The sequence below is a fragment of the Lepidochelys olivacea genome (assembly GCF_965140295.1).
Source record: "Lepidochelys olivacea isolate rLepOli2 genome assembly, chromosome: 2".
NCBI classification, from domain to species: Eukaryota; Metazoa; Chordata; order Testudines; family Cheloniidae; genus Lepidochelys; species Lepidochelys olivacea.
This window is the reverse complement of record NC_140412.1, coordinates 124304914-124449092: the sequence shown is the minus strand read 5'-3', so window position 1 is coordinate 124449092 and position 144179 is coordinate 124304914. Positions and strand designations below refer to the sequence as shown.

The window sequence follows — 144179 nt, the reverse complement described above, 5'->3', positions numbered from 1 at the left end:
TTCTGAAATGTAATCAGCATCTCCTAGACTTTCACTGTTCCTTAGCCTTATTGGCTGAAGGCAAAACAGAGGCGGAGCATGCCTCTGAATACTCTTTCACCCTCTACACACCATAAAACAGGCAGCAAGCATACACTGTCTGACAGAGTGGTGCTTGCGGTTTGAAATTGGTTTCCGCTCAGCAGCAGTCACTTGAGTATTTTACTTTTACCTCTCCTAATAGAAGACAAGAAAATACCTGAATGCATCAGTATAAAATATAAGTGATGGGGGGGGGGAACCAAAACAGCTGTAGATTGAATATCATGGAACTTGATAACCATGCTAAAGGTGATGATTATTAGAAACTGCATCTGTAAGAGACAAAACCAGCATGTCAGAGTCTGAAATCCTGCTGTTTGATGTCATGCTAGAGTTTTAACTGCTTTCTCCCTTGGAGGCCTTTGTGCTAACTTTGCAAGTGAAAAGTCTCAGGAGGACTACAAGGAAACCAAAAAGAAACTTGATATTTAAAAGGCAGCAAGCTGGAAAAATATCACTTGGGGTTGGATCGGCACTTCATAAGATGAACGTCACACGCCACCATGGCATGCACCAGCCTCTGCGCTTCTGGAACCACAGCTATGGATTGCATGGTGGTGCCAATGAGTCAAGTGGAAAAGGTTACTCCTCTGGAGGGTGCTATGAGCAACTTTTCGTGGCCCCAGAAGTGTTTGTGACTCTGGGCATCATAAGTTTATTGGAGAACATTTTGGTCATTGTGGCAATAGCCAAGAACAAGAATCTGCATTCACCTATGTACTTTTTCATCTGTAGTCTGGCAGTGGCTGACATGCTAGTGAGTCTGTCAAATGGATCAGAAACCATTGTAATCACCCTGTTAAACAATACAGATACTGGTGCACAAAGTTTCACCGTAAACATTGACAATGTCATTGACTCGGTGATTTGCAGTTCCTTACTTGCATCCATTTGCAGCCTGCTTTCAATAGCTGTGGACAGGTATTTTACCATCTTTTATGCTCTCCAGTACCATAACATTATGACAGTGAAGCGTGTAGGGATCATCATAACATGCATCTGGGCTGCTTGCACGGTTTCAGGCATTTTGTTCATTATTTACTCAGACAGCAGCGTTGTCATCATCTGTCTTATCAGCATGTTCTTCACCATGCTAGTTCTCATGGCCTCCCTCTATGTCCACATGTTCATGCTGGCCCGACTGCATATCAAAAAGATTGCAGTTCTTCCAGGGACTGGCACAATTCGTCAAGGTGCCAACATGAAGGGGGCCATCACTTTGACCATCTTGATAGGGGTTTTTGTTGTGTGTTGGGCCCCATTTTTCCTCCACTTGATTTTCTACATCTCCTGCCCCCACAATCCATACTGTGTGTGTTTCATGTCCCACTTTAACTTGTACCTTATTCTCATCATGTGCAATTCCATCATTGATCCCCTTATCTACGCATTCCGGAGTCAAGAGCTCAGGAAAACCTTCAAGGAGATCATTTGCTGCTGTTGCCAGCGAGGGCTCTGTGACTTGTCTAACAAATACTAAATGGAAACAGAGAATCTACTGTGCACACACACCACAGACCTCTAAACCTTTTAGTACTTTTCTCAACAGAACCTGGGCTATGTCTTTAATAATGAATCCCTCTCTCCTGCAGTTATAAGTCTCATTCATGTATAATTTATACCTCTGTGTAGTGCTTGTGAAAGCTACAGCTGTGATTATTTAACTTTGCGGGGAAAAAAGCTCACCAGTCTGTAAGTAAAAGAAAAATGTAATCTTTCTGGATTGTGAAATACTAATAAACATGATTATCTGTAGGTCCTAGATGTTGGGAAAAAACTTAATTGCCTTGCTTAAAATACACATATATTACTCTCCACATTTATCCTAATTCTGTTAACCTAAAAAACAGAGGCAGTGAGTTACTTTCATCCATGTATTAAATTATACACATGTGAAAATTTAAAATGTAGTTAGGCTAATGATGAGTGCTTCTGTATTGTATTTGTGTAACAGTGGCTTGAATTATATATTTTAAATGGACATGTTTCATTGAGATAACTCAGTTCAATAAAAGAAAAGGAGGACTTGTGGCACCTTAGAGACTAACAAATTTATTTGAGCATAAGTTTTCGTGAGCTACAGCTCACTTCATCGGATGCATTCAGTGGAAAATACAGTGGGGAGATTTATATACATAGAGAACATGAAACAATCTATGTATATAGATCTCCCCACTGTATTTTCCACTGAATGCATCTGATGAAGTGAGCTGTAGCTCACGACAGCTTATGCTCAAATAAATTTGTTAGTCTCTAAGGTGCCACAAGTACTCCTTTTCTTTTTGCGAATACAGACTAACACGGCTGCTACTCTGAAACCTGTCAGTTCAATAATTAGCTTCATCATAGGGGTTCAGAATAATTGAATAAAGCTCCTTTCCACTGATGCATGTACTGTCAAAAATGAATGAGATTTTTACACCCTTGCAACACAAGGTGACAGCTAGATATATAATGTTTTACAAGATAGTGATTGCTGTATGACTGAGGTTCAGTTCAGCAAGTGGAGATACTTTCCTAGAGTGACATTTAGTGCTAGATAAAGTTGCCAGACTGACATCAGTTTGGAGACTCTGTTTATCTGCCGAACATATATAATATGGATAGGGTTGGCAGAATTTTTGAATTTTTTTATAATTTTGATGGATAACATCAATGTCTATTTTAAAGCATTGTTTCTTATTTTTATCAATTTAAATTTTCCCAGTTGTGGGAAATTATGGCAGTCAGACAAGAATTGTTTCATAACAATACATGTTGAGATTCAAAAAGTTAAACTTTTATAACCACTAAAACACAAATTGTCAATATCACACATCAAAATATATCTAGTAAATAGCCTTAAATCAAACTCAAGTTCTCAAGCAACATTTTTCTTACTTTGCCTCTCTGTAAAGTTTGAGTATTATTGATGGAGATATTTTTTCATTGGTTTGCGTGTGTGTGTGGAAAAATCCACATTTATTGATATTTAACAATAAAAAAATCTAATCCTTCCGAGTTTAAATATGGGCATTGACAGCACAAGCTTCTATATGTAGACTTACCTTGGTACCAGGGGATCCATCTCGAGGGTTAAAAGGCAACTTCAGTCTCTGAGTATTTTCTGTCCTTCCCCTCTCTAACGAGACTACCAGTATGGGTGTCACTTGTGGTTGTAAGTGGGATGCAGGCATCTTTTATTATACAAATAGTACCACAGTATTCAATAGTAATTGCCCCAAATTCTGCAGTACTGCTATGTAAGATGTAGTGGTTCACACCATTATTGTAGAATATTGTTTATAGTACTTTCTTTTCAATAAAATCACCCGTCAGCTAGGACATGCACTGAGATGATTAATTCCTTCCTCGTATGCCAATGAGCAATGTCCTTTGGACATTGCTTGGTGAGACTGTAGTAAAATGGAAGGGACACTGGCTTGTGAGTCTGGAACCCTGGTTCTACTTCTAGTGGTGCCAGTGACCTGTGTTTAATCATTTTGTGTCTCTGTTCCAAAACCAAATTCTATAAACCCAGTGAATTCCAAGTTAAGGGAAACCTTAAAATAAATACAAACCTGTTCAAGTATGAAAACGCACAATTAGTGCACCCAAACAACCTTAAGTCTGCCCTGCAATGACACCAGGCAATAAATAAATATCTGTTTATGATTAAAGCCTGTTAATATTTTTGTACCTAAATTAGATGAAACTGATGTTTAAAGACACATTAGATTTTTCTTTTTTTCTTTTTATTTCATGCTGTGGAGCCATATGAAAAGCATTTTCTTATTTTAACCTTTAACCTGGAAAAGATGCAGCTTCCACAAGGGGAAAGCAATTAGTTCATCCAGAAATTTCTGTTTCCACAACAGAAATGTCAAAGCTACACATGTATTTGCCCCAAAAGTGCTTTTTCACAATATGTCTTCACTCTAGATTAAAGCAATTAATATTTAAAAACACATTTTGTAATTAGAGTGCCATCAGTTTATAGAGGTATATTAATGTTTTTTATGTTACATGATGCAGATTTTCTAAATTATTTTATTTTGCAAAGGTTATAAAATAACTCTGCAAAACCATAACAAAGAAGTTTTTTTTAAAAAGTACCTAAAAATCCAGCTTCCTCTTTCTCTGCAGATTAGCTCAAAGCTCAGGGTGAGTTTCACAGGCCTAAATTTTTAAAAATAACTCACTTTTTGGATGCATGACTTTAGATGTTTTAAAAGGGCTTAAATTTCAGAGTGTGTGTGTTCAACACTAGAAATGGTCAGAAATGGATTTTCCATCCCACAAAAAAAAAATTGAGATTTCAATTTTTTTTAATATTAATTAGGGATGAATAGCCACAATTTAATGTTTTTCATTAAATTAAATTCTAAAAAAAATATTTTCAGATTAATCAAAATATTTTGGTTTCATATTGACCTGTGTGAATATATATATATAATTTCAAAATGTCAATTTAGTTGAAGCAGTGTTTTTCTGAAGGAAAACTGTTTAGATGAATATTTTTCAATGAGCTCTACTCACCACTTTCTGAAAATCAGGCCTCTTTAAGGTTTGTCAAGTTAGGCATCCAAGAATGGGGGCATCAAAATCACTAGCTACTTCTGAAAGTTTAGGCCAGCGTGTCTACATTATTATTACTAATATAGTGGGTGGTGTTGCATGTAGAGGGACATCTATGTATGACTTTGGGAATCTCAGTATTTTGGACAAGTAAGTTTAAAATCATTTATGTGCTGACAGCTACTGATATTTGTCTATTTGAGACATTCAGTAAGATGGTACAGAAAGGATATGTGCAGTGTCTTGATAATATCAACCCATACAATATTGGTTGAGGTGCAAGATTTCAGATTTCTCCTTGTTTTTAGCCCCAGAAAGTTCAGAAAATGCAGAAGAAAGATAATGAATTAAAACATTAAATTGTCAGCATGAAGGGGAATTTTAGCCTCTACAGTTTATGCCCTGATCCTGCGAACACTTATACGTATGCTTGAATTTACTACTATGTGGAGTTCCATTGATTTCTATGGGACTAATGGTAGAAAAGTTAAGCACATGTATAAGTTTGTGCAGGATCAGGCTCTCAGAATATACCCTAATGACAGTGGGTGTCAATGAAAGCTCAACACTTGCTAGGCCAGGAACCAACAATAAGAGGCTGATAATTCAGTTGTTGTTGAGGGTTCTTGGCACCTCTCAGGATTGGGCCCAATCTTTCAATACTCAGTGTCTTGCAGAATTGTGGCTTAGATCCTGGTATCTTCCTGTTCTTACAGTGAAAGACAATGATATAATGCAGAGTGGCAAATAGTGAGATTTTAATGGCACCCCCTGCATTAACATTAATCATTTCTCTTTATAAGAAGAAAAAAAAAGGTGGAATTAAGATACCTTTGTCTGGTTCACCTGTGCTGGGAGCCTGAGGAAAATAAATCATTTTTACAGATTCTAAAGAGAGAAGATTAAAGATGAGAAAATAGATTAATCTAAAAAAAAATTATCCTCTAAAAAGCTTGGAATTCTATTTGATTCTGTCAAAGAACTTTTCATCATCTATAAGACATTACACATATCTACAAATGGTAAGTGTACTGAATTACACTGCAACATTTGCTGATATTTTCAGCCAACTAATTTGTGCTTGGGAAATCATGCTTCAAATTATTTTCTGAATTACTCATTTAACATTCAGAACTAACATTCTATCTTATATTTTATGGTTTAGGGTGATATTAAATAAGGCAGTAATTTTCACAATATATTGGTTACCCCACAGATTTTTTCCTCAACAATATTGTCATAGTTTCCATAAAAGAGTTCCAGTCCCTTGCCCTATTTACTAGACCAGGGATGGGCAACTTTAAGGTATTAGAGGGCCACAACATCCACTGGTTTCAGAGTGGTAGTAGTGTTAGTCTGTATCAGCAAAAACAACGAGGAGTCCTTGTGGCACCTTAGAGACTAACAAATTTATTTGGGCATACGCTTTTGTGGGCTAAAACCCACTTCATCAGATGCATGGAGTGAAAAATACAGTAAGCAGAATATATATTATAGCACATGAAAAGATGGGAGTTGCCTTACCAAGTTTGGGGGGGGTCAGTGCTAATGAGCCAATTCAATTGTAACACTTTGATGGGCTGGGGGCTCTGACACAGAGGCGGGGGGGAGGTAAGGTGCTGTCCCACAGGGTGTGATGTGAGGGGAGGAGTGTCCTGCCCCTGGGAGGTGAGAGGTCCTGAGAGGAGTCCGGTCCTGCCCCCAGAGTGTGTGATGTTGGGTTAGGGTGGGAGATTGCAGAGTAAAACTGCCCCACTCTCACCCAAAGAGTAAGCGCTTATCCCATGGGATTGGAACTGGCTACCTGCTAGGGTTGCCAACTTTCTAATCGCACAAAACCAAACACCCTTGCCCTGCCTCTTCCCTAGGCTCTGCCCCTGCCCTGCCCCTTCCCAGAGGCCCCACCCTCCATTCACTCCATCCCCCCACCTCTGTTGCTCACTCTCCCCCACCCTCACTCACTTGCTCATTTTCACCAGGGTGGAGCAGAGGGTTGGGGTGCAGGAGGGGATACCAACTCTGGGCTGGGGGTGTGGGCTCTGGGGTGGAGCCCAAAATGAGGGGTTCAGGGTGCAGGAGGGGTCTCTGAATTGGGGCACACAAGTTTGAAGTAGATGGGGAATGTTCTTATGCTCAAACTTGTGTGCTTTAAAAACCTGGTTGAGCTGAATGCTTAGGACTGGACTTTTCTAACCGCTTTAAATCACAGAAATTGTCCGTCGACAAATTCAATATCATGGATAATAATAGGATGCTGAGACTATTTTCAATTGTTTGGGATAATTAATTTATTGATTTATCAGTAGGTGTGAAATCACTGAAGTGATATGAATGCTGCCTTATTAAATTAAATGTAGCTGGAAAAATCTTTTACAAACTATATATTGGTTTCTGGAAAATGTCTGGTTCCTCAAATAAAAAAGAAAAAGATCATATGGTCATATTGCATATGTGGTCCCTTGCAGTAATATCAAAGTAAATACCTTCAAAATATTAACCTTCATATCTTCCACAGAAACAACTCTACTACTGCTTTTACAGTACTTGTACTTTCTATTGAAACAAAATGGATAGTAAAAAGAAAAGGAGTACTTGTGGCACCTTAGAGACTAACCAATTTATTTGAGCATAAGCTTTCGTGAGCTACAGCTCACTTCATCGGATGCATACTGTGGAAAATGTAGAAGATCTTTTTATGTGCACACAAAGCATGAAAAAATACCTCCTCCCACCCCACTCTCCTGCTGGTAATAGCTTATCTAAAGTGATCACTCTCCTTACAATGTTTATGATAGTCAAGCTGGGCCATTTCCAGCCCAACTTGATTATCATACACATTGTAAGGAGAGTGATCACTTTAGATAAGCTATTACCAGCAGGAGAGTGGGGTGGGAGGAGGTATTTTTTCATGCTTTGTGTGCACATAAAAAGATCTTCTACACTTTCCACAGTATGCATCCGATGAAGTGAGCTGTAGCTCACGAAAGCTTATGCTCAAATAAATTGGGTAGTCTCTAAGGTGCCACAAGTACTCCTTTTCTTTTTGCGAATACAGACTAACACGGCTGTTACTCTGAAAAATGGATAGTGAATCTGGTTACATCTCCAAATGGCCCAATCACTCCCAGGGTTGCCAACTCTCATGACTTTATCATGAATCTTGTCATATTTGCATTTTTCTGAAAGCTCCAGCTTCGGGAATCTGAGCTTTCATTAGTAAAACAAAATGTTTCTAACTCTCACAGTTGTGAGAAAAGCTTGTGAAAAATGTACACCTTAATACACTCAACAACCAGAAAGAAAATAAGACCCAAAATATATATAATGAAAATTCTATGACTCTAAAGCAAATCTCATGATTTTGGGGGGGGGCGACTTGTGATTTTTCAGTACTTGGGATTAACATTATTGCATTTAGGCAGGGTAAACTGTAATCCTTCTCCGTCAACAGAGGAGAACTACACAAGGTCCTATCAAAGTTTGTAATAACAATGTTCAGAATAAGAGAGACAACATAAGACAATGGAAAATACCAACTCAATTTATTGCATACATCTACATATATAGTATCCGTAACTGCTCAGGTGTATTGCTTCTCTGGAGGAAATTTTAGTAGTTCAGCTATTGTCAGAAGAGAGAGCTATGTACAAGCAGAGACTGATAGGCAGTCCTCATGGGTGTGGGCTAGAGTCTGGTCTGTTGAATGTTACCTAAAAGGCTGGGAGGGTGGAGTGCAGAGATGTTCCACACCCGCAGGAGATGCACAGTAGGTTGTACAGATGTTCAAAATATGGTCACATATGCTCTTTGGGTTCCTTGGGCTAACGTCTCTCAGCAGGGTCCAAACACACTCATTAGTTTCTGCTGGGACCCCCAGACTTGGCTTCTGCTTGGTGAGGCTCATATGCCCCAATCCACTTCTTGAGCTTGGCTCTTCATTGTGGATGCTCAGAGGCCTCATTGGGATCCATTAAACTCCTTGGCTCCTTCTTGACTGGGGATGGGTGAAATTATATTTACTCTCCCAAGCCCACTCCCTTATGGTGCTAAAATGAGCATCAGTCTGCACGGTGTAATTATTCCTCCCCTTTTTTACATGCTTTGAGCACTGAAATAGTTAACAACATTGACCCTGAGTTAATAAGTTAATAAGTCCCTGAGTTAGCACCCACTGAGACATCGGTGCCCACTGCGTGGGTGCTCCGGGGCTGGAGCTGGGGAAGGGGCGGAATGGGGGCGGGGTGAGGGTGGTGCAGGGGTGGGGCCAGGGATGCGGGGGGTAGGGGAGGGGCGGGTCGAGCACCCCCCAGAAACAGTGGAAGTCAGCGCCTATGCACTGAGATGAATGGGATAGGTCACACTTCTGAGCTATATCTTTGAGTTCTGTAAAGCCAGGCCAAGATCACTGCATCTGTTACACATGGTTCATGTTTCTGAGGCTGCTTCAGCAACCATAAGCACTAGAGCCTTAGGGCATGTCTGCGCTTGCCATTTAAAGCAGGAAAAGTACCTTTTCTTGCACAAAAACCGTGGGAGCATCTACACTTGCCAATGACTTTTTGAGATGAAACTCAAAAGTTTCACCATAAAAAGAAAACTACCTCCACGAGAGGGATACAGCTCTTACTGGTGATGCTTTTGTGGTGATGTGCAAGTGAAGACACATTCTTCCTGTTTACACAGCTTTTAGCCTCCTGAGGATATCCCACAGTGCTTCAGTGACCACTCTGGCCAGCAGCTCTGCTGCTCTGATGCCAGGTAAAAAGACATCCACCCCCACCCCACCCCCGTAAAGCCCCAGGAACTTTGAAACTCCCCTTCCTGTTTTCTTGGCAAATGCTCACTTATCATATGGCCAGGTGACAATGGCTGCTCCACGGAGCAAACGATCCCCTGCTCGGAACAATGCTGAGCTACTGGAGCTGATCAGTGTTTGTGCAGGGACCCCGGATGCCCCACAATCACCCCCCTCCCCTTCCCTCAAGACCCAGGGTCAAACTGCAGAGAGCTGCACTGTGGGATAGCTGCCCTAGAGCACTGCTCTCATCAGCAATGGAAGTGCTGCTAATGTAAACACTCTCTGATGCCTGAGGAATTAAGTGAGTACACAAGCCAGCGCTTTACTTTCACCAGTTCCCTATCACTGGTTAAACTTACAGCGCAAAAACTCTGCAAGTGGAGATGTTTTAAACAATGAGAGTTTAGCCTCTGGAGAACAGGAAAGCAACATGAAAGAGGGTGTGATGCATTGCACCAGTCCTTACCAGCCCAATCTCTGCCCTGCCTGAAATTTAGGATTGTTTCACAGTTGGGAGCCTCTTAAGTGATTCAGCTTTAAATATTCATGTTGAAATACTTAACTGATCTTTTCCATACTTGACTTGTTCTGTGGATCTCATTTAGAACTAGTTGGTGCCAAAAAGGCCAGGTCTAAATCTAAAACTTTGACCTAACTCTGTCACTCAATGGTGTGAAAAATTCACACCCCAAGAGACATGGTTAAATAGACCTAAGCCCTGGTACAGACACCGCTAGGTCGATGGAAGAATTCCTCCATCCACCTAGCTACTGCCTCTCAAGGGGGTAGATTTACAGCAATGGAAAAAGCCCCATCTGTCACTGTAGCGAGTGTCTACACTACAGCAGTAGAGTGATATAGCTGCAGAGCTGTAGCTGTGCTGCTGAAGTGCTTCTAGTGTAGACATAGCCTTAGTCACAGCCTGGTGGTGTGGAGCTGTAACAACCCATGTAGAACACCAGGAGGCAGAATACCCTGGTGTTCACCCTGACGTGCAAAGGAAGACTGTCAGCTACTAGGCTCCTTCTTAAGGTGCAGCCTGATCCTACCGCCTGATGTTGAGAAAAGAAAAGAGCCATGGAGCTATCATCTCTCTGCCACCTTTGGGACACACCCGGGGAAATCTGAGTTCCAGGTGTGTAATATTGCCTGGCTCTTATACAGGTTTCACAAGGGATGGGGAAGGTTCCTTGCACACACCCTATGCACACACACCCCTTCACACTGCGTACATGGACTAAAAAAATGAAGCTGTCTGGAAACTTCCTGTATGACATTAGATTGTACAACAAGATGCTGCATAAGACATTCCCATTTCTTTACATGTTGTATTAACAACATGGCACAATCAGAAGGTACATAGTTTAAAGTAAGCTTTGAACTCTAATGCTGCATTTTCTAAATAAGCTTTTTTAGCTCAGTTTTTTTTCAAAACTATGACAGTTGTACTCATCCATAAATTCAACTACATTATGCAAAAAATGCAGATTGAAAATTGTCTGCATCATTCGCCTTTATTTTTAATTGTATCATTCTTTTATTCCACTGCACTATCTTAATGAGGAGCTACCTTCTGAATTATAGAGCTGTATTTCCCATAATGAGGAGGAGGAAGGAGATGGCAGTAGTCATAGATATGATTCATTATATACTTTCTAGCTCTTTTTCTGGTTTGTACTTGTTCTGTATCTTCTTGTAGTCCGACTTCTCAAATCCTCCTCCACAGTTTAGTTTGTTGCAAAGATCAGCCGTGAAAAGGTTGGACGTAATGGGGGAAAAAACATCCAAAGAAAAGTCAGTCAGATAATACTGCATGTCCAAGTCTGACAGGTTCTCTGGCCCAAAGTGAGCTGCCAGTTATTTCAGCAGGCATTTGCTTGATGGAGCAATTCCCAACATCCCGAAGGCCTGGAGCCTTATTTGCATATGACAGTTTTCAGGCTAATGTATGTTGGGGATATAAAACTAATAGTTCCACTTGTAGAAAAATGTAAAAGGGAAATAAGGGTTACTCTATTTGGTGTATCTGTCTAAACAGAAAAACTCTTGTTTAATTCTAGATGCTGGGAGGGTGGAATGTAAGGTCTGTATCCATCACATACAATTATTTCTTGGTCTACATTTATGCAAGGCTTCCAATAGTCTCCTGCATTTTCAGTCTACAAAGGCAAAGGGTAGATTTCTGTTTTAAATATTTTGCAGTCTAGGTGGCTCTTAGAACTCCTTTAATCTTGCACACAGAAACTTTGTGCTTGATAAATCTTATTTCCTTCTGATATTTCTATTAGTAGTGAGGCAGAGTGGCCTCTCTCCAAGCCTCACGGGGAGGGTTAACCACCAATGCACCTATTTCTTTTCTAAGCTTATTTTACTTCTGCTGTTTATACTAGGCATTCTGGGATGTCACTGAGAGTGCCTCTGGTCTTAAAAGGGTGTTGTGACCCACAAGAGAGATATAGTTGTGTGTCTGATGAGTATCAGCCACAGGATAGCCAAGAGGAATGCTGAGTGTGGAGTGCTATGGTTACCGTCCATCTGCATAAAGGAGTTCAATGGTTTAAAATTATTGTGTGGTAGGAATCATTGGCAGGCTCACTACTCTTTGAGGGAATCATAACATTACCAAGCTTCTTGATCTCTCAGACCTCTTTTCTCATAGAAGGTATATAATTGGAAAAGGGAAAGAAAAGGAGCACTCTACTTGTGCTACATTGATGATATCTTCATCATCTGGACCCATGGAAAAGAAGCCCTTGAGGAATTCCACCATGATTTCAACAATTTCCATCCCAACATCAACCTCAGCCTAGACCAGTCCACACAAGAGATCCACTTCCTGGACACTACGGTGCTAATAAGTGATGGTCACATAAACACCCCCCCTATACCGGAAACTTACTGACCGCTATGCTTACCTACATGCCTCCAGCTTTCATCCAGATCACACCACATGATCCATTGTCTACAGCCAAGCTCTACGATACAATCGCATTTGCTCCAACCCCTCAGACAGAGACAAACACCTACAAGATCTCTAACAAGCATTCTTACAATTACAATACCCACCTGCTGAAGTGAAGAAACAGATTGACAGAGCCAGAAGAGTACCCAGAAGTTACCTACTACTGGACAGGCCCAACAAAGAAAATAATGGAACGCCACTAGCCGTCACCTTCAGCCCCCAACTAAAACCTCTCCAGCGCATCATCAATGATCTACAACCTATCCTGGAGGACAACCCATCACTCTCATAGATCTTGGGAGACAGGCCAGTCCTTGCTTACAAACAGCCCCCCTAACCTGAAGCAAATACTCACCAGCAGCCACTTGCCACACAACAAAAACACTAACCAAGGAACCTATCCTTGCAACAAAACCCATTGCCAACTGTGTCCACATATCTATTCAGGGGACACCATCATAGGCCTAATCACATCAACCACACTATCAGAGGCTCGTTCACCTGCACATATACCAATGTGATATATGCCATCATGTGCCAGCAATGCCCCTCTGCTATGTACATTGGCTAAATAGGACAGTCTCTATGTAAAAGAATAAATGGACACAAATCAGACATCAAGAATTAAAACATTCAAAAACCAGTTGGAGAACACTTCAATCTCTCTGGTCACTTGATTACAGACCTAAAAGTGGCAATATTACAGCAAAAAAAACTTCAAAAACAGACTCCAACAAGAGACTGCTGAATTGGAATTAATTTGCAAACTGGACACTATTAAATTAGGCTTGAATAAAGACTGGGAGTGGATGTGTCATTACACAAAGTAAAACTATTTCCCCATGTTTATTTCCCCCCCCTCCACACTGTTCCTCACACGTTCTTGTCAACTGCTGGAAATGGCCCACCTTGATAATCACTACAAAAGGTTTTTTTTCTCTCCTGCTGGTAATAGCTCTCATTACAGTGTGTATGGTAACACCCATTGTTTCATGTTCTCTGTGTATATAAAATCCCCCTACTGTATTTTCCACTGCATGCATCCTATGAAGTGAGCTGTAGCTCACAAAAGCTTATGCTCAAATAAATGTGTTAGTCTCTAAGGTGCCACAAGTCCTCCTTTTATTTTTGTGGACACAGACTAACACAGCTGCTACTCTGAAACCAGAAAAGGGAAGTTGTTTTTGTCAGGCTAGAGCCACCATTTCTTGCCCCTAACCTTTCTAGCTCTGCTCTTAGTGGCACAGTGCTGCACCACTGAAGTCAATGGATGTGTTGTTCTTGACTTAATAGGCAGCAGGATTACTCTTTTTGCCCCTTCTGTGATAGGCAATATTGCAGGGGTGGCGAAACTTACTGGCCCTCTGAGCCACCTATGACAATCTTCAGAAGTTCGAGAATGGGGGCATCGGCAGGAGCCAGGGATTGGGGCTTCAGCCTGGCTCCTGCTGAAGCCCCGAGCCCTGGCAAGTGTGCCCTGCAGGGCTGAAGCCCCAAGATCCCCTCCCCATTGGGCAGAAACCCCGAGACCCCCCCTCCCTGCTGGGCAGAAGCCCCTACTGCACCATCCTGCTGCAAGGCACAGGTCCTGAGCTCCGCCTCCTTAAGTCTTGTAGGTGGAGAATGGGGTGCGGGGAGGTTCCGTGAGCCTCACTTTAATGGTAAAAGAGCCACGTGTGGCTCGCAAGCCACAGTTTGGCCACCCCTGCAAGATAGCAAGTGAGGTGGCAACTTTTTTGAGGCGTGCGTAACCACAGTGCTCTCTCACACCCTTGAACATGCGTGTGCGCTCTCGCGCCCGCTCTGCTGCCCAGTCTCCCCTTCCTCCTCCTCCTCCGTCAGCAAGAGACGGGGCCGTACACTTTCTCTCATCAAGTGATCGGATAGTACACCAGAAACATCGGTGTCTTGTGATGATCAAGATGGTTCTATATTATGCCAATTCACAGCACAGGCTTTGTTTTTCTGTTTTTAATTACCCTCCTGAAAAGATCATTTATCTAAATAACGTATCTTTCGCCTGCAATAATATTATCCCCCACCTACCATCAGGGATGTAGTTGACCTCTCCGTGACTTATGTGTGGTACTTAAACAGACACCTAGGGGTATCTTTTCCAAAATATCCAGGCTGTCTGCTTAAAAGGTATCCTGTGTCATTTCCACATAGCACATGCCTTTGGCTTCCTTACAATGTTCCCATCAGAATTTCAGGTTATTTCTTCATTCTGATTCTTCTGCCTCCTTAGAAGAGAAATGAGGGCAGCCCAAGAGAGCAAATAATGTCAGAATCCCAATATAGTCTATGACACGAAGGCCTGTAGTTACCTTACTTGAGGCGTTCTGTCTGGCACATATTAATTGTGACACTATATGGATCACACTCAGTATCTCAGTTTTGTACAGAAAAGCCTTCATACAACTAGGACTCAACTGTATAAAATCTGCAAGTATATGCATAAATCAACCAGTTCTGCTTCCAGATGGAAAACAGGTGAGATTTCCTTTTTTGTTAGGTGACTTTTGTGCATGGTTAAAAGGTGCAGTGGGATTAGATCACGGAGAGATGGGATTATTTTAGACATTGGTAGCACAATGATCTGGTCCACTTCAGGACTGGAAAAGAAGATGAATAGCATGCCTGGCCATTTTTGTAGCTTTGGCAGTGTCAAGAATTATGCACAGTTTCTGATTGTTCTGTGCAGGAATTTAGCTATTGTCATGGATTGTTTCCAATAACACTACAAGTCAACTCCCCTTTTATTTATTTATTTTTAATGGAAAATGGGGAATGAACTCTCCCACTCTTTTTCCCCCTCATTGCTTTATAGCCTTCCTCCTAGGTAATATAGAAGATGCTTTTCCATCCTTTACATTATATGTAACTATGCATGGATTTTTTTCTCTTTCTGATTCACAAAATGTAAGTCTTTTTGGTTTTGAAAGCATTTTAGTTCAGCCCTTAAGAAGTCATGGTGCTAGTTGCCTTACATCTTAACTGTTTGTGGAATGTTCCCTTTTATCTCCCTCCTAACCTCTCATGGAGTTTGAATTAAAAGGTATGAAGGTTTTCTTTCCCTTCACTAGGGACTCAACGTTGGAAAAAAGCCCTTGATTAAGCATCAAATGTTTTTCATTTGAAACACTCCGTAGGTCTGTACTGCTTCCTTCCTGGGAAGTCTGTTTCCGGCTTCCCAGGAAGGAAAATTAACCTGAATGGAATCACTCAGAAGAATCTGCAAGTGAAACCTGGTGATGCAGTCACTGTCCAAAATGTGTTCTGTGCAGCTGTGTAAGCAGAAGGAATGGATATGAAACTGAGGTTTGGAATTTTTCTGTGAATGTTGCCTACCAGTCTATATACAATCCCCTGTACTGTATAGCCAAATACAAGTGATGCTTTAGCCAAATGCAAGTTATTTGGCTTAGTAGAAGGGAACTGGGTGAAATTCAGGGGCTTGTCATATATGAGAGGTCAGACTTGATGATCTAATGGTCCCTTCTGCTCTTAAACTCTGACTCTCTTAGATACTTACCAGGTAGAAGAAATACTGACTCTAGAGGGCCAATGCCACAAGTCTGGACTTGAAAGACTTGGTTTGGGTGCCTGGGGCTAGTGGCAAATTCCCACTGAGTGTTGCAATTTCCCTAAATCTTTGCTCTGCAGATTCCATCCTCTGATTATTAAGAGGTAATTATGTTAGGAGAAGGAGGGAAAGTATTTGTTCACTTATCCCACAGATGACACTGAACTAGGGGATACTACTGGAACATGTAATGGAAACGGAAAAGAAAACTAACCTCAAGTGTGACTTCTGATTTTTCAATCTGTTTTGAACGCTTTGCAGATTTTTGTTGATGTTCTGATGGACACCGAACTGGTTTTGCCTTCTTGAAAACTGAGGAGGCAGTTTAAGTTTGAGGGTGAAATTCTTCCTTCAGTTACAGCTGTACAATCCCACTGAACTAATGAAAACTGTGGAGACCTCATGGTGTAGGTAAGGGCAAAATGAGACCCTTGATCCTTTTTCTAGTCAGATTGCAAAAAGGGTCTATGTTTGCAGAAGTTATGTGACGTCTCCCCTCCAGGAGTGATTGCTGTTATACTAGCTGCTCCTTTAGGTACAGCACTGTATAGGAGTAAGGGAAAAGCTGTTAAACTTCTTCCTATGCAGTTCTGTAGCTAGAGGAGGAGGAATGTTGTTAAATCAGTCTCTCCTGGGGTAGAGACTTCACATGATTTCTGCAAATCTGAGTAGAAAAAGGACTGAATTGGACAACAACATGGTGGTCTAGAGACAAACAATTATTTCCCATCTCTGTAGCCATAAACAACTGAACACTTGTCTCCAAAATATGGCAGGTTTATAATTTCCTTGGGGAAATTTCAGTTATTCATCTGCAGCATTATTATGTTTGACACGTCACATAGTGCACTGCTCTTGCCAGTTCAAATAGCTCAATGTGCACTTTGATTTTTCCTTGACTGCTTCATTAGACTGCAAAATCAACTTCTGAGACTGAATTGCCTGGGGTAAGTAAGAATTTCAACCCATCACCTTTATATACAGGATGATGCATAAAGGTGTCAAACAATGGAAGTAAAGTGAATATGTGTGTCTAATCTCTCATGCTAGCGGCAGAGAATTCACTGAATTTAACTTTGAGATTATATTTAAACCTTACTCATATATTTAAAAGATCCTAGCCTGTATGAAGAAAAGGAGGACTTGTGGCACCTTAGAGACTAACAAATTTATTTGAGCATAAGCTTTCGTGAGCTACAGCTCTCTTCATCACATCCATAAGCTCATGAAAGCTTATGCTCAAATAAATTTGTTAGTCTCAAAGGTGCCACAAGTCCTCCTTTTCTTTTTGCGAATACAGACTAACACGACTGCTACTCTGTAGCCTGGATGAATACTTTGTAATAAAAGGAGATGAGGAATAAATAGCAGAGTAGGAACACTGGTACCTTAGGTATTTTGGTGATCACTTCTAGATAGCTGCATGATGTTCTAATTACACAAGATAAACATAGGTATGGTTTGACTTCTATACTGGGGGGCAGCTCCAGACAGGCCAATGAGGCTGTGCATGGGGGTGCAAATTCCATGCCCGCCAGAAGCTTGCAGGGCTGGGCCCACTGTGAGGTCACTGCTGGCCCATGAGGCTGGGTCCTTGCCCCAGTGTTTGTTCGGGTCTCACAGAGGGACCGGGGTGGGGGGGATTTAACCAGGGCCATGGGGTAGCTAATACACAGGTGCCCCCTGATGGGCATGGGGTGGGGAACTGGAAGCTATGGTTGGAAACCACTCGCCTCCCAGGGCTCGAGGCAGGGCCACTCCCGTGTGTGGATTTCCTGTTCACGCAGACTTGGCCCTATATTCAGTCCCATGGTGCCGCTGGGCCCCCCGCCCTGCATGGCAGCTGGCGGAGCCGTGCAAGTCAAGTGACCTCAGAGGCTGAGTGAGCTGTGAGCTACACTGCGAGCTGTGCCCAACAGGGCAAGACAGGAGCAGCAGCTGGGCAATGCAAGGAAGAGCTGCTGCTTTCCAGGAGGGGAGGCTGAGGGTGGGGCCAGCGGGTGCGTGACTCAGCTGATTGGGGAGTGCCCAAACCTTTAAATTGAAGCCCCCCACTGTCAACATATACAGTTGGGGGGGGCAATGCCCCCCCAACCACACCGATGAAGATAAAATGTGCTTCACTGAAAACTACCATCCAAATTAATTACCTCAGAGAATTGTACCAAGGTTTGATTCAGGAAACCAAGAAGTGAGGGGAAAAAGCAGTTTTCATTGATTATTTCACCCAAGATTGATTGTTTATTTTAATGATTTTTTTCTGTTATTGATATTATTATTAATAAGCATTTGGGAGCAGGGATCTTGTAGTTCTATTTTACAGAAAAAGTGCCCAGAAGACAGTATAGTTGCTGTAAAAACAACTATAATAATAACTGAACCAATGGATCCAGGATAACTAAGATGCTAAAACAGGAAATATAATAAGACTCTTGGGTCATTTGCTTTTTCTTAGATTTTAGGCAGGAAATTTTAGGCCAGAAAATCAGGGCTATTTAAGACCAGGTTTTTAAAGATGTGTGTTGGAAACTCTGTACTCATAAATCAAACATTTGTGTGTGTATATGCTGTGTGTGTATTTTGCTGCCGGGTTCTTGGATGTCTGCATTGCTAACTAGGACAATTCTGCAGCAGATTATTTTCAGTTTGTCCCATGCAGCTTGAATCGTCCCCATCTATTTCAGTCCCCAGGATGTTATCAATTTACCCTGGTGATGCCTAGTGGGTCTGTGTACCTTTGATGATTTTTCAGAAAATTGAGTTAATTTTTGAGTTATTTAAAACATATTTGTTTCAAACCTATGAGAATTCTGCAGAACTTAACTTCTGCAGCTGCAAACTTCTCAGCTGAACCAGGGTGGCCTTCTTCAAATGACTTAAATGTCTCTCTGCTCATTTCCTCCTCTGTAAAATAGGAACAATAATATTATCTACTCCACAGGGCTATTGTGAGTTTAAAATTAATTGTTTGTCAAAAAAAAAATATAGTATTTATATTGCAATAGCACCTAAAAGCCACAACCAGATTGTGTCCCATTGTGCTAGGTGTTTTACAAATATATAATAAATGACACAAAAAGAACAGGAGTTCTTGTGGCACCTTAGAGACTAACAAATTTATTAGAGCATAAGCTTTCATGGGCTACAGCCCACTTCATCGGATGCATAGAATAGAACATATAGTAAGAAGAGATATAGATATATATATACACATATATACACACATATATATATACACACACATACAGAGAAGGTGGAAGTTGCCATACAAACTGTAGGAGGCTAATTAGTTAAGATGAGCTATTATCAGCAGGAGAAAAAAAACTTTTGTAGTGATAATCAAGATGGCCAATTTAGACAGTTGACAAGAAGGTGTGAGGAGACTTAACTTAAGGAAATAGATTCAATATGTGTAATGACCCAGCCACTATTGAATCTGTTTCCCTAAATTAAGTATCCTCACACCTTCTTGTCAACTGTCTAAATGGACCATCTTGATTATCACTGCAAAAGTTTTTTTCTCCTGCTGATAATAGCTCATCTTAACTAATTAGCCTCTTACAGTTTGTAAGGCAACTTCCACCTTCTCTGTATGCGTATCTATCTATCTATCTTCTTACTATATGTTCTATTCTATGCATCCGATGAAGTGGGCTGTAGCCCATGAAAGCTTATGCTCTAATAAATTTGTTAGTCTCTAAGGTGCCACAAGTACTCCTGTTCTTTTTGCGGATACAGACTAACACGGCTGCTACTCTGAAACCTAATAAATGACAGACTCTTCCTGAAAGAGTTTCCAGTCTAAAAGGTATTGAGGACTTTGTATGGAAGATGATATATAACTACAGTGTAGTAACAGCTGTGTTAATCTGTATTTACATCCGATGAAGTGAACTGTAGCTCACGAAAGCTTATGCTCAAATAAATTGGTTAGTCTCTAAGGTGCCACAAGTACTCCTTTTCTTTTTGCAATGTAGTAATTATTGCAGCTGATGAAGCAGTTGAAACTGCATGCATTGTGCGTAGAACATACCAATACAGTCAGTTCCCATGAAAACAAAGGAATGGCTCTGAAAGGTAAAGATCTCTTTCTTCATTGCAGAAATTCCCCAGGTTTTTTTTTTTCCCCTTTCCAAGCCTTGGTATAAAAAATAAGGAGACTTTTAAAAATTAGCAGTGTTGGGATAATTTTGTAACAATCTTCATCCCATTCCAGTGCATTACAAAATGTAGCTAGAAAACTAATATATTTCTAACCTGAAGCTTTTTTGGGGGGGGAGGGGGCTTTATGCAAACTAACACATGAAGAATATTGGGGATATATTCTTCAAGGAAGAAAAATAATTTGTAATGCTCCTAGTTACCTGGAGAATGAGGCAGTTGTGTAGTATTTTTTGGAAATATATACCTCTCAGATAATCTATTTGCTATTAATTTGCTGGATTGCCAGGAGTTATCAAAGGAGGCTGTTATGGGAGGAACCAACTAGAAATGAAACAATGACAAAGAGAGAGCTCCTTCAGGAAGCAATAGGAAAAATATTGATTGGGAATTACCCGCTACCTGGTTCCAGCTAGTCCATCACAGTACATTCTTCCCAGACCAAAACTTAGGATCAAAGAAGATCCTAAATTTTAAAGACACTGGCTTCAGGAATGAGGAGATGTGAGTGGGTTGTCAGCAGACTAAGGCCAACACCAAAACTGACTGAGGGCTTGTGAGTTACAGCACAATAAAGGAGCCCTGGGCACCCTAGCTCAGTCCCCGTCCACACTGGCAAGGCACGTAGAGCGCTCTGACTCCGCAGCTACAGCACTGCTGGTACTCCACCTCGGTGAGTGGAATAACGTTTGCTGCGCCCCCGCTGGAGTGCCTGGGTGTCAGTGTGAACGAGGTGTTGCATTACTGTGCTCTGATCAGCCTCCAGAAACATCCCATAATCCCCTTAAGTCAAGTGGCCACTCTTGTCATTGTTTTTGAATCGCTGCAGGAATGCAGCTATGCCCTTTGAAAGCTCCGTTTCTGACAGCCGGCTGCTTATCTGCTCCAAGACAAAGCAAGCCATTAGTGTGGAATACTGTGTGCCAGGCAGGGGGGAGGGAGGTCTGCTGCTGTCTGACCTTACAAGACAGCATGCTGACATGCTCTCAGCCCCCCAAAAACCCACTCTCTCTCCCCCTACATACACACAACACACTCCCTGTCACACTCCACGCCACCCCACCCCATCCCACCCCCATTTTGCAAAGCACGTTGCAGTCACTTGCATGCTGGGATAGCTGCCCACAATGCACCACTCCCAATGCCGCTGCAAGTGCCGCAAATATGGCCACACCAGTGCGCTTGAAGCTGTCAGTGTGGACAGATTACAGCACTTTCCCTACTGCACTCTCCAAAGGCTGGTTTAACTCAAAGCGCTCTACATCTGCAAGTGTAGCCATGCCCTGAGACACACAGACAGAGAGACACAGGGACTGCAGTAAATGGACTGGCTCTCCCAGTCCAGAGATGGGAATAAGTTGGACCTACCAGAGCTATGGGTATAGATGTTACTTAGATAAGGAAATATGCATAGAGGACTCTTTTTGTTGTGTTCACCCATTTCTTCAATGCTGTATTCCCTTTGGCAAGTCAATGCTACTTTGTCTTGAAGATACTGTTTTTGAGTCCCTTAAAACAGCCGCTGTCACAGCTCCGTTACAGGGTGTCAAACACAGTTGGACTTGTCAGATTAACATGGTTGGTAAAGCTCAGATTCAGTATAGAGTGGTTGGACTGGGTGGTTCCACTTAGACTGAGATGCAAGAAGCCAGTCCTGTCACCACAAGTTGCATTTGAGATGGACTGTATTAGGGTTAAGGTGGCCTGGTAGGCCAATTAACTCCATAGGCTGCACCTGGAGGAAGAGCCAGGGAGCAGGGAACTAATTAGAAGCAGGTTCAGCTGTGCTGGAACAGGTAGGGCCTGTATAAGCCAGGTAGCTGGTACAAGCTTCCCTGGGGAAGGTTGCAGGAAAGTAGGCAGCAGTTACTCTGAGTGGAGGGTTTTGAAGCCAGTACATGCAGAGAGAAGGGGACCCAGGCATGGTAAGAAGTAGCCCAGGAAAGGAGCAGTGAGGGCTAGGATAGGAAAGCCCAGGACTTCTGAGCTAAGGGTTCCTGGGCTGGAACCCAGAGTACAAGGTGGGCCCATGTTTCCCTACCAGCCACTGAGAGAATAGCACTGCGGCAATGGAAGGGAAGACTGCCTAGACTGGCTAGGGAGAAGGAATTTTGCTACCCCATAAGCAGGGGAACACTGAGTAACCAGCTGGTGGGCTGAATCATGAAGAAAATGCTGCAGTTCCTGGGGCTGAGAAAAGGGCTGCAGACAAGCAGGAGACAGAGTGATGGTGTGCAAGCCATGGTAGGGGGTGTTGGCCTAAAGAGCTAATCCCACAATGGACCAGGAGAACGTGCCAGATCAGTGACAAGTGGTGTGCCCTGTGACAGGGCCTGAAAGGGGTCTAAGGCATAGCTTACTCGGTAACATAGGTTCAAATGTAGGCTTCCACACATGGTTAAATCCTGGTCCCATTGAAGTTGCTGACAAAACTCCTATTAAACTTAAATAGGCCCAGGAGTTCACTTCTATTCAACTGTGGAGTTACTGGGACTTGTAGAGTCAGCACTAAGAAATGAAAGGCAAAATGAAAATAATTGTTATAAAGTGGTGTTTACACCAAGTGATAATAGCTTTTCTTATCACATTAGCACATTTTTTAAAATGCAAAAGCACACACAATAAATGTTTAATGTCTGAGTGAGAGACCACAAGAGAGCCCCAAAGGTTCAGGTGATATTTGCAAAAGTTTTCACAAAACATTCAATATTTTCATGCATCATAAAAGTGAGATTTTAGGAGGTTTCTCATCACATTCCCCATCTTGACCTGCCTTTATCAGTTTTTGTTGTTTTATTTCCAGCAGGTCCAACTGTGTGTCATTTGCTCTCGTAGTAATAACCCTAAATGTGCCTTCTCTAAATTTCATCCCATTTTCCCTTGCATCATCCTAAACAATCCTCCTCCATCCAAACATAAAATCAGCAATGATAAAGTTTGCAGATGATCTGAAAATTGGGGGAGTGGTAAATAAGGAAGTAGATAGGTCACTGATTCAGAGTGATCTGCATCATTTGATAAATTGGGTGCAAGCAAACAATATGCGTTGTAATACAGCTAAATATAAATGTATCTATCTAGGACCAAAGAATATAGGCCATACTTATGGGATGGGGGAATCTATCCAGGGAAGAAGTGACTCTGAAAGAACTTTAGGGTTTGTGGTGGATAATCAACTGAACATGAGATACAGTGTGACGCAGTGGCTGTCATAAATATAAAGGGAAGGGTAAACACCTTTAAATCCCTCCTGGCCAGAGGAAAAACTCTTTAACCTGTAAAGGGTTAAGAAGCTAAGATAACCTCACTGGCACTTGATCAAAATGACCAATAAGCAGACAAGATACTTTCAAAGCTGGAGGTGAGGGGGTGGGAAAAAAAGGGTTCTCTCTGTGTGTGTGATGCTTTTGCGGGGACCAGAGCAGGAATGCAGGTCAGAACTCCTGTAAAGAGTTAGTAAGCAATCTAGTTAGATATGTGTTAGGTTCTGTTTTGTTTAAATGGCTGATAAAATAAGTTGTGCTGAATGGAATGTATATTCCTGTTTTGGTGTCTTTTTGTAACTTAAGATTTAGCCTAGAGGGATTCTCTATGTTTTGAATCTGATTACCCTGAAAGGTATTTACCATCCTGATTTTACAGAGGTGATTCTTTTATTTTTTCTTTAATTAAAATTCTTCTTTTAAGAACCTGATTGCTTTTTCATTGTTCTTAAGATCCCAGGGTTTGGGTCTGTGTTCACCTATGCAAATTGGTGAGGATTTTTATCAAGCCTTCCTCAGGAAAGGGGGTGTAGTGCTTGGGGGATATTTTGGGGGTGTTTCCAAGTGCGCATCTTTGGTGGTGGCAGCTTTTAACCTAAGCTGGTAAGAATAGGCTTAGGGGGTCTTTCATGCAGGTCCTCACATCTATACCCTAGAATTCAGAGTGGGGAAGGAACCTTGACAGTGGCCAAAAGAGCTAATGGTATCCTGGGATGCATAAACAGGGGAATCTCAAGTAGGAGTTATTTTACCTCTGTATTTAGCACTGGTGCAACCGTTCCTGGAATACTATGTCCAGTTCAGTTGACCAAAATTCAAGGGTATTGATCAATTGGAAAGGGTTCAGAGACGAGCCATGAGAATGATTGAAGGATTAGAAAGTATGCCTTTTAGTGATAGACTCAAAGACTTCAATCTATTTATTTTAACAAACAGAAGTTAAAGGAATGACTTGATTAGTCTGTAAGTCTCTACAGGGGGAACAAATATTTGCTAATGAGCTCTTCAATCTAGCTGAGAAAAGTGTAACACAATCCAATGGCTAGAAGTTGAAACTAGACAAATTCAGCGTGGAAATAAGGTGTATATGAGTCTTATTTAAAATGAACAAGACATAAGCTATACACTAGGGCTACAAATCAAATGGTGACTATAAAATTTGTTCCAAAGTCAGCGATCATTATGCAGGCAAGGCTTGACTTGAATGGCAGTTTTGCCTGAATAGGATAGACTAATAGTTGTAAAACTTGCTCCTATATGATTTTGATTTGACAATTTGCAGTAGCAGCAGACCTACAAATACAGGCCACTGGAGATTGGGGTTGGTGTCTGGGACTAGAGACCAATATAGTAATGTTTCTCAGTTGGGGCATCTGTATATAATAGTTACCTTTTCTTCCAGGGACACTTCAGGCTGCCTAAGTCTCCACAGTTTAAAATAGGAAGGAAATAATGGTGAAACTAGCTGAGAGTAGCTTCCACAGCTATGACCTTTAGGTAGGATCATCTGATTTTTAAACAAACAAAACAAAAACAAATACAAACAAAAAACAAAACAACAACAAAAACCCAAGCAAGCAAGTGCCAATCCTATCCCCTATGGCAGAGGGAAGAAAAACAAACAGCAACAACAGACTCTGCAATAACATTTTCTCTGTTATGACTACAAAGCAGAGTCAACAGCAGCCACTTAAAACTATGCCATTTCCAAAGCTGTGTATCCAAACAGCTACAGTATTAAAGCTATGTTTGTTTTAGAATTGGCCCTAACCCAAATCCTGAATCTGCGAACCTCTGAATTCTGCGGAAAACTGGCTCTGAATCTAGACCTGGACTTTCTGGCTTTGGATACATCAAACTTTGTTTCTGCTGAACTACTGAAAATAATATATAATCATCTTGTATTGTTTTTGATAGCTATGCCACAGGAGGTCTGGTACTCAACTATCCTATGTAGGAGCACCAGGTTACAAAGGGAACAGTATATTAAAGATAGTTGAATCATTTATTTTTGGTCTTAGCAGTACGTAAACAACACTATAACTCACATTGCTACTTGCTCAGAGATGATCTAAGAGTATGTGAAACTTTCCTCTCAGCATCCGTGAGGAAATGCTTAACAGCCAAAAGTGGACTTGCAAAATAGAGGGTGAGATTCTGGCCTGTATCTCAAAGGGTATGTTTACACTTTGAGCTAGGTGTATAATTCCCATTTCAATGAGACATATCTGCTCTAGCTCTGATAAAGCTAGGGCACTAAAAATAGAGTTTAGCCATGGGAGCTAGCTGCCCAGAGTACACGACTTGAATCTCAGACAGGAGGGGCTAACTGCCCAGAGTACATGGTGAGTGTCTCAGATAGGTATGTACTAAGGGTGGATATCCAGAAATGCCTCCATGACTATACTGTATTTTTGGCGCTCTAGCTCAGTGTTTCTTAATCTTTTGGATACCAGGAGCCAGCTTTCTGGCTTCCTAAACTGCCAGGGGAATCTCCGGGATCGCGCCAATCCACAGACTGGCTGTTGAGAAACACTGTGCTAGCTTAATCAGCGCTGGCATTAGCATGTCTCCTCCAACTGGGAATTACACTCGCAGTTTGACCTGTAGATGTAACCAAAGAGGCACAGCACAGAACTTGCACCCCAATGGGGAGGTGGAGGCCAAGGTAGCTTTAACCTAGACTTAAGCCCCCGATCCTAGTCTGCTCCAGCAATTGAAGAGGCCCCGTGCACACCTTAGACAACCTGGGGGCCTGTCTAAATTATGGCAGTCTAACAGAACAGCCCTATGGACTGCAGTGCTCCACATTGCCATCCTGCCCTTGACATGACCCTCTACCTCAGCCCCACCCTGGCATGCCTTCTACACCAGGGCTCATAAGGAGGTCCTTGGCAAGCAACCTTTGTGGCTATCTTCGGCAGTGCTTGTGCCTGAGAATCATCCTTTGGCTGGAACTGTGGCTTTTAGAGAGCCTTTATGCTGGATAAAATGTCCAGAGTGGCAAAAAAAGGATGAGACCGGGGTGAGGATCTCACCCAGAGTGTTTAAAAATGTTATGACTTTTTCTGCATACTGCACTTTTAGTGTAATTTCAGTGGGAACAGAGATAAGCAGCGTGCTTTTGAAGATCCCACCCTTCACTTTTTCAGTAATGGTAGATTGGCTGCCTTTTGTGGGGCAAAGTTAGGGCATGTTTCAGATAAGATAGGCTTTAGCTTCTCTGGTGGGGACATAACTTTTGTTGTTTCTTAAGCTGTCTTTGCTAGAAATGCTGCAGCAGCATTGGGCATGAGAGAACCATTCTGTTCACTGTAGTTAATCCACTTCTCTGAGAAGGGGTAGGTAGGTTGACAGAAGAATTCTTCCTTTGACATAGCACTGTCTACACTGGAAGTTAGGTTGGCTTAACTATGTCACTCAGGGATATGGATTTTTTTACCTCCTGAGCAACGTAGGTGGGCCAACCTAAATTTTTAGTGTAGACCAGGCCTTAGAGTTTCCTTTAATCTAAAAGAAGTAATTTGGGCTGAATGTTGCTTTATGTGTATGGAAAATGGAACAAGACTTCTGGAAAATCAAGATGGGATCTAAACCAAAACAGAGAGAGCCTTGGAAACTAAGATTGATCCTGTTCTGGATAAAGCAATGCACTATTCCCAAACAACCAAAAATGTGTTTCAGTGGAGGTTAGCAACACCTGTAAAATATTACTCATTCTTTATATAAATTCTAAACACTTACAAAACAAAAAAATCTAACGTTTGACTGTCTGGAGATGAACAATTAAGGAATCCAATCATTTCATCGTACCTAGACTGTCACCTCATCCAATTACTAAAGTCAGTCAATCTTATCACTGCTCGCTTTTTTGTCCTTATAGTGGAAATATGCTGCTAAATGTATCTTGTGGACCTTATATATGTATTAAATGACTAATAAAGATTTCTAAAGGATTACAGGCCCTGATCCAAAGACCACAGAAGTCAGTGGGGTGAGGTCCATTGATCTGTCATAGTTCTAGAAATTCTCATAGTGTGACGTGGTGGAATAGAAGAATATTTTGTGAATCCAGCTGGAATGATTGATCCACCTGGTGTTCTGAAATGTGATTACTTGGGAATGCTGGCATATGTAAGTGTCTATAGACCTTGCAAATTGGTATTTTTAACTATTTTATGTAGCAAATAATGTTGGTATTTTTAACCATTTTATTTAGCAACCTTTAATGTTGAAGTAGTAGATCACTGGAATAAGAAATAAAATTTCTTATTTATTTATTGGTACCAGGATAAGTGAAATGGTAGCTGTTCCAGGTCAATTAAGGCACCTGGGGCCAATTAAGAACTTTCCAGAAGGCAGGGAGAAGACTAGATTGATTGGGACACCAGAAGCCAATCAGGGGCTAGCTGAAACTAGTTAAAAGCCTCCCAGTTAGTCAGGTGGGTGTGCATGTCAGGAGCTGTGGGAGGAAGTTGTGCTGTTGGAGAGGCTGAGTAGTACACACCATACCAGGCACAAGGAAGGAGGCCCTGTGGTAAGGGTGAAATGGAGCTTGAGGAAGTGAGGGCTGCTGTGGGGGAAGTAGCCCAGGGAATTGTACATGTTCTGTTTCTACAAGGTCAACTACCATAGCTGATACTATTAGGGTCCCTGGGCTGGAGCTTGGAGTAGAGGGTGGGCCCGGGCTCCCCCCACTCCCACCTTTGCCCCCTGATTAATCACTAAGACTGGGAGACAACAGAGACGGTGCAAGGAAGGATAACTTCTCCTCACCTCCCTTGCTGGCTTATGATGAAAATGACTCAGTAGACTGTGACCCTTGTCTCTAGAGAGAGAAGGGTTACGTGGAGGGTCACAGTGAGCCTCTGAGGCTAGCGAAATCCGCCAGGAAACGAGGGACCCATGGAGGCAAGGACAGAACTTTGTCGCAACTGGTGTCAGGAGTGGGACTTCATTCACAGAGTGGCGGAAGAAAGAGGTTTTTTTTTTAAAAAAAAGTGTGCACTGGGGTTTTGGATTTTTTTTTCTTTGTCTTGGTTTGTTTGTTTGCTTTGTACCACAGTGGAGGAGGTGGTAAGAGCTCTGGTACAAGCCACGGCAGCCCAGCAGGAGGCCACCTGGGTTCAGGCAATGTCACAACAGAAGTCTATGTGGCTACAGCAGGAAACCAATAAATTATTGATGAGCCAGGTGACCCAAGATCGTGCCCTCTTGAGAGAGGTGGTGGACCAGCTGAAGATCCTCACCACCCAGGCCTGGGGGTCCGACAGACGCGAACCCTGAGGGCCACTGGTTGTCTGCCAAAGATGACGTAGAGGCATATCTCCCCTCATTCGAAAGGACTGCTCAGGGTGAGGCATGGCCCCAGGAGCAGTGGGCCAGCATTCTCACCCCTTTTTTGTGTGGAGAGGCCCAGAAGGCCTACTTTGACTTGCCTGCCACAGATGCCACTGACTATACCCATCTGAAGGCAGAGATCCTAGTACGATCAGGGGTAACGGCAGCGGTAAGGGCCCAGAGGTTCCATGAGTGGAAATACCAGGAGAACCAGGTCCCAGCTATTTGACCTCATACATCTCGTGCAGAAGTGGTTAAAGCCTGAGGTGTGCAAGCCAGAGGAGATTTTGGAGACCCTGGTCATAGACCATTACATGCGGGGACTGCCACCAGATCTCCGCAAATGGGTAGGCCAGAACGATCCGTCCACGTATGACGAGATGATCACACTGGTAGAAAGATGGATGACAGCCAGGGAACTGACCTGACTACCCAAGGAAGGACCCTTTTGAAGCAAGCACCCGACCCCAACCCCGGAAGGTTGAGCAGCCAAACCCCCGGGGAGTCCTAGGTGAAAGAAGGGGGGGGTGAAAACCAGCGGGGACCCCAGAAGGAAGGGATTGGCCTGAGTTGGGGGAACTCTGGGACTAAACCTCCTAACCCCCGGGATAGGGGAGTGATTAAAAGCAATTATAGATGTTATGCATGTGGGGAGTGGGGACACATAGCAGCACAGTGTCCCAGCACCGAGGAGCCTATGCAATGTAACTTTGGGGATTGGGAGGTCCCATGCTCCCTTATCCACCTCGCGGGGGTCGCATTAGCCCCGCATAATTACACCAGGCCAGTGAGGATAAATGGCGCAGAGACTACAGCGCTTGTGGACTCTGGGAGTGCTAATCACCCTCATATCAGGTAAGCTGGTAAAAAATAGTCAGCTGCTACAAGCCAAATGCGTAGCAGTGATGTGCGTGCATGGGGCCGTCAGCCATTACCCCACCATCCCAGTGGAGAAAGAGGTTCAGGGAAACCCCATTGAGGTGACGGTGGGCGTAGTTCCTAAACTCCCATATCCTGTAGTCATTGGGAGAGACTATCCAGGGTTTGATAATTTACTTCCCCGTGAGAGGCTGGAGGGAGGTGGGGACCCTGAGGAAAGCGACTCGTCACCGGGGGAATGTCAACCCCCGATGTTCGCTGAGATTTCTCAGGATCTGTCCTCAGCCCCCCCGAAAGACCCGGAAGACCAAAAAAGAGAGGAAGGCCGTGAAGGTCTTGGGAACCCGGATCCTGACCCAGAGCCAGAAGACCTCCCTAGTAGGCAGATGGATGCAAGCAGCCAACAGAGAAACTTCCACCACAGAAGATGAGCCAGAAGCTGCCCCCAGCCATGATGGTGGCGAGCCGTTGGAAGAAGCAGAAGCTGGCCCCTGGGAGCTTGGGCAGGTTAGTCCTGGGAGAGAGACTTTTGGGCGGGACCAGACAGAGGATCCCAGATATGATAACGCCTGGAAAGAGGTGGCCGAGATTGATGGGATACCCGTGGATGGGAAGGTCCGGGGTCCCTGACCTTACTCTATAGTGAAGAAAGATCTCCTGTACCGCGTGGTGCAAATGCAGGAGCAAGAGATACAACAACTGCTGGTGCCACGAAAACATCAAAAAGCCATATTGAGTCTCGCCGACAGTCACCTGTTTGGAGGACACCTAGGGGTAGAGAAAACCCAGGCACAGATCCTGCGGAGGTTCTTCTGGCCAGGAGTACATGAAGATGTCCGGCGATACTGCACCTCTTGTCCGGAGTGTCAGTTACATAGCCCTCGCCCACACTTGCGGGCTCCTTTGATACCTCTTCCAATAATAGAGGTTCCTTTCGAACGGATAGCCATGGATCTCGTAGGGCCCCTAGAGAAGACAGCTCGGGGCCACCAACATGTGCTTGTTGTACTGGACTATGCAACCCGGTACCCAGAAGCTGTTCCCCTGCGCAACACAGCTTCCAAGACAATAGCTAAGGAGCTAGTACAGATCTTTGCCTGGGTTGGGCTACCCAAGGAGATATTGACTGATCAAGGGACACCTTTCATATCCAAGTTGATGAAAGATCTCTGTTCATTGCTCCATGTGCAAGCCCTTTGGACCTCTGTATACTACCCGCAAACAGATGGCCTTGTGGAAAGGTTCAATAGGACCCTCAAGGCCATGATCAGGAAAGTGGTGAGCCGGGATGGGAAAGATTGGGATACCCTATTGTCTTACCTCATGTTCGCCATCGGGGAGGTTCTGCAAGCCTCCACGGGTTTCTCTCCATTCGAACTACTATATGGGCGCCACTCTCAGGGCATATTGGATATAGCCAGAGAAGCCTGGGACGAGGAGCCAAATCCCGGAAGGAACATATTTGAGCATGTACTGCAGATGAGAGATCGGATCGCCCGAGTTACGCCCATTGTACAGGAACACTTGGAGAGAGCACAGGAGACCCAACGTACCCATTATAACCACCAAGCGAAGCTTCGACAGTTCCAGCCAGGGGATCGGGTGATGGTACTGGTGTCCCCAGCAGAAAGTAAACTGTTGGCCCAGTGGCAGGGACCCTACGAAATAATCAAAGCCGTGGGAGAAGTGAACTATAAGGTGTGGCAGCCAGGCCGCCGGAAATCGGAGCAAATTTATCACATCAATCTTCTAAAACCTCGGCACAATTGAGAGGCATGCTTAGTCATGCAGGAGACCCTTTCCCAGGAGGATAACTTACACGAGCAAGTGAGGATATCATCTGACTTGACGCCGATCCAAAAGATCGAGGCAGCCGACATGATTAATTGCAACAGAGATATGTTCTCTATAAAACAAGGGCCGACGACTGAGATCTATCACCATACCCACACGATCCCCGGAGCCAAGGTAACATTGAGTCCTTACCGAATCCCAGCAGCCAAAAGAGAAGAAATCAAGGCCGAAGTAAAGAAAATGTTAGAATTAGGAGTTAGTGAAGAATCTTACAGTCAGTGGTCCAGTCCAGTTGTTCTAGTGCCTAAACCTGACGGTACTATGAGATTCTGTAATGACTTTCACTGACTGAATGAAATATCCCAGTTTGATGCATACCCCATACCACGCATCGACGAACTGGTTGACCAACTGGGTAGTGCCTGATTCTTGACTACACTGGATCTGACAAAAGGGTACTGGCAGATTCCTGTGACCAAAGAAGCTAAAGAAAAGACAGCATTCTCCACCCCGGATGGGCTATTCCAGTACACCGTCCTCCCTTTTGGGCTACATGGGTCCCCAGCCACATTCCAGCGCCTCATGGATAAGCTACTGCGCCTCCATACTAGTTTTGCAGCTGCATACCTAGATGATGTCATTATCCATACGCCAGACTGGGGAACCCACTTGGAGAAAGTTGAGGCAGTACTGCGCACCTTAAGGCGGGCTGGCCTCACTGCTAATCCCACTAAATGCGCCATAGGGCTAGCAGAAGCTAGGTATCTGGGATATATTGTGGGAAGGGGCATAGTGAAGCCCCAAAGGAATAAGCTAGAGGCAATTCAAAACTGGCCCCGGCTGACCCGAAAGAAGCAGGTCCTTGTGTTCCTAGGTGTGGTAGGCTACTACAGACGGTTTATTCCCCACTTTGCCACTAAGGCAAGTCCCCTAATGGACCTGGTGAAGGCCCGAGGTCCAGACATGGTAAAGTGGACCGACGGAGCAGAGGGGGCATTTACAGACCTTCGGATGGCCCTCTGTAATGACCCCGTACTCATAGCCCCGGACTTTAACAGGGAATTTATTTTACAAACAGATGCTTCCGAGGTGGGGTTGGGGGCAATTCTGTCGCAAATGGTGGGAGAAGAGGAACACCCAATCCTTTACCTCAGCAGAAAGCTTCTCCCAAGAGAACAGAGATACGCAGTAGTCAAGAGAGAATGCCTTGCTGTCAAATGGGCTATGGATACACTGCGTTATTACCTCTTAGGCCGGCGATTTACTCTTCTGATGGACCATGCACCCCTCCAGCGGATGCAGCGGAATAAGGAAAAGAATGCAAGGGTTACCAGGTGGTTCTTATCCCTCCAACCATTCCAGTTTCACATACGGCACAGGGCTGGATGCCACCATGGCAACGCTGATGGTCTGTCACGAGCATACTGCCTGGCGTCCCAAGATGCCCAACTCTATGGTGTTGAGCGGGGGGGGATATGTGTTGGGGCAAGGCCAGATGGCTATGGAAAAGTAGTGGGAGACAGATATATTAGCTCCAGGCTAAACAAATCCCTAGTACCAGGATAAGTGAAATGGTAGCTGCTCCAGGTCAATTAAGACACCTGGGGCCAATTAAGAACTTTCCAGAAGGCAGGGAGAAGGCTAGGATACCTGAAGCCAATCAGGGGCTGGCCGAAACTAGTTAAAAGTCTCCCAGTTAGTCAGGTGGGTGTGCATGTCAGGAGTTGTGGGAGGAAGTTGTGCTGTTGGAGAGGCTGAGTAGTACACACCATATCAGGCACAAAGAAGGAGGCCCTGTGGTAAGGGTGAAGTGGAGCTTGAGGAAGTGAGGGCTGCTGTGGGGGAAGTATCCCAGGGAATTGTACATGTTCTGTTTCTACAAGGTCAGCTACCATAGCTGATACTATTAGGGTCCCTGGGCTGGAGCCTGGAGTAGAGGGTGGGCCTGGGCTCCCCCCACTCCCACCTTTGCCCCCTGATTAATCACTAAGACTGGGAGACAACAGAGACTGTGCAAGGAAGGATAACTTCTCCTCACCTCCCTCGCTGGCTTATGATGAAAATGGATCAGTAGACTGTGACCTGTGTCTCTAGAGAGAGAAGGGTTACGTGGAGGGTCACAGTGAGCCTCTGAGGCTAGCAAAATCCGCCAGGAAACACGGGACCCACGGAGGCAAGGACAGAGCTTTGTCACACAGGCAAGAGCACAATAACTTAGTGTGATGAAAATTTGCTTACTAAAAAAATGGTCTTAATGCTTCCAAACTGCTGACATCTGGTCTTTGTACATTTATCAGTATCAAAGAGCAATCGTGCTAATTAAAGGCTCCATTCTTCTTCCACTGAAGTCAATAGTGAAAACTCCTTTTGATTTCAGTGAGACAGCAGTTGGGTCTAATTATTGTAGTCCCTTAAGTAGGAAGTGGATTTGGATTTGTGTGTGTGTGTGTGTAAATATACAATTACAAATATAACTCAGCTTCAAACTGACTACTGTGAGGAATACACTTTTCTTCCCTCCTATTTAATAAATTACTGATAGTAGTAACAGGGATTTCCCCACCCCACCTCCATAGATGCTGTTGTCCTTTGAAAGTTGTACAACCCCAAAAATCTCATACCAGGGTGAAACCTGGTGTATCTCACTATTTCTAAAACTGAAGAATTATTTCCCTCCTTTGGCAGTAGTTCAACTTCTACTCATATTTCAGTTTAGTGCCTGTTTTTGAAACTATTACAACGAGTAACATTTATTCCAGTGATTTGGCCCGTTCATTTCCACAGGACTAAAGTGATTAAGTGCTGCTGATTTTCTCACACCTAGAAATGACTGAGTTATAAAAGGTTTATGGGAATCCATGAATTATATCAACTTGAAAAGTTCATAAAGGAATGTGTCACTTCTGGCTTAGAGTTTGCTTCTATTTAATTAAAACATAAATTGAATACCATAGCATAGTTCCAAAATGTGTTTGGAAACACTGTAGTTTGTATGCATCCGATGAAGTGAGCTGTAGCTCATGAAAGCTTATGCTCAAATAAATTGGTTAGTCTCTAAGGTGCCACAAGTACTCCTTTCTTTTTGTAGTTTGTATGTAGCCCAGTGAGTATCTGGATTAAAAATTCCTTAACTTCTTTATACTGTTCTAAATGAAAATACAGCTCATGTAGACAAAGCACCAGAAAACACAGGTAAGCACAAAAAAGAAAATAAACAAAAAGGGCTCTGTTCATTCCTGCTATCATTCTATTGCCTTCAAAGGCATAATTTCACCCACAATGTATATGATTACCATAACTATATTGATATCTACATCAGGTATTTCTGGACATAAAGGACCAAATGTTGTGCTGGTTTAAATGGATGATGCTCCACTGAATTAAATGGGACTGTACCAATTTACACCAACAGAGAATTTGGTCCCAAGTGCTAAGCAAGAAAAGATGGTCTTTTCCAAAGCATTCAGCATTGACCTAACTCTCTTCCAACTGAAGTCAATGGGAAAACTCCCGTTGACTTCAGCACATGCAGAATTAGGCTAACAATGAGCCCTTTTCAAAAATCCCATCTTCAGGAAACAATTTTGGTGGGTTTTAATTAAGCATAAACTAATTATCAATATCATAAAGATTGATCAAATATCTCAGACCACTCCTCACTACATTGATATTTTATTGTTTGTGGTGGAGTCAGGCAAAGCAGGAAGTGGAACCTGGGTTCCCCATATTCCAGATGAGTGCCAGTACCACTGGACTATAGAGTCATTCCTTCTCCATCTCTTGTGTTGAAATTGTTCCACTTTATGTAAATAGTCCTTCAGCCACAGCAAGGGAGACTGACTAGAGCTTGGTGCTCTGCCTCAGAACCTGGATCTCCCCCCGTCCTAACTGAATGGCCTAATCACGGGGTTATTAGCTATTGTGGGTTGAGTTTCTCAGTGTGTCACTTTTTGAAAGGTCTCAATTTCATTCCAATGAGAAATGAAAATAAATGCCAAAAACTTGACACTTTTTATGAAATGGAATTCTTATTTTCTGGCTAGCCGTACTTGTGAGATCACTTACTTCATTCAGCCTCTTATCACTGCCAATTTTTCAGTGATCAGCTTAGAGAGGTCCTGCTGCTTCCTCAAATTAACTAGGAAGCTTTCTTCTCTCTCCTAAATCACTTCCTTCTCCCCTACCTCACTTTCTCCATCTCTGAGAACTCCACTTTTCTCCCAGGCAGTCAAGCCCAGAATCTCTAGTTTATTTTTAACTCTTCCCTGTCCTCATCTAGGTTCTTTCCAGATCATTTTGCTTCTCCGTTTGCAACACCTCCAAAATCCATCCCTTCCTTTCCATGTCTATTGCAAAAACTCTTTCCACACCCTTGTTATCTTCCACCTTGATTCCTGCAAACTCTGCTACTCTCTGACTCAATAGTTCATTCTTTGCTCATCATGATAATACACAAAAACTGCATAGTAGAACACCCCCAAATATCTGCTAAAATATCTTTATTCCAGTCCACATTACATTTTGTGAGACAAAGGTATGTTTGATGTACGTAGCCCTGTTCTTATTAGAATAATTGAGAAGCATGTTTAAATGGACAAGGATCTGTTTTTTCCCAATGTGTGCTATTGCCTCCTTTGTTAAGCTACTCTATATTACATAGAAGCCTTGGTATAAAGGCTTTATATGCTGTATAAAGAAATATTTACAGTGATTTAGCTGGTAAAAGTCTGTATGTGATTCAAACCTGATATTAAGCACTGGATTTAAATTTGCTTAGAGCAATTTGATCTTTTCTGTCTCTGTGGCAAATTTAATTTAATGTAGGACTAGCTTAATGTCATTCATAGTTTCCCCAAGAGATGCCATGAGACATTCCAAACCCTGTTTAAAAACTTTGGACCAGATCCTGAGTTAATGTAAATCAGAGCTTCAGTGTAGCTATGCCACTTTACACCAGTCCATAACCTGGCCCATTATTTTTGTTTTGTAAGACAGTAGCAAAAATGGCACTTTCCTTAGATATCCTGGTAAAAAATCTTTTATCTTTTCCTAGTCAATGGATCAATTAAAAACTGATACACAATGAAATACATTTTTCTATTCATCTTTTTGTGTGGGTGTGTGCAATAATGAAACTATTATAAGTGTTTCATTTTCAGTAGATGAGACCCATATGCAACTCCTACTTGTTGGGTTTTTGTCTGACACTGATTCAAGACCTGTGAATAAGATTGTGGCTAAACCAGCTGATGCGCGAGTGATGGTCCTTTATGCATTGAGACCATGTGTAGCTCAATATTGAGGAAGGGATTACAGTCTGTGCCCACTGAATCTGCCACTATTGATGACTCAGTCTCTAAGCCTTAAGATCCATATGGCAATTAATCTCAAACTTACTAACACTGTTGTTGACTGCAGCTCACCAGCATGATCCATCTGTTATTGACAACTCCCAGCCATCAATGTCAATGTTGCACTGCTTCAGTACATCCTGGAAGCATTTCTTCGGGCTGCCTTGTATTACCCACTTTCAGTTCGCCATGCAGCAACTGCTGTATGCATTCTCGTGTCCTTGATCCTCAACACATGACCTGCTCAGTGTAATTGTGATGTGATGAACATGGCTTCAATCCCTGTAGAGTGGCTGCATTCCAAAACCTCATTATAGATAGTATCAGGAAGTAGCCATGTTAGTCTGTATCCACAAAAACTACAAGGAGTCTGGTGGCACCTTAAAGACTAACAGATTTATTTGGACATAAGCTTTCGTGGGTAAAAAACCACTTCTTCAGATGCATGGAGTGAAAATTACAGATGCAGGCATTATTATACTGATACATGAAGAGACACATGCCACCAGACTCCTTGTTATTATTATAGATAGCTTTATCCTGCTATGTGGTGTGGAGTATGGCACACAGATGTCATAAATGGAACTTATCACATAAAGCTTCTAGATGCCTGTAACAGGTCCTGATGTCAAATCCATACCACAAATTGGACAGCACAACCCGTTTTAGCCTGTTTGAAGCCCAATATCATGTTGCTCCTCAACTCTACCTGATAGGCCGGCAAATAATGAACTGGCTTTGTTCATGGGACTTGTCAGCTGCTTGTCTATAGTAGCATGTATATTCTACCATATAAGCTATTTAAAAACATGTGGCTATATTTCAAGGGAAAACAGACCCTACTGGGCTAGATTTTGTTAACTTTACTCATTCTGTTCAGCACTTACCCATCTAGTCCCTCTGGCTTCCATGGTATTACTTGTTGAAGTGCTATTCATTGTGAATAAGGATTGCAAAATAGGGCTCAGAATTGTTTGAGCTAAGCAGGTTCTTGAGGAGGGTCCTTCATTTTCAATTTTTCGGTCTCTTCAGCCTGAGCACCCAAGACCCCTCCCAAAACTGTATTTCCTTCTATTATTCCAAAGCTACACACTTGTTTTATTCCTGTTCTCTTATATTCCAGATTTCTTTGTGAACCACATTCCAGAGGCTTTTGTGCTCCATCAGGTAAAGCCCCAAAATATTGTATTGTACATACATTAATATTTAAAAGCGGGTACATACCTTCAAGGGGGAGGGATAGCTCAGTGGTTTGAGCATTGGCCTGCTAAACCAAGGGTTGTGAGTTCAATCCTTGAGGGGGCCATTTATGGATCTGGGCCAAAAATTGGGGACTGGTCCTGCTTTGAGCAGGGGGTGGACTAGATGACCTCCTGAGGTCCTTCCAACCCTAGTATTCTATGATTAATATATCTGATACTGGGTCAGACCAGTGGTTCCTCTAGACAAATACCGCTATCTGACAGTGGTCAGTATGAGAGCTTCAAGGGGAGCGTACAGAGCTTCCCACAATGGCACAGCAACTTTAATTTCTTCTGGGAGGCTGCACCAGGAATGGCTGCCAACGGGGATGTACTGTACCAAGGTCCATGTAACCTAGATGACTGTATTATGGATTTAAAGAGGAGCTTGTGTAGCAGTACATGTCCAAAATTAAGCTGGCTCTGGAATGCCCTCTGAACTTTGAGCGGCTAATTACAATCTTTTTGCACAAATGAATAGCAAATGTATATTTTTGAACTTGCATGTTTAACTACCTGGCTTGCCCTGCAATAATGAAGGTAGACAATTGACTGCTAAGGGTGTGTCAACACTGTGGGCTGCACAGTAGCACAGCTGCAGCAGCACCACAGTGTATATGCTTTCTACATGGACGGAAAGGATTTTTCCCTCACTGTAGAAGAATTCTTCCATCCACCTAGTCATATCTACACTGGGGGATTAGGTTGGGTTAACTATAGCATTCAGGGGTGTGGATTTTTCACATTCCTGAATGATATAGCTAGGGCAATCTAAACGTTAAGTGTAGACCAGGGCTAAGATTGGTGACAATCTGTGGGTGCATTTTTGACAGATAGAAATTATGCCTGCACAGGAACACATTGAACTTCTTAAGTATTTCACTGGTAGGCACTTTTTCTAGCCCTCAGATTATTTTGGTGGCTGTTCTGTGCATCATTTCCAATTTTTCAGCATCCTTTATAGTAAATGTGGTCACCAGACTTGGTCACAGAATTCCAGTAGTGGCCTCACAAATGCTGTACACAGAGGTAAAGTCACCTCCAATAATATTAGCAGGGTAAGACGTATTTATATATTACATAAAAATACTTGATAGAGTTCTTTTAACAAGTGTAAAGTTTTCTTTATATAAAAATCATACAAATGCTTTATGTGGATTTCACATTCTATAATACTATGGAAGTTTAATGATGTAATGCACCAAAAGTAAAGTTTAGGCCTAGTAAAATTTTAATCGTGTATTTTCTACTTATTAAAGAAATATGACTTTTACATTTGATTTAAAAGTGTGCTCTGAGAGGTCAATGATAAAAGCATAGACTAGCCTCCGACTTCCTTATTTGAATCAAAACTAGGTCCTCGTGCTTTGAAAAATAATTACCTCCTAAGGAAATATTATTTGCTGACTTCTTCTCATTATTTAAGATATAGAATCAAGTGAAAATTTTGCAAAGTCCTGTCTAAATTATCTGACCCTTGAAAGTAATAGAGGGTTTTGAATAATTTCCAAAGGAAGTAAAATGAACATCTTGTTTCATTCACATGAAGAGGATATGGTGTCTGCTTTACGTGTGGTCCAAATAATAAAATGCAGCTTGTGTTAAATGAATGTGCTAATGAAATATAAGTGACTGCACTGTGGGGAGATTAGAAGGAAGAGAGAGAAGTTAATGACATTAAATACTTTTTATCAATTCTTTTCTTGTTTTAGGCTAGGGGAAAAGAACCATAGAAAAGGGATAAAGTCCCTTGCCCAGGAGGCTCCTACTCCAGAGGCAGAGCTAGATCCACAATGGCTCAGATCAGTGTGTGTTCTGGAGTGGGCTTGAGATGGGCTAAAAAAGGAAAGGGTCATACCATGGCCAGGAGGGGGAATAGCCAAAGAAGACCTGTTCCCCGTCAGTTATGTGCTTGTAGGGTGGCTCATAGGAGCCATTGCAACAGGTACACAAGTTAGAACATCGCTGATGGGTTCCCTAGCCTGTGCTAGAGGACAAATCTGCCCCCGGCAGTCAATGAATAGGGAAGATACTAGCTACATCTTTTCTGTGCCTAAACCAGTCTCTGCTTTTGCATGGGGGTGAATCTTTCTCAGTCACTTAACAGCAGGTTTCACAAAACTTTATTGGTAACTAACTTGTCCATAGTAAGAACTTTATGAAGTGCCCTTTCTATCCATTAATAATATTAGCTAATGGAAACAATACCATACCATAACAGGAAAATGTTGATAACATTTGCAAGATATTTCTGAATAAATCCAGTGCGTGAAGTATTGACAATCACAGTGGCCTTCAAAATAAAGTGTTATCCCTCATACACAGCTGCACTCTGTATTAAATCAGAAGGGAAAGTGCAGGATTTTGCTCATTAACTTGTTGCACATGTAAGGGGACTGTTGCCCCCTTACTAACATTCAGTGGGGGTGTTTTAGTTGCTAGCTCCCAGTACTAAAAAGGGGGAAGAGTAGATGGGGAATCAGGACCCTGAGACTGACAGCCCCCAGGAACAATGGGGAGAGGCCAATGATCCAGGTTAGCCTGAATGACAGGGTGGGCAGGCTAATCAGAGAGTCAGGAGGCCAGGGAGGTCCCGTCCTCCATGTGAGTTGGACTTGCCTGGGTCAGACAGAGAGGGGCTGAGCTAAGGAGAAAGCCAGGGTCCAAGCTGAGCTGGGGAGCAGAGCTGGGCCAGATCCAGAGAGAGCAAACCCTGTCCTGGGAGCTGCAGCCTCAAAGCCAGAGGCACAGCCCAGAGAGAGCAGACCTGTCCTGGGAGCAGAGCTGCAGCAACCAGAGCCAGAGGGGCCAGAGAAGCAGCCCAGGGAGCTGGAGGCAGAGCAGCAGCAGCAGTGCTGAGACAGAGTGGTGGAGCTGGGGCTGGAGCGGGCTGGAGCAGTCTGGAGCTGGGTGCGGTGAGCAGCTGGGGAGATCGAGGGGGACCCTGGGCAGCAGGCCCAGCACAGGGAGACACCTCAGCCAAGGGGCTCTGCAGGCCAGGCTTGGATCATAACCCCGACAGGGCGGGGCGACACTGGGAAGAAGGGTCCTACCACTTAGAGCCTGAGAGCATGTGGCCACCACCAGAGCAACTATCCGACCCACAGCATCCCTGCAGCACAGCCAGGGCCTGAGAAGAAGACCTGGGACTTACAAGGAACAGACTGTGAACTGCCCTGACATTCCAGAGACACTGTTTGTGATGTTCCCTGCCACAGAGCGCGTTGGTGTGTTTCCTTTAACCTTTCCCATTTTTCCTTACTCTTTTTAAAATTAATAGTTGATTAAATAACTTGCATTTGCTTTAACTTGTATGTAATGGTCAGTGGGTCAGAGAAGTGCCCAGTGCAGAGAGAGTACCCTGGAATGGGGACACCCTAGCCCCTGTCCTAGGTGACCACAGCAGGGTTGGAGGTTGAGGCCCCCAGGAATCCTGGGCCCAGCCTTGCTGGGGTTACGAGGACTCTGCCAGACAGGAGAGTGGAAGGGAGGCCACTGGGTAAAGGAAGTGGGAGCCAGGACTCAGATCCTTTCGCTAGCCCACTTCCCCGGGGTAGTGCAGAAGCCAGGAAAGTTCCCCACAATAGCGGGACTATTCCCCCGCTTACACATTGAAAATCTGTTTATGCTCGTGCTTTATCTTCCCGGAACTGAGAGCAAGTCTGACGCACTTGGCAGAATTTTCATTTCTGTAACTGAATGCATGCGCTGCAGTGTTTTCCTCTTGAGCATGCACAGCACACATTTGCTTGATTATTCCTGCTGCCCGACTATAGTGTTCCTGCTGCTTCTCTGGATTGCTTTTGATAAACCACATAGACAAATACTTGAAAACGTGGGAGGACTACTCTTTTGCTTCCGTGTGTATGTGTTTGTACAGTTTGAATTGAATCAGATCAGATGGATCAGAATGATTAGGTTTTATAAGAAGTTACTGAGACAAAAAGCCAGAATGAAATGAATACATCTCTGAGATAAGTTTTAATTGCTTGTGCTAATTTACCTTACAATAATTAGAATAAGAAACTAAGCAGAACTATTAGTCAAATCCTGCTCTGAAAGCTCCCATCAGGGTGCTGGAACAATTTTTATAGTGAGGGTGCTGAAAGTGGAAACCATGTATTTGGTTGTTGCTACTTAAGCCAGGGGGTTCTGCTGCACCCCCAGCACTCCTAGTTCCAGCACCTCTGATTCCCATCGATATCACTGGCGTGTCCTTAGGCACAATCTTATGGCTGAGTAATTTGACCTTATATAATTACCCTTTTAAAGAAAAACATCGAGCCAAGTATCTCTAAAGGTGGTGTGATTAATAAATTTAATAATCTTGGACACTATGATCATAGTTAGAATGTTGCCCTTTCCCCCCAGAGACAACTACATTTGCTTCCAGCAACTTTAGTCACTCTGAACTTTAATAAAGCAACCACAACCTCAAAAAGAAGCAACAGATAAATTTCAAGGAAGAAAAGAATATGATCCAGGAATAAGTGCAATACTGATCAGATTTCTACGAGGTAAGAACTAATTGCACCAAATAATTTATCTATTGAATTTATCCTATTTTCCATTCACAAATTGTCCAGGAACAAACTAGGATGTTGTGTTTTATTGTTCAGTTATCTGACAAATGTTTTATGGAAACAAAAAACATACCAGCATATGGATTGCAAACTGAACACAGCTGTGAGTATTCTATGTACTTGGTCACGTATGCTAAGTCACAAGATATGGGTTCCGTTCCAAGACTGGATGACAGTGAGTGATAAACAGAGGGCTTGAAAAAGTCACTGTACAGGAGGACAGGAGTACTCTAGGGAGAATCAAGAGGAGACAAGTGGACCTCTAAGGGGATTTTAGAAAACCTTTTCCTTTTCCTCAAGACAGAACATTACATTCTGACTGTGCATGCAGACTCCAGACTTAGAAAATATTCAAGTTCCTTCATCACTAAAGGACAAAGACAAAAATGATTGGAGATGATCCCTGCAAAAGAACAAAGGCTATAAAACTGTCTTTCAATGTATTCTGGCGTGGGGAGATGACAGAAGAAACAGTTAAGGTGACTTTAAAAGCACTTCAGTGCTACAAAAGTTACAGGTCTCTTGAGGTACCTAGATGAGTAGGATGCAAAAGGTGTGGTTGGATGGAGGTAACCATTAGTTCATATTTCAGCCACTTTGGTACAGGGAAAGTAGAAAAGCAATAACTCCTGAGCATGGAGTTAGCTCCTGGGAACAGAAATGCATTCCCTCCATACAGCTGTAGTTAAGATTGCACTTGAAGGAGCAGTGGGGTGGGTGAAGCGAGGCCCAATATGTGACTCATTGTTTTTCAGCCTCCCACCCTCATCCCTTGACTGGAGTGAGGGATACCTTTCCTATTCCAGCAGGGTTTCTTTTCACAGCTACATGGTCTAAGCAAGGAAGAGCAGGAGCTCGCAGGGACAGTTACGAATAAAGAATTCTCCCTATCTGAAATGACTTCCAGGATCCCCTGGTCAACAATGATATTGTGATGGATCTGCTAAGAGGGGACTATAGCTACCTTTTCGCTGCACATCCCCTTCCTCCTGACCAGGTAAAGGGAAAAGTCCTGAACCAGAAAGTGGCCAGCCTCTGTTTGGAAAGTGGTGACTGCAAGGCTAGCCAGGAGCTGGAGAGAATCTGGATGCAGGGGCCATATTGCTAGCTAGCTAGCTTCAGAGAAGTATCCCCAGCAACTGTGGACAGAGGTATGAAATAGACGGTGACAGCCAGACAGTACAGCTGAGTGCAGATCTATGTGGGACATCCAGGGGAGCAGCAGTGGCTGGGCGGAGAGGCAGTGCAGAAGGGCTCCAATGAGCAACACTAACTGAACCTGGCCTGAAAACCTTCAAGCCCCTATTTGTTGAATAGAGACTGGACTGGAGAGAGCACCCCAGGCATTAAGTGTAAAGAGCCCTCTCTCTCCACTGAACTGCCCCAGGGGCCCAGAATAAGAATGGTTACTGCTCACCTTGAACTGCCGTGGTTTAAGCATCGGTACCTAGGGTATTTACAACCTTTTCTGCCAACCCTAGTGAAATACCCTTTCCCTTAGTCACATGTCTGAGTGGTTACTGGATCCCACCAGGACTAGCGCCTACAAAGTGTGGCTGCTGAAGCACCTATAGGTCGTGATACACCTGGCATTCTACTGGCACCGTAGCAGTTTGGTGTACTACATGTGATGGGGTGTACCAGGCCCTTTGAGGCCCCCTGCTGGAGGCCTTCTGGTCCCACCACACCCTTCCCCTGTAAAGAAGCCATAAAGGTGGGTCCTCCAGGACTGCCTAGAAAAGCTGCAGGGAAGCAGCCAATCAGAGTATAGCAGGCTAAATTTAATGGAGCTGCAGGGGTTGAGCTACTCAGTTCCTGCCTGGGACCAGAAGAGTAAGGAAGGGTGCTTCTTGCTAGAGCTCAAGGGAGAACCAGAGGATGGGTTCTGGTATCACTGGCACTCAGTGAGGAGGAAGAGGAATTGAGAAATTCAGCTTTGAGGTAAGGGTGAAGAGGAAGAGGCTATGTGAGATGCATCCCAGTGAAGGCAGCAGCTGCAACTATTAAAGCAGCATGTGGCACTATATATAGGGTTCCTGGGCTAGAACCCAAAATAGTGGGCAGGCCTGGGTTCCTCCCCACCCCCACTAGCTGCTGGGGAAGTGGTCTACGCCCCAAGAAGGGGATATGACTCAGTACCAAAAACCCAAGAAAGGGGCTAGAATTTGAACATGACAACAGCTGAGGACAAATTCTCCAGGGAGAAAGCCATGGGGGTGGGGCAAAACTCCATACCAGGGCAGGTATACACTTAAAGCTAGCTCAGAAGGGGCTGAGGAGTAAGCCCAGAGACAGGGTGAAAGACATTAACAAGGGCATAGGGACAGGCCCTGTTGGGCCTTTTACCCTGAAAGTGGTTCATCCATCTTTTCCCCTATTAACTGAGTGACTTAGTTGGAGGGCTGAGCCCCTGAAGACCCACCTGATGAGGGCAACAGGGGGACACCACAAGCAGAAAGAGCAAATGCAGGTTTGCAGCCAGGAGGCACTCATAAGAGGTGAGTGTACCCCGTCACACTCCATTCCTGTGCAGCCCTGATATTTACAATTTCATATTTGCAGCTGTTTGGACGCTGTACTGTCTTTCCTGCCTGGATACATCTACGCAGCCTGCAGCAGTGAGCCTCTGAGCCTGGGCTGACAGACTTGGGCTCACAGGGCTTGTGCTACCGCATTAAAAATAGCTGTGCAGACATTGCAACTCAGGCTCTAAAGCCTAGGAAGGGGATGAACTTCTGAGCCCAAGGTCCAGCCTGAGCTGCAACATCTACACATTTCATTTTAGCCCAGTAGCATAAACCGGAGTCTTTTGACCCGGGATGGGAGACTCACGGCCCTGGGCTCCTGCTTGCTGTGTAGCTGCATCCTGTGTGAATTGGTTGTTTGCTCTGATCACCTCTTATCCCCTTTCCCTGGATGTCCTTCCACTTACCTCTTCCCTCTCCCTGCCCCCCATGCTCCACCTTTTCCTCTCACTATCTCTCCTTTCCTTCCTTCGTTCCTGATACCCAGACAGTTGCTGCAATGAATCTTAACTTTCCAGATGAGCTTAAGCTTGAGAATATTTACATTGTCCATGCAGATCATAAAGATAATAAGGGACTTAGAGCAGATGCTAAGAGGCATGCACGCTGGCATCAGCCAGAATATACTTCCGCTCGGGATTATTTCAAGGTGTGTTCCCTGAGCTGTCTTCAGGTAAGGGGGAAAAATTGTATCTCCTTCTGCAGCCGTGAAAGATCCACCTATTTCTAATGATGGAAGCACCCATGAGGATATTGCTATAAAAAGGCTGTTCGCTCAAATATGTAGGCCACAGCTATTAGGAAATGCAATAGCAGACCTTGTACAGACCAGAGTGAGGGCTACTTTCTGAGGGCTAGATGGCACTCTTCCAGCACAAGCCTGCAGTCAGGTGCTGCAGAGCTGCACTGCATCTGCAAAGCACAATGCTTCCCCAGGCCGTCCCAGGAAGAAAGAAGTAACCACTCTTTAGGAGGCTAGAGTGCTCTCTTCCACCTAGTCAGCACTGTTGGCTGGTGCTAAAGAGTAGCAGGGCAATGGGCTCATGCTCTCCACCAGGTGGCTAGTACTCCCAGGGACACTAACAGGGTGCAGTCCCTATGCTCGGTTCTTTATCTCAATAAATTAGAGAGAGGAGACGTATTCGTTCCAGATAGCGAATAAAACATGAAATTCTTCAGGAAAATAAGACAGATGACTAGTATCACATACTGTTAATACTGGTGATTCTTAGATGGTAGGACCCAAAAGGGCCCCTGTGATTGTCTAGTCTGACTTGCTGCATAACTCAGGCTGTAGAATTTCACCCAGTTAGCCCTGCATTGACTTCAATACATTGTAGCTGAGCTCCAGTGTACCTTTTAGGAAGACAGCAAGTCTTCCTTTAAAGGCCAAGTGATGGAATATTTAAGTAGGATCAGGATTGTTTTCATGCAGGAGCAGTGTATAATAAACTCTGCAAGAAATGCATTCTCTGTGCAAAAGACTTGGCCTCAAATCAGAGCTGTAAATGTACATGCTTCATGGAGTTTACCCAGAGGTGCATTCCCACAATGAAAGCTCCCAAAGACGCTGTGTCTGATACAGGTACACACACGGTGCTTAATGGGCTGCTATACTTACTGTGCCTGGCCAGCTCTACTGGCTGGTGCAGAGGAAGGAGGAGAAGCATGGGCATATGTCTATACCATCCTTCCCTCCCTGTTTTTCAGTATCGGCTATGATTCTCCTTCCTTACACCTTTTTATCATGTTTGCAATCCTCTCCACAAACACTTTGATAACACATTTTACCAGGTGACTTCAATATTCTAATATAGGCATTTAAATGATAACTCACTTTATATTCGCAAAAAGAAAAGGAGTACTTGTGGCACCTTAGAGACTAACCAATTTATTAGAGCATAAGCTTTCGTGAGCAAGAGTGAGGGAGGAAGTAGGAAGCTATATAAGTATTATATAATTGCATTTAATTTAATTTCCTAGTTTAAAGTTTTTTAAAAAAAAGTGTAGAAATATTGGTAGGAAAATGCTCACTGCAAAGGAGTAACAACCACATGAAATTAAAGGTAGGGAAGAATCAGGATCTTCACAACAAGGCAGAAACTAATAGCTTGATTTTGATCTCACTTGTTCTGGTGTAAACCAGAAAGAACTGAAGAGAAATCTGTGAGCTTACATGGGTATAAGTGATTCCAGACCCAAAAGAGAACTGTTTTTGTAAAGCTTTGAGTGGAAAATGATACTTATAACTGAAACTGTTTGGAAATGTTAACTCTAGTTCTTCTTAATAAGAAAACACTATAATACAGCTCCCTCACATGCTTTTAAGTATGCCAGAACCTATATCAATCTGACCTCAGACTTTCAATCTATTTGACATGAAATCATACCCCTGCTGCTGAGTCATTCTACTATAAGCTGAATTTGAGTTAAGATTGTTAGGGGTAAAGCCTGGAACTACTATTTAAAATGTGTTTCATTGCCATGGTAACAAAATATTACCAAACAGTCTCCCATATATCCCTTCTCTACACCTATCATGCCAAGTGTCTGTTGCCTTGATGGACAAAGTTCCATTTTCTATTTTACTGTCTATGACTCAGTGGTTCAGCGTTTCCAATGTAAACTAATGATCAACCAATTCAACTCTCTAGAACTGGGACATTTCCCCCCACCACTTCTAAAGCCTTAATTTCCCCCTATAATGCTATAGCAAACACTTCCATATATTTGCACACTGTAGGGAACTTTGAACTGTAGGGACAGTCTTCATTTTGTATCTTGTACCACAGTGAGCACATTGCTGGTATCTATCAAATTAAAAACTTGTGAATTTTCTAGTAATTGCTGTAAACCTAACTTTCTGTTTTTACTGACAGTAGTAGATAATAACAAATCCATTATAGGATCATGCGCCACATAAACTCTTCCTTTACTCTTTATTTACTGTATTCTGGTAGCAGTCATGGACCATGACCTCATTGTGCTAGGTGCTGTACAAGACAGAACAGAAACACAGTCCCTACCCCAAAGAGCTTACAATCTAAATATTAGGCAAGAGACAAGTAGTGGATATAGGTGGCTGAGGGAATAAACTTCCCCTCCATCATCCTGCCCTATTGCAGAAAGGCATTCAAGCTCTAGTTTCTAAAGTCTCCAAGCCTCAGGTTGAACAGAACGCTTCAGCAAACCACTGTTAAGGAGTCAGAGCTATTTGTTGCTGAAGTTAATTCTTTTTACTCCAACAGAGAAGAGAAAATGGAACTGCCATTTAGAAGTAAATAAAGCAGCTAAATGTTTGTGGGGTTTTTTTCCTGACAGAAATATAGCATGTATTTAAAATATGATTTTAGCCAGCAGGCATCATAACACAATAATTGATCATAATGGATGCAGGGCATGCTGGTTGTTTGCTGACACTTTCAACAACTGTCAGGTTATTAGAATGGAATATTACCTTTTCTTTCAACACTGAGTTATTAACTCAGCTAGCAATGGCTAGGAGCAATACTGTATACATTCAATCTTTACTTATTCCCATCTGAATTCATGTGGCTGGTCATTATTTAGCACACTCTGAACCTTAAACATAAAAACTAAAATCATGTTGCTGAAGTGGCATCAGAATAAAATTGCAGAACAAACATGGACCCTTCTCTGACCTTGGATTTATAAATTTAGACTTATTTTCTGGGAGACAACCAGCACCCTTCCCTTCTCTAGCAGCCTCTTCTTCAGTGACCTTAATTATCCTCATTCTGTAACTATCTTTTCTATCCTTAGACTGTGGGATTGCAGTCTCTTCACTGGGGCTTCCTGGACTGCCACTAGTGGCAAAATAGTCACAGCTGAAGGAGAGCAATTAAGCCAATAGCCAGTAGTGGCATTGACCACACAGACCAAATTAATATCCGACTTTAACGGTATCCCTTAGAGCCCTAAGATGAGATGGGAGTTAAAGCTACATTATTTGTATGGTGAAAGGTATAGGCTCATACATGTAGGATTCATGGATGTCGAAGCACCCAGGATGGAGCTCCCCATAGAAAGAGTTAAAGATGCCATGCGGTAACTGCATCCAGAAAGTCATGAAGAGCAGCGTGTGGGTTAAAGCACTCTCCTTTAGCTGGGGACTTTAGACCTCTCTGAGTTTCTTACTATTGCAGAGCAGTTGCACAAAAGGAGGGGTAATGGGCACCATTTTTGCAGACCATGTATTCCAAGGAAAAGCTCAGATTAGGAGTTCCTCAGGTGTAAAGGGCAGGGGCTGAAAAGTGAAAATGAGCACTCTGACCCTAAGAACTCCTCAATGCCAACTGGCAAAGGGTTCGTTGTTCTGTAACAGCACTTCCTGATAGGCCTGACAAACTCACTACACGTAACACACTGCTTTCATAGTCACCGTTGTCCAGCTTGTCCTCATCTGGCCCTCCACGAACACAAGTCGACGCCACACCAATCTGTTTTGTTGCAAACACATTCTTTCCATTTCTAGCCTGCAGACTACATGACCCACCCATCTTCACTTTGCGTCATACATTGCCTACACTACATAGGTCACCTCTGTATGCCTTCTGATCTCATTCAGTATGTGATCACAGAGTGATATCTTACATATTTGCCTTTCCATCACTCTCTGCGTGACAGCGAATTTTTCTTCCTCCGCTTTTGTTGTTGACTAGCTTTCCATTCCGTCTATCATTGCTGGCAGAACAGTGGAGTTCAACAGTTCTTTCCTTTTCCTCAGGGCAGTTCATCATCCATTGGAGACATTTTATTTTGTGGAAACTTGCCCACCCTGCCTTTCATGTCCTACAGCATTTCCCTTCAAATGAGTTGTCTCTGCTCAGCTGCTGACCCAGGTAAATATATTTGTCCATCTCCTCGACCTCCTTTCATAGTATTTATTGAAAAAGTGTCCTGTAAGGTATCAAATGAAAGTTAGTGACACACTGGTCATTAATGTCATTGTGAAATGTATGTATTAACACTTTCTGAGAAATTATGTATACTGCTGATACTGTACTTTAAAGTCTGTAACCAAACAAAGCGAGAAACAGGTATCTGCAAGACCAGAGGGAAGATAGTTATCTTTCTGTGCTACATAAATTAACCATTGTGAGCTAAAACCAATGGGAGTTACATTTGCACAGCATATAATCTGGAAAAGTAAGTTAATATAGGGATAGAAGGCAACCTAGCAGTAGTACACTAAAGAACAAACAACACCCTGCATTTTAAACGTCTTCTGGATTATAACAGGCTGTGCAAGGACAATACCTCATTATCCCTTTCACTGAGGAACAACCTTGGTGGAGGCAGGTGATTTATGATCATTTGGATCCTGACTGAAAACCAGCAAGCTCTGCAGAAAGGCTTACAGGGTGAGAAGCTGCTCTGAGAGAAGGACGATTATCTGTTAAAGTTAAGTTTTTAGTCTCTAAAATGGCCATGGGATCTTATGAGGTTTCTACAAAACCGCCTGTGTGCAGTTTGTTCCCAGTGTTCTCCAAGGAAACAGGACATGGGTACACTTAGTACATAAACTACCCTAAGAAAATCCTGGACTCCACATCCCAAATAGGAAACTAATTCACCAAGCCCCAAAATATGATTTTTGCTCAGTACAGGGCACTATTATTTAAGTATTTGCTTTAAAGTGTATTTCCTTAGCTTCCCAGGCTTTTCATAACATTTTAAAATACATCAGATCAAAGAAATACAAATCCAAAATGGAGAAAGATGCTGCAACTTAATCAACCCCTTTATATTGAATCAGCCTTCAAAGTGACTCCCTCCCCAACTATTGCACCCTGGCAGAGGGCCCTGAATAGTTTTGGATGCTGAAAAAACAAAAACAACAACAACTGCAGAAACTCAACCATTCCCCAACCTCTGAAAAACTAAATGGGCCTTTCTTATTATTTATATTTCAGCAGCACCTTGTTCAAGACCCTGTACATACACTAGTAAGAGATGTTCCTTGCCATGGAGAGCTTACAACTAAGTAGACAAAACAAAAGGTCAGGAGGATAAAGAAGAGCACAGACAGGTGGAGTGACTTGCTTACAGACATACCGCAGGCCAGTGACCGAGCCAGGTCTCCTGAGACTCATGCACCCAGTGCCTAAGCCATTGAACCAAGCTGCCTTGCAGTGTGTCCAGGAAATCACCATATTTCTGGTTTGGACAGGATGTTGAGCTGGGGGTAGGGGGGAAGGTTTGAGTTGCAGACCTATGTGGCAGATGCTCTGCTACCATCATTCTTTTAAACCGCTGTTAGGTCAGGAGCCTCTGATTACAACAATGAAGGTATTACACAGGAAGAGCTATGGTCTCTCATGTAGCCAGGTTCCATGTATATATTTTTTAACATAGTTGAAGCTTGCAACTATGTTATTTAATATTGAGGGTGGATTTGTTTTTCGTTTCCACTTTGCATGTTACAGGAAATGTGTTTGGTATCCCTATTCGGTGAGCACAGGTCACAGACTAGCATGTGTGGGTTAGGTCAAGAAATGCTGTAATGGTACAGCAATGTGACAACAAAGGTCCACTTTGTGCCACTTGTAGGTAGAAATGGATCCTGGAGAATTCCCCCCTGGTCAGGGGACCGCTTTGCTGGTGGAAGCAGGTAATCCACCTCCTCACAAACCACCCGCCTCCTATCACTGATCTATATGGCAGGAGAGGTGGGGTTGAAAAAATGACTTGCTCACACACAGCTGAGGCTGGTATTAGGCTTCTTTGGAAACTTGGCCCCAAAATAACAAATCTATTCAAAGAAAATAATTGAAAATCACCTCTGACTTTCAGTAATTTCCCTACAGGCTGCCAGGTTTTCCATGCAACCGTTCTCTGTTCTGATTAAGGTGTTAGTAATGCCATCAACACCTCGAAGAGGAACACAAAACCCTGAACTTTGTTCTTTGTACTTCAGGATAAAAAGTTGAACAAAAACACCACTTACCAGCTCACCTTTAGCAGAAAGAGTTGGTATCATAACTCCCAGTGCATCATGCGTAACACTTAACAACCAAGAGTGAAATCAGTGTGTCAGCTAAGGGCCTATAAAATATAAACTCTGTGCTGCTAAGATCATTCATGAAACTGCTATAGCACATCCTTACATTGGTGAGATAGAAAGCCAGTTATGATGTTTTTTTAAAAAAAAACAATCATTGTTTTCTGGCAAATAATAATAAATATCCAATATATGAGCCACAAGACAAAATAAATGGATAATAGCTGATTTCAGACCTCAAATCAGATAGTGTCTACAATTAGTAAGTGCAACAGTGCCCTCTACATCTCATGAATTCAAGCACATCTAACAACGTATTTCTAAAACTTTGATGAACTTGGAATAAAAATATTTATACAGGGTGGCAAAGTTTTTGATGCATTATCTACACCAAAAGAGAAATTTGGCTTATAAAATAGTTGTCCACTTCAATTACTGTATATTATATCATCTGAATCTTCATATTTAAATAAATCATCACATTTAGAATGAGTTATTTGAGAGTCACATCCTTAAATCTCTATTTTTTTTTAATTAAGGTGATTCTCTCTTGATCTCATTGGGAGATTGCTCACGTAAAGAGTGCGTAAAAGGAGTGTGGGGCTCTGGATTTAACCCTATAGCTTATGTGATAAAACTAACACCACCATTAATCTCAGATCATAAGATTTAAATTTCTTACTCATTTTGGTACAATAGACCAATACTTTTTGTATGTGTAGATTGGAGGACAGAACAGACTGAGCCCAGGAGCCAAGCACCAGGGAGAGCAGGAAAATCATGGAACTTTCAGTCTGCATCTCTGTCCTCACCAGAGGTGAAAGTAAGCTGGTACGGTACAGTGTACTGGTAAGAGCCGGTTCACAGCCTACCGTACCAGCAGCGGCCGGGGGCTCCGGTGGTGATTTAAAGGAACTGGGGCTCCCAGTTGCCCTTACCACGCCAGCAGCTGGAGCCCTGGCCCTTTAAATCACTGCCGGAGCCCCAGGGTAGCACTAGCAGTGGCGGGGAGCCCTGGGCTCTTTAAATTGCCACCAGGCTGCGTTGAAGGGTTGGCTGTGGGAGTCTGCCCCCAGCCCGCCCCTTTCTGTTGAGGCTCTGCCCCCACCTTCCTCAGGATCCTGGCTGCTCTGCATACCGGTAAGTCCTTTAAGTTACTTTCACCCCTGGTCCTCACCATCAGGTAACAGAAGGGGCTTTTGAGCAGAACAGCTGCACTGGTAACTGACATTCCCCAGGGTATAATCTGGACTGTTGAACAGCTGTGTCCTCTTAATTCTCCAACCTTTTACACCACTTTGCTGTGTGTGAGCAACCACTCCCAGTCTGCTCTCACACAGTCTCCAACATGTAAAACACTCCCAACTACACATTGAGTGCTATAGCCAGCCATTCTTGAATTACACTGCACATCAACACCAGCAAATTCCCAGTCCCAGAAATATGCCTCTTGTACTGCCCCAGCTCTCTCCTGGACAACACAAGCTCATATAAAATCTGTCATTTTATTAATAGAAAATGATTGTACAAATCCTTTTCTCTCAAATGGAGCTTCACAAACACTTCAAACCAGGCATACTGGTTTAGATAAAACAAGTTTATTAACTACAGAAAGATGTAATCACTTACAATCTCAGTAAAAAGGCATAAAACTCAGAATTGGTTACAAAGAAATAAAAGGTAAAAAGCAACTAACACCTAACATAAGTAAGGTAGCTAACCTTAGCATAACTAAGCAAGCTAAGTGAATTCAAAGCAAAAGTGTCTCTCACCACCTGTTTCAGCAGTTTTACTGTCTGAATTCCTTTCAGACAGGATCCCTCTCTCAATTCAAAGCTGTTTCTTTGTTCCTCAGGTACTGCTGTAGGTAGAGAAAAAGGGAGGAGTATCTTGGTGCATCTGTTTCCCATTCTTATTCCTTTTCCTCTTCTTTGAGGATCATCTCCAGCTGGGGTTCAGGAGACAGAAAGCCTGTAGGGACAGGAACCTCCAGCTATTTCCTTGCCATGATATAAATTTCTCGCTCACAACCTTTTTCCTGACAAAGAATGGCCACTTAACCATGGGATGGCCCATTTGATTTCATTGACACCTGGCAGAGGTGACAATTTGTCTTTTGTCTCCAAGGAACTGGTTTGTGGCGGCTTCTCCAGATTTGGAGTATTTCTTAGTAACATCATACAGTAGAATTTTGTAACTTTACAGTGTTACCACATGTATTTTACCAAGGCAATAATGACCAGCAAATCATGAGTTTTCAGATGATACCTTACAAGATATAGTTTGTACAACACTTATCACAGTCTTGAAAAAGGAGTGGACATAGTCTGTATCCCTGTCACAGTAACCACTCCCTCAACTCCTTTTTCTTCCTTTGGGAAAAGTTTTGCATTCAAGTACTAATATTATTGTCCCTTGTTTTGTGATACAATACATTCCGCTCCCGTTTAGCCAAATGGTGTGGGGACATCTGAACATTTTGGATAACTGGAAGTGTTATTAACTAACATAGGGCTACATTGGGGAGGACACTGGATTTGCATAATTAGGATGTTCAGATAAAGGGAATTTGGATAACTGGAATTACATTGTATTCTGATACTAAAATGGATAACAAAGGCAAAGAACATGTATATTATAAAGAGGTAATCCAACTATACAAGATTAACTGCTAGTTTGGCTTAAGTCTTTGATCTTAATGCCAGGGAGCATGATGGAGGCTCCCTCACAGTGAACATGAGGTGGTGGTAGGTAACTAAGTGTAGGCAGCCATGACAGTGGAGTTGCATGTAAAATCCCAGTAACAATGCTCAGAGCTTTAAGTTCTACATCGACCTACCTCGTGTCAATAGAGTGACACCAGGCAGGAGCACAATACTCTGCTGTTGAATAGCAGAGGGCAAGGGATGATGTTCTAAGCGTACAGCTGCTTGCACCCCAGGTTGAGCAGGACAGTTTTCCGAGGAAGTTGTTTTGAGTGATAACTTTGGCTGATCTGTTCTTCAAGTGGTTGTGGTATGTCAGTGATCTTTCCAATGTCATGCCGAGGTAAACTGTGTTTGGGTCATGCTGCAGGCATTGTCCATTTAAGAAAAAATTAACTTATGGCTTGCACTTGCATTATGAAGATGCAATATACTAGAAACTGTCTTGGAGAAGCTCACCTGCAGGTGCCATCGACTACAGTAGTCTGCCATGAGCTTCATATCATTCAGGATCTTGTCAATTTGTTAGAAGGACTAAGCTTGGTAGCTGCAGCAGATGTTATTGGCCTAGATAAACTTGTGCAAGAGTGTTGCTGGCAAGTTGTTGATGTACACATTGAACAGTATTGATGAAAGAACTGAACCTTGAGGAAGACTGTTAATCTGCCACTTCCAGGAACCACAGCAGTTGCCCATTTTGGAGGCAGAGCTCTACTACTTCGACCACCCAATATGGGGCAACTTGAGAGTTTGCACAGAAGGCCTTTGTGCCAAACCATGTCATAAGTGGTGGTCAAATCCAGGAAGACAGCTCCAGTCTTTGGATTTTGTTGATAAAGGTGGTCAAGGCCAAGACTTGCTTACAGGTGCTACGTCCTTTCCTGGACCCTGTCTGCATTGAATAATCAACTAAAATGAAAACAAAGACCTTACATTCATGTGGTTTTAAGATTGCAAATTTGTAAAGTGGAAAAAAGCAAGAAATGCAAAAGCTAGAGGTAGTTTTGAAGATAAAGGGCCAGAAGGGAAATGAACTGTGGTGGGCCCAGTATAAAGGGAGAAGAGGAAGCAAAGGATTATGAGGAGCCTGGAGCACTTGCATACCTATCAGATTTCAAAATGAAAATGAGGGCAGTTGATCTAGTACAATACAATAAATTCGTATGTTGCTGCATCCTTTGTTTACTCTTTCTCTATGTCTGGTTTCCACACACCTTTCCCCCCTCTCCTTCCCCCAGCTGAATTGCTATAATTTTGCATCTTTTCTCCCACAATACCCTTGATCTGCCTGGTCTTTGCTCCAACTATTTTCCCTTAGTGTTTTCTGAGTCCCACTCCCAAACCAGTGTCTGACCCACAAGAACACCCTTCCTCCTCTCTCATAACAATAGACTATTTTTAATCAAAGAGAAGTTGATCAATATTGGTAGATAGCGGACCCTGGTTCTCACTTTTTTTAATAAGTGAAGAAAAGGGTGGAAAGACAGACCAGTCATGCTTTAAAATCTGGAGGAATCTTTTATTTGTATTTTGCTGAACTATTATAAGCTAGGAATTCACCCAGGTGGTGTAAATAAATAAATAGTATTGCTAATAATAATAAAACCCCTCACAAATTTGAATGTAAGTGTAGCTTATGTTATCTAAACACAGCAAGAGGAAAATTGTGCTTGGAATATTTTTAGAATGGCTCCTGGGTTCATTAATTTTGTTGGCAGATAAAAAATGAGAGAGCAGTTTTGAAGTAATGTATTAAAGAGCCCTGCAGTTACTGAAGAAACTAATGATGATGAACAAACCACCTTTTGGGACAGAAGCTTCTGTACATTCCCTGAGAGACATCCAGGTTGTACTTCATTAAAGTATTATCAGTGACTCTCTTTTTTTTCTATTGATGAAGGGTAAATCACTGGTTTTAAATTGAATCTTTTCTCAGAATATTTCCGGTCTGCCATATGTCTGTGCACTAAGAACACAAACTAAAAAAAAAGGACTGGGTTCCATTTTAATTTATTCATAATTTTTAAAAAATGCAGCTAATTATCCATCCTTTCCTAGAGTGATGTCAAGTAAACTTAACCTTTGCCGCTATTCAAGAAAGCACTTAAGGTTATTCCTATTCAGGAGCGATTGGCTTTGGTGGACTTAAGCACAAATGCTCTCCTGATTAGGTATGCTTTTCAGAACCAGGGCTCTATTGCAGAAAGCCCATAAAAGATTTCCTACACCAATGATTCCCCACAGTACCTCGGCATGGGGGAGTAGACAGTTAGATTTAGTTGCATAGGAAGAACATATACACATCTGTGCACTGGGGAGACAATTTATGAGCTGGTTCTGAATATTGGTGTGGAAGGGAATGTTATGGGAAAATGAGGGAGAGATCAGTGGACATCAAATAACCACAAACTCCCACACAGCTTGTATGGAAGGGTCAGGGCTGGTATTTCAGCTCAGGGGCTAAAAATGTGGGCATGGAGCCGTTGCAAAGCTTCCCCTTATCATGATTTTGAGTTACAGTTTTGCCCACCAAGTCCCACTCCATTGCACCACCTCAATGTCTACATAGTTCCTCACTCAACCCTCTCCTCCCCCTGGGTCCTGTCATGGCCACTCAAGGGCCTGTCACAACTACAGTGCCTGTACTTGGGAACTGCTCCTGGGAACATAGGATTATCTTGAGGGGGACAAACAGGGAAGAGATGGGGCCAGAGCAATTGTGCTCTGCCTCTTACTTGGGCCAGTAGCCAAATACAACAATTTGGCTTTGAATCACTAGATGGAGTAATTAAGAAAACTAAGGAAGTGATCTTTACTTTAGGCTATGATAACTCACTCTTGATCTAATTTTGGTCATTGAAGGAAGATGAAAGGTCTTAAAGGAACATTCTGTTCTCACCAAGGGTATGTTGTTATGCTTTTAGAAAAGCAAATATCTGATAGCACTGGAGATTTGCAGAATAAAATATATGGATGCTTTTTGATCTGATACTGCTTAGAAAGATATCGTGCCAGCACAAAATACTGAATAAGAGTAACACATGAAGTCTTTGTAACAATTGATAGGACTATGAGACATGATTTTTAAAGCCATGGAAAGTATACTGTATAAAGGTATACTTTCAAACACAAATCCAAGTATTAAAATAAAGGAAACTTTCACTGTGTGAACTGGAAGATAAACTGCTTATAATGAGACAAAGAAAACTGGCCTTACCAAAATAAGGTTGATGTTTAAGGTTCAGGACCCAGTTTTCAGTAGTGAATGCTTCTTGAAGGAATAACCATAGGATCCATGACTTAAACTGTCATTCAGGACAACACTTTATCTTCAGAAAAATCTCATTTAGAGTTGAGATGTCTCATGAAATTCACCTCTTCAGACAGCTAAACAAATAGCCTTGTAATGTTCATTATTTCTTATGAACTGTGCACCACTGAAGACATATTGCCACCCCCCCCCAGCCCACTTCTACAAAGGTTCTGGCACCCTTGGTTAGGACTTGCAGATGCAAGCTGGACTGAATAACTTGGAGGGGAGACTGCTGGGTGATGAAAGTGGTCAGTGGAAGCATGTGACTTGGAGAATCAGGCAAAGGAAAAGACTGGTTAATGAAGGAAAAACAAAGCTCTGGAACAGATTTGCTGAGTTGGAAAATGAAGAAGGGGCACAGCAGGCAGTAACAGAAGGTGGGAGGGCAAGAAAGAGAAGAGCGGCTAGTCCTGTATGAAGGGAAGAGCCAGTGGAGATGCCCAGAATTCGGAACCCCAGGAGGATACAGGATGACTTGCAGATGATTGCAAGAGAGAATAAAAGACAAGAGGACATGCAGCCAGAAAGAACAGGCAGGAGGCCAGAGAATCACACCATCACCTTGAAAAGCAGGTTTATGTGACTGGGGACTCCCTACTAAGAAGAACAGACAGGGCTGTCGCCAGAGCTGATCTGGAGAACAGAAGAGTGTGCTGTCTGCTGGGAGCTAAGATACAGGATGTGGACCTAAGGCTGAATAGGATCCTAATGGGAGCAGGAAAGACTCCACTGATTGTCCTTTATGTGGGAACAAATGACACAGCTAGATTCTCGCTGGAGCATATCAAGGGAGACTACGTGAGGCTGGGGAAGATGCCAAATGAAATGGAGGCTCAGGTGTCTCCAGTGGGATTCTGCTGGAGGAGGAGGAGAAGGAAGGCAAGACAAGATTTTGATGATTAACAGATGGCTCAAGCAGTGGTGCTATAAGGAGGACTTTGGGATGTTCGACCACTGGGAGGCATTCATGGGCAGAGGACTGTTCTCATGGGATGGACTCCTCCTGAGTCGGGAGGGAAATAGACTTCTGGGATGGAGGTTGGTACAACTCATTCAGAGCTGTAAACTAGGAACTCGGGGGAGACAGTAGGTAGGTGCTCATGTAATCTCCACACCTAATTTTAACATTCAGAGGGAAGAAAATCAAGTAAGAAAGGATACAGCAATGGAGAAAGGAACAGCAGTGGGTAGGAGAACGGACATTAAGGGGAAGGATATTGCTGATATAGGTCAGATATAGTCATATAGGTGGAACTGGCAGTAGAATAACTGTACCCAATCGGGTGAGGAATGTGCGAAAAGCCAAGCAGCAGCAATTAAGATGTGTGTACATGAATGCGAGGAGCCTGGGCAACAAAATGGAGGAACTAGAACTATCGGTGCAGGAAGTGAAACTAGATATTATAGGGATAACAGAAACATGGTGGAATAGTAGTCATGACTGTAATACAGGTATTCAAGGGTATGTGCTGTTCAGGAAAGATAGAAGTAAAGGCAAGGGTGGTGGAGTAGCATTGTATACTAATGAGGAGGTGGACTGTAAATAAATTAGGTGTGATGGAATGGATAAGACAGAGTCTGTTTGGGGTCAAAATCACTTTGGGGAAGAAAGCTAATAGAGTTTCCCCTGGGCTAGTGCTTGGGGTGTGCTACAGACCCCCCCCCAGAATCCAATTTGGCTATGGATAGAGACCTCTTTAACGTTTTAAATAAATACTACTGGGGAATTATGTGATTATGGAAGACTTTTACTTCCCAGATATAGATTGGAGGATAAGTGCTACTACTAATAGTAGGGCCCAGATTTTCCTGGGTATGATAGCTGACAGATTTCTTCACCAAACAGTTGCTGAACCAAACCAACAAGAGGGGATGCTATTTTAAATTTGGTATTGGTGAGTAGTGAGGACCTCATAAGAGAACTGATTGTAGGGGAACAACCGTGGTTTGAGTGATCATGAGCTCATTCAGTTTAAACTAAGTGGAAGGACCAAAAAAAAAAAATCTGTAACAAAGGTCCTTGATTTCAAAAGAACTAACTTTAAAAAATTAAGGGAATTAGGGACATGGATAGAACTGAAGGATCTGAATGTGGAGGAGGCTTGGAATTACTTTGAAAGTTGCAAAAGCTATCTTTGAAACCTACATCCCAAGCAAGGGGGAAAAATTTGTAGGGAAGTGTTGCAGACCAAGCTGGATGAACAAGCATCCCAAACGGGTGATTAAGAGAAAGCAGACAACCTACAAGAAATGGAAGATAGGAGGGATCAGCAAGGAAAACTACTTCTTTGAGGTCAGAAAGTGTAGGGATAAAGTGAGAACTTCCCAAAAGCCCAGCAGCATTGGACCTTGCAAAGGGAATGAAAACCAGTAGTAAAAGGTTTTATAGCCATATAAATAAGATGGAAAGATGAAGTGGGATTGCTAAACACTGAGGATGGGGTGGAGATTAAAGATAATCTAAGCATGGCCCAACACCTAAACAAATACTTTGCCTCAGTTTTTAATGGGGCTAACAGAATCACAGAAATATAGGACTGGAAGGGACCTCAAGAGGTCATCTAGTCCAGTCCCCTGCACTCATGGTAGGACTAAGTATTATCTAGACCATCCCTGACAGGTGTTTGTCTAATGAAGAGCTTAGGGGTAATGGCAGGGTGGGTAATGGGAATGAGGATATGGAGGTAGAAATAACCACATCCAAGATGGCAGTCAAACTCAAATAGCTTAATGTGCCTAAATCGGGGGGGCTTGGATAATCTCCATCCAGGGATTATTAAAGGAACTGGCACATGAAATTACTAGTCCAATAGCAAGGATTTTTAATGAATCTGTAAACTCAGGGGAATTGCTAATATAGTTCCTATTTTTAAGGAAGAGGGGGGAAAAAAGTGATCCGTGAAACTACAGGCCTGTTACTTTGACCTCAGTTGTATGCAAGGTCTTGGAACCAGTTTTGAAAGAGAAAGTAATTAAGGACATAGAGGCAGGGGCGGCAGGTTTGTAGAAATTTTGGTGATGCCCAGAACACCCAGAACCTGCCCTCACCGCCCACCTGCAAGTTCCCCTCCCCCAGCTGCCTAAGGCTCTGGGAGGGAGTTTGGGTGGGGGGAGGGGTTCTGGGGTACAGGCTCTGGGATGGAGTTTGGGTAGAGGCTCTGGGCTGGGGCAGGGGATTGGGATGCAGGTTGCAGGCTCTGGTAGGGAGTTTGGGAGCAGGGGGTGTGAGGGGTCGGGCTCTGGGAGGGAGTTCGGTGTGGGAGGGGGTCTGGGTTCAGGCTCTGGGATGGAGTTTGGGTACAGGTTCTGGGCTGGGGCAGGGGATTGGGGTGCAGGCTCTGGGAGGGAGTTTGGGTTGAGGAGGTAGTCTGGGATGTAGGCTCTGGGAGGGAGTTTGTGTGCTGGCTGCAGGCTCTGGGCTGGGGGTGGGGTGAGGGGTGCAGGCTCTTGGAGGGAGTTTGGGGTGACGGGGTGCAGGAGGAAATTTGGGGGCTGGAGGGTGTGTGTGGGGAGAGGGTGGGGGTGCAGGCTCTGGAAGTGGATGGGGGGCTCAGTGCTTACGTGGAGCACCCCCTCTGGCAGAGGCTCCTAGGCAAGGCAGGCCAGGGGGTCTTTGTGCGCTGCTGTTCCCAAGTACCGCCCCCGCAGCTTCCCATTGGTTGCAGGGGCATTCAGGGTAGGGGCCACGCGCAGTGGCACAGGCTCTCTCCCTCCCCCATGGGCTGAAAGGACATGCCGGCAGCCACATGGAACGAGTGCGCAGGAAGCCACTCAGCCCCACTGAACTGCCAGTGGCAGCAGGAGCCCCTGGGCTGTTTTAAATCGCCTGGGGGCGGCAGGCGGGGTCAGGGGACATGCCGTGGGGGAGGGGCAGAGGGTGTGCAGGCGGGAAACTTTGCTGGAGCCGGACCTCTGGGCCAGAAATATTCCTGATGCCCAGGCACCACGGGCCCATAGAACTCGCCACCCATGCATAGAGGTAACGGTAATTGGGATAAAATAAACATGGTTTAAAAAAATGTAGATTGTGCCATCCAGCCTGATCATCTTTGAGGAGATGTCTAAAAAATCAGCTAAAGGAAATGCCGGTAGATCTAACCTACCTGGATTTCCATAAGGCGTTAATACAGTTACACATGGGAAATTATTACTTAAATTGGAGAAGATGGGGATTAATATGAGAATTGAAAGGTGGATAAAGAACAGGTTAAAGGGGAGACTACACATGGGTCATACTGATTACTAGTAGCGTTCCTCAGGGGTCAGTCTTGGGACCAATCTTATTTAACATTTCTGTTAAAAAATGGGAATGTGCGCTCATTAAAATTTGCGGATGACACAAAGCTGGGAGGTATTGCCAATACAGAGGAGGACCAGAATATCACATGAAAAGAGCTGGATATCTTTGTAAACTGGAGTAATAGAAATGGGATGAAATTTAATAGTGCAAAGTTCAAGGTCATGCATTTAGGGACTAACAAGAAGGATTTTTGCTATAAACTGGGAAGTGACAGAGAAGGAGAAAGACCTGGGTGTATTGGTTGATCACAGGATGACTACTGGTTGATTGATCACAGGATGACTGCCTGCGTGTGTTCTCTATGCATGCTGCACTGGCTCTGGCCAGATAGACCATACAGCAGGCTCCGATCGAACTGCCCAGTAAGACCACTGGACTTGGTTTAGTAGTGAAGGCATCCAGACAGATTTACTGCCGACAAAGCACAGCGCTAATGCCCCGGCTCAATGGTTGCAGGTACACTAAGACATGTACGCCCATGACAATGGACGCAGCTCAATCAGTGGCGGGACTTTTCACTGCCCCCTAGGCTGGACGAAGGGTTAAAGAGAGGAATCCCAACATTTATAGACTGAGACAAACAATCTGGGTTAAACAACTTACTTATCTTACGCATTTCATGCCATGTTTGTTACTTCCTCTTGTACTTTCCTCCTGATGTTTCAGACAAAACATTCCTGTTCACCACTTTTACTCCTGATGTGTCAGACAAAATATCACTATTCATCACTTTTTGTCAAACCATTTTATCATGTGCTAGGTTGGGGGTTCTTGTGCTGGCCTGCTGGAATGTGTTTCCATATTCAGTGTGTTTTAGCCATACTGGTGCCAAGTCCATATTCCGGACATGGTTTGCAGGCAAGCATCTGCTTTTGACAGGGCCTGACTGTTGCTAGGAGCATAACTTCTGCTCATTTTGGTTCAGGCCTTGCAGCAGGACCATGCTTCAGACTCTTTCTACTACAACTATGAGCTGCCAATGTGATGTGGCCGTGAAAAAGGCTAGTGCAGTCCTAGGATACATCAGTCAAGATATTTCCAGTAGAGACAAGGAAGTGTTAATACTGTTATACAAGGCACTGATGCGACATCATCTGCAATACTGTGTGTAGTTTTGATCTCCCATGTTTAAGAAAGATGAATTCAAATTGGAACAGGTGCAGAGAAGGGCCACTAGGATTATCCAAGGAATGGAAAACTTACCTTATGAGAGGAGATTCAAAGAGCTTGGCTTGTTTAGTCTTACCGAAAAGAAGGCTGAGGGGAGATACGACTGCTCTCTATAAATACATCAGAGGGATAAACACCAGGGAGAGGGAGGAGTTATTTATCTTAAACGCCAGTGTGGACACAAGAACAACAGGATATACTGGCCATCAACAAGTTTTGGCTTTAAATTAGGTGAAGGTTTCTAACCCTCAGAGGAGCAAAGTTCTGGAGCAGCCTTCCAAGAGGAGCAGTGAGGGCAAAAAACCTAACTGGCTTCAAGGCTGAGCTTGATAAGTTTATGGAGGGGATGATATGATGAGACTGCCTACAACAACATGTGGCCCATCACAACTGCCAGTAGCAAAAATCCCCAATGGCCAGTAATGGGACACTAGATTGGGAGAGCTCTGAGTTACTACAGACAATTGTTTCCCAGCTGTCTGCCTGGTGGGTCTTGCCCACATGCTCAGAGTCTAACTGATCGCCGTATTTGGGGTCAGGAGGGAATTTTCTCCTGGGTCAGATTGGCAAAGATCTTGGGCGGGGGAGAGGTTCACCTTCCTCTGCAGCATGGGGCATGGGTCGCTTGCAGGTTTAAACAAGTGTAAATGGTGAATTCTCTGTAACTTGAAGTTTTTAAACCATGATTTGAGGACTTCAGTAACTCAGCCAGAGGTTATGGATCTATTACAGAAGTGGGTGGGTGAGGTTCCATGGCCTGCAATGTGCAGGAGGTCAGACTAGATGATTATGATGATCCCTTCTGACTGTAAAGTCTGTGAGTGTGCTCTAGCAAAGTCATAGTGTGTTAAATTGTATGACCGGGGGGGGGGGGGGGGGGAACAACCTTTGTGCTACATCTGATACAGAACTTTCTATGGAAAAACAACTTCCAGATTGTTTTATGGTAAAACAAATTTCAAAAATGTTCCACAGCACTACTTTGGGCTTTTAAAAGAAGATTTGCTATCACATATATTGTGTCTGTATTTCAGTGATTGCAAAACAGAATGGATTATTACAACAAATAAGCATCCATGGACAGAAAGTAATTTATTCCTTCTAAAAAAACTAGTTTTATTACGATATCTGAGAACTATAACTATAAGCAAAATCTAAAATGTGCAGAGTTGCCCCGGAAGACATGCTGTATTCACTTGTTCTACTTCTTATTGCTGGCTGAGGTCATAGCTAATTTGTAATGGGTGTAAAATGAGCCAGCTTATTAATTTAAAATGCATAATTAGTTTTTTTGGTTTTTTTCCCCGCTAGCTGCTTGTAGGTATGTGCTGATGGAAGCATTTAATTATATCATAAACTGTGGCCTAGTCCACTTTCCACTTCTGAACATTGCCAGACTTCAGACTTTCTGTATTTAGCTGCAATACCCTCTGATGGGCTCCTGAAAGTGGGTTGCTTCTGTCACACTTAACTGAATGGTATGAAAATGATTGGCTCATGTGATTTAAAATGTATACCTTTTGACAGTTCTGTGCATCAGAGAGAGAATGAGTACTCTTGTGTTTTTTACTTCTCTTGAGGATTCATAGTGTACCGCATGCCATCAACTTCTCAGGCCAGATTCAGACGTGGTGTAAGTGGGCTTCAGAGGGAGCTGCTTAAGGTTAGCTACCAAATTCAGGCTTGGCAAAATCTTTATAATGCATAAATATTTATCTTGGATATTCTTCTTTTCATATAATAGTCTCACCATTATTTACCTACTGGTACTTTTAAATACTTGTCATCTATTGAGCCTTTACAGATATTAGAATCATAGAATATCAGGGTTGGAAGGGACCTCAGAAGGTCATCTACTCCAACCCCCTGCTCAAAAGCAGGACCCATACCCAATTAAATCATCCCAGCCAGGGCTTTGTCAAGCCTGACCTTAAAAACTTCTAAGGAAGGAGATTCCACTACCTCCCTAGGCAACGCATTCCAGTGTTTCACCACCCTCCTAGTGAAAACGTTTTTCCTAATATCCAACCTAAACTTCCCCCACTGCAACTTGAGACCATTACTCCTTGTCCTGTCCTCTTCCACCACTGAGAATAGTCTAGAACCATCCTCTCTGGAACTACCTCTCAGGTAGTTGAAAGCAGCTATCAAATCCCCCCTCATTCTTCTCTTCTGCAGACTAAACAATCCCAGTTCCCTCAGCCTCTCCTCATAACTTATGTGTTCCAGACCCCTAATCATTTTTGTTGCCCTTCGCTGGACTCTCTCCAATTTATCCACATCCTTCTTGTAGTGTGGGGCCCAAAACTGGACACAGAACTCCAGATGAGGCCTCACCAATGTCGAATAGAGGGGGACGATCACTCGATCTGCTCGCTATGCCCCTACTTATAATCCCAAAATGCCATTGGCCTTCTTGGCAACAAGGGCACACTGCTGGCTCATATCCAGCTTCTCGTCCACTGTCACCCCTAGGTCCTTTTCCACAGAACTGTTGCCTAGCCATTCGGTCCCTAGACTGTAGCTGTGCATTGGGTTCTTCCGTCCTAAGTGCAGGACCCTGCACTTATCCTTATTGAACCTCATCAGATTTCTTTTGGCCCAATCCTCCAATTTGTCTAGGTCCCTCTGTATCCTATCCCTGCCCTCCAGCATATCTACCACTCCTCCCAGTTTAGTATCATCCGCAAATTTGCTGAGAGTGCAATCCACACCATCCTCTAGATCATTTATGAAGATATTGAACAAAACCGGCCCCAGGACCGACCCCTGGGGCACTCCACTTGACACCGGCTGCCAACTAGACATGGAGCCATTGATCACTACCCGTTGAGCCCAACAATCTATCCAACTTTCTACCCGCCCATTCATCCAGCCCATACTTCCTTAACTTGCTGACAAGAATACTGTGGGAGACCATGTCAAAAGCTTTGCTAAAGTCAAGATACAATACATCCACTGCTTTCCCTTCATCCACAGAACCAGTAATCTCATCATAGAAGGCGATTAGATTAGTCAGGCATGACCTTCCCTTGGTGAATCCATGCTGACTGTTCCTGATCACTTTCCTCTCATGTAAGTGCTTCAGGATTGATTCTTTGAGGACCTGTTCCATGATTTTTCCGGGGACTGAAGTGAGGCTTACTGGCCTGTAGTTCCCAGGATCCTCCTTCTTCCCTTTTTTAAAGATTGGCACTACATTAGCCTTTTTCCAGTCATCCGGGACTTCCCGGATTAGTCCTCCTGTTTCTATAAAGACTATACTTTTACTTATTGTTTACTGTACTCTTGTTCCCTTATTATTCATTTCTATCTCCTATTACTCTACATTGTGTCCGGCTTTTTATCGCTCACTTTCTTATCCACTTTGATTGCTGTTGCTCATTTGTTGCTGTTGCTCCTGGGATGTGGAGCTTTGTCTAAAATTCTTTCTGAGTATAATGTTTCCATTAAAAATTGTATTTGTGTCTGAAGCATTATCTAATGATTATAACAAAAGCCATTTTAATGTTGGGCTGAGATAAGTGGCTATCTTTTATAGGTTTGATCTGTCATGTAGAAAAGACAGGCAGTTGCCTAGGGCAGCAAAATATTAGGGACTGCTAAATGTTCACTAGCTATTTCTGTTTGAGTGGCTACCAGATAATAAGAGGGAGTTGTCAAGGCATGAATAATTATAGCTGGCCCTGAACTTTCATTTCTTGCTTTTGATTACCTCATTTCAACCTTTGAACATTTGGTTTTTATTTGAAAAATAGGTTATCAGAATAAACAAGTAGGCGTTCACTTCTGGGATTGTTGTAATGGCATATCCAGTATCAGCGCAAAATGCTGATTAAAAATTAGACTCATGCGGACTCACACGGAGAGGTTCTGGTGACTTCACAAAAGCTTGAGGGCCAGAATTTTTAAAGGGGACTCTGTCTATTATCTACTTTTTTCATTGGCCATCAATTGTACAATATTCTAAGCACTAGTAAATGCAAGCTTAAATAGACCATAGTGAAGTGTCTCCTATTTGCAGATACAAATGGTGTTTGTGCCCACAATTCAGGTAGTTGTCTAAATTTTATTTCACTCCTAAATTATTGTGTCCACAAAATTGCATCTGTTCTGTGTTGGGAGAGCAAATATCACAAATTAGAGGGTTTGTTGTTGTGGTTTTTTATTTTTTTTTCCAAAAAAAATTTGGCCCTGAATATTTCTTATCTATTAGTTGTTAAGTGATGACAGACTAGCCTTGGAAAAGAGACATAAAGGGTATCTGCCCCACAGAGCTAAAAACCTAAAAAGACAGAGCAGAGAATATCATGATATATTCTGTATTTATTTATAAACCGTCTTCTTGTGGGTCTTGAAGTAGATGTGAGTTTTTCAGAGCCATTTGAATGAGGATGGAATGCTGGCTTTGCCAATGTCATCACAATTTCAAAAGGTAATAGTTTACCAAATGGAATTTTGATCAGACAATTAGTTTTCTGGAAAGTTGGCCAGAATTCCCCAGTTAAAAATAAAGGCCCCGATCCTTGGCTAAGGAAGATGGATGGAGTCTCAGGATGATGTGCAGGTACGAGACTTCAGAAAACACTATTAATGAACACATATATGGGAGAAGAGACCAATGCAAGAACTACAACCACAACTGCCTGAGGGACAGACAGGCTATCCATGACCGTTGCAGACTGTTGTATCTTTGCTTTGTGCAGTTCATGTTTTTTGCATAAGGTGTTTGATGTGTGCCTTGCTTCAAAGCTGTTAATAGCAACAGGACAAATTTGCTGCCACCTTGCTCTGTCGTGGGCTGTTGCTTCCCAGATACTTGGATTGACCTGAAATGCTTTCAAGCTTGACTTCATTGTGTCTTTATATAATTCGTACTGACCACCATGAGATTCAGTGCCTGGCTTTAACTGACGGTAAAATATGGTGCTGGATGGTCTCGAGTCCGCATATGAATGAGGTGACCAGACCAATGCAGCTGAAATTTTATGAGCATGCTTTGGATGCAGACATCCATCAAGTAAGGATTTTGACATTAGGAATCTTGTCCCACCATTTGACTGTACAAACTGCCAGGAAACCTCACATATGGAACTGATGATGTTTCTTGATATGGGGGCGATGTGGTGTTCATGTCTCACAACCATACAGAAGTGTTGTTACCATAGCTGCCCAATAGACGTTTAGCAGAGTGTTTTATTTTGAAACCCCTATCATTCCAGAGGCAGTGTGACAACATGCCAAATGGGGAGCTCGCCTTGGCATTCTGTGAGAGCATGGCTCCCTAGATAACAAAACTTCTCCACGGACTTGAGTGGAGCGTTGTTGATCCTAATAATTAGGTGGACATGTGCATCTTCTGGCTGAGGATGGTACAATTTTTCAGTTTTCTTTAGGGTAATTGTGAAACCAAAGCTGTTAACTGCACAAGCAAAGTGATTAGTTATAAATTGGTCGAGTGAGCAACACCATGCACAGTTATCAGCAAATAGAAGCTCCTCAATAAGTAAATCAGCTGCTTTTGTGCAAGCACGGAAGCATTGCAGAAAAACCAACTTCCTATGGATGTTGAACTGAATAAATACTACTCTGTCAGTGTTATGAAATGCATCCGTAAGCTAAGGGGGAGTAGTGTATCATGCAAATCAGGATGGGTATGGAAGGATTTGCAAAGTCTGGTTTTAACTTTTAAGTGTTCTTTGTACTGTCCTGATCCTAGGAGAATTGTGTGTAAGCCAGTCCCCTCAGACAAGTATGAGGTACAACTTCCCCAAGAGGGTTAGGCTCTGATCCAAAGTCCGAAATGAATGGGAGTCTTTCTGTTGACTTCAATTGGCTTTGGATAAGGCCTTTATAGAGCATCAGGGAATCAAGGCACCTGGCAGAGCTGGTCACATAAATCTCTCTCACTCACACTCACGCTCACACTCTGAAAGTGATAACTCAAATGCCAAGTTAGAAGGTCTAGTCTATAGGCCACAGCACACATTGTCCAAATTCAGTTACTCTGACTTCCTCATGTCAGATCCAATTTTTTTCCCTTCTATTATTTTTGCTCTGTAAATCATAACTGCACTGTGTGTGTGCACACATCTATGTATGAACACACATATATCTTTTATATGGCACTCTTTTTTTTTAACAGTCCCAGCCATGCTCCATTCTCTTTCTCCTCCCCCACTCTCCCACATGACCCCTACTTTCAGATCCAGGAAGGGGCTGTCATAAGTGCTCCAATAGCTGCCACACAACCAGAGGATTTTTCTGTGGGGGGTCCTCCTGCCATCAGCTATGTTAATTTTATGTCATCAATTCAGCTTATGGTACAGCACTAGATTGCTGCACTACAGTGGAGAAATTGAGACAGAGTGTCAACACGTCATAAAATAACTTACCAATGACTGTTAAAGTAGATAAATACTTATCTCAGTTAGCCTCTCTGAGACAATCTGCTTTAAGAAATTGGGTACTATAATAAGGACAGAAGAGCACTTTTATTAATTTGCTACCTTCTGACTGGTTGCAGTTCAAGAGAGGCTGGATTCACCAGGTCACTGTCCTTAATCTATAAATACAGATGACCAATTTAAAAGATGTGTAAGATTAATTTTGTCTTCAAATTTAAGAGACAAAACGCACAATGCTCAAAGAGCTGTTTGAAAGGCAAATGAAGCTTTTACATCTTCCAGAATTGTTGTGGCAGGCTTTATTATGGTCCTCATCTTGAATTCCCTCCATGAAAGGAGAGAATGCAAGCAGCTGCTTTAAGAACCTTTCTGACTTTTTCTATATCATAGTGCTATCATTAACAGTGTGTCAGTTTGTGCTTCAGGAATGATCTGTAATCACATCAAAAATGAACACTTTAGATACATTTCACCTCTTCAGCCCCACTGACTTCAATGGGGTTGTATGGGTTTAAGTGAGGGCAAAATGTTACCTCTTGGCTTCACAGTTGCTTCATTTTTCTGCCAGAAGTATAGCATGTTGTCTGAGCAAAATCTGACATACTACTAATGATTTTCCTCAAGAGTACTAAGCTTAACTGAGCCTTGAAGACACAGCCCTGTGATATAGAGTCATAAACCCACTGGAAACACAACACCTTCTGGGGCCTCCAGAAATGTGGCTGCTGCATCACCATTGCAGAGTGTGTAAGGAAGCGGGTGTGCAACAACATACACACTGATGCAGGGCTGGGCATCTTTTGTTCAGACTGTATTGGCTATAGACTAGTAGAGGTACCTGGTTGAGGAAAAAGTTGATTAAAAATGCAAATCTAGGGAAAACTAACTTTACAAAGAGAGATGGCACAACTTTCAGCTCCTGGTGGTTTGGGATGTTCAAGCCTAATCTTTTGAAGTTGTTTATCAAATCTTAAAAGTGACACATGAAGTGAGCTGTAGCTCACAAAAGCTTATGCTCAAATAAATTTGTTAGTCTCTAAGGTGCCACAAGTACTCCTTTTCTTTTTGCAGATAAAATCTTAGATTTATTGCAAATTTAGGGGAAAATTATTTGCCCTTCTGGTGAGATAAGGCATAACCTTCAACTGCTAATAACCTATAAAGTAATTTAACTAATACATTCATAATTAACAAATTATAAGATATATGTATTTTGTCATTTAGCTGGCTAAAATCTGATACTATTTCAAAATGTGTCCAGGACCTCTTCTTGCTGATATTTGCCACTCAGCATCCATCCATTTTAAAACCAAAATTGGCAGCTGGCATCCAAATGCTAGTTTTTTTACTCAAGGAGAGCTGGCTTTTCATTTTGCCTTTTCACACAACAAATGTAAATGTGGGGTCCAGACTGACCTACCTGTACTTTCCTAATATAAAGCTAGCATTAGAAGGCGAGTAGCTGTGAGTCAAGTTAGTGAAATAAGTGACTAATGCTTTAATTCTAGAAGTTAATAAATGTTCATGTTTTTAGTTTCACGCATTTCATAATGTGTGGTAATGGAAGTTGAAAAAACAATAAGTCTGTAAAAATCGGCATGTCTACAATATAGGCTTGCAATTGCATGCACACTTCCTGCAAATGCACATACATTTACCACAGTACGTGCACAAGCAAGTATGTGGACATCTTAAAACTAATATCTATGTGCAACTGCGGTGTGTTGTCGTAATTGCAGTCACGTTTTGTACATGATGAAAACCTAGCCCTTTGAGTCAAATTATGGACAAATGGTGAAAAATATACACACACTTACATATCTTCATTTGAGGGTGAAATTGATGGAAATGCCTGTGAAAATGTATAATTAGAAGATGAAATAATTTATGTAACCATAGAAGTTTAATTCATGTGCATTTTTGTACGTGGTCCTCTCACTCAAATGTGCCACTAAATATATTAATCTAGTTAGGAGAGGGAGATCTAATACCCCCATGGCTGTGTAATAGGTTCGTACAAAACCCAAACTCACCAAAAATTAAGATGGGTTCACTTTATATGGGAACCTTATTTCAGGTTTGGAACCTTTTTCCAAACTGGAGTTGATACATTTCACCAAATCTTAGCCCAAGAAACATATACAAACACCTTTCCAATAGGTTCAGTGCCAACTTCTGTGAGCAGACCCTTACGGGTACAAACAACGCTGTATTCAGCAAATGCCATAGTCACATAATCTATATCATCCTCAGTAGGGTTGGTCAAATATTTTTAATTTTTAAACTCTTTTTTCATGCAATATTGGGTTTTCAACAAAATGGAAATTTGTGGGTGCTGTAGTTTGATTACCTCATGTCCTCTTTTTCCTCTATGGGCCCCAGATGGATTAAGTGCATCATAGAAGACAATCTTCCATCTCCAAAATAAGCTATCTGTGAGCCCAATAGCCAGAATTTATTAACTTGGGTATCTAAACATTAGGCTCTGAAAGCCACATTTAGATATCTAAATAAAAGTGGCCCACTCTTCAGAAGTGGTGAGCGCCCACAAATCCCACTGAAATCAATGGGAGCTGTTCACAAACAAGCTTTAATTGCTAAGTGTATGTTCTACCTTTCATCTTTTGAGTAACAGTGCACTATTATTAGGAAGTTTACTGTACTGTTTGTCTGTTGCAAACCAGAAACAACTTGTGAAAAAGCTTATGGATTATTGGCAAGTATTCTTGTATTTCCTACACTTAAATATTAAATTGGAGACTTACAGTTCCTGCACACACCCCAAAATATCCCTCCCAGAACCTTTCACAAGTAAATGATATGTTTCTCTTTCAACAATGTATTACTTAGGGATCTTTGTTCTTTGTGTTTTTAATACTCTGGGTCAAAAGGGGGCAATGTTGTTATAACAGATTTAAGGTGTCAGTAACAAATCTAAATTTTAAAAAGCCTTTTTAAAAAAAGTCTGTTCTTAAGCTGGTTGATATTAGAGCTCTGGAAAATGTTTTCACCAGGCGATGAGGGCCTGCAAAATTCACCCAGTTTCAGATTTCATTACAAATTTGGAACTCAGGTCACTTTAGTTGAAAAGTTAAAGAATATTTCTGGCAAACTTGGACTAACTGATAGCTTCACTCCCAAGCCAAACAAGCTCTGCAGTTTTGCATGTAAGTGGACCAGTTTTGGCTAGATTTTGTTTTCAGTTTTCTGTTTCGTTTTCAATCATAACTTGAAGTGAAATTTGTTGTTATTTAGAAAATGGGAAAGTAAAACCACATGGAACACACCCAAAAAGTTTTGATGGTGTTTGGTGATGATATTTATCTTGGGTACTTATACAGCTCAGATTACCTGAGGGCCTAACAACCTCACAACACCCCATGAAGTAGGGAATTATTATCCTCCACCTTTTACAGAGAGACTTAGGGAATGTGTACACTGGCAAAGTTGCTGCGCTGGGCAGTTACAGCACCACTCAGAGAGCACAGAAGGGAAATGGCTGTTGTGTGTTCACACTGACAGCTGCCTGCGCAATAGCGTGTTCACACTTGTGGCACTTGCAACAGTATTTGGAGCGGTGCACTCTGGGCAGCTATCCCACAGAGCACCTCTTTCTCTTTTGCCACTAAGACTTGTGGGAAGGCATGGGGGGTGGGTCGCAGGGCATCCTGGGTCCTGTCCCAATGCCCCATGATGCATTGCTTCGCATCCCAGCAATCCCTGTGTTGCCGTCCATATTTGGCGCCATCTTTCAGCGGTTTGTCTACTGCACACCCTGCCTCTTTCGGGCAGCAGGAATGGATCCCGAACTGCTGACCAGTATGCTGCTCGCTCTGACCAACACGTCATGAGTGGCAGTGGAGTTATTCCGTAAACTACAAAGGCAAGAGGAGTGCAACATTGATTTTGCCACGTGTAGTAGCTATGACACAAGATTGCTTGTGGCATTCACAGAGGTGCTGACCACAGTGGAACGCCGCTTTTGGGCTTGGGAAACGAGCTCTGAGTGGTGGGATCACATTGTGGTGCACATCTGGGATGACGAGCAGTGGCTTTCAGAACTTTTGCATGAGGAAAGCCATATTCATGGGACTGTGTGATGAGCTAACCCCAGCCCTGCAGCGCAAGGACATGAGAATGAGAGCTGCCCTGTTGCAGGAGAAGTGTGTGGTGATTGCACTGTGGAAGCTGGCTACTCCAGACTGCTACTCATCGGTCGCTAACCAGTTAGGAGTGGGAAAGTTGACCGTTGGAGTCGTGTTGATGGAAGTGTGCAGGGCCATTAATCTCATCCTGCTCCAAAAGACCATGACTCTGGGCAAAGTGCTTGACATTGTGGATGGCTTTGCACAAATGGGCTTCCCTAATCGCGGAGGGGCGATAGATGGCACACACATTGCAATTCTGGCACCAGACTACCTAGCCACCAACTACATTTCTCAATGGCTCTCCAGGTGCTTGTGGATCACCATGGGCATTTCACAGATATTAATGCAGGCTGGTCTGGAAAGGTGCACGATGCACGCATCTTTCGGAACATTGGCCTGTTCAAGAAGTTGCAAGCAGGGACTTTCTTCCTGGACCAGAAGATCACCACGGAAAGTCGAAATGCCCATTGTGATCCTGGGAGACCCTACCTACCCCTTAATGCCGTGGCTCATTAAGCCATTAACTGGGCAACTTGACAGCAGCAAGGAGCGGTTCAACAACAGGCTGAGCAAGTGCAGAATGACTGTTGAGTGTGTATATGGCTGCTTAAAAGCCCAGTGGCAATGCCTGTATGGGAAGCTGGACCTTGCCGATGACAATTTTCCTATGCTTATAGCAGCGTGCTGTACGCTCCATAATATTTGTGATGGGAAGGGTGAAAGCTTCACTCAGGGCTGGACTGCAGAGTCTCAGTGCCTTGAGGCTGAGTTTGAACAGCCAGAGAGCAGGGCTATTAGAGGGGCACAGTGCAGGGCCATAAGGATCAGGGATGCCTTGAGGCAGCAATTTGAAGCTGAAAGTGACTAATATTTGTTGCTATGTTTGAGATTGCAGTGCTTGTAATGCTAGGAGGTGATTGGTGCACATGATGCAAGAAGGGGCCTTAACATAATTGTATGTTGCTTTGCAGTGCTTCTTTTGCTTTCACTTAATAGAATAAACATTGCTTTCAAACCACCACAATTCTTTTTATTAAAAGACGACAACTGGAGGAGAGAGTCAAATAAACAAACTCATCAGCAGGGAGGGGAAGAGGGAAGCGAAGGTCTCAAGAGGAGGAGGGGTCCAGGGACAGCTACAGATTTGTTTATGTCCAGGGATCATACCTAACCGTCTCCTTTGGAGTACAGTGCAGCAGGTGCTGTACTTCAGCAGGGTCAAACTGCAGAGGGATGGGTCTTTGACTGCAGTGGGTAGTGGGAGTCTGCAGTGCTGGACTGTGAGGGGGGCAGAGTGGAATGATGCGGGTAGAGTCTGGAGCCAAGAGGTTGATACGAGTGTGTTGGCAGTGTGTGTATGTGGGGGGGCACATGGGAAAGAGTTTTTTGCTTTGTTTGAAGAGCTAGTATCTCCTGGAGCGTGTCCACTTGGCATTCCATAATGTTTAAGAGCCGCTCTGTGACTTCTTTCTGGTGTGCCACACTCTCCTTTTGGTCCCTCTTCTCATTGTCCCGCCACTCCTTCAGTTGCTGTTTCTCGGCAGCGGAGTGCATCATAACCTCACAGAGAAAGTCCTCCTTAGTTCTCCTTGGCCGCTTTCTAATTTTCCGCAGCTGTTCCGCCACCGCTAGCAAAGAGGGAGGCTGAGCTCCCAAGGTCGTCTCTGTGAAGTTTAAATGCAACATTTTATAGGAGCAGTATTGTTTGCAACACAGACAACGCTGATTCAGTGCTTTAAAACACAGCCAGTACTCACACACCTGTCACTAATTGGCTAACCCCAGGCAAGCACACATGAGCTACAAGACCCCCAAAATGGTGAGTAGCTGCAGGGTCAGGGTAAATCATTCTTCCCAGACCCTGCTGTGCACTGGGCACACGGCTCTTGGGGAGAGCCATCACTGTAGGGGGGGGCCTGATAATCATTCCTGTCCCCACACTTTCTACAGGATGTGATCATTATGGAAGATCTCACTGCAGAGGGTGAACAGGGAATCAAGGGAGGGTCTTCTCCAAGCCAGCGGCCTCCTCCCCAGCCCCTATGCAGCTCGCCTGTGTGCAGCAATGGTCTCCCCCTCCATGATAGCAAAGTGGCGTGGGAAAGTTACCATTAATGGGACAAGTAACAAAGCAGCTCTGCTGAGGAACCTGCAGAAGCAGATTGCCCAGTATCTCCGCGAGAGTTTCCTGGAGATCTCTGAGGGAGATTCATGTGAAGTAAGGGAGTCTATCAACAGCCTCTTCTGTCGCTTAGACTAGGCATGTGGTGGGAGACAAGCCTGCTTTCTGCAACCCTCCTGCCCCCAACAACTTGCTTCAGCAATTCCCAAAATCAGATCCACTTATCAGGAGCAGGCCACCCGCAGCTCTCATTGGCCGGGAATGGAGAATCGCAGCCACTGGGAGCTGCGGGCGGCCGTGCCTGTGGACAGTCAATGTAAACAAACTGTCTCGTGGCTTGCCAGCAGATTACCCTGACAGGCCGCTGGTTGCCCACCACTGTTCTAGATGCTGCCAAGGAAAAGAGTCTTTCCAATTTGTTTCTGAAGTGTCAATTGCAGTCTTGTTGTTTGGAGCATTAACTGCAGCTTGTGAGATTTCCTTTTCTTGTTTGGAAATAATTTTGCCTCACTAAAGGATGAGCATGAGCAATCAATTCAATGAAAGTAAGAGAAAACTAATTCTCCTGTCATACAAAAGTGACTTCAAAACTGGACCTAGAAATCTTTGAAGAAGAATTGAGATATTGTTATCCAAGAAGACTTCAAGTTTCTATGAACAATCTTTACATAACAGCAATTTCATGTTAAGAGCTATACTTTTATATTTCTGAATGTTTGAATGCTTGTATAGGTTTATACTGAATGATCACAAATGTGTAACTTATTTTTCCTGATTTCACAACTATAAAGTTTTTAAAGAGGCTTCTGGCTGAGACTGTTTTTCACTAACTATATGAACTTCTGAAGGCAAGCACAACTGCCTCTCTTGTCATGCAGTCTAACCCATCCGTCCTGCCCCCATGTTGATGTCCTAGCTACAGGGCTTTCAGCAATATCTTTTAAAGGTTGCAATCCAAGAATATGCATTAGGGCAGAAAATATGAATTAGTAATCATCATTCATTTTATTCAGATCTACTGAGAAAGTGTGATTATTTTGACACATTCACAATTTGAGCTACACTGGCCTGTTAACCCTTTTAGACACTTTGTTAAGGTGCAGAAACAGAAGCCGAAAACTAATTATATTCATATACTGCAAAGTAGTTTTTTTCAGTATTTTTGTTTCCCACCAGATTTATTATTCATGTAGCCATAAGCACACAGGGTAGTCATTAATACTTATTCTGCAATACCTACATATCCTGCTTACTCAGAGATGTTCAGAATCAACCTGTCTCACTATGAAGAAATATCTAAAAAGCAGAATGTCCTTTTCAGCTTCCCTTTGTCATAAACACTTGCATTTACAGATCTGAAAGTCCTGGATTCTGGACTCCAATTTTCATGTTACAGAAAGACTGTTTGCCTACCTCCCCATTCTTATGGTAGATTTCATGACAATACTTGCGTAGCTTCTTTAGGTGGTCTCATATGTGATCTCAGAAACAAATCTTCCATCCAGTCATTCTTGCTCTCTTTCACTACTTTCAGAGACTGCCTCAACCTCGTTAAACATATTCCTAAAAGCCAGTGAGATCAAACCATACTGGTCTGTCTACCTCTTTTTGCCACACTTTATCACATTTTTTTTCATTGGATCTTGCACAACCTGCCACAATTAAGTTCAAAAGCATTCAAAATGACCTTGAGAAGCCTGTCTGGTAACCCACCCAGCAGGTCTATATAGTTGTGCAGAAAATCTAGCTAGTCATCTTCTCCTTTCCCAGAGCAATAAAAGGTGGAAAAGAACACACTGTGTGGCCCAGCAGCAATCAATTGAGCTAATTAAGAAATAGGCTTCCTCTTTCCCTGGCTCCTCTCTTGGTTTTATATGAAGTAACAGAAGGAAGTTGACAGGAAGGTGGCCAGGAAGTAAGAGACAAGGATTGCCACTTTTTATAAGTTACCTCTTCTATGTTGATCCTCTCCAGATTGCTGAACTTCACTCGAAAACAACTGACAAGAGGCCCACTCCCAAAGAATCCATCCACAATTTACACTAGCCACATTGTATGTTGAAACAGGATCTTGTAAACTTAGTTTGCACTATAGATTCCAGTGCAGTATAGACATGTTCAATGAAGCTGATATTTAAATATGAAGACATGACTGAATGCAGCAACTAAAATTCTCGATAATCTGTACCCTTTATTGGAAACAAAAACTATAGAACCTGTATCTTACCTAATTAAAATTAGGGTAAAGTGAGCAATAACAAAAAATCAACCAGAAACTTTTTTTTTCCCCAAGTGTAACAGGAACAGGTTGTAAAACAAAACCAGCACTAGGACAGAACACAGACAACAAGAGCAAAGCTTATGCCAGGTACTATACATTGATTTGACCTTATTTCCTCTCCTTCTACAGCATAGGAGTTAGAGTAGCTTTTTCTTCCAAGTGCAAGGAACATGAAAATTGAGGGTGCCACATACAAACCACTCAAATGTGGGTGCTCTTCATTCAAACAGTGTGAGAAGTGTGGCTGGACACCATGATTCTTCAAACACCATTTTGTAAAGTGGAAACTGCAGGGAACTTTTTCACATCACTTCTAAAAAAGATCTCTTCAGCATAGCAACAAACAAACAAAAAACCCTAAACCCCGAAGACACTCTACTTTGAGCAGTCACCAAACCACAACCTCGCAAATGTTTTCTGCACGATTCCAACTCTATCCTTGGGCCAGCATTAGCTAGTATGATTAGTTAAACTTATCTTTAATGATGACATAAAATGAACCCTGCCACAAGGGCATGCTATTCTTGTATCTTTTGTATACTACTGCATACAGTGGCGGATTAATGATTTTGCCGCTCCTAAGTCCTGAAATAATTGCCGCTCCCAGCAGCTCCCCGCCTCAGCTCACCTCCACTTCGCCTCCGCCTCCTCCCCTGAGCGCGCCTCCGGATCCTGCTTCTCCCTGCTCCCTGCCAGTGCTTGTGCACGAAACAGCTTCGCAAAGGAGAGGGGAAGTGGGGGAATGCAGTGCGCTCAGGAGAGGAGGAGGGGCCAGGGCAGGGATTTGGGGAAGGGGACCAATAGGGGCAGGGAGGAGGCAGGGAATGGGGGAGGGGAAGAGGTGGAGTGGGGCGGGGCCGGGGGCAGAGGGCACAAACCTGCACCAGGGGAAGCAGCCTAAATTTGCTGCCCCTGCACATTTGTTGGCCTAGGCATTAATACACCACTGACTACATACAGTAGAACCTCAGAGCGGTGAACACCTTGGGAATGGAGGTTGTTCATAACTCTGAAATGTTGATAACTCAGAACACAACGTTATGGTTGTTCTTTCTAAAGTTTAGAGCTGAACATTGACTTAATACAGCTTTGAAACTTTACTATGCAGAAGAAAAATGCTGCCTTTAACCATCTTAATTTTAATTAAACAAAACACAGAAACAATTTCCTTACCTTGTCAATTTTTTTAAAAAAACTTTCCCTTTATTTTTTCAATAGTTTTTGTTTAACACAATACTGTACTGTATTTGCCTTTTTGTTTGTTTCTACTGCTGCCTGATTGCATACTTCCGGTTCCAAATAAGGTGTGTGGTTGACCAGTCAGTTCATAAATCTGGTTCGTAAATCATAACTCTGAGGTTCTACTGTGTTCAAGACATTGCCCAATACAGGAAACAGAAACTATGACAGAACAAAAGCACCTCTCAAAGACATCAAACCTAATAAATATGAACTTTGACCATGATATTGTCTGTGGAAGATATTTCAGCAAGAATGAAAAAATGTGGTATACCATTATACTGAACTAGAATGTCTAGCAGCTTCCTGTGAATTTGTGGATGTCCATTTGTAGAAATTGCTGCCTGTCAGCCACCTTAGAAAATGGAATATATGAAACTCCCTTAATCCCACTTGTTATATTCTTACATATAACTGATATAAGCAAGTATAGCAGGTATACAGGCTCAACAGAATAGAGTTAAATAAAGCCAGTAATGAGACTGCCCTAGTCATTCATGCACAGCCCTTTAGCCTCGCTCACCAGTATCAAAACAAGCATTCGTAAGGTAATAACTGAAGAGGTCTATCATCATACATTAGTAGAGCCCTACCAAATTCATAGTATATTTTGGTCAATATCACAGTCATAGGATTTTAAAAATCATAAATTTCATGATTTCAGATATTAAAATCTGAAATTTCACAGTGTTGTAATTGTAGGGGTCCTGACCCAAAAAGGGGTTGGGGGAGGTTGCAAGGTTATTGTAGGGGGGGTTGCGGTACGGCTACTCTTATTTCTATCCTGTTGCTGGCGGCAGCGCTGCCTTCAGAGCTGGGCAGCTGGAAAGCAGCGGCTGCTGGCCGGGAGCCCAGCTCTGAAGGCAGAGCTGCCACCAGCAGCAGCGCAGAAGTAGGGATGACATGGCATGGTATGGCCACTTTCACTTCTGTGCTGCTGCCTTCTGAGCTTGACCCTCGGTGGCATGGTATGGTATTGCCATGCTTACTTTGGCACTGCTGCTGGCGGGGTGCTGCCTTCAGATCTGGGTGCTTGGCAGAGAGTGGCGGCTGTTGGCTGGCTACCCAGCTCTGAAGGCAGTACAGAAGTAAGGGTGGCAATACTGTGACCCCCCAAAATAACCTTGCAACCCCCCTGCAAATCCTTTTTGGGTCAGGACCCCCAATTTGAAAAACTCTGATTGCCCCTGTAGAATCTGTATAGAATAGGGTAAAAGCACAGAAAAGACCATATTTCATGGGAGGAGACCAGATTTCACTGTCCGTGACGTATTTTTTATGGCCGTGAATTTGGTAGGGCTCTGTATATTACTAATATCCACAATTGCCTGGACAATCCACCATGACAATAACAAGAGAGACACATGTAGAATCATGAGAGATAGTAGATGGGATCTGCTCTGGGATGGACAACGCCAGGATTTTTCATTTTTAAAAAAGTGTTTTTTTTAATTACTTAAACAGCCTGCCTGCAAGCTTTCAGTTAGGTGGAGCCTAAGTTGAGACCACTACCAGGAGCTGAGTCTCAATTTCCAATAAAGCAGAAAGTCAGGGGAGGAGACTTTGGCTCTGCAGCCCGAGCATGCATCAACTCTTCTCCCTCTGCATCAAATCTGTTGTCATTTTTGGAGCCTCCACACTTGGAGACCCGCTTACCTCCATCACCTGATGATAGAGTCCCTCTGCTGCAGGACTCGTTGTGGTACGAATCTCCACCAGCATTAAACGAGTTATACCCTACGAAAACCATCCCCCAGTCCCAATTAAGCACACAGCTTGTCCTCAGAGAAGTCCTAGCTTGGCAAGAAGAGAAAGCGGCTAGCCAGAGAGAAGACTGAGAGACACCCACCACAGTTTCATAAGCCTACAGGTAAGTAAAATGGGGTGGGGCTTGACTAGATTAATGCAAGATTTCAGCCCTCGATTATGTTAGATTAAAGACTTTTCAAAGCACCAAGAGCACTTTCAAATAAGATGAATAGTAACTCCTGTCTTTCTCTGCTTCGTTTTAAAAGAGAAACTCATGCTCTACGTTTTTGAGTTGAAGAAAGAGGAAACAACAAGGAAGAAGTGCAAACAGCTGGTGAGAATGGTCACATCTGAGTAACAGGTTAGCATTTTCAGGTGAAAATTAAAAAAACAAATTCCATCTTCAATGGCAGCTCTAATACTGGACTGCACACACATTGCTTCAGTTTCTCTTCCCCCCACACAGCAAAATCAACGAGAGAGTCCCATAAGTCCCGCAGAGCAAGGAATTGATCCTGCAAGTTCCTGAGTACCCTTGATTCCTATTGAAGTCAATGGAAGCTAAGGGTACTTAGCACCTTTCAAGATTGGGTCACAGATACACAAAGTAGTTGAAAATATTAAAGGGAAATTTTGGCAGGCATGCAAACTACTTTAATTATATTAGAGGTTTCTAAGGAAGCCTTGCAAAAGATGGTTATTGCTTTAAAAACAAACTGGTGCTAGCTACTTTAAAAAAAGAGAGAGGGGGGGAGAAAAATCATACCGCCCCTCCCATTTAGTTTAACTAGTAGGAACGCCCAGAAACTCTGAGCAATACATAGAATATAAACACCAGATAAATCTGTATCTGTGACAAATCAGTTCAGCTGCACATAGTTTGACGAATACACATATTTTGCTTTTGTTTTGTTAGGTTTTTTTTTTTTTTTTGCGAAATTGTACTTTTTATTGCTCCGTGTATTTTCTTGTGCTGTGCTGTTCTTCAGAGAAGCATAGACATGGATTTCAGGACAGGTGCTAACAAGACAAGTAAGTTCAAAGATGACATTAAATAATCTCTTCGCTGAATGGCTGAGTATGAAATTATATATACATATAAATTTAAAAAATCAGAATAAAGTTTGTTTAGGTAACCAATTTAAAAAGTGAGTCAGTCTTTGATATGACTTTAGCTATACACAGGGAAATGGAACTATCACTGCATAGCCTTCTCTGGGAAAGAATACAAATATGGATCTGTTTCATACCCCTTAGAGGTCAATGGAAAGACTCCAGCTGACTTCAGTGAGTTTAGAATCATGCCTTTAATTGTCTGATTTATAGCTGTCTGATGTGATACAATGAAATGATGAGGAAGAAGAGAATGTAGAAGAGGGATGACTACATTTCCATGACAGAGTTTGATATATTATTTGTTCATGCCAAAAAGGCGGTGGGAGGGGGAAGCTGGTAACTAGCAGTGTTTTTGTGTCTGAAGAAAGGATAGTAAAAATTAGAGGTGTTTTTTGTAAAGCTATTACATGCTTGATATGTTGAGGCAAAACCAAACAATTTCTACCCCTCTTTCCCAAAGTAGTGTTCAGTTCATTAGGATGTTAAACTTTACTGCTTATAGAAGAGAACAAATAAGCATTAAGTCTCTACTTATACTCTGCATCTTTGCTTTCTCTCCTGACATTCATTCTCTTTAGTTGTCTAGTGGTTAATCATATTTAAAAGAAAAAATCAGGAGTGTTTCAGAAGATAATGCCGTACAGCAGCCCATTCCACACTAACGATCACATTCAAAATATGTACTGAGAAAATATCCTGTAAACTCGGAGGCATAGTTTCTGTGGCTGATTCTGGTGGCATTTGCACCAGTGCAAATTGGGAGTAGCTTCTGTGAACTCAATGTAGTTGCACTGGTATAAAATGGGTATAAGAAGAAAGCTATCTTCTCAAAATACATCTAGAGTATATAGAGCTTAATCCTCTATTACCAAAACAAAAAGATAGTCCTTGCCCCAATATTGGTGTAAACGATGGAGAGATAACACAGAAAAGCAAATGGGTCAGACTTTTGAACTGCTTTGCTTTGACTTGTATCAAAAGGACAGTCCTAGTTTAAGCGAATGGAATCCCATTAATATTTTCTTATTCATTAGAGAGAACAGTTAAGTTCTGTGGAGGATTCAGTAGCAGAACACAGTGATCTTTTATCATTTTACATTAGCATAAAGAAAAACAAGAGGGTGTTTTATTATTTAATTAAGTTACAATGAAGATTTGATTTTACCTGTGTTGAAACAGTTATTCCGACTGAAAGTACGCATGCTATTTTCTCATTATGTCTAATATTTGCTTTTTAAACACTGCAAATTCTGCAATTATTGGAGTCCTGGTATCACCTAAAATACTGTATGTATAGGAATTATCAAGGGAATACTACAGATATTGAAGTTATATAAATTGCTAATACTTATTTTAGTTAACTAGAACAATTGGTGCATTTCCATCATCAGTAAAATTGGCACGTTGTTAGACACCCACTGGAAAATATGTTATCTTTGTAGTTATTGGTAAGAAAAGGTGGGTGAAGTAATATCTGTCATTGGACCAGATTTTGTTGGTGAGAGAGAGAGCTTACACAGAGCTCTTCTTCAGGTCTTGGAAACTGAGGCTATGTCTACATTAGCACTTTTGTTGGTAAAATATTTATCAGTCAGGGATGTGAAAAAACCACACCCCTGACTGACATAAGCTTCACCAACAGAAGTGCTGGCATGGAAAGTGCTATGTTGGTGGAAGACGCTCTCTCGCTGATATAGCTACCACTGCTTGTTGGGGGTTGTTAGTTGTGCCAACTTCACCTTGAAATGTGCTAATTACTTACGCTAAACTATCTTTTCCAGCTTGTATTGAGCTGTGGCACTCTGAGTAAGTTTTCCAGACCTGAAGAGCTCTGTGTAAGCTGGAAAGCTTGTGTCTCTCACCAACAGAACTTGGTCCAATAAAAGATATTACCTCACCCACCTTGTCTCTCTAATATCCTGGGATCGACGGTGGCTAGAACACTGCATAGTTACTGAGCAGTCAATTGTACAAGTAAAATTATGTCTGCTACTTTTAGTCTTTAGGCTGTGGTTTAAGTGAAAAAATATTTGACAAAATACAGATAGGTTTATATTTTATGAGTCTTCACTCAGGTGAGCCTTATGAGCCTTTCACATCATAAGACATTGGTAGTAACGGAGTAAGGAGTACAGTACTGGGCACAACCTTAATAGAGGCCTCATCCCAGCCTTCAGTTTTGCAGGTGCATTTTGAACACTTAAATTGTTAGCTGTTTACCTGGTAATGTCTAATTTTAGGCACAATAGTGCAGTTAGACATGTGACTGTTGTTTGTGCATGCAAAACAGCACTGCAAAATTAGAAGTTGTTCAAATATCAAGTCTTATAACTGTATTTGATGTAAGTACATTTTTTTGTTTAAATACGAAACATGGAATTAAAATAGTAACGAGAGTCTGCTTCTGAACTGAAAAGGAAAAACAAGAATTAAAAATTCCTTCCAGCATGACTGTAAATTACTGTCTGATGATTGTCCAGTCAGTGACTGTGTGCAGTCCAGCTCATATTAATTTGTTCCCTGTAGTCCCAATGACTAGTATGTATTGCCTTTGAGTGGAGGAAATTCCCATATCCATTTTAGGGACACTGTGTGTATGGGTCTCCACGGACTTCACCTGTTGACCTCTTTTTGCATGTAAACAACAGCATTTCAAAGTTGTATTTCTTGCCTTGGTTTTGCTGTTCTGGTTAAGCAAATGTCTGATTATTATTATTAATGTTGTCGTTTGAAACACATAACCAGAGAACACTGAGAGCAAAGGCGATCCAACATGTGTGAGCAAGAGCTGTGGTGCCCATTATGCCTATACCATACTGCACTAGGGCAATGAGAGAAAAGTGGTGTATTTGCTTCAATTATTTGTATCTTTAAAAAAAAAAACCAAACATGGATCCTTGTATTTTATGCTCCCCTCAATTATTAACCCCAAATCACATCAAAGAAAATTAATTTAATAAAAGCCTAGGTAAATCAGTCATTTCATTCCAACAACCAAAATAAGAAAGCATCTCTGTCATAAATATAAAGGGAAGGGTAAACACCTTTAAATCCTTTCTGGGCAGAGAAAAAACCCTTTCACCTGTAAAGGGTTAAGAAGCTAAGATAACCTCGCTGGTACCTGACCAAAATAACCAATGAGGAGACAAGGTACTTTCAAAGCTGGAGTGGGGGCAGGGGGAACAAAGGGTTCTCTCTGTCTGTGTGATGCTTTTGCCGGGACCAGAGCAGGAATGCAAGTCAGAACTCCTGTAAAGAGTTAGTTAGCAATCTAGTTAGATATGCGTTAGATTCTGTTTTGTTTAAATGGCTGATAAAATAAGTTGTGCTGAATGGAATGTATATTCCTGTTTTGGTGTCTTTTTGTAACGTAAGGTTTAGCTTAGAGGGATTCTCTATGTTTTGAATCTGATTACCCTGGAAGGTATTTACCATCCTGATTTTACAGAGGTGATTCTTTTATTTTTTCTTTAATTAAAATTCTTCTTTTAAGAACCTAATTGCTTTTTCATTGTTCTTAAGATTTAAGGGTTTGGGTCTGTGTTCACCTATGCAAATTGGTGAGGATTTTTATCAAGCCTTCCCCAGAAAAGGGGGTGTAGGGTTTGGGAGGATTTTGAGGGGAAAGATGTTTCCAAGTGGGTTCTTTCCCTGTTATTTTTCTTAGATGCTTGGTGGTGGCAGCAATAAGGTCCAGGGACAAAAGGTAAAATAGTTTGTACCTTGGGGAAGTTTTTAACCTAAGCTGGTAAATATAAGCTTAGGGGGTTTTTCATGCAGGTCCCCCCATCTGTACCCTAGAGTTCAGAGTGGGGAAGGAACCTTGATAACCTCCTTTTATTAAACTAAACAGATGGCTATTTGATTAATATAAGGTTTGTTCTAATTTAATTGCCTCTCTGGATCGCTGTTTTAAGCATTAGCTCAGTCTGATAATTAAACACAGTCTAGGACTTAGCTTTTGTACTTTAAAAAGAATTAAATAAGTGCCTTAGCGCAGTGACAATTGTTAATTATGCTACAGCCAAAGTTGCTAAGCTATGGTGGCAGTTTACCTAAGTAAGATGTTAAATGTCAAATTAACTCCTGTGACACACCACATTGGCAATCAGAGATTTTTAAAATCCATCTCCAAGTCCAGATTCTTTCCAGAGTGTGTGCAGACAGAAGTCAAAAGAAAAGTTAGCTTTATAGTCAGATAGGTTAAATCATGTGGGCCTCCCTCCTTTTTTTCCCCCGGGCAAATTCCTTCATAAGTCAACTATTTTGTTTGGCTTGCACTGGCAAACTTTTGACATGAATCTTACCCTTGGGATGCACCATAAGGATTTAGATACTTTGGAAATGCTTTTTAGAGGTTCTGTTAGGAAAACCTCAGGAATAGGGGAAATGTGCTAGGTAAGCATCTGTCAGAATTTGAAATTAGGGTGACCAGAAGTAATAGCTTGAAGGGCTGTATGAAGCATTTGTCAAAGGAAGTTAAATGTTTGTTAAATGTTTAAAAAAATAGTAGGTGAATAGCTAGAGGCCACATTTTGATCGTTTCTCACGTTGATTAGCACATTATCCCACAAGTCATCCCCTTGTATCAAAGTCGGCCCCAAAAGATAAGCTGCCAGGATGATTTGGAAGGGTGTCCACCTCTATTCTATGTGTATTAGAAAGAGTAAATCTCTATGTTAATGTGCCATCCTTGACAGTAGTTAGGCAGAACAATATATTCATAGGGGGACAGATAAATCACACAGAAAGAGGGATTTAAAGAGACTTGTAAAGGGATCCATGGAACTCCTTGTCACCAGATATTATTGAACCCAACCCAAGTGGGGTTCAGAAAAGGATTAGATGTTTATAAGGATAATGAGAAAATCCAGTTTTATTAGATAGCATAAAATATAATGGATAAATGTTTCAGAGAATAATCCAGCCACTATATGATGGAGATTATTGTAGGAGGAAATTTCCTCTGGGCTTCTTGTACTTTCCTCTGATGCACCTGCTTATGACTGTGCCAGATACTGCAAGCCAATACAAGTTTATGAATGGTTTATATATCATTGTGGGCCAAGCATTTTATGTAACTCAGGTGGGGAAGGGTTATCACAACTCCTGCAGGAACCAAAAATAGTGTGTGGCGGTGAGGGAATTAAGGTGAATCACTCAATTTGCTAATACTTCAAAGTACCACCGCTCTGGGGAGGCTTGTGTATACTTGTTCAAACTGGGTTTTCCAGAGATCAACAGAGAAGGGTTTATGATACAAAAAGGCTGCATTTAAATTTACTTAGGGTCTTCTTTCTGATCCAGTAAATAGACAGGATATTCTGTCAAATGGAGGCCCTACGCCTTGCAGAAGACTTGGGCCTACTAGGGCCCCTACTGGTCTATGATGACTGACTGGACACTCCTTGGGTGGACCTTGGAGTGGGGATACAGGTGCAGTTACTCTGAAACCCTGACTCTGGCATCTGTCACAGACTGAATACTAGACTAGTGGATGGACTATGGTCTGATCTGGTCTGGCAATTCCTATATTGCAAATAATCCTTTAAAGCCATTTTCTTTTTTAAATCTGATGTCATTTTCCCAGATGAACAGGTCCATCTTGAACCTTCTCAGCTGAGAGAGAAACATATCTCTAGCTTTCAGGAAGAAGGCAAAGAGAAGGAAAAGGACACTAAATCTGAGAGACTTGTGGATAATTTTTCAAATATCTATGCATCAGGTAAGTATAATATGAAAAACCAAAACAACAGAACAACCAACCCTTTCAATAATTGTTCCTTTTGCTGGCAACAAATCCTGTCTGGTGTTTCTCTTGGGGCAATTCCCTGTTTCTAAACAGCCTGTTGTGGAGATGTGTCACATTTCAGCTTGATGACCACATTTTATATGACAAGTGGGGAAAGGTGGAGGACAATGAAGATGAAGTGTCTTCTCTTTTCTGTTCCCAGTCTCTCCCTCTCTACTCCTCATTCTCTCTAATCTTCATAAATCTGGTAACATATCTCCTAAATAAAGCCAGCAGGCAAAACTGATAGTAGAAGTTCCCCCCCTTTTTTCCTCCCTCCACCAGATTGAAAGGCCAAGAACCAGCAATTCCCCCACACCCACGGGTTGCCAACTTCCTAATTGCACAAAACTGAACACCCTAGCCCCACCCCTTCCCTGAGGCCCCCCACCTTTCCCCTAGGGCCCGCCCCCCACTTCCTCCCCCTCCCTGATGGCTTGCTCTCCCCCACCCTCACTCACTTTCACTGTGCTGGGGCAAGGGGTTGGAGTGTGGGAGGGGGTGAGGGCTCTAACTAGGGGTGCAGGCTCTGGGGTGGGGCCAGAAATGAGGGGTTCAGGGTGCGGGAGGGGGCTCCAGGCTGGGGCAGGGGGTTGGGGTTCAGGAGGGGCTATGTGCTCTGGGCTGCAGGTGCAGGCTCTGTGGTGGAGCCAGGGATGAGGGGTTGGGGGTGCAGGAGGGGGCTTTGAGTTTGGGGGGTGCTCAGGGCTGTGGCGGGGGGTGGGTGGACTTGGGGTTAGGGCACGGGTTTACTTCGGAAAGCTCCCAGTCAGCAGCACAGCAGGGCTAAGGCAGGTTCCCTGCCTATCCTGACTCCACGCTGGGCCCTGGAAGTGGCCAGCAGGTCTGGCTTCTAGGCGGTGGAGCCAGGACGCTCTGCACGCTGCTCTCACCCACAGGCTCTGCCCCCTCAGCCGGTGCTCGGGCCGGGGGCAGCGCGTGGTGCTAGAACACTTAGGAACTAGCCTGCCTTAGACCTGCAGCACCAGCAACTGGAGTTTTAACAGCCTGATCGGTGGTGCTGACCGGAGCTGCCAGGGTCCCTTTGTGACCAGGTGTTCCTGTTGAAAACTAGATGCCTGGCAACCCTACCACACACACATGCACCCTGAGGAGGAACCAAGGGTTCCTGTAGCCCCCACCCATAGATCAAAGGAGGGGTAGCTAAGCCACTAGGATTTTTGCCCATGCTCAATGAATCATAGAATATCAGGGTTGGAAGGGACCTCAGGAGGTCAGCTAGTCCAACCCCCTGCTCAAAGCAGGACCAATCCCCAATTTTTGCCCCATATCCCTAAATGGCCCCCTCAAGGATTGAACTCACAACCCTGGGTTTAGCAGGCCAAAGCTCAAACCACTGGGCTATCCCTCCCATGAAGACCCCGGAGTTTCTCTCTTCCTGCTTCACAGGCCACTGAGTACAAGGGAATGGGTTCAAGGGGTATTTTCATCATGGTGGTGAGGCAGAGACCCAAGGATTTATGGATGATCTTGCCCCTGCTTTCCAGGGGGAAGAGAATGAGGGAAATGTTGATCCTATCAGTTGCATTGTCACTAGCAGACTGTGAGGGAGTTGTGGTCTTCTGGATCTGAGAATCAAACTGAAAACAGTAACATAGTAAATCTCCTTTCTGTACCAGTAGGAAATCATCCCTGCCCTTCTAGCCTCTTCCAATCCAAATTGGCCCTTCAAGGTCTTGTTAGAGAGCTGGGTCACTGAGCAAAATGTCTGTTTTCCCACTATCTGCATCTATGTGCTGAGCTCCACACACGAAAGGTGCTATAGAAGTGCAACATACCGTGAATGCTACAAAAGGGTTAATGTGCTAAGCTCTTATATGATAATAGTAGGGATATGTAATATGGTAATGGGTATGTGCATTTAAGGGCTGAGCTTCCTAGGAAAAAAAGTCTGGGTGGGGCGCTCCCTAGAAGTTCATGTTGTTGTTGTTATGCACAGTCAGTTGGAAATGGTCACTGAATAAAGCAGAACTTTCCCAAGCACCTTATGCACTTAAGCTCACATCCTCAAAGGTATTTAAGAGCTTAACTTCTACTGATTTTCCAGTGCGGTGAGGATTCACTTCCTCAAAACAAACAATTAAGACTTCTGTAATTTCAGTGGCAATTAATTTCTTAAATACCTTGGAGGATCTGGGTCTGAATGCTCACTGAACACCACAACGTGTTACAACGATGGAAGCAACTAGATCTGAGCATGTTCAGTGGGAACTGGATATTCCCAGAAGCCTATGCAGGGTGAGGCTGAACAGAGCATTTGTGAAGTCAATAAAAGCAGTGTCTCCAACCAACCTGACTCCTGAGTACTTGTTAACATTACACTGATGTTCCCTTGATTTCTTCCTAGACTTGTTGCCTGCTAGGAATGGTGAGGAATTGACAGATCAGTTCCTGCTTGAAGTGGTAGAAATTCTCCTGAATTATATTAAAAAAACCTATGATGGGAACAGTAAAGTTCTGGACTTTCATCACCCTCATCAGCTTCTGGAAGGCTTGGAAGGGTTCAGCTTGGAGCTGCGTGATCAGCCAGAGCCTTTGGAACAGATACTTGTTGACTGTAGGGATGCCTTAAAATACGGAGTTAAAACAGGTAACATAGTGTCCCCCACAGCAAAAATGTATCTGTCTCATATCTTTACAGGCATATAAAGCATTGTTTAGGGATCTGATATTTCTCCATACTGGAATCTATTTGTCCAGGACTCTTAGTTTTGCCGGATTCGTATAACTCCTTAAATATTTTTTTCCTTACCCTGCATTTCCAGTGGGGGGTGGGAGGGTGCGTATTGTTCTGTTCTCAACTTGTTTTGATACAGTAAGAAACAAGGGGAGGGGGTTAACTTCCTCAAGAGAACCAGTTAACACTTTCATGAATTATTCACTAATGTAATTCTTTATTTAAATAATTTAATGTAATTATTCATTAAAGAGGGTTATGTACAGGAACTGACAACATTTTAGACAGGGCTGAATATTTTTGTTTGTTTTTCTGTTCTCTTTCCCCTTTGCAGTGCATGACACTAGGGAGGTTTCTAAAATATTTAGACAATTTTTCCAACCGTGTACATTTATTTTTAACACTTTTTTAGATGTGAATTGACTTGGCATGTACAGAGGTTTAAGGGATAGCACATTGAGTTCAAAAATATCCTCAGATTTAGAGACAGTTGGTTCAGAATAGTAAAAGGGTTTTGATCACAAATGGAAAAATGCTCTAAAGCACATAAATCTTATTGACCTACATGCTTTTGAAAATGTTACCCACATCCCAATATAAGGGACCAGTTGTCTTGAATTATTTGAATTTCTGGTGTTAGTAGAAAGTAAGCTACTTAACTGGGAAATGTAGTTTGTTTAATTTGCTCAATAAAGACTTGAATGTCCTATGTTTAACTTCAGACCCATTTTTAAGGAAGGCTTCTTTCCCCAACATTAACATAAAGAGACACTCTTATTCTCCATACTGATTTCACTATTCTTGTCAGCACAAGTTAACTGGGGACTGAGCTGAAGAACAATGTATTTCTGTCTCTTACACAAATTCTGGTTTATTTTTATTTCATTTTAGGACATCCTCGCTACTTCAACCAGCTCTCCAGTGGCCTTGACATTGTTGGACTAGCTGGTGAATGGCTGTCAGCTACTGCAAATACAAACATGTATGTACTGTAAATCCCAGTCTTTGGTTACAAGTTAATTACTAACAAAAGCCAGCCACTTTTTTACTACTTTTCTGGAATGCAAAGTACCTATTTGAAAACAAACAAGCACAAACTGCCCATTTTTGAAACAAGTGAGTGAACACCTGAATAAATAGTGTTGGCTATGTATCAGAGATCTATGCACTACAGACAACTGAGGTAGATATACCATGTTGCACAGCAAAGTGACAATGCCTGCACTGGATGTAAACTCACTGGTTGTTTTCAAGCAGAGCATACTGCAGACACCAGTCTTAAAACTATCAGCCAATTAATTTAACTTAAGAGCCCCTAATAATTATCCAGGCTTATTTTGGGATAAAACATCCACAGATGTACTGAGTAGAGGGAATAATATTGTTCACTTGCAAATGCAACTCCGCGGTTGCAAAACACATTAGCATTGAACAATGGGAACTCAAAATCACTAAATCCCTGTTAATGTTACAGAACTAGATTCAGTCCCAGGTTACAGCCACGTGACCAACGGTGCAAGGCCTCTGGTGTTGGAAAATTTCCGGAGCAGGACTTTAGGACACAGTCTGGACACATCCCCTGCTCCACTAGGGAGCTCATAGCTGACCAATATAGCCCCAAAATGACTGTTGAGGAGAGAACATGGCTAGGTCAAACAAAGGATGCACTGATTCTCTGCCACAGCCTCTACCAGAGGGGTTCCCAGGAAATCCCAACCGCAACTTAAAGCTGATTGATTCTATTAGAATTAAACAAAATATAACAAAATTTCAGAGCTGTCAGATTCTCACTAGAAGAATTTCTGAAATAAAACACAATGAAATTAAGTATATGCAGAATGTTCAGCATAACCATAACACAGCAAAATCTTCCTTTTTTTTTGTGAAACTTGTTCATTTTGGCCATTCAGTCCTTCATTTTGGCACATGCTGCCATATTTTCAAAGGGACCTCAAACCAGACTTCTGGATTGGCATGTACAATTCTGTTCCCTCAAATATTTTTGGCACACCCAAGACATCTTAGTGAACACAAAACCTTAAATTGGCACTTGCATAATGGGTAATTAGATGCTCAACTCCCTGGTTTATAAATGTAAATACATGGATTGAGCATGCTAAATGTTGGGAGTGGAAAGCATGGACAAAGCTTTTAGTGCATCAAGTTGCAGCTGCACACTAAGAAGTGGTTTTTGGAAAATTTGATTCATATACTTCCAAGATTTTCAACCTGGACATTTGGCCATGTTTTCCAATAAAATAAGACTTTGTAACAATTATAGTGAACTTTTAAAACTCTAATTTGTTTTATTTTTGTTATATCATTTAATAATCCTAGTAAGAATTTTGTATATTACTCTGCAAGGAGTGTAAATGATTAAGGGTGAGTGTTTGAGATAAAGGAAGGTAGAGAGAGAGAGAGAAACTTGGCTAAGAAAATGAATTTGAGAACTGGATACTTCCTGGAAGAGATAAAGGATCTAGTGGAGTTGACTGAAATATATATCTATTTGCCACAGTGAATTCTGAAAAATTCTACCTCCTACCCCCACCATCACAAATTTTCTGTGGGTGGAGGAAGGGGGGGAAGTTTAGGGTTTTTTTCAACAAAAATCAATACCCCCAAATAAAAATCTGTTAAAAAATGGTTTTGGTTTTAAAAAGCAACACCAGTTTTCAGCATATATATAAAAAAATCAGTTTCTATTTTTTTTACAATAATTTGGACCAAAATGAAAATTAATTTAGTTTGAAAAATCATTTTTGTGTAAAAAAAAAAAAAAAGTTTTGACAAAAAAGTTTTGTTCAGCTTTGGGACCTAGGGGATAGTTTCTGAGAATGAGAGGTGGAAGCAGAGGCCTTCAGGGGATTATTGAAGATGATTTATCTGTGGAGAATATGTGGAGTAGATTGTGTGGTCTTGATAGACAGGAGAGGTTGAAAAGCACTAGGTTTAAGCCATAAAGTGCATGTACTTACTGAAAAGACATCACAAAGCCAAAGGGGGAGCACCTCATGGAGACTGACTGTAGGGAGGTTAGAAAGGAAGAATGGAGGTGGTAGAGTTAGCCAATGTACCTTTCATGTGCCTAAAACCAAATGTCCTACACTCATACATTCTAAGGGATGCAGCTCAGTGCAGTTCATAATGTAATGAGGGAAAATAATCAAACTTTTCTTTTCTGAAAGGACAACATTATTAAAGACACTGGAACAGAGACTAGTGTCCACAGAGATGAACAATGCACCTAAACAGCTTTCAGTCACACTGTATTTCTGTCTCTATTTCCCAAATAAAATGTCCTAGCAGATTTTTACTATCCACAAGAACATTGGAACACATCTCTGTGGAGAAATTTCAGAAGAACATGCATTGTATAACTCCTTAGGAAAGATTAGCTGGAGACAGTGTGCAGAATGACAGTTTTCAGAGTAACAGCTGTGTTAGTCTGTATTCGCAAAAAGAAAAGGAGTACTTGTGGCACCTTAGAGACTAACCCATTTATTTGAGCATGAGCTTTCGTGAGCTACAGCTCACTTCATCGGATGCATACCGTGGAAACTGCAGAAGACATTATATACTCACAGAGACCATGAAACAATACCTCCTCCCGCCCCACTGTCCTGCTGGTAATAGCTTATCTAAAGTGATCATCAAGTTGGGCCATTTCCAGCACAAACCCTGGATTTGTGTACTTCAGTCAGACTTGTTCGTGCATGGAGCATTGCACATGTTAAAAGTAGGCATGTAGAACTCTGACTGCAGTTTTAGTTTTGTTTGGTTTTTTTGGAAAGTGTAAACCCAGTTTTCTTTCACCCAAAGTAAATTCCTGCTGTTGTTTTCTATTACAACAAAGCTGGAGTGTTTATGGAGATGCTTGAGTGGAAACTGCATAGACAGCTGTGAGTAGTTTGGTAAAATTATCCTGGCTGGTTACTGCAGATGATAGTCTTTCCCTTGGACATTTTGAACTAAATTTAAGAGCTGTCAAAATTGGTTCAGTCAAAATTGTTTCTGTTTTAGCTGGAGGTCTAATAGGTCTATAGTGAATAGTGGAGCTACACCACCAGATTTTTTTTTTTTTGTATTTTTTGTTTAAGCTTGTTAGGTAATTCAGTTTTTCCAGATAAAAATTGTGCCACTCCAAAATTAAGTCAGTTATAGCTTTTCCTCCCTTCCTTTGTATTTTTAAGAGTCATATAAATGCTCACATGAGTGACTAGGAAGTTTTGGGAATGCACTTCTTTTAAATTGGTTTGAAGTCATATATAAATTGTGCATTCGGGTGAGAGTGCATGAGTAATAAGCGGCCTTTGTGTCTCTCTCTAGTCCTTTGTCTGCTCTTGTAGCACTGGCTTCCTGACTGTCTGCACACAATCTGGTCGCTTTGGTTTGAGAGCCTTCTCCGACTCCATCTACAAATATTTTCCTTTAGCTCTCCACCACAGCAGCTCCCCAGTATCTAACAGGGCCATGATTTGGCTCTACATCTATACATGGTTCTGGGGAATCTTCTAAATGCTTTGTCTCACTCTGTGCTCAGGACATGACATTAGAAAGCACCCCTGAGATGTGCTGTAATAATAAACAGACAGTGTAACATAGTCTCATGTTATAGTTTCAAGCAAAATTCACTTGAGGAATGACCCTGAAATGTTAGAATATTTTAATCAGCTGAGCTGTGATTTTTTGGGCCATCCCAGTGCAAACAACAGATAAATCCCATGAAGTCAACAGTTACAGAAATGTAAGTGAGACAGAATCTAGAACACTGTTTCTAGATTCAGTGGGCACAATTAAAGACTCTACTTTCACCACCTCAGGTATCTACAGTAATCACAGTATCCTTCTGTGTTTGGCTTAGCAGGAAAACACAATTGCTGCAGAATGGCACATGCTGAGTGTTTAGTAACAGCCACTACATATTGCTTTCTAGAATTTGGGAACAACTTTAAATATGGCATTCCCCACTGATTTAAGGCAAATGTAGAAAAGATGGGTGTGTAAAATTATAGGTATTTCAGTTTCACACCACAGTAACATGCAGAATAACTTTATGAGAGACTTGAGGAGAACTGGCTCATATATTTACTTTTTAAATATAATCTCAGGGTAGATAAAATCTATCCTCTCTGAACATTTTCACATCCTAAATGTATAGTCAGATAATGGGTATTATGTGGGATGAGAAAGAAGAAGGTAATGGGGAAGAAAAAAGGAAAGGAGGCCGCTAGTCTAATCTCACCCCTTAGATCATTCCTAAATCAAGTTGTTGTCTCATTTCCTTTTGTGCCTCTTTTGTGTAATAGAAATACATTTCTGAAAACAGCCTGTTGCTATTTTTTTAAAAACATATTTTAGGTTTACATATGAAATAGCTCCAGTGTTCGTTGTCATGGAGGAGATCCTTCTCAAGAAAATGCATGAAATGGTTGGATGGGGAGAAATGGAAACAGATGGTATATTTTCTCCTGGTAAGTAGACAGGAAAATACCCTTGCCATGGGCCTGATCTGAAGTCCAAGCAAATCAGTGAGAGTCTTTCCATTAAGTTCACTCACTTTTGGATCAGGCTCCATATGAAAACTGCATTAGGTTTGTTTTAGGGATGAGCAAAGTAGCTCAGATAAAATAGGCAGCAACTTGAACCTTCCCTTTAATCTAAAAGCAAACTCGAACTGAACTTTTTTGCAGTTTGTAATAATATGGTTAAATTATTTAAAACACTATTTATAATTTCAAAATATTGTTAATAGCAATCATGTAAATAAAAAAATGACAGGATAAAGAAGAAGAAGAAGGTTACTGCAATGTTATAGGACAGTGAAAACTTTCTCAGAATAAAAATCCACAAAGCTTCTCCGAATTCAATTTTACATCAAGCTAATTCTCAGAAAGCACCCTCTGGTACAGTGATGCAATAAGAATAGAGAAAGAAATGAACCTCTCAGAAATGAGAATTTGGACAATTCTGAATCAAGCTCCTTAATTCGATGAAGTGAGCTGTAGCTCACAAAAGCTTATGCTCAAATAAATTGGTTAGTCTCTAAGGTGCCACAAGTATTCCTTTTCTTTTTAATACCCTCTGTTTCTGTTCGGGACTAGGACACGGTGGGTTGGGGGAAAGAAAAGGAGACTTGCAATCAAATTTGCCTGACAAGCATGAATCTGAAAAGGTCCATCAAACTGGGACGCCTAATGGTGAATCTCATCAAATCTGTGGAAGCCTGGAGAAGTGCACAAGGGATTAAATGGTGGGGAGAAAATTCTGTGGCCAAGATTTGACTGGTATTCTATACACATATCCTGCAGTCAAAATGGGCAGTCAGCTGGTGAATTGCAAATTGCTGGGTCATTAAGGAATCAAAATTAAGCCAATGGAGGTATGCTAATTCATACCAGTTGAGTATCTGGCCCTATGATGCAATGATGTAAAATTTAAATTCCCAGGAGGAATAAGCTATTCAATCCAAAGCAGAAATATTTGTTTCCTTTTCATGCTGTTAGGTGGGACCATATCAAACCTCTACAGTGTTCTTGTGGCTCGTTATAAGCGGTTTCCTGAGATTAAAACCAAAGGCATGGCAGCACTTCCACACATTGCACTGTTTGTTTCTGAACATGTAAGTACAGAATTATAGTATGTCTATGTAAAATAGCTTGGCTGTGCTAGATTCAGTACTGAATCTTGAAAATCAGTATTTAAATATTCAGACTACTGAAATATATGAGCTGGAAATGAAATGAAATACTTCTGGAGGAAGTTTGAGTGAGATTTTCAAAAGTGCCTACGTGATTTAGGAGCACCTGTCCCATTGCAAGTCATTAGTGCTTGTTTTTACATTCTAAGTCACACAGGCTCTTTTGAAAATCCCCTCTTGTGACTTTAGGCACAGCTCTGAGGAAGTGGTGTGGTGTAAGCTGCACCAGGACTAGCCCTGGAAATCACTGGGTTTGTCTACACAGCAATTAAAAAGCTCATATGTGGTGGAAGGGTCCCAGAGTTCGAGCTGCAACTCAAGCCCAAATTTAAAAATGTTGTTAAGATGATGTTTTTAAAAAAAAAGTGAATGGTACAGAGTTTAAGCGTAGAAGTTTCTGGTTGTCAGGGAATAATGTACACATTATCAAGGGGTACTGTCAAGGTTCCTTCCCCACTCTGAAATCTAGGGTACAGATGTGGGGACCTGCATGAAAAACCCCCTAAGCTTATTTTTACCAGCTTAGGTTAAAACTTGCGCAAGGTACAAACTGTTTTACCTTTTGTCCCTGGACCTTATTGCTGCCACCACCAAGCGTCTAACAAAAATAACAGGGAAAGAACTCCCTTGGAAACGTCTTTCCCCCCAAAATACCCCCAAGCCCTACACCCCCTTTCCTGGGGAAGGTTTGATAAAAATCCTCACCAATTGGCATAGGTGAACACAGACCCAAACCCTTGGATCTTAAGAACAATATAAAAACAATCAGGTTCTTAAAAGAAGAATTTTAATTAAAGAAAAAATAAAAGAATCACCTCTGTAAAATCAGGATGGTAAATACCTTCCAGGGTAATCAGATTCAAAACATAGAGAATCCCTCTAGGCAAAACCTTAAGTTACAAAAAGACACCAAAACAGGAATATACCTTCCATTCAGCACAATTTATTTTATCATCCGTTTAAACAAAACAGAATCTAACGCATATCTAACTAGATTGCTTACTAACTCTTTACAGGAATTCTGACCTGCATTCCTACTCTGGTTCCGGCAAAAGCAACACACAGACAGAGAGAACCCTTTGTTCCCCCCCTTCCAGCTTTGAAAGTATCTTGTCTCCTCATTGGTCATTTTGGTCAGGTGCCAGCGAGGTTATCTTAGCTTCTTAACCCTTTACAGGTGAAAAGATTTTTCCTCTGGCCAGGAGGAATTTAAAGGTGTTTACCCTTCCATTTATATTTATGACAGGTACGAAGTTCGGTTTAAGATCAGATGGCATAAGGAATACATGATCTGCAGTATCCCAGATTGGGGGTAAAAGGTTAACAGGTCAAAGTATAGACATTGAGATATGAGGGTATGTTGTTCATATAATGGCTATGTTCAGGTGTGGAGTATAATGAGTGGATATGATGATGAGGATGGATTGACCATCATTTGGTGAGATTTAACGTTCAGTGAGTTTCTGGTTCCAGTTCATATAGTCCAACCGAAAAAGTCTCTCGGTCCCTTTCTCGTAGTCGATGCACAATGTCGCTCTGGCTCACGCCTCCTGGTACTGTCTGTGGCCGATGATGTGTTCGACGTAAATGTCCCTGGACCATCAGATGGTGTCTGAGACCATGAGGCGCTGCATGAGCCGTGCGTAGCATCAACTGATCCCACAGGTCCACAGCACACGCTCGTTGCAGGGGTCCCAGGCGCCCAGGGCTCTGACGATCAGGGCGCCCATCTGCACCTCGTAGCCCTTCGCTCTCAGGGTATCAGTCAGGGGAGCATACTTTTCCAACTTACGAGCTCGGGCTTCACAAAAGGCCAGGGTCCTGTTCTCAAAGGAGACCGTGATGTCGATGAGGATGATCTTTTTCTGGGCCTCGTTGGTGACAATGATGTCAGATCGCAGCTGGCTGTCAGTACCAGGGATGGCGCAGTTCATGGCGACCTCCCCCAGGCGTGGTTCGATGGCTTTCACCAGGCAGTTCTGGATGGCGTTGTGGCACACTACAATTAAACAGCCCTTCAAGCCCTAGTCATTTGGTATGGGCCAGCTGGGGGTGTCTAAGTGCAGTGTGGACATAGACATTGTGACTCAGAAATGTATCTCTCAGTCACAGTTCCTCCCCTGTTATCCTCTAGCTTTAGAAGAAGGAATAGTAATTTCCTGCTGACCTGCACCAGCAGTAATTTATCACACTCCCTGCACTGGTACTTTGGGGTGATGGAGCCACGGCCTTACCTATTCCAACCCACTGCTTTTGGTGTGAGGATGGGCAAGTAACAGGACGAACACCACCCATTCACTGCTATGTGCATACACAAAGTTCAGATTTCACACCCAGGTGGTATCTGGAAGAAGTTCACTCCTTCCTACTCCCTTATGCAGGTGCATTGTACAAGTCACAATCTGGTCCTTGGAATTTTTTCCTCCATGTGTATAACTCAAAAACTGGCACTTTTCCAAGTGAAACTTTCTAGGGGTCTGATGATTGATATCAATGGAAGTGTTTCCATGGACCTCAGTGGGCTTTGGATCAGGCCTCGGGTGCCTACTCTTCCCTGATTAGTCTGCAGACAAATGTGCATATATACAATTTAAAAAGAAGAGTTTGAATATTGTCATTGTACATGCACAGTATGAAACTTCAGCTACATTTATATTTACACTATGGTTATGGAATTGAGGCATAATGTAAATGCAGAATATTGATGTTTGTTACTCAGGTGTGGCTTTGTGTTATTGAATTTGGAGTGTTCCACAGTTGCAAAAGTTGTTCACTCTGCTACTGTGGCAGTACAGAGTGAAATCAGTAGAGCTCTCAGTGCTTTTTAAAATCTCCTTCATTTTTCTCATAAAAATAATCTGTTACATGGATGTTAACAGAGGACAGTCTAGATTATTTTTAAACCTTTATTTAACAATGCAGAAATATTATGCAAAAAATGGGACATGTGAAATTCCAAATGCTATTTACCATTGTAGCTGTATGTTGGTTCAGATTTGTGTTTCCTATTTAATAGGAAACTTGAGGTCAGGCAGCAAAATAGTACAAAAATAACTCACTATTTACCCTGTAATTAAATATATTTACCATGCAGCCCATAACTTAAATAATCAATGATCATATAAGCACATGATTCTCCTAATGATTAACATAACTGCCATAAATCTAATAAATAATCTCAAGCATATTGTACACATTCCTAAAGCTTTGTTTGCCAGAAGCTGGGAATGAGCGACAGGGGATGGATCACTTGATGATTACCTGTTCTGTTCATTCCCTCTGGGGCACCTGGCATTGACCACTGTCAGAAGACAGGATACTGGGCTAGATGGACCTTTGGTCTGACCTAGTAGGGCCATTCTTCTGTCTAACAGAGAATAGTTGCTTAGTAAATTACTGAATATCATGTCTAATGACACTAGCTAGGATTTAAAAAAATGTACAGACTATCAGCAGTCAGGGCAAATAATTATCTCCACTCGGATCAGGAAGTAAACTCCCTATACAGCATAGCACAGTTAGGAGCATGATGGGAGGATTAGACAGGATTTGATGGACTCTTGGTAAATTTCAGCATGCCCATTCTTATACTCTTAAGTGTCATCACAACACCTGAGCCATAACATACTTTATATTTCCCTAGGGCAGAAAAAATAATGGTGCCACCCATAAATTGTATGTACTTCGTATACACAGGTTTCGGAGTAGCAGCCGTGTTAGTCTGTATTCTCAAAAAGAAAAGGAGTACTTGTGGCACCTTAGAGAGTTACAGATTTATTAGAGCATAAGCTTTCGTGAGCTACAGCTCACTTCATCGGATCCATTCAGTGGAAAATACAGTGGGGAGATTTATATACACAGAGAACATGAAACAATGGGTGTTACCATTCACACTGTAAGGAGAGTGATCACTTAAGGTGAGCTATAACCAGCAGGAGAGCTGGGGGGGAGGAGGGGGCTTTTGTAGTGATAATCAAGGTGGGCCATTTCCAGTAGTTGACAAGAACGTCTGAGGAACGGTGGAAGGGGGGGGAATAAACATGGGGAAATAGTTTTACTTTGTGTAATGACCCATCCACTCCCAGTCTCTATTCAAGCCTAAGTTAATTGTGTCCAGTTTGCAAATTAATTCCAATTCAGCAGTCTCTTGTTGGAGTCTGTTTTTGAAGTTTTTTTGTTGGAGAATTGCAACTTTTAGGTCTGTAATCGAGTGACCAAAGAGATTGAAGTGTTCTCCGACTGGTTTATGAATGTTATAATTCTTGACGTCTGATTTGTGTCCATTTATTCTTTTACGTAGAGACTGTCCAGTTTGACCAATGTACATGGCAGAGGGGCATTGCTGGCACATGATGGCATATATCACATTGGTAGATGTGCAGGTGAACGAGCCTCTGATAGTGTGGCTGATGTTATTAGGCCCTGTGATGGTGTCCCCTGAATACATATGTGGACACAGTTGGCAACGGGCTTTGTTGCAAGGATAGGTTCCTGGGTTAGTGGTTCTGTTGTGTGGTGTGTGGTTGCTGGTGAGTATTTGCTTCAGGTTGGGGGGGCTGTCTGTAAGCAAGGACTGGCCTGTCTCCCAAGATCTGTGAGAGTGATGGGTCGTCCTTCAGGATAGGTTGTAGATCCTTGATGATGCGTTGGAGAGGTTTTAGTTGGGGGCTGAATGTGATGGCTAGTGGCGTTCTGTTATTTTCTTTGTTGGGCCTGTCCTGTAGTAGGTGACTTCTGGCTCTGTCAATCTGTTTCTTCACTTCAGCAGGTGGGTATTGTAGTTGTAAGAATGTTTGATAGAGATCTTGTAGGTGTTTGTCTCTGTCTGAGGGGTTGGAGCAAATGCGGTTGTATCGTAGAGCTTGTCTGTAGACAATGGATCGTGTGGTGTGGTCTGGATGAAAGCTGGAGGCATGTAGGTAGGAATAACGGTCTGCTGGTAATAGCTCACCTCAGACGTTCTTGTCAACTGCTGGAAATGGCCCACCTTGATTATCACTCCAAAAGGTTTTTTTCCTCCCCGCTCTCCTGCTGGTAATAGCTCACCTTAAGCGATCACTCTGGTTACAGTGTGTATGGTAACACTCATTGTTTCATGTTCTTTATGTATATACATCTCCCCACTGTATTTTCCACTGAATGCATCCGATGAAGTGAGCTGTAGCTTACAAAAGCTTATGCTCAAATAAATTTGTTAGTCTCTAAGGTGCCACAAGTCCTCCTTTTCTTTTTGTGTACACAGTATCCAACAAAACTCCCTTATAAACTTTTTCTTTTTTCTTTTTTAAGAGCCATTATTCAGTTAAGAAAGCTGCAGCAGTCCTTGGAATTGGGACAGATAATGTAATTGCAGTAAAGTGTGATGAAAGGTAAGCCCCTTAATGTCTTCCAGTAAATGTTTTTTTCTGAATTTAACCTTCTCTTGTGCCAATTGCTCTTGTGTCTATTGCTTAAGGCGAACTGTACTTTATAAAATGATCTTGAGCTACAGCTAAAGCAGAATTGATTAGATGCAAAATATGGGTCACTTACCTTATTCAGTATTTACTCGGTCTCTATTTAGACAAATAAATTATGTCAGTGGGAGTTGTGCCTGAGTAACCCAGGGAGTAAAACTAAAGGGCCAGTTCTACAAACTTCATTCCAATAGTAATACTACTTGACTAGTTGCCAAGTAACATACTATTTAACATGGGTAAAGGTGGCTGAAACTGTCTCTAAGTAAAAATTTCAAAATGGGGCCCAGATGTAAGGTTAGACTGAGGTTTTACTACTAACCCTGTTTAAGGAGCAAGACATGCTGAGCCACCACCTTGCAGGGAAGGAAATTGGACCTCAGAGAGGCATAATTCCTTCCCTTATTTTACCTAACTTCATAAAAGTACAGTAATTTGCTACTGGCCCATGCCAGTAACAAATTAATGCCAGCTGAGCTATGCTGGCCAATGTACTGTGGGGTGGAACCAAGTGTCCACACATTCCTGCCTTCTCTGCCCATTTCCCACCTATCTGCTTGGGGGAAGTGGGGTAACAGGCTTTCCCCACATGCTTAGTACCAAGTGCAAGGACTTGTATATAGTGGCAGATAGATCCGACTCCCTTTCATACCTGTGTTGCCTTGACCAACAGTTCTCAACTGGGGGTTCCCCGCCCCCTAGGGGTCCATGATCCCTTTCAAGGTGGCCGCGGGGCCCGCAGTGGGGCTGAAGCCTCAAACCTGGCATCCCCCCACAGCGCTGAATCCTGGAGCCCTGAGCCCTGATGCTCCCTGCGGGGCAGAAGCCCTGAGCCCATGGGCAGAGTTGGGGACATGAAGGGCATTGCCTCCCTCCGGCCAAATTGCAGCGCAAGATCATGGCAGCCCCCCGGCCCCCATCTCCCCTCCCCGGCTCCTGGCCTGGTCAGAGGTGGGAGCCGGAGCCTGGCAGTGCGGGGTAGCTGCTGCTCTGGCTGGTGCCATGGAGCAGTTAGCAGCAGCAGCGTTCCCTCCTCTCCTGCTGGTGCCCCAGATTGAAGCTGCTGCTCAGCCCCATTTGTTCTCGCAGAGGCAGCCAGTAAGAACCCCCCCTCTCCCTGCACCCTGAGCTACCCCACGGCCTGCACACAGCCCCTAGCTATCCCCTGCCTGCACACAGCTCATAGTAGCCCTCTCCCTGCACCCTGAACTACCTCCCTCCCTACGCACAGCCCCAATACCCCCTCCCTACACCCTGAGCTGCCCCCTGCCTGCACACAGCCACTAGCCACCCCCCTCCATGCACCCTGAGCTGCCCCCTGCCTGGCACATAGCCCCTAGCCACCCACTGCCTGCACCCAGCTACCCCCTCCCTGCACATTGGGCTACCTCCTGTCTGAACACAGCCCCTAGCTATCCCCCTCCCTGCACACTGACCTGTTTTTTAACTTTCTGAGCTAAGCCCCCCACCTTTGAGTTACTATTTTTGGTTGAACACCCCCCTCCCCCCCGCCCCAACCCAGACAGTCTGGGTGGCCTGTTGAGGTGAGCTGGGATGGAGGTGGCACTCCCTCCCTGGACCCCACCATGCAGACGTGGCTCAAGACCCGCTGGCCCCTATTCCCCCCCCCCCCCTCGGGGCAATAGAAGTCAAACTACACCTATGCCAAAGGCCCCACCCCAAGGCCCCTCTTCCCACACTGGGCTCTGGAGCTTTTATAGTATGTCAAGGGGGCCTCAGAGAGAAAAAGGTTGAGAAGCCCTGGCCTAGACCACAACTTGGTCCACCTTTAAACTTATTCTTTCTAATGCCATCATCTCTTCACCTGAATAGCTTTCATTTTATTTGTTTACTTGGGGAGCAAGGCTGTTGAATTTTTTTTTTTTTTGCTAGTGTTTGGGAAGAGGACTCTGTAGGAGTTTGTAGTTATGTTTCTTTTCCATATTTTGCTCTGGGACTAAATGAAGGCATGTATGAGGGCATTTCTGTAATTCTGTGTCTGATACATTCTTGTTAAGAGGCCTCTGGGCCTCAGGTATTGGTGTTGAGAAATTAAAATTGATTTCTTTATTACTTAGGAGTACTGTAACATTGTAGTATGGTGATGTGGAAGAGAAAACCCATTATCTTTACTGTAATAATGCTGTGTAATAATTGATGTACTATAGTATCAGATTGGTAATGGAGTTTTTAAAAGATATCTGTTACATAATGGATGCAAAGGGAGAGTTAAGTTTAAGCTTCAGTGTTGTGGGGGGGGAGTTGTTGTTGTTTTCATGTTTCTTTTACTGGTTATTGCAATGTCTCCTAAAATCTACAGGCACCCAAACTGTAATCTTTCTTTTTATACAGCGGAAGATTATTCTACATAGTTTAAAGATTGAGAAATTTCAAACAGTAAACAATATACATGTGATAATGAGATGTTAAGTGAGTTCAAAGGAAATGTGTCAAGGCACATAAAAGTGAATGATTATATAATAGCATATCTCTGAAAGTAACTGATTTTCAGAAATCTATATGTTGTTCGTATGAGTCTTTAAAACACACCTGTTTTTGTTGTTGTTGTTACAGGCAATAGGTAACCCATGACAACTCCACAAAAATTACATCACTATCTAAATTGGTTTGATGCCTTTCTCTGAAAATTGTTTGTCTGTTCAGAAAATCTGTAGAAGACCCATTTAGATCTCTGTAGCTTCCTTTCTATGATGCTATAAATCCAGATGGATCCTTAGCTAAAACCACAGTTCCTACTGAAAAAAGAAAAGGAGGACTTGTGGCACCTTAAAGACTAACAAATTTATTTGAGCATAAGCTTTCGTGAGCTACAGCTCACTGAGTTCAGTGTGATTTGCACACGTATATCCGAATACAGACGTAGTCATAATTCAACGACTGTGGCAGATTCAAAAACAGAAAAGTGTTTTTATTTCCCTGAACAAAAAGTATGTAAAGGCCAAGATTCTCAAATCGGGTTGCCTAAAGTTAGGAGTATACACAGAAATGTAAAAGCCTAAATAAAAGTGGGCTGATTTCCAGAGATACTGAGTATTTGTGACTACTCCAGCTAAAATCACTGGGAGCTACAGGTCCTCACTACTAGAACCAAATGACATTTTTTTATAGACATTTTGAAGATATTTTCATGGGATCTGTCCTTTTTCAAGAACATTTTTTCCCTTTCATTTTTGGCAAAAACAAGAAAATTTTGACAAAAATGATTTTTTTTTTTGTTTTAAATTTTTTTTGGTATGCTTCTCGGGGTATCAAGGACTGTGAGTCACCTTGTTAACCCCCCTCCCCCAGCCCTACTCCCACACCCCTCCAGTGAGAGGGAGACTTGCCTGTTTTCTCTGTCAGCTTCCTGACACCACCAGTCTGTTAGCCACCCAAACAGTCTTCTTTGCACTATGCCAGCCCTTACTGTGCCTTGCAGTTTAACAATAGGTGAGCCCCAGGCTCAAAGCCACTTTGAAGCATCCCCCTTTATAGTTTTTCATTGAACGCTCACAGGAATACCAGGTCTTCTGTTCTCCAGGGAACAGTGTACACTTCTGCTTGAGTATCAGGGGTAGCCGTGTTAGTCTGGATCTGTAAAAGCAGCAAAGAGTCCTGTGGCACCATGTCATCATGCATCGGAAGACGTGGGTATTCACCCACGAATACCCATGGAAGCTTATGCTTATACCCACGAAAGCTTTCACCCACAAAAGCTTATGCTCCAATACATCTGTTAGTCTATAAGGTGCCACAGGACTCTTTGTCGCTTTTACTTCTGCTTGAATGATTCAACTCTGGGTCAGCTCCTTGTATAGTACCATGGCACTTAGATAGATTTGTAGTGAAAACAACCTTTTTATTATCAAAGATTCAAGAGGTTAGGATATCCTCAAGAGAGAGGATAATGGAAACAACAGTATTACACATAAAAGCATAACATGATTTCTAGAGATTAAACATAACTTAACTGGCTAGCCTTCTGTCTAAAGAGGATCATCTCACCCCAAATGTCCTTTGCAGCATTTCAACCAGGGCAGGTTGTGATCCATTGTCATGAATGTAATCGCACTGACCAGTCAATTCCTAGGTGCAGGATAAAGGAGTGTCTTCCTTGCCTTCTCCTTAATATCCCCAAGTACTTTGTTTGTACGCAGAGTCAGGATAACACTCCCTGCCCCTATAGTTTGTTCTCTTGTGGTTTGATGACTTCACATTCCCCACCCTGTTGACTATGTATGAAAATGAGGCTTCCATTGTGTTGGCTTACAATGTTTAATTATATGCTGGCAGAGATACAGGTGAATAAACATCATTCGTCTGACAAAAAACCTGTTTGCCAAGTCTGCCTTGATACAGACTTCAGATAGCTCTTTATGCAATCAATAGTATTAATGTTGTGACCCTAGCTCTTATGTAAAACCTCACATGACAGTCTTTGGTGGACCAGAATGTACATACCCGGGTACGGTTATTCTTGTAACTCCCTTGCCAGTTGGGTCACAATTTTGTAAGGGAAAAATCCCCATTTCGTGACCTGATCTACTCAATACCTCTGCATATTAGGCCACTTTTCTTTAGGAACATAAGTATGCATTTAAGAGCCTAACAGTGGGCACCCAAGTTTGAAAATTGGTCCTAATTCTTTCATGGAGTACAGTGTTACAAGGACTTCCTTCATTTCTGTAGACTTGAAATGCAAAATCTGCAAGAGTAAAAGGAAATATTTTGCAGTACAGGAAGAGAAAAGCTTGCAACAATTCAGGTAGAAAAAGCCAGCATTTCAGTATATTAGTATGCAGTGCAATAAGATGGATACGAAAGAGGATAATACATTAGCAGCACAATAGAAATATCGTTAGTACGTGAGGGGGGAAAACTATTAACAGATTAAAATTGGCATGTATTATGCTCACATACAATATGTGTATTACCAAATTTTTCAAAATGTAATGGGCCAAATCCTGCCATCATACACATGGTGAGAAGTGGGTAGAAACTGCTATTGTCAGTTTTCTTACTCATGGCCCCATATCATAACATAACATTAATCTTCAATGAGTTTGTTTACATTAATGATCGCTTTATTTGGATGTGATAAGGGCCACAAATGCATCAGTTAGAGCATTGGGAGTGATCCACAACTGCCCTGCACCTTATGCTGCCATTTACTTTGTGCAAAGTAGGTCTAAAATGCTGCCATTCTCATTTGCCAAGGCTTTACACCACTTTACACAGACCTTGCAAAGATGCAGGGTAGTGGGAAATAAGGCTCCTTGTCTTTTGGCCACTGTTTTATATAGGCTGAAAATATTTTGCAGCAAAATATAAGTAAACCTCACTGGAGAGAGTCAACTGAACAGTATGGTAAATGTCAAGGAAAGACTCCTCCCCCCAACTGGGCTTTGATCTACTGCATATTCTCAAGAGTAGCAGGACAAATAACTTAAATTTTCCCCTTTTTTTCCCTCCCAACATTCTACAATCATCTAGGGGGAAGATGATTCCATCAGATTTGGAGGCAAAAATACTCAAAGTCAAGAGACAGGTTTGTTTGTTTGTTTGTAGCCTTGTGATATTAATATTGAGCTAAGTCTGGCAGTCCTCACTCATGTGAAATTCCCAAGGAAGTTAATAGTAGGAACCACGTTTTCAAAAGTATTTAGCACCCAGAGCTCCAAATGCAATCTCATTTAAATTAATGGGAGTTTTGGCAGAGTGAGGACTGCAGTATTTGCCTGGATTATAGAGAAGACATCTTTTAAGTTACAAAATTGTCTTACAATTAAAAGTAGAGAGTCATAGTATCATGGACATGTAGGGCTGGAAGGAACCTTGAATGGTCATTAAATCCAGCCCCCTGCACTGAGGTGGAACCAAGTAAACCTAAACTATCCCTGACAGGTGTTTGTCCAACCTGTTCTTAGAGACCTCCAGTGATGGAAATGCCTCAACCTCCCTTGGAAGCCTATTCCAGAGTTTAACCAACCTTAGAGTTAGAAAGCATTTCCTACTATCTAAGCTAAATCTTCCTTGCTTCAGATTAAGCCCATTACTTCTTGCCCTACCTTCTGTGGACACGGAGAACAATGGATCCCTGTCTTCTTTATAACAGCCTTTCACGTATCTGAAGATGGCTATCGGTCTTCTTTTCTTAAGCCTGAACGTGCCCAGTTCTTTTAACCTTTGCTCACAGGTCAGGTTTTCTACACCTTTTATCATTTTTGTTACTCTCCTCTGGACTCTCTCTAATTTATCCACCTCTTTCCTAAAGTACAGTGCTCACAGTTGGACATGATACTCCAGCTGAGGCCTCATCAGTACCAAATAGAACTGGACAATTACTTCCCATGTCTTACATACAACATTCCCATTAATAAACCCCAGAATGACATTAGCCTTTTTCCCCAACTGCATCACATTCATTCATATGCAATTTTTGATCCACTATAACCTACAGATCCTTTCCAACAGTATTTCCACCGAGCCAATTATTACCCCTTTTGTAGTTGTGCATTTGATTTTTTTCCCCAAGTGTAGTATTTTGCACTTGTCTTTATTGAATTTCATTTTGTTGATTTCAGACCAATTCTCTGATTTGTCAAGATTGTTATGAATTCTAATCCTGCCCTCCAAAATGATTGCAACCCTTCCCAACTTAGCGTCATCTACAGATTTTATAAGGATGCTCTCCACTCCATTATCCAAGCCATTAATGAAAATATTGAATAGTATCTGACCCAGGACTAGTCTCTGTGGGACCCCACAAATACACTCTCCCAGTTTGACAGTGAATCACTGATAATTACTTTGAGTGTGTTCTTTCAGTCAGTTGTGCACCTGCATTAGAGCAATTTCCTCTAGACCATGTTTCCCTAGTTTGTTTATGAGACTGTCATGTGAAAATGTATCAAAAGACTTACTAAAATCATGACATAGCACATCTACTGCTTCCCCACCATCCATTAGGCCAGTAATCCTGTCAAAGAAAGAAATTAGGTTGGTTTCACATGACGATTTTCTTTTTTTTGACAAATACACACTGGCTATTCCTTACAACCCTAGTATCCTAGGTGCTTACAAACTGATTGTTTAATAATTTGTTCCAGTATCTTTCCAGATATCAAATTTAGGCTGACTGGTTTATAATTCCCTGTGACATCTTTGTTCCCCTTGTTAAAAATAGGTACTGTGTTTGCCCTTTTCCAGTCCTCTGACACCTCACCTGTCCTCCATGAGTTCTCTGAGATCCAGCTAGTTTTCTGAGTACCGTAGAGTGGATTTCATCATGCCCTGCCAACTTGAATACATCTAAGTTTTTTAAATACTCTTGAACCTGTTCTTTCCCTGTTTTGGCTTGGCTTCCTTCCCCCTTATTGTTAATATTAATTGTATTGAATGTCTGGTCACTATTAACTGAAGCAAAATAGGTATTAAACACTTCAGCCTTCTACATGTCATCAGTTATTAGCTCTCCTTCCCTCCTGTGTAGCAGACCTATACTTTCCTTTGTCTTTCTCTTGCTCCTAATATATTTAGAGAACGTCTTCTTATTAACTTTTATGTCCCTTGTGAAGTGTAACTGATTTTGTGTCTTAGCCTTTCTGATTTTGTCCCTACATGCTTAGGCTAGTCCTTTGTGCTTGTGTAACCCACACACCTTCGGGGTGTAGTGTTGTGTCCCATCTAGTGGCACTGAGACCACTGAGTGAGAGAGATAAAATGAGTCTGCTCTATAGCCTTAGCTAACAGCCAGTTAGCTTTTAGCTAATGCGGTAGAGGCTCATGCACTAAGCTCCAGAGGTCCCAGATTCAATCCCACCCACTGATGACCGGGGTCTGTTGGCGTTACACTTGTCCTTAGCAACTTGTTTCCGCTTTTTGTAGGATTCCTTTTTGACTCTCAGGTCATCAGAGAACTCTTGACGGAGCCGTATTGACCTCTTCCTATCTTTCCTTTGCATCGGGATAGCTTGCAGTCGTGCCTTTGATATTGCCTCCTTGAGAAACTTCAAGTACCTCTGAACTCCTTTTTGCCTTTGATTTTCTTCCCATGGACCTTATCTATCAGTTCTCTGAGATTGTTGAAGTCTGCATTTCTTGAAGTCCATTCTCCTTATTCTTCTATTCCCACTCTTTCCTTTTCTTAGACTCATGAAATCTATCATTTCTTGGTCACTTTCACTCAAATTGCCTTCCACTTTCAGATTTGCTATCAATTCCTCCCTATTAGTCAGAATCAGGTTTAAAATGGCTGTTCCCCTGGCTATGTCCTCTACTTTCTGAAACAAGAAGTTGTTCCCATTACGTTCCAAGAACTTATTGGAAATTTTGTGTTTTGCTGCATTACTTTTCCAACAGATGTCTGTGTAGTTAAAGTCCCCCATTACTACCAGCTCTTGTGTTTTGGATATTTCTCTTATATGTTCTAGAAATGCATCCTCCACCTCCTCTTACTGATTTGGTGGTCTATACTAGATCCTTACCATGACATTACCCCTTCTGTTTTATCCGGAGGCTTTCAACTGGTCTGCTTTTCATCTCCTTCGGGACCTCAAAACAAGTATATATAATTTGATGTAGAATGCAACACCTCCTCTCTTTCTGCCCTGCCTGTTCTTCCTGAACAAGATGTACCCCTCTATATCAATATTCCAGTGATAAGATTTATTCCATCAAGTCTCTGTGATGCCAATTAAGTAATAATTTATCTTATGTACTAATACTTTCAGTTCTTCCTGTTTATTCCCCATACTACTTGCATCTGAGTATAGACATGTTGAGCAAATTCCCCCACTGATTTTCCTCTTATTGTTCCTATGAATCTATTATAATTTTCCATGCTGTGCCCCTCCCCCATCCAACATTCCGCCTTCTGTTTAGATCACTTTTTTGATACTTACCTGTTGACTTATGTCACCTGCTCCTTTTGAACCTCGTTCAAATCACTTTTCACTAATTTGATGAGTCAGTGAACAAATATCTCTTCCTAAAGGTACATCTTTTCTGGGTTCATATGAAGATACTGACCAAACTTTCCATAACATTCACCACCTTCAGGCAAAAACTAAACATGAAAAATTTCAGTCTCAGATAGGGATTTGGGGAAAGTTGTTAATGGGAAGAAAAGGGGTGATGATGGAAATGTATTGCAACATTAATTATAGAAATGGTGACTGATATGAGAAGAAAGAAGAACACGTTCTCTGAGTTATCCCTTCCGCTAATATGGCCTGAATTATCTTGTATTATTTTCAGGATCATATCCCACTCTATGTCTGTGCCACAGCTGGTACAACAGTGTATGGAGCCTTTGATCCTCTTGACAACATTGCTGACATCTGCGAGAAGTATGGACTCTGGATGCATGTGGATGTAATGCTTTTCAGAAATATTGCTCACAATTATTTTTTTATAGGATTAAAGTCTGGAACGTGTTTCTTTACCACAGAAAAGAGCACCTGTTTTGAAGGGTTCCAGTACAAGTAATGTGTATGAATGGATTGTGATGAATAGACATACTCGAACAAGATACAATCTTGCAGTGAAGGGTGTGCCTGTTTAGAAAGGAAACTAAATAAATGGCATTTGTTAGCGTTCATTCAAGTCTTGGAATAATACAACAAATACTGCTTCAAAATGCATTCGCTTTATGTCAGACTAGAGCAACTCAAAATACCATAATACACCTCTCTGGCATACAATGAATGATCGTTTTGAAGAATATTTTTCTTTTTATGACTAATCATTTCTTCTGCATATAATACCACCTTAGTAGTACAGAGTCACTGGGATAAGTACAGCTCCTGGCAAGATAAGCCGAATTTAAATCACTAGGCCAAATTCTTCTCTCTGATATAGTTGAATGAATAAGTAGCTAGTCATATTATTTTTTTACTCTGAAGTAAAATGTGTGAATTTTAGCCCAAATTCTCAGTAGCGGTTGCCTAACTTTAGGTTGGCATCTAAGTGCATATTAAATTGGTGGCCTGATTTTCTGATTTTTAAATTGATCAGAGCTGTGATTTCTTAGCACTTCCTAAAATCAAACCAGTTCTATCAAGATGCCTAAATATTAATTTAGGCCTGACTTTAGGCAACCTTTGTTGGAAATTTTTGGTTAAAAATAAGTTGAATTTTGCTTTTTCAGTAGGTACAATGCTGTGCCACTATAACCAGGTTAAATATAAATGCAGTTGTTTCAGTATATTGAACCTTACTCATGCAGTCTAATCTCTAGTGAACATAAAGAGGATTTTCATAGAAATTCTTCTTGCAGTTAGTGTGCACTGTGGATCAAGCTAATTGCTGGCTTCAGTTTACTACTCTAAAGAAAGAAGATGGTCCAGGCATTTAAAAGAGCATGCAATGAATTAAATGTGATGGATCACAGACCTTGAACCTGAGCCCACAGGTAGTGCTCAGGTCCTGACTGCCACACAGCAGTTCGAATGGACTTCAGCATGACAGAAATTTACCCTTTGTCTTTATTAAATGCTGTGATTATTCTCTTATTCATGCATGAAATCACATTAAAGCCAATGGACTATTTGTTTAATAAGGCACAGTGAATAGGGCTTATTTTTATCCATACTTCTTATTTGCAGAATGCTATATAAAACTACAGCTGCGGCACAGCACTTTACAATACTCTATTATACGCCAACCAATGAGCAGAAAACCTTCTTGAATATATGCACTTTGTTCCTCCATTGTCTGTGTGGTGTGGCTGGGTGTTGCTCTGTTTTTCCCTTTATAGATTAGATTTCTTGTAACATTTAATGCCTGAATTCATTTAACAGCTTGTATCTTTTAGAAGAAAAATATTTTAGTAACTCTCTTATGCAGGATTGAACTTTTCTTCTCTTGTTTTTATTTTATAATGTCATTGTCTCATTTCTTACAGGCAGCATGGGGAGGTGGGCTGCTAATGTCTAGGAAACATTCCTTTAAACTTAATGGCATTGAAAGGTGAGCATAATGCATTCTGTGTTTTTATTCAGAGTAAGTCATTATCCTCCCCTCTCTGTTGTTCTTGCCATGTTACCCCTTACACACCTTGAATCCCTCCATTACCACACAACACACAGTCCCATCTACAAATCCCTAAATAATCTTGCCCCACCACCTCCATTTCTGATCTCCTCTCCTCCTTTACTTTATACACTCCCCATTTCTTTTTTGTCTTCCTCTTCCTGAATCTCCTTTTCTCACTCTGAGCTTCATTCCTTTATCACATGGCTCCCTTCACAAGAAACAGCCTTTCTTTCCTCCCCCCCCACACAATCTACCTTCTCTTTCTTCCTCTAAATCTTTCCTTAAAAGCTCTCCTCTCCTTTTTATTAATAATTCCTTCACTTTCCCTACCCTGAACTATTATCTTAAGCCATTGTCCTGTTAGAATGTAAGCTCTTTTGAGCAGCAGAGGTAGACACACATATTATGTCTGGAAAGTGATATGTATGTGTGTGCAGGGGCCTTTGGGGAGACTTATACCTATTACATTTAGCACCTGCCATGTTCCTTACCTTATAGTTTGGTTTATCACCTAGGGCCAATTCTGTCACCTGGAATCCACACAAATTGATGGGCGTTCCACTTCAGTGTTCTGCCTTCCTGGTCTGTGAAAAGGTACCGTAAATGATGTCTTTCATATGTCAAAACAGGCTTTAGGTAATGACTTAAAGTGCTAGCATGAAGGCCAACTGATGTGATTGTAAAAGTTGACAAAGGCAAAGAGCAGAAACCTCAGAGCACAGCAATCCTCAACAGTTGCTGTACCCCTCTTACCTTTGAATTTTCTGATGATCTGAAAATCCTGACTTGCCCTGTATTGTAGGGTCTGTGTTTCCCAGCTACCAGTCAGGTTCTAGGTCACATCCTAAGACCGCAGGACCATGGAACCACCAGAAGAAGAGCTTTTCTATCCTGTTGGTGCTTAGTAAGGAAACAGACTCCCATAAAACCTCTTCAAGATCATATGGCAATATGACTTCCAGGCATATACACTCTAAAGAGGCAAGATGTGGGAAGAAAGTGGCCACACCACCACACCTAAAGGTGTCAGGAGATGGCTAATGGTCATCCGGGCCCAAAGACAGCAGGCGATAGCAAGGACTTTTTTTTTTTAATGATGCCCATTATCTTAAGTATTTATTTGGCTGATAGTCATGTAGGTGCCTTCACAAGTAAGAGAGTGTCTGGGCCAGCTTTGGAGAAGGATTTTCTGGGGTCCAGAAAAGAGCATATAGCCCTTTGGGAAGGGTAAGTCTGGCTGATATCCAGATCTGGATTTATAAATACATAGACACAGATTTTGGAGGCAGAAGGGGACATTCTTACCATTTCATTGGTACTCCTGCATAACATAGGTCATAGCATTTCACTCAGTCATTTCTTTGGTAAGCCCCAAACTTCTTGTTGAGCTAGAGCATAGCTTTTTAGAAAAAAAGTATTGAATTTAAAGACTTCAAGCAATGGAGAACCTATCATATCACGTCCCTTGGTGAGCTGTTCCTCTGAACATCCTCTATCCGGATATTTGAATCAGAATAACAGATAATTCACTCATTCCTGTTTCCCATAAAAATATCTTCTCTGGAGGCAACCCATCTTTTGATATCAAAGGTTATCTGTCACACTAATGACTGACAAGTGGAATTTATCTTTGCAAATAAATAGAATATTAATTACCATTTGTGTTAAATGTATACCCTAATTCAACATACAATACTATGCTATGTGTCTGAGTTGATGTTATTGTGGGAACCTTAACCATTGAATTTTCTTGGTCTCGAGTTTTACCTTTTTGTAATCTTAACATTGTGTTGTTAAGGTTTTTCCATGGTATGTACATTCACAGACACACACTAGAAGCTTTGTAAAAAAGTCAGCATTTACCAACTGGCAGTTAAATTTCCCATTTGCCTTATTTCCCATTCCATGGCAACTTAGGAAACCCCATGATTTCATCAGTAAAATCAAATACATTGAAAAAGTAAATGTTTAACATAGACCACTGTATAATTTACACACAGTTTTCTAAGCATTTATTTAGTTGGTATTTGGTAGGATACCTTCATTCTAAGACCTAAAGGCCCTTATTCTATTTTTCTTCTTTATGTTGTTTCTTTTATCTCCTCACTCTGTAGTAGATTCTCTTTTCATAGCAGAAATAGCTTTCAGCAGCACCATGAGTTGTCTGCCTGCAAATTCAGGTTGAGAACAAAAAGTGTATTGCTTCGTCAGACGCACACAAATCAAATTCTGCCGTGCTTTGTGCAGAGACCTTTACCACAAAGTCTGAAGAAACTGTCAAGTGCTTTAAAAAAAATGGAAAAGGCGTTTTTTGAAGAAAAACAGGTAGAAAATGGGCTTGATGTCTTATGGAGAAATCACTATTATATGGGTGTCTATTACCAAGATGTAAACGGCCTCTCCCCTTCAGATGAACGTAGTACTCTCAATATTCTTGCTCACTCCATAATCTATGAACAATGGTTGTAACCATTGGTAGCTCACACAGTATCCATAAAACACACAAATATTATGACTCTTGCATAATAAAGGAGGCAATTAGATGAAATTTTACATACTCAATTTTTCATTCTGTATTTTTTTGCATATATGCAGGATATGGGGCGCAGTATCATATGCCTGATAAAGGACCTATTTAATAAATTGTATAGATCAAGACTAAGAATTTATCTGTACACACAGTGCACGGCAAGCCGGGGTGTCAATCTACCTTGCACTATCCTGCTACACACTAGCTGTCTGTGTGGATCTTGCCACATTACACTAACAGTTCCCTAGGGCACTTTGATCTACCCCACTTTGACACAAGTGTGGATCAAAGTGATTATGAACTTTTAGTGCTCAGCAGCAGGGTCCACATGGATGATTAGTGCATGGCAGACTAGAGAGAGAGAGATTTACACTCCCGATTGCTCACTATGTGCTTGTTCATATAGACAAGCCCTAAATGTAGCATTATTTTCAGTGGGACTGTGTTTGTATTTCAGTGTAATTATCCTAATATTTGCTCATTTCTAGCCCAAGTTCAGTAGTTGAAGTGGACATTCCAAAATGAATCTTGTTCATAAATATAGCATGCATATTGATGGCTGTATTCCTGCTCTAGAATCTTCTGCAAGCCTGTAATCAGATGCGTGCTGGGTATCTGTTCCAACCAGACAAACAGTATGATACAACTTACGACACAGGGGACAAGACCATTCAGTGTGGCCGGCATGTTGATGTCTTCAAACTTTGGCTAATGTGGAAAGCTAAGGTAGGAAAGGTCTACAGAAATGCAGCTTTAACCAGAAAAATAATAATGTTTTGCAACATCAACAACAAAGCACATAAACAATAGCTGTTCTTGCAAGCAAAGTAAATATTAAATGATAAATAGGAGCATCAGTGCCTAATGCTCAGTCTTTTTTGTGTAGAAGAGACATGAAACCATAGTGTGATGTGATATACAATTCTGATTTTATGATTTATAATTTACAAAAACAAGTTAGAATTGCAACAATAATGGAACAAAGATCAGGTCAAGAAATATAGCCAAATTCTGAAACCTTTGAAACGGTGCTATATTAGCAACTGGAGTAAACCCCATTATTGCCTAAATAGGAAATACGTTACCAATGGCAAGGTAAAGGGGAAAAAGGGCAGGGGGAGCATAATTTATCAACTAAACTGGTCTTAGAGATCTGTCAAAATGCAGTCCCTACCATGCATGCAAAAACTCAGACAAATGAGACTTCATTTGATGTGGTGTTGGTTTAAGCTCAATAGTTATGTAGATTCATACTTCTAAAAGCATACCTTTTTTAGAATGAGGTTCTGTATGTTATATAGAATGAGCATCGATAAGTTCTGTGCCCCAAAACAATAAAATACCATTCCTCAGGACAGTACCCTAGATTCTCCCCTTCAAGCTCATTCCTGTACAATAAAGTTGTTGTTTGTTTTTTCTAAAGCGGCTCAAGCACTCTTGTAGCTCACTTTCTATATGTTTTGCATTGATATTCCACAGGGCACTCGAGGCTTTGAGATTCTTATCAACAAATTCCTTGAACTTGCAGAGTATCTTTACAAGGAACTGAATTCAAGAGAGAACTTTGAGCTTGTATTTGATGCCGAAGTAAGTATAAAAATATCCCTCTGTTCTCTTCCTCAGTATGTATTCCCTTCTAGTTTACATTTAATTTGATGTTCCATATAAAAAGCTAACATATTTTCCTGTTGTCACTTTCCCTGTCGAATTGAAATGGGCACTTCACAGATCAGGTATATTCATATTGTACAGTAGAAATGAGTCTAGCCATGGTAGCCATTTCCTGAATGAACAGAGTATTTTTAAATCCTCTGTGATGTTCATCCAGCCTCTGGGATAACAGACAAAGGTGGCAAACCAAATTTAGGTGATGGTTTTCTTTTGTGACACCATGGACGGTTGTAAGCAATGAACTGGGCAATTAGGGACTTGATTCTGCAAGATGCAGAGTAGAGCTGGGTGTAAAATTTGTGACTCAATTGACTGAACATTTTTTTTCTACTGGAGGTTTTTTTTGGTCTCTCTCTTGAGTATTGCCCTCCCTCTGCCCACCCACAGTGTCCGTGACCAATTAGTGTTGCCTACTCTCCAAAATGTATTGGCTCCAAGAGTTCTCACCCCTACATCTGCCTATTGCCTGCCCAGCAATTGATCTTGTCCCCGATAGGTCCCATCAGCCCCACCTGTCCCATCAGCCTCACATCTGTCTCTCTCTCCCAAGCCTCAGAGGGCTGCAGCAGGGCTCTCCCCCTTTCCAGGATTTGGGTGGGAGATGCAGTTCCAGGAGTTCTTCACCCCTCACCCTCCTTTCCCAGGCCATCTAATGCAGGGGAAAGGGGAAGGAGCAGAGGTCCCATCCTGCTCCGTTGTGCACAGGAGGAAAATTGGGAGGAGGAAGTGGAGCTACAGTGATCTGCTGAGCTTTTTGCTCTGTCCTCTCCCGTCCTGTGAGGAAAAGCGATCAGAGGGGGAAACTCTGCTGGCTTAATTTCACGAGGGATCTGGACTTCTCATGTCATCGCGGTATGAGCTCCAGGCCCCCTGAAATCCTGGCACTCACGAAAAATTGTGGGAGTGGCAATACTGCACTTAATCATGGAACTATTCTTGTACTTACTGTTAAGCTCATGAATAAGTGCTCTGCTAGATCAAGGCCAGGGTGCTCAACACCTTGCAGGAGTGAGCCCTAAATTATATTGCGTTAACTGCTGGACAATCATCACAGAGTAACACCTTTTGTGATAATTATCAACCTGGGCCAGTTTTGAATAAGTGACCTAAAAGTAAAAGGTAGGATTTTCAAAAGTGACTTAGAAGCATTGGACTGATGTTCAATGGGCTTATGCCTAGGTCATTTAGATACTATTGGTATTAAACTCGTTGACCTCAGACCCAATAGCAGAATCATGATTATCGTTTACTGAGAAATAAATATCTTTGTTTTAAAGCCTGAACTCACCAATGTGTGTTTCTGGTACATTCCACCAAATCTTAGAAGAATACCAAATGGGCCAGAACGAGAGAAATTACTTCATCAGGTAAGATTTCTAGTATTGACATTCAGAGGGTGTTGTGACTAATAAGGTCTCTGTTGATAGTTCTCAGCCTTCATGTAGTCCATATTTTCATACAACCTTGTTGTTTAATCAGGACTCAAATACTACAGTTTGTGTTCCATCCAAACAAGAAAAAACTTAATGTCATGGACATCTCCTTAGTGTCAGAATTAGAGTACAGCAAGCTCGTAAAATTATGAACATTCATTCAAATAAAAAGAGTCCTTTGAATGTGTTTGAGAAAAGTTTTCTCTGACCATTTGTAGGAGTGACTCACCACTCACAAGAATGAGTACAGACCATTATTCCAAGTGTATCTGCAGCCCCCTTAAATGTTCTCTTTGGGCTTGGAAATCATGCAATCAGGAAACAGAAACAATGACATGAGACTTAAGTGACCAGTCATAGAGCACTAATGTTAAATTATGGAACCTAAATCAATAGTCGTAGTGAATAGTTTTCAAAGAATCCCCAGTCCGAGACATGTCTGCAAAAACCATTCATCAGATCATTTCAAATATGCAAAAATAGAAGGCTGAGATTTTTTTAAAATGACTAATAATCTAGTGGACCTAAATATTTTGGTGCCCAACTTGAGACAGTGTAAAGGGCCTAACTTTTCAGAGGGTGGGTTCTAAAGCACCGAAGTGACTTATCACTCTTCAAAATCTTGGCTCAAGTCCCTCTGTAAGCAGAGAAAAGGGCTACATTAATTGAATAACTTGTTCACTTTATCAGAGGGGTAGCCATGTTAGTCTGTATCCACAAAAACAACGAGGAGTCCGGTGGCCCGTTAAAGACTAACAGGTTTATTTGGGCATAAGCTTTCGAGGGTAAAAAACCACTTCTTCAGATGCATGAAGAAGTGTTCACTTTATATAGTTTACCTAGGTCTAGTCAGTCAGCCCTCCTCTGACTTTTCTTAGCTTACAGAATTCCTGGGAGTTGAGGCACTAGTATAGGGAGCGATTGACCTATTTTATGGTGTTTAATGATAGCAAAGCTAACTTTATTGCACCTAGATACACAGGACAACTTGCCCTAGGTGAACACTTAAAAGGGAAAAATATCTACTGTGCACAATCATTACATGCTTTTAAAATGCTCATATCTTGGTCAAATCAAACAGTCATCCAAAACAAGGTTCTGCACTCTTCCTCAGTAAGGATTATTTTCCTACCAAATTCCAGTTTTCAAATCGCATTCATCTGGGCTGCAGGGCTGTTCAGAAATGTTGTCCAGGTAACAAGCATTTTTAATCCCAATGGGAGGATTCTGTATGTTTGCTTTCAATTCTGTAAATGTACAATCTACCAACAGAAAACCTCTTAATAAAAATGCACAATGTAGCATATACATGTATATTACACACAGCTAAAATAACACCTGGCCTTGTGGCAGCAGCAGGGAGCCATGCAAAACACGATTTGGAGTCAGAATTCCCACTCCCAGAGATCACATGTATTATAATAAGGAGGGGGCATGTTAGCATCCAGAGTTAGTGTGCAGGGCTCATCTTTCCTAGATGATCAGGATTTCCAGGAAGTGCCACTGATAGTGGCCTTGAAAAGTTGTTTTGCCTTCCCAATATTATGGTAGGAGTCCTGCAATGATGGCAAATAGAAGAAAGTTGGAACTCATAAATCAGACAGCCAACTATAATGAAGATGCAGAAAAAAAACCCACCTTGATTTTCTCATCGCAACATATTTAAAAAGTGATGAAAGTTTATAAGGAAAAAAGGAGTAGGAGGCAACTTTAGTAAACTCCACTTAAGGTATAAAAAGTGATGTAGAAGAGCTCACGTGCAAAACTCACTATTTATTGCAAATTGAAACTTTGCTGAATGGGCCTGATTTTCAAAGTAATCTAACCTCTGATTTTGGGTTCCCACCATTTGGGTGCTGAGAATCTCTGATAACATCCACAAATCAAGCAAGTAACAAGTCAACACTGTGCTACATGTTTGCGTGCAAATCAAAATGTTTGTTCATCCATTATCTCAGAGATATTACCAACCAAAATCTACAAGCCCCAGAATAGAAGCACCTAAAATTTTAAGTGCACAAAATTAGGGCTAACAAATGAACGAGCAGGATTGCAATTTTATAAGGATGTTGTCACAGAAATCAATGAGAGTTTTTCCTGTGTAGGGAGTGAGTAAAAGCTGAGTAAGGACTTCAGGATTTGTCCTACTGTATGTAATGTTAACATTCTATCTTATGTTAAAATTAAAAACAAAAGGACAAATCCTGAAATTCTGTCTTATTCAAGCAGAACTCTCACTGATGTCAATGACAACAGTCTTACGAAGTTTTAATCATGCTAGCTTTTTTGTTATACTGTGACTTGCAAAGACTGGCTGTAATGAGAGGGGTGTAAAGTTTCCAAATGTAAAAGGAAAATAATTGTGATGGCTGACTTTTTGTATACAGGTTGCTCCAAAAATAAAAGCACGGATGATAGAAGAAGGAATGACAATGGTTAGCTACCAGCCACATGGGGACAAAGTGAATTTTTTCAGAATGATCTTTTCTAACCCAGCTACTAGGAAATCAGACGTTGACTTCCTCCTTGAAGAAATTGAACGGCTTGGCAAGGACTTGTGATAACTGATGCTGCACTTTGAAATGGGATCAATTTTGTGCTGCCATAGTGGGCACCATTAAAAAATGTTACATTTGCTACTCCATGTTAGTTTAATGTATTATGGCACCTCCTGTCCTAAGGATAGGAAGATACTGCAGTTACTGGAGGTACCTAGATTAATGAAAGCTCAACCTTTTTTTTAATGGAACTCCCTTTAGACAAGAGATCTCATCGTTTCACAGGGCTTGAGAGTCACCGTATGCATCCTTCTTAACTGTATCTTTTTCGTCCTCCTCCCCCCGCTCCCCCCGTTTGTTTTCTAGCAGAGTGGTATTGGGGCTTCATATGCCTTCTGGGCTGCAGCAGAGTGGACTAAGATTAAGGTTTACCTTTGCTTTCATAGGCTCCTTTGATGGGTCTTAGGCCCTATAAATATAGCATTCTTTTGTCATTAGTTAGAGAGCAGAATACAGAGGCAGGAGCTCCAGAAGAGCCTTTGGCGCCAAGCTTTCTTCATCACAGTGTGTGTGAAACTTCGTAGCTACTCGTGGCAGTCAAAAATTATCCTAGAATACAGCTTTTTTTTGTTTTCTGTCAAGCCACATTAGTACTTAGTAGGAAGTGTTGTTTGGATGCTTGCACCTTTTATTGGTTTCTATCACTCACTTCGCTTTGGTTTAGTAAACACATCTGTGCAGCTTCCCTTCACTCTCCCCTTTTTACATTGCATTTGACATCTCGAGTTTAGAGTAATAGTGTAATTCATCCTATGTGTCCATGCAGTGGAGTAAAAGAACATGAAGGGCATTACTCTCTGGTACTGGTTACTGTTATAGTTAGACTGTTCTATGGAGCCCTTACTCTTCCTCTGGTGCAAATGGGTAGAGCCTTGGCCTGGACTCCCCCTTCCACCCTCTTGCTCCCCACTGTGCCAGCCAGCACAGCTGAGCTGGTGCAAAGAGGGAAGTATTCTGCACAGTGTGTAGGACTGGCACAGATTACTCCCTGCTCACTGTCTAGAACAGGGGTGAGCAAACTTTTTGGCCTGAGGGCCACATCGGGTTTCAGAAATTGTATGGAGTGCCGGTTAGGGGAGGCTGTGCCGCCCCAAACAGCCAGCCGTGGCCCTATCCAACCCCACCGCCCCCTTCTCGACCCCTGACTGCCTCCGCAGGACCCCTGCTCCATCCACCCCCCATGCTCCCTGACCACCCCGGAACCTCCGCCCCTGACTGCCCCCCGCCTCCCCATCCAACCCCTCCTCTCCTTCCTGACTGCCCCCCTCTGGAACCTCTGCCCCCATTCAACCCCCCTGTTCCCCGTCCTCTGACCGCCCCACCCCCTATCCACACCCCTGGCCCCTGACTATGCCCCAAACTCCCCTGCCCTCTATCCAACCAGCCCCCCCCCCCACACACACACACTCCCTGTCCCTTTACCACACTGCCTGGAGCACTGGTGGCGCGGCTGCACCAGGACAGGCAGCCACACACCACGCAGCACAGAGCACCAGGTCAGGCTGGACTCTGCAGCTGCTCTGCCCCAGGAGCTCACAGCCCCACCGCCCAGACCATTGCACTGGTGGCACAGTGAGCTGAGGCTGCAGGGGAGGGGCCGGGGACTAGCCTCCCAGGCCAGGAGCTCAGGGGGCGGGCAGAATGGTCCCGCAGGCCGGATGTGGCCCGCGGGCTGCAGTTTGCCTACCTCTGGTCTAGAACAAGGGGCAACTAGGGACCAGATAACTACACACTGCTAATAACTCAGGGCTTGTGGCAAAGTCACAGTGTAGCCCTTAGTGATTATGATCTATTCAGCCATAGACTTTGACTCTGGCTCTGTCACAAGTGAATATAAAGGAATGCTATAGATTTATTTAATTCCTCCACTGTATGTATTCCTGAGAACCTTTGGGTGCATGGATCAACAAGTGGATTACTTAGTAATAACTGAACAAGGCTCTCTGGAGAATCTACTGTAGAGAACTGTCCTGCACTGTGTAGAATAAATGACCTAATAGGTTCTTTTTTATTCCTATCTAATTTTTATTCTCATTTTACATTACAGATAACACTAAAGTTAACACAGTGTACGTTGTATTGGTAATAAGTTCAGTTATTTAGACAACTTTTCTAAAAGTTTTGTTATGAAGGATATAGTTTTAAAATTTTCTATTTTAAGGTCTGTGGCATTTGTTTTATATTTATTTACCTTTGTGCTGTATTTTTTGTTTGTTTAGCCCTATGATATTAGGCATTTCAAGTATGCACATGAACAGGGAATCCACTAAACCATGAAACATGATCGGAGATTAGATCTGTAGCTGAAATGTGTATATAATTTTGAGAATTGCTCCCTTTGGTAAGTAGAGAAAAAGGTGGGTTAAAACACTGGCCTGTGCATGTGTGCGAGAAAGGGAGATCTATGCTACATTGTAACAAAGCTACAGCAAAACTGCAACTGTCTAGACTAATGTTGAATAAAGCTCTAATTCACTGCACTTACGTTCAGCCTACTGTGTGAAAGTGTCCTTCATTTCAGTAGAGTCCACAATAGGAACCATACACAGTGCTTCCGTACTTTTAATCATGATATAAGTCTCTTTCTTTTGCTTTTTCAGTTACTAGAATCACAGTTTGCTACTTACTTCTTCAGTACTCTTGGGAACCCCTCCTTCCTGCAGTGTGCCAGACACCTGCCTTCCTTACTTCCAACTCTGTCTTGGAACTCAGGATATCTGCAAAGCCTACAATTGCTGACCTGTGCCATTAAAAATATAGACTTCCTCCCAAAACAAAGAAGATTTCTGATTTCATGCTGGTGTAACCCTACTGAAATAAGTCAGGCCCCCAGTGTTTATATGTCCCCTTAATAAGCTCCTCAGGGCCTAACTAAAAAATGCTCATATCCTGTCACATGGCAGGTCCATCCCACATCTACCTGTGTGGCACAGGAACTGGCAGCTACTTGACTCCCTCTGCTGGTGCCAGCAATGCTGAGGCATATAGGCATTAGTGAAGGACCGAGGAGGTGAGCAGGGGCAATAACAGCCACCTTCTGCCTTTGCTGGGAAGACGCGTGTCTGGTAGGTAGACAGATCGCTGGTGACGGTGAAAAGGAGTCTGTCTCTGCAGTAGGCACTGAGTTCAGGAAGCTGAGCAGCCGGCTCTCTGTAAAGAAGAATGTGTAAAGGAGAATGGCAGGAGGATATATTTCGCATTGGGGAGGGATGTTGATTTGATTTTTGTTGGGGGGGGATCAGTGTTTAATTCATTATGGGGATTTGATTGGCTTATTTCGGGGGGTTAATTGGGAGGAGTCATTAGTGCTTGGTTGCGGGGAATTTGGGAGAGATCATTGTGTTGAGTGGGGCACTAAGAGGCACAGGCAAAGATAGTAAAATCTGGTCCTATTCAGACTGGGGACACTGTAGCAAAGATGTGTGTGAAAGGCAGGTTGAGTCCTGTGCACCTGTGACAGCTGTTGTCACTTCTTGAAACCCTCTGAAAAGCCCCCACTGCCTCTCTGCTGCCATCTCACCTCAGGAAATGCTGTGGCAGCAAGTTGGGTATCCCCCAGCAATACTGACACCAACAAGGGGGGGCCGCAGCTGCCCGTTCCCATGACACACAGGTAGATGGGCGTGGTTATATGAGGTGTCAGAGAGAAATCTGTAGTCACCTTTTTAAAAAAATACGTAGAAATAAAGGATGAGGGTTTTTAGTGCCATGCCTCATTGTGTTTTAAATATCAGAAGGGATAGAGCTTCCACTATTTCCCTTGGAAAGCTGTTTCAGAGACAACTAGACCGTCCTTTTAGAAGAAGTATATTTTATAACCTAAACTAGGTGTGTATACGTGCAGTAAATGTGTTTGTTAAATCTTTTGAATGCTGATAATGAATAATAGACATTTGACCTGGAATTATCTGCTCCTGTCCCCAGGGGTTGTATAGCATTGTGTCCTACAGGCATACTTGCCAGTCTGTTTTGAATTTAGCGAATAGATGCATTTAGCAAATTGATGCATTTATATTCCTTCCCCTGGGACACTCTGCTAGCATCTAATAGGTCTCATTTATAGGATATTTCTCCTGATCTTGTTGTGCGATTGCTATGGTACCAAGGTAACTGTAAACTCAATATCCTTAAAACTGCCAGGCACTTTTTTTTTTTTTACTAACCTAGTTATTTGTGTTTGAACAACAAGAGAACAAATTAAATTCACTGAAATTAGCCAGAACAACGAAGTTGTGTTTTAAGGTTAATTACATTTAGTTTTCCAATAGAAAATGCCAGCTGGATAAAGGGAACAGATCACCCACAGCCTGGAGAAAACTGATCAAATCTTTAAAATGTTGAAACTTACAAACAGCACACGTTCCCTAAACTAGTTTCCCAGGAGTGTTTGGAGGGTTTTTCTGCACTATACTGGCCCTGGGCCCTATCCTGAATTCCTTACTCAGACAAAACTCCCATCAAAATTCTATTACCTTACAAAGGTGGGCAGGAACTTTACAAGTTTTCTTTGTCCCCAGAAAAAGCACTACCAAGTGAATATGGGTGATTGAATATAGAAAAGAAAATGAAAATATTGTGTTGTAACCTGAGTTAGAGGGGGGTGAGAAAGAGTGATATAGAATTACAAGACAACAGAGAAGAGGCTGCTGAATTCTTTAGCTGCTAATTTCCAAATGTTCCAAATTTTGTTTTTGTTTTGGGAGGTTGTTGGGTTTTTTTGGTTTTGGGTTTTTTTTTTTGGAAAATGTAGATACTTTGTAAAGAAATGTAATATGTTGTGGGAAGGAGGGATATTAGATGCATTTCTTTACAGCATACTTTCAGCCTTCCCTCTTTGTTAAAAAAGTTGTTATTTAAAGAACTTCCCTGTCCTTTGAATGAGCACCAACATTTTAAATCAAGGTGGTGTATACAGTCAACAGTAGGGTGGCCCTGCCCTGACTAATTTTATGAGGCCCACCAACATAGAACTCCCATCCTGAAGCTTTTAGAAATTCATAGCAGGTGTTAGATATGTGGCTTGGTGAATATTGAGGAGGAAAGCAGGGGAGACTTTCATCCACATGGCAAACTTTAAGTGCTTACAATTTAATATTGATAAAATTGTAAATATGTTCAAGTTTTCCCACTTTTTTTATCCCAGCCTGATCTCTGTCAGTACCCCATATTCTACGTCCTTATCTTTCAGGTACCTAGAACCTTCCCCTCCATACACACACCCACATGCTTCCACTGATTTCTTCCATCTTCCACCCATGTCTCTTCGTCCTTGCTGTTCCACCCTCTGTGTCCAACCCTGGTCCCCTGCACAGCTCTTCCCGCACCATCTTCAATGTCCATTAGTTAGAGGGTGCACAGGTCTTCCAGTGCCCCATGCCAGGGAGGTAAGGGGTGGTTAGCTACTCAAATTCAGAGTTTGCTCAGGATGAGTTGTTTGTAGTTATTTATTATTATTTGTATTACAGTGACACTCAGAGGATCCAACAAAGATTGGAGCTCCATTGCAATGTGCAAACACACGATGAATGACTGTCACTGGCCCAATGACTTTACGGTCTATATAAACAAAACAGTCAAAGGACAAGAGCAGAAACAGAGGCACAAAAAGGCAAAGTAACTTAGACAAGACAGACAAATGGTGGGAGAGAAAACGGAGGCACTGAGAGGGGAAGCGACCGATTTAAGGTCAGAAGCCAAGCCAGGAAAACACCCTAATTTCAACTAACTGGACAGCCACACTCAGGATAGAATAGCAAATTATTTGTCTAGAATCCCAGCATTGTGATTCTATTAGTCTGGTTCTTTAATAATCCAACTTGCTAGCCACCCTAATTCTGAGTCTAACTATGTCAGTCAGCAGAATGTGGCATTGTAGCTTGATGTAACGTGTTGAGTGCTGATGGCTGAACTATAAAGAATGAAAAAAATCTTTATTATAATCACAACATCACCTTTAACTCACCCACAGATCCTTGAAATACTATTAAAAAGGTGGGGCAGGAGCCTTTGAAGTTTTTCCATCATTCAGTTCGAGGCAAGATGTAAAGGTCTTTGGAGCCTCTGGCAAATGAAAAGGAATCTGAAAAAAACAAAACAGGTTATTCCCCAGGAAATATTTGGCATGTTGGCAAGTATGAAATATGTATCAATTGCCTCATTAAGAATGTACTAAACATGTCTTTAAATCCCATAAATTCCTCCAGAAATATGATCTCTTCTGTCAGCAACATTGTAATCTCTATTTTTTTAAGTGAATGTTTTTCTTCCCCCGACTACTCACAGCAGATCAGATTGACTTCTAAATTCTAGTTTTTTCTGGTTTTCAAAGATAGGCTCAGCTGTTTGTCTTCTTTTTCTACTTGCCTTCTCTCCTCCTCTTAGGGCTTGTCTACACTTAAAATGCTACAGCAGCACACAGATGCACCACTGCAGCTGTGCTGCTGTAAGGCTTCAGTGTAGACACTACCTACACTGAGGGGAAGGGTCTCCCATTGGTGTAGCTAATCGACCTCCCTGAGTTGCGGTTGCTAGTGTTATCTCCATGGAGACTTAGGTCAGCTTAACTGCACTGCTCAGGGGTGTGGATTTTTCACACACCTGATGGAGGCAGTTAAATCAACCCAATTTTCTAGTGTAGACCAGGCCTTAGGCTATGTCTACACTACGCGCCTTTTAGCGACACAGCTGTGCTGCTAAAAAGTGCGCAGTGTAGCTGTTTTTTGTCGGCGGGAGAGAGCTCTCCCACTGACAAAATAAAGCCACCCCCAACGAGAGGCGGTAGCTTTGTCAGCAGGAAAGCTCTTCTGCCGACACAACGTTATCCACATCAGCGCTTTTCTTCCATAAAACTTTTGTCGTTCAGAGAGGTGGTTTTTTCACACCCCTGAATGACCAAAGTTTTACCGAGGAAAGTGCAGTGTAGACAAGCTCTTAGTCTTCATCTGCAATTTCCTTTTGATCTGGACATCATCTTTCAGCAACTTTATTCACTGCTTCTTGAGGACCTGAAAGGCTCTAAACAGAACTCCCTGTTTAAAAAATAAACTCACCTAATGCACTCATCATTTCCATGGTGCACATATCCTTAAATCACATATCCTTAAATCCTGGAGAAAGGCCGGCAGGCCATTATTTTATTTCTTGAAGTAGCATCAGAGGAGATTTTTTTCTGCTTGAACAGCAATTTGAAGGCAGCAAGTGGCTTCTCTCTTATCTAACCTGTGGCTAGACTCATTAATTTCAGTAGTGTAGTACCAAAAAAGGGCCTGATCTGGGGCGAGCTACATGCTGTTGAAATTGTCTGAAAGGCTTTGTCTACCAGTCAGGAGTTTCAACATAATTCTTTTTTTGTCATTTACATGAGAGGTTACAATGGGGAAATTAATTCTGTTCCTCTGATAGTTAATGTCTCAAACTGAGGGGAGAAAAAATTTGGACTGCTACACTTTTAGTGGTAGCTTGATTTCACAGGAGGCTTCTCTGCTCATCTGATCTGTACCAGAAGGAAAAGTCTCCCAGCTGATTTACAATGAAAATTCTATGGAAACAAAAATGTGACATTGAGCTATTGAACTTTCCATATTCAGAGTCATGGAAATAGAGCCGCTGTCTCATTTAATGTTAGCAGTGGTGATCATTGTACTTACATTATGGTCAACATTTTTAAAAGTAACTTGTGATTTTTGGGTGCCCCAAGCGGAACTTGAGAAACCCTAAGATGGCCTGACTACGAGAGGGTGAGTACTCAGCCCTTTCTGAAAATAAGGCTCCTCTCAGGTGTCTCAGTTTAGGCACCTGGAATCACTAGTCTTTTGAAAATTTATGATTATACTACTAAGTGCAGGGAGCGTGAAACTCTCAGTGTCGGCTCATGGAATTTCCTCCCATTCATTCTATTGGAAGGGAGGAGATGGGTGTTTGCAGCCCAATGACAAGACAGGAATACGCCCCCTAAACCAGCAGATCCACACAAACCTCAGGATATCCATGGAGACCCAATGCATCCTCAAAACTCCCCAGGCCCCTTTTCCCCATACCCAAACATCACTCTCAGGAGCCATGTTGCTACTTACATGGACAGTGGGACCCAGATCCTTAAAGATATATTGGTACCTATGCCCAGATCCATAATGGTATTTAGGCTCCTAACTTACATTGATTGCGTACTAGGGAAGTAAGGATCTAAGTATGTTTATGTATCTGGGGGGCCCTAAATCCTATTGACTTCAAGTGGAAAACCTGAGGCGTTAGATGCCTAAATACCTTTCAGTATCTGGACCAAAGTGCTTGATCCCATTCCAGTCTCTCCACTGACTTCAACAGGCATTGCATCCGTCCCTAATGGCATACCTACTGGGCACTATTGCTGCTTGGGTCCGTATTAATTCTTGTTCAGATATCCAGCAGGACATCTGGGGGGTCTATAGTGGAACAAAAAGAAAAGGAGGACTTGTGGCACCTTAGAGACTAACCAATTTATTTGAGCATGAGCTTTCGTGAGCTACAGCTCACTTCATCAGATGCATTCAGTGGAAAATACAGTGGGGAGATTTATATACATAGAGAACATGAAACAATGGGTATTACCATACACACTGTAATAAGAGTGATCACTTAAGGCGAGCTATTACCAGCGGGGGGGTGTGGGGGTGGGAAACCTTTTGTAGCGATACTCAAGGTGGGCCATTTTCAGTAGTTGACAAGAACGTCTGAGGAATGGTGGAGGGGGGGGGGGAATAAACATGGGGAAATAGTTTTACTTTGTGTAATGACCCGTCCACTCCCAGTCTCTATTCAAGCCTAAGTTAATTGCATCCAGTTTGCAAATTAATTCCAATTCAGCAATTGGAGTCTGTTTTTGAAGTTCGAGTCTGTTTTTGAATTCTTTTTGTTGGAGAATTGCAACTTTTAGGTCTGTAATCGAGTGACCAGAGAGACTGAAGTGTTCTCCAACTGGTTTTTGAATGTTATAATTCTTGACGTCTGATTTGTGTCCATTTATTCTTTTATGTAGAGACTGTCCAGTTTGACCAATGTACATGGCAGAGGGGCATTGCTGGCACATGATGGCATATATCACATTGGTAGATGTGCAGGTGAACGAGCCTCTGATAGTGTGGCTGATGTGATTAGGTCCTATGATGGTGCCCCCTGAATAGATATGTGGACACAGTTGGCAACGGGCTTTGTTGCAAGGATAGGTTCCTGGGTTAGTGGTTCTGTTGTGTGGTTGCTGGTGAGTATTTGCTTCAGGTTGGGGGGGCTGTCTGTAAGCAAGGACTGGCCTGTCTCCCAAGATCTGTGAGAGTGATGGGTCGTCCTTCAGGATAGGTTGTAGATCCTTGATGATGCATTGGAGAGGTTTTAGTTGGGGGCTGAAGGTGATGGCTAGTGCCGTTCTGTTTTCTTTGTTGGGCCTGTCCTGTAGTAGGTGACTTCTGGGTACTCTTCTGGCTCTGTCAATCTGTTTCTTCACTTCAGCAGGTGGGTATTGTAGTTGTAGGAATGCTTGATAGAGAGCTTGTAGGTGTTTGTCTCAGTCTGAGGGGTTGGAGCAAATGCGGTTGTATTGTAGAGCTTGGCTGTAGACAATTGATCTTGTGGTGTGGTCTGGATGAAAGCTGGAGGCATGTAGGTAGGAATAGCGGTCAGGAGGTTTCCGGTATAGGGGGTGTTTATACGACCATCGCTTATTAGCACGGTAGTGTCCAAGAAGTGGATCTCTTGTGTGGACTGGTCCAGGCTGCGGTTGATGGTGGGCTGGAAATTGTTGAAATCATGGTGGAATTCCTCAAGGGCTTCTTTTCCATGATGATGAAGATGTCATCAATGTAGCACAAGTAGAGTAGGGGCATTAGGGGATGAGAGATGAGGAAGCATTCTTCTAAGTCAGCCATGAAAATGTTGGCATACTATGGGGCCATGTGGGTACCCATAGCAGTGCTGCTGATTTGAAGGTATACATTGTCCCCAAATGTGAAATAGTTATGGGTGAGGACAAAGTCACAAAGTTCAGCCACCAGGTTTGCCGTGACATAATCGGGGATACTGTTCTTGATGGCTTGTAGTCCATCTTTGTGTGGAATGTTGGTGTAGAGAGCTTCTCCATCCATAGTGACCAGAATGGTGTTTTCAGGAAGATCACGGATGGATTGTAGTTTCCTCAGGAAGTCAGTGGTGTCTCGAAGATAACTGGGAGCGCTGGTAGCGTAGGGCCTGAGGAGGGAGTCTACATAGCCAGACAATCCTGCTGTCAGGATGCCAATGCCTGAGATGATGGGGCATCCAGGATTTCCAGGTTTATGGATCTTGGGTAGCAGACAGAATACCTGATTTACCCTGCAGCCTTCCATAATATCCACAGGGCGCTGAGTCACCTTGTTCACATTCCTCACCTTAAGAAGCTTCTGCTAGGCATCAGGGAAGAAGTCAGAAATTGTGTGAATTTTGTGTTTTGTATCTGTTTAGAGGTACTGGCCCATGCAATTGTTGAATATGTGGGAGGAAACATGAAGAAAAGCTAAACATGGATATTTTTGCTTGTGCTGATAACTGATCGCCTTTAACCAAGTGAAGTTTATATTTCTGTAGGTCCCATTGACTTCAATAGGAATGGCTGGATACTTACAAAAATCAGGCCATTGGTGAAAAATTATATCAAATAAAATTACGTTGGAGTATAACAGTGATGGAAAGATGGCCAAGGAAATCAATAAGGGAATCAGTCTCTTCCCTTCTATGTCATTGGTTCCATACTGGCCTAGAACAATAATAACAGCCCATGGTCTGTGTGAAGGGATCTGCTGGTCTTGGTCTTTTTCTTTCTGAAAAGTTGCAACTGTTGGAAAACTTGTTTGCAGTTCTTTCCCTTCACCTGTGCTGAAATAGTTAGGGATATTGTAGCAGGTCTTTTCTCACCTAAAGATGGTCTCTTTCATGGTTCACGATCAGAGCTGAGGCACAGAACTGTGGAGAAGTTTGAACTGACATTACATCCTCCAGATGAATAGAAGACTTTCGTTTCTAGAACTGTGCGTTAACACCTTTCATGAGCACCAAAGCCCAACTTGAGATGAATGGGGCCCGACCTTTAATCTTTTAGAAATAATCAGTTCCTGTAGCTCCCACTGACTTTACAAGAAGAAGTTGCAAGTCTTCAGCACTTCTGGAAATCAAGCCCTGTGTGGCTCAAGTTTGTCACTCAAAATCAGTGGCCACATGTGGAAAATGAGGCCCAAATGTTTTTAGAGAAAATTTTCAAAATGGCCTACGTTACTTAGAAGCCTAAATCCCACTGAAATGCTCGGGGACTTAGGCTCCTAAGTCACCTAGGTGTACAGAAATTTTACCCATCCCTGATGAAAAAGTAATAAAATTTAATAGAGCGTAATAAACTTTCCCTAATTTTTTTAAATCAGCATTTAGAATGCTAAGGCTATAATGCTCAGTTAATTTCCATAGGTTTTCAAGAGTGATTTCTAGAGAGCTATATTTAATTTCTGTAGTTAGCTGCAGTTTGTTCATGAGCAATAAAGTCTGATGCAGTCATACTGTTCTGGTGTAATGTGATGTAAACATTTGACAATTATTAAAATACTTTAGAAAGCATAGCCTGTATAGTGCCAGAGTATGGCACTCAAGCTTAAATAATGTAACTGTAAAGCAGTAAATATTATTGAAACATTAATGGAGACAGAAAGCTCCTCCTGTTCAAGTCACTAGTTTTGTATATGCATCCTACCAGCTGGGAAGGGGACCTAAAAGTGGAGTTATTTAGTAAGATTTTTTTATTTCCGTGGAGCCTGTTTTCTCAATTGTGATGATTTAAAAAATTTCCATATATTTTGTACTATTTGCAAAACACTATTTACTGAATTTTATCTTTAGTACAATTATTATTTATTAGTTATATTACCCTAGAGTCTAGGAGCCATAGAGCATGACCCCATTGTGCTAGATGCTGTAAAAACAGGGAAAAAAGCCAGGTCACTGTCCTCAAGAGTTTATAATCTAAGTGGAAGAGACACAAAGTGGATCCAGACAGACCAGACACGGAGTACAAAGAAACAATGAGATAATACAATTCTTACTGTAAAATACTCTGTGCACGTGCTTCATTCCATTATCAGTCTCCTTAGCCACATTTCCACTATACCATAAAGTAACTTTATTTGACATAATTTTTTCAACCTCTCTTTCTCTCTGTGTATGTGTGTGTCTATACATATATACACAGTAGAACCCCATTTTTCTGACCCTCCGTTATCCGGCTCTCCATATCAACCAAACAACCAGTGCACACAGGTCCAGAAGCAGGTGATATTCTCATGTGACCACTAGATGGCGATGCAACCTTGCACTTTCCCATTCTCCACCTTATCTAAATTTTTAACTACTGGATCTGGCCCTGGTCCCAACTAGATCAAATAAACAGGGTGTGTGTGTGTATGTGTGTGTGTGTACACATAATAAACAATGAACTCTCCTCTGCCATCTAGTGATTAATTGGGGAAAAGTCTTCAGGAGCAGTGTGCCTATTTGCAGAGACACACCTATTCTGCCCAGGTGTTCAGCAGACAAAGCTGCATGCCATAGTAATCAAATTTGGCTTTCAGTGTTGAATGCTGGGGTAATGAAATATTGTTTTTCTTATTGTATGAGTAAAGGGCAGCAGAACTGTCCTTAGCTTGCCTTGATTGAGGGGGACACAACTGTAACCTCACTTGCTAAGCAGGGGGTAAGGTGTCAGGAGACTAGGTTGTCAGGGGTCAGGCCTTGTGGTTGGAGTTCAAATGCTAAAGCCAGAGGTCAAGACGGCCAGAACCAGAAAACAGAATCAAAGGTCAGATGTGGAGTCAGAGTCTAAATGCCAGAGCCAAGGGTTGAGACAGAGACAAAGTCAGAGTCAGGAATCAGAACCACATTACCAGAAGTCAGGGAATTTTAGGAGCAGGGCTGGTTCTGAGGCAGGAGCAAGGCTGAGACAAGATGGGAGCAAGGCTGGGTGCAGGGCAGGATCTAGGCTGGCGCTGTGAGGAATAGAGCAGGAGCAGTGTTTGTCAAGAGATATGACAGACTCCATGAGCACATGCATTGAGCAGCCAGTGAGCTACAGCTACTGCTGAGCTTAAGAACTGGCCAGCTAGCTTCTTCAGGAATCAGGCACGGTGGTCTGTCAGGCAGCCTAGCTGGCTCATTAGGGTGCCAGGAGCTTTACTTCTGACATAGTGATACCAAATGCAACTTAAAAGCAGAGGCAGTGTGGGTAAGTGTCCTACCTGGTGGTGGTCACCTGTTTAAAGGGTCCCAGGTGCTATTTGATGCTTTCCTTTAGTGTTTAAAGACTGAGATGGCTAGACTCATTCGAGAGTCCAAGGTTTCGTCAGTGTAGAGTTGAACTGGCTGAGAAGCTGCTCTGAGGAGGCTGAACACTGAACATAGTATGGAAACAGTGTTGCAATGAAAAGACAATGCAGAAGAGGCAGCAGTAGAGGTTCCCCACTATGGAGTGAAATCACTAGATAGCTGACAGCATTGAGACCTGGGCTAAGTGGTAGAACCTCAGAACACAGTGTTGCAGCCAGAAGCAGTCAGCAACAAGCAATGGCAGAGACTGCAGCAACATTGATGAGCAGAGGCATCACTGAACTATCCTCTCCTCTCAGGGGTGTGAGGCAAACCCACCCAAATCTATCCCTGAACTCCCGGGATGTTGCTGACAACAAACTGTGAGCGGGATGCAGTGGAGAGAAAGAGTGGGAAGGTGGTAAACTGAGAAAAAGGACCTTGCCCAATATGCTGTGGGACAGGTGCTTTACTGATTGATTGCATACTTTCAAGTCATTGCTGCAATGTTTCTTCAAATTAATGCTTTGATTACTTCTTTTAATAATGATTTTCTTTGTTATACACAGACTAGGTGCTTGTGAGTGGGGAAGTATTGTCCCTTACAGGAGCCCAAGGCTGCTGTTTAGTTTTCCCAGATTACTGGGTGGGGGTTTGAGATGGTTCTGTTTTGTATTGTTAAGAGGAATCCTAAATATTGAACCTGGCCCTTGTTGCTGCTTACGCCACCTAGTAGAAGGATTACATATACAGGAAAGAAATATACAGATGCAAAGCATTCCCTCTCCTGCAAAGCTTGGAAATATACAAGAAAACAACTACAGGAGCAAGGGGGTTTATGTAACCTGCGTACCTTCAGCTGGAAGGTACTTACTGAGCCATAAGGATAATGCTTTCTAAAAGAAGCAGAGACATGGAAGCAGTAAGCATACTCTTTACTGGATGCTGCACCACCGAGTAGCTATGCAGCAAATGAGACAAGGCTGTTTACGAGTTCTGCCCAGTGTACCTATCCAAAGTATATTAGTAAGAGCATACAGTTAGGAGGACTGTTGAGAAGTAAAAACAACATTTTTTCCATGTGCAAATTTGGGAGCCTTTGTGACTGACCAGCCTGGGTGAAATCCTGGCCCCACTGTGGTCTACAATAAAACTTCCATTGACTTCCATGGGGCAAGGATTTTATCCTTCTCTGTACAGGACACATACAACATGATCTCCTGCAAACCCGGTTTTGCTTTTGCAATTCTGATGTGGTGTAGGCAAATATGGGAGATACTTGTAATTTTTGGATTTAGTTTCCTCTTTTCAGAATCACAATTGAAAAAAAACCCACAAGGAAACAGAATAGAAGACCCAACATCAACAGAAACTTAAGGTTGCAAAGTAAAGCATTCCAAAGCCATGTACCCATTTGTTCATAGGCATTGCGTTCCTGACTTTCATCAGAGGCTACTATTGCTGCAGGACCCTAACCACACTGTTGGTTACATTGAGCCTTTAAGGTTGTTGCTCACCCCAAAGGAGGCGTTGTCTCTCCCTGAAATCCCTAGTTTGGGGGTGGCTTTCAGTGTACTTTACAGGCTAGGGCAGAAGGGAAGCAGGACTACATCCCAACTGTACCTTCCCACCTCCTGTGGAGTGAAGTGCACCCTCCAGGGCACACAGAGGTAGCAGCCCCAGTTCCCAGAACAAAGGGACTGTGCTTGATTAGCCTATTTGCAATATGCATAAGGGGAGGCTCTTCACACACGCAGGCTCCACTGCACATGGGCAGAGGCCAGTCACAATGAGTGTACAGATTGGTCCCTGAACAATGAAAAAGGCAGGGGCTCTTTCTATCTCTCTGGGCCAAATTCTCTTTTCACTTTTAACAGCAGAAATGCAGCTTTACCCATCATTCTGAATTTACACTGCTATCATGGAGAAAAAAATGCCTCTTTGTGAGCAGCTTGAATGGTGGGCAGTGAATGAGGCAGGGTGCACTTATTAAGCAGTGAGGATAAAAAAGGGAGACAGAGAGCAATTGTTTTGTGTGTAACCGTTTTTCACTTATTATAGCATCAGCCATTTGTGCGAAGCGTTATACAAACACATAGCAGAGACAGGCCCTGCCTGAAGGAGCTTGCAATCTAAATAGCCAGGACAAAGGGAGGGAGAGGAAAGAGAGGAGGGAATGACTTATTTCGCTAGGAGTGGAACCCAGGTCTCCTGACTCCTAGCCCAGTGCCCTGTCCATTAGACTGCACTGTCCTTCCAAAGTGTCTCTTCTAATAAATTATTTAAAAAGCAGCACTGCACACCCACCTCACTCAGGGACTGATTCTTCTCCTATTGTAGCCAGTGCTAAAACTCCCATTAACTTCAGGGGTGCAGGGTCAAGCCATCACTACACACGGTGGATGTTGTGCTTTGAGGTCTCAATCCTGTATGGCGCTGACTGCACACTGCCAACTGCTCGCAAGTCCCATTGCATTTTTTTTAAAACTCTGTATAAAAGGGGAAAGCTTTAATCTGGAATACTGGCACTTATTTTAATTACAAGCTCTGTGTATATATGGAGCTGATCAGACACCTCATATACTGAACAGAAAATCCCAGCTAGGAAATAAAGGTCAGTCAGATAAAGATAAGCTACCACATAAAGAGTCAGCTTTAGCGGAAGGTTAACAATATTATTTAAATGTCATCTAGGTTAACTAAGACATAATTATGGCTCAAACGTATTGGTATTCATGCATCTCTCAGCTTTGGGAAAATACATGTAATTCAAGTGGGAAAGAGCCCATTATTTCAGTAATAACCATACTAATCATACTGCCAGGCTCTGATTGTTGCCTGGTTGAGGCGGAGTCCCCTAAGCTGTTGCTGTTGTGAGAGCTGGGGACACTGAGTTCTCTCAAGAAGCGCTATCACCCTTCATTTCACTTTTCTTTCACCTCCCCGGGCCTGCATTTACAGCTCCCTTGGGAGCTAGCCAGGGTCAGGCACCACAGGCAAGACTCTTCAATTCTCAATCTCTCTAGAAACCAGCCCCATCAGCAGGGTGGTGACAAAAAATAATTACCATGATAACCACAGGCTTTTGTTCTCCCCCACTCACCCTTGGGAGAAGTGCCAAGAGGGGAGTATTTGCCCCTTCTCAGGGTGGTAAGGAGCGGACAAGAAGGAAGACAAGGCCACAAAGGTGGCTTTTTCTGCCATGCCTACAAGGGCCTACAAGAAGTCGAGCACCAGGGTGTTTTTTTTATTTTACCTGGCTCCCTCATTACGTGGCCTGTTGGCCAGCCAGGCAGAGCCAGAAGCCCTAATTAGTCCCGCTGATCAAAATTGTTCACATTTTTTAATTATGACATTTGACATTTACACAATTTAGTATTTTTTTTATTAGAGCTGGCGGGAGCATTTTTAACTCTCCCCCCACCCCCAATATGCTATTTCCTTGAAACCAGAATGTTTTGTGAAGACATTTTGGTTTCAACAGAGATTTCAACAGGAAGATTTCTGGGGTGACCTTTCTGGTCGCTTCTGACCAGAGACAGCTGAATTGAAAACCTGTCCTTTTCAGTCTGAAAATGGCCATTTTGACACCTCATAAATTGTTGTGAAAAGTAATTGTCATCCTCTGGCCAGCTCTAGTTTTGATGATTTTTTCCCTCCTGTTTTGGTTAAAATATGGACCTGGTGGATGTTTTGAAAACTTTAAATTGGGGGATGGGTGGGGAACCACACAGACTTCTTTTTATCATAAATGTCCACCTTTTCTTCATCCAACTCTTTTCATTAGAACTGCTAGCTTTACTCTGTTGCATATAGCAGCACTCCACAGCTGCTAGTAGCAGACTTACAGCTGGATTAAAAAACTATCCAGCAGCCTAACATTTTCAGAGTGATAGTCAAAAATAGTCAGCAGGCAACTCTAGGGCCAGAATTGTATTCAGCAAATGTGTTACGGTAGTCAGCTGTCCCCAATAATTAGCATTAGAAATGGGCTGAAATCCTGACAGGAAACCTGAGCATACCATGGTTGTAGTTTGTATAGGGGAGGGTGGGTCCGTTCCTTTAGCATGGTGGTTATAAGCCCTATCACCATCTGAACTATTTCTGCCTCTGCTGTACCTCTGACTCAACCTGTTGTTGAACTAGTTTCAAAATGTAAAGCTACAGATAAGTTCCAGCCCTGAGATGGTCAATACCTGTCTGTACCTGGGCAGAGAATGTTTTCTAGCAGCAAAATTGCCTCTTATTAATGCATTTGAGGACTGAATCCTCCCAACTACTCCAAAAAGAGAAGGATCTGGCTCTTTGTGCCATTTGTTTGTAATTTACACAAAATGGATTCAGTGGTGATGCTCAAGATTTGTATGGATGCGACACGGTTGTAAAATGCAGATCTGGATCCAGATGATAAACATCGCAGAGTCCAGGGTACTCGGATTCGGGGATTTGTTTTGGTCCATTGCAAAATCAGCTCTGGGTTTGGATTTCTAATCGTTTTGAAGTTGGAGGTTGAACAGCCATGGTTTCAGTTTGGCCCCATCTCTAAAAATGCGCAGTTTCAAAGGGTTTGTGGACAGTGGGGTAATCATATGTGGGAAGAGTCACTTGCCCTCAACTGATTCCAGCCAACTCTACCTATTAAATCTATCTAATCATATAGGACCACTTCACTGAAATGTCTGAGCACCCACTCTGGCTGATCAAGAGCGTGTGTGGGGGGAGGGGGGACAGGGGGAAATGGGTAGTAGGGGGGATAGTAAGTGCTTATATATGAAATCCTGGCACCTTTGAAGTCAATGGGAATATTGCCCTGACTTTAAAGGGGCCAGTATTTCCCCTTTGGTCTCTTCCCTTTCTCCTTTGCAACTGCTGCAATGAAATCAATAATCATAACATTATTCTCCATTTAAAAATAAAATAAAATCTAGCAACCTCCACAGCCTTTGAAAACTGTGATTGTTGTAAGTTCACAAATTTCTAACTTTGATCACCATGGAATCTATCAGGACCTTTTCCAAATCAGCCCGAAACAAAAACATTGCCATTTCTATGGGAAAAATCTTCTACAAAAGCAGATTTTCCCCTCCCCCCTGAAAAAATTAACAAGCATAACGGGGAAGGCAGACAAAGTTGCAAGACGTTTTGGGGTCTTTTTCACCACACTTGTGAGATTGGGAATTCCCCCTCTCTCCCCAGCTCTAACAGTTGAGGAGATCTCTGTAAATAAAATTTGTACAATGGGTAGATCGAAGAATATTTCCAATAGATCTGGAGAGTAAGATGAGAGCAAACTACCTCTCTAATTAGTGTGTGTGTGCTTGTGTTGTAATTATCCTGGCACGTAGCCAGACTCTCCAAGTGTTTGAACAAGAGCCCATCTCTTTCAAAGTGGAAAAGGATGTTGTGATAGACAATGCTGTAGCATGCAAACACATTCCTGTATTTTTTCCAGGCTACCACAAGATGGCACAGTTAGTTCACAGTAACAAACTTTTTAAAAGGACTGTAGGCAGTAGTAAAACATGACTGGTCAAGGCACTAAAACATCATCATAACTAGATGTGTGATTCAAAGATTGCATAGTGAGCTAAGTCCCAGTCTACAGAGAAGGCAATAGACATTCCAGTTCCTCCATACATAGGAAAAGGCCTTATATTTTAATAACCCCTAGGTTATTAAAAAATGGTTCCTTAAGTCAGTGCTCCTGACTTTAATGGGGCCAGGATTTCACCCCTAATTTTTAACCAATTTAAAATAATAGTTGCTTCCACCCAGTCTTGCCTTCTTGATCTATGTGCATTCATCCCCTCTGCCAGAATAGCCCATCCATCCCTCAAGCAACCAGGAACAGAAGCTTTAGGAACAGAGATTCACACTTCTATAAACAGCCAGGAGAGGGAGAAGAAGAAAGGTTGGGGGGCAAGGGGGAGGAAATTCCTGTTCTTCTAGGAGCCAATGGGGAGAGAAAGAAGAGAAGAATGTATAACGAATGGAGTCTGTGACAGCCCATCAAGGGCCACCAAATAATGAGGATACATCATCCTGACAGTGCTTTGTGTTCACCTTATGATGATTTATCAATAGGAGATGGCACTGTGTCCAACTGCAGCAGTGTCATAGTGTATCCACACTACATCATGAAGCAAGTATCATATGTTATAATGTGCACCATAATTGTTTTGTTTTGTGGGTCTCATTCTGGTGGTTATGCTTGGGAAGGGAGTGGTTGGGTGATGTGTAGTGGCCTGTGATATGCAGGAGGTCAGACTAAATAATCTGGTGGTCCCTCTGGTCTTAAACTGCATGTCTCTCCAAAGTTGCTCTTCAAGGTAAATAGTCCCACTTTTGCAGCTCTAACTTCCTCAGCAACAATATAGAGGGACTGATGTGTAGAAAGATCACTGAGAAAAGAAACTGGATAGGCTAAGATAGTTCTGTTCAGACTGTTGCTTCCTTGTGGCTCAGACCTGGTTTCCTTTTTTCCTCTAAAGTACTTAGTGGCACACTTTGGGCTAGATCAGGGCATTTATGCCACTGACCCCTGTGGTGTATTGAAAACTGTGTAAAAATTACAAGCTGTCAGTTTAAATCCTAAAAGGTTTCACGGTCCTGCGGATTAGGGGGCTCTGCTGGGAAGTGTGCACAGTGCAGTCAGTCAATTTGCAGAAAGCCAGTATGGTGGGGTGAGTTGTGCCTCTGTATCTTTATTTGCTCTTGGGTCTTCTGTGTTATAATTCTGAATTCTAAGAAATAAAGTAGTGTTCTGTTGCAACCTTTCGGCAAGAGTATGTTTGAATCTAACTTCTCTGTTTGTATAGCATCAGTGGGAGCAGAAGGGAGACAGAGTTTGCCTCTAAACCTTCCCCTTCCTCTCTCAGGTACTTACCAATCTCCCTGAAGTTCTTTTTCCTTCGGGAAATAAATCATGGCATTGTAGCCTCATTGTGTGCTAAAGAGAAAGGGCTCTCTGCACCTTCCCTCACCACTTCCTCTGTATACCATGTAAGGAGGAACACAAACTGGTCCTTACATTCTGCTCTGTTACATCAAGAGAGTCACACGAGTCACATGCATCTCAAAGCAAAATTTCTGTATGTATTATTACTTTTTGTTTCCCCTTATTTGATACCTACCTGTCCTTACGCATTCAGCCTTCTTTTCACCACTATAAGCATTAGCTCTCCTGTGTTCTTCATTCTTGCTTTGTGGTTCTCAAGCATGGATAGGAAAACAAGTTTCCATAATATTGATCCTTCTGGAACATTGTGAATTTGAATGCTTGACTCAAAGATCATTGAGTCAATGTTCTACTTAGCAGAGACTGGGAGGAAGAAGGAAAATGGAGGGGAAAGGGAAGGTCAAAAACGTGAGCAAAAAATGGAACAAAGTGGAAAAAGTAGAGACGCTGTGAAAAGAGGGGTAGAGAAAAAAATCCATATTTTGGAGATTCTCTAGTTGATGATATCCTGCATCTAGGGCTATGTCTATACTACACAGCTTTTGGCAATATGGCTGCATCACCACAGCCGTACTGCTAATAGTTGCGCAGTGTAGCCACTGTTCGTCAGCTCTCCTGCTGACAGAAACATTCTACCCCCAACGAGTGGCGTTCACATTGTCGGCAGGAGAGTGCTTCTGCCCACAACGCACTGCTCACACTAGCGCTTGCTGCGGCAAAACTTTTGTCTTTCGGGGGAGGGGTTTAACAAAAGTTTTGTCGTTCAATTGCCATTGTAGAATTGGCCTCAAATAATGAAATCTGCATGTGCTTAATGCATAATGTCTAATTTTACCATATGGCCAACTTCAGCTTTTACTTTATTTCTTGGTGCCAATGAGACTTTATGAGGCACTTGTATATTTGCCAGCTTACTGGGATCTATATCAACATGATGTATTACACCTTTAATGCACCCCAGTCTGTTAAACATCTCATCAAACTGTTAGGGATATATTTTGCATCCTGTTTTGTTGGCAAGTTATACATCCATTTAATTGTTTTGTATATGTTTATTGTGATTAGGTATCTTGACAAATGTGAAGTGTCCACCAGGTCCAGCAGCTACTGTTACCGGATGACACAGATGTTACTGAGGGTGAAATTTGGGCTGCAGAGCTTTCTCACTGGTGATGAAGTGCAACCCAGAAACAACCCAGTTTGATGCATATCTCAGGTTCAGTGACCATGGCTAATAATTTAAGAAAGCATCACTTTTCTAATAATGAGAGCCCATTTTATAAAGAGACATTGGGATTCAGGAAACAT

At 42.4% G+C, this 144179-nt stretch overlaps 2 protein-coding genes across 2 annotated transcripts; both read left to right on the top strand.

Annotated features, from left to right (window-relative positions):
* The first annotated feature begins 131 nt into the window (after nt 1-131).
* Nucleotides 132-2148, top strand: MC4R (melanocortin 4 receptor). The gene has a single exon (XM_084621396.1). The coding sequence runs from the start codon at nt 566-568 to the stop codon at nt 1559-1561; it is 996 nt and encodes a 331-aa protein (XP_084477522.1). The 5' UTR covers nt 132-565; the 3' UTR covers nt 1562-2148.
* A 27397-nt stretch (nt 2149-29545) lies between these two features.
* LOC311516753 (glutamate decarboxylase 1-like) lies at nt 29546-123767 on the top strand (the record flags this gene model as incomplete). The annotated part of the gene is made up of 17 exons (XM_084621095.1): nt 29546-29603; nt 37896-37939; nt 42437-42530; nt 88286-88420; nt 90855-91097; nt 92076-92166; nt 96546-96658; nt 97691-97806; nt 103174-103253; nt 108834-108888; nt 112599-112715; nt 114247-114311; nt 114893-114971; nt 117484-117633; nt 118387-118494; nt 119856-119945; nt 122399-123767. The coding sequence occupies 17 exons, from the start codon at nt 29546-29548 to the stop codon at nt 122570-122572; spliced, it is 1812 nt and encodes a 603-aa protein (XP_084477221.1). The 3' UTR covers nt 122573-123767.
* Between the last annotated feature and the right edge of the window lie 20412 nt (nt 123768-144179).

Coding starts and splice junctions, on each gene's coding strand:
- MC4R (XM_084621396.1), top strand. CDS start 566: ATGAACGTCACACGCCACCATGGCATGCACCAGCCTCTGCGCTTCTGG.